The 144,179-nt window shown below is 32.4% G+C and overlaps 8 protein-coding genes and 1 pseudogene across 16 annotated transcripts in view; 5 read left to right on the top strand and 4 right to left on the bottom strand.

Annotated features, from left to right (window-relative positions):
* Window positions 1–6,421, top strand: part of LOC118030226 (probable protein phosphatase 2C 6) — a 7,760-nt gene extending 1,339 nt beyond the window's left edge. The window contains exons 2-4 of one of the 2 annotated variants that reach the window (XM_035034248.2): window positions 3,468–3,758; window positions 4,267–4,372; window positions 5,687–6,421. In XM_035034248.2, the coding sequence (XP_034890139.1) occupies window positions 3,468–3,758; window positions 4,267–4,372; window positions 5,687–6,021 (732 nt within the window). In that variant the 3' untranslated portion in view covers window positions 6,022–6,421. The remainder of the gene's footprint in view (window positions 1–3,467; window positions 3,759–4,266; window positions 4,373–5,686) is intronic. The other variant, XM_035034249.2, reaches the window with a different exon arrangement.
* Window positions 6,422–18,420: 11,999 nt separating this feature from the next.
* On the bottom strand, window positions 18,421–22,495 carry LOC118030234 (hypothetical protein At1g04090-like; annotated as a pseudogene).
* A 623-nt stretch (window positions 22,496–23,118) lies between these two features.
* On the bottom strand, window positions 23,119–25,376 carry LOC118030225 (senescence/dehydration-associated protein At4g35985, chloroplastic). Of its 2 annotated transcripts, XM_035034246.2 has the most exons (5): window positions 24,765–25,376; window positions 24,417–24,547; window positions 24,137–24,303; window positions 23,934–24,018; window positions 23,119–23,621 (listed from the first exon to the last, which is right to left on the bottom strand). In XM_035034246.2, exons 1-5 carry the CDS (start codon window positions 25,314–25,316, stop codon window positions 23,462–23,464), a joined length of 1,095 nt encoding a protein of 364 aa, XP_034890137.1. In that variant the 5' UTR covers window positions 25,317–25,376; the 3' UTR covers window positions 23,119–23,461. The 2 variants fall into 2 exon arrangements, with proteins under 2 accessions (XP_034890137.1, XP_034890138.1); XM_035034247.2 differs by lacking the exon at window positions 23,934–24,018 and having other exon boundaries at window positions 24,133–24,303.
* Window positions 25,377–36,917: 11,541 nt separating this feature from the next.
* Window positions 36,918–42,993, bottom strand: LOC118030224 (uncharacterized). 2 transcript variants are annotated; one of them, XM_035034245.2, is made up of 15 exons: window positions 42,717–42,993; window positions 42,295–42,350; window positions 42,032–42,206; window positions 41,566–41,667; window positions 41,029–41,100; window positions 40,606–40,722; window positions 40,450–40,527; window positions 39,904–39,966; window positions 39,727–39,823; window positions 39,518–39,596; window positions 39,233–39,444; window positions 38,542–38,687; window positions 38,124–38,246; window positions 37,491–37,683; window positions 36,918–37,251 (listed from the first exon to the last, which is right to left on the bottom strand). In XM_035034245.2, the coding sequence occupies exons 1-14, from the start codon at window positions 42,804–42,806 to the stop codon at window positions 37,537–37,539; spliced, it is 1,557 nt and encodes a 518-aa protein (XP_034890136.1). In that variant the 5' UTR covers window positions 42,807–42,993; the 3' UTR covers window positions 36,918–37,251; window positions 37,491–37,536. The 2 variants fall into 2 exon arrangements, with proteins under 2 accessions (XP_034890136.1, XP_034890135.1); XM_035034244.2 differs by lacking the exon at window positions 36,918–37,251 and having other exon boundaries at window positions 37,269–37,683.
* Window positions 42,994–68,376: 25,383 nt separating this feature from the next.
* On the top strand, window positions 68,377–70,323 carry LOC118030223 (mitochondrial import inner membrane translocase subunit TIM17-2). Of its 2 annotated transcripts, none has more exons than XM_035034243.2 (2): window positions 68,377–69,243; window positions 69,958–70,323. In XM_035034243.2, exon 1 carries the CDS (start codon window positions 68,501–68,503, stop codon window positions 69,164–69,166), a length of 666 nt encoding a protein of 221 aa, XP_034890134.1. In that variant the 5' UTR covers window positions 68,377–68,500; the 3' UTR covers window positions 69,167–69,243; window positions 69,958–70,323. The 2 variants fall into 2 exon arrangements, with proteins under 2 accessions (XP_034890134.1, XP_034890131.1); XM_035034240.2 differs by having other exon boundaries at window positions 68,377–69,451.
* A 5,105-nt stretch (window positions 70,324–75,428) lies between these two features.
* Window positions 75,429–76,430, bottom strand: LOC140954365 (uncharacterized). The gene is made up of 2 exons (XM_073403694.1): window positions 76,121–76,430; window positions 75,429–76,033 (listed from the first exon to the last, which is right to left on the bottom strand). Exons 1-2 carry the CDS (start codon window positions 76,428–76,430, stop codon window positions 75,429–75,431), a joined length of 915 nt encoding a protein of 304 aa, XP_073259795.1.
* Window positions 76,431–83,234: 6,804 nt separating this feature from the next.
* LOC118030222 (pumilio homolog 6, chloroplastic) lies at window positions 83,235–94,174 on the top strand. Of its 4 annotated transcripts, none has more exons than XM_035034237.2 (11): window positions 83,241–83,400; window positions 84,218–84,880; window positions 85,561–85,711; window positions 85,793–86,966; window positions 87,050–87,191; window positions 87,288–87,395; window positions 90,337–90,549; window positions 90,661–90,771; window positions 91,271–91,465; window positions 92,648–92,819; window positions 93,708–94,174. In XM_035034237.2, exons 2-11 carry the CDS (start codon window positions 84,287–84,289, stop codon window positions 93,722–93,724), a joined length of 2,877 nt encoding a protein of 958 aa, XP_034890128.1. In that variant the 5' UTR covers window positions 83,241–83,400; window positions 84,218–84,286; the 3' UTR covers window positions 93,725–94,174. The 4 variants fall into 4 exon arrangements, with proteins under 4 accessions (XP_034890130.1, XP_034890128.1, XP_034890126.1 ...); XM_035034236.2 differs by adding an exon at window positions 83,640–83,713 and having other exon boundaries at window positions 83,246–83,400; window positions 85,561–86,966; XM_035034235.2 differs by having other exon boundaries at window positions 85,561–86,966.
* Window positions 94,175–95,872: 1,698 nt separating this feature from the next.
* LOC118030233 (spermidine hydroxycinnamoyl transferase) lies at window positions 95,873–97,478 on the top strand. The gene has a single exon (XM_035034254.2). The coding sequence runs from the start codon at window positions 96,045–96,047 to the stop codon at window positions 97,395–97,397; it is 1,353 nt and encodes a 450-aa protein (XP_034890145.1). The 5' UTR covers window positions 95,873–96,044; the 3' UTR covers window positions 97,398–97,478.
* Window positions 97,479–126,495: 29,017 nt separating this feature from the next.
* LOC118030221 (villin-4) lies at window positions 126,496–138,724 on the top strand. Of its 2 annotated transcripts, XM_073403591.1 has the most exons (25): window positions 126,496–126,886; window positions 128,264–128,381; window positions 129,016–129,138; window positions 129,372–129,471; window positions 130,214–130,282; window positions 130,373–130,609; window positions 130,701–130,878; window positions 130,968–131,100; window positions 131,605–131,767; window positions 131,865–132,012; window positions 132,159–132,259; window positions 132,860–133,015; window positions 134,018–134,086; window positions 134,185–134,253; window positions 134,366–134,503; window positions 135,177–135,305; window positions 135,609–135,756; window positions 135,880–135,890; window positions 136,131–136,271; window positions 136,523–136,648; window positions 136,734–136,799; window positions 137,312–137,639; window positions 137,736–137,938; window positions 138,024–138,189; window positions 138,305–138,724. In XM_073403591.1, exons 3-24 carry the CDS (start codon window positions 129,083–129,085, stop codon window positions 138,135–138,137), a joined length of 2,883 nt encoding a protein of 960 aa, XP_073259692.1. In that variant the 5' UTR covers window positions 126,496–126,886; window positions 128,264–128,381; window positions 129,016–129,082; the 3' UTR covers window positions 138,138–138,189; window positions 138,305–138,724. The 2 variants fall into 2 exon arrangements, with proteins under 2 accessions (XP_073259692.1, XP_034890125.1); XM_035034234.2 differs by lacking the exon at window positions 128,264–128,381 and having other exon boundaries at window positions 126,497–126,886.
* The last annotated feature ends 5,455 nt before the right edge of the window (window positions 138,725–144,179 follow it).

The following is a 144,179-nucleotide window of genomic DNA, read 5'->3' as shown; positions in this document are numbered from 1 at the left end:
TGATTATGAAAATGTTGATATAAAAAAAAATTATGATAAGATAAATCTAATAATTTTAAGAATGGACGATAACTGAAGTTTGACTACATTTTTCACCCAAGGATAAGGGGGTTGCAATCAAAGCTTTCACTAACATTCAAAGTCTTGTTTTCAATTTGTTTTTCCTTCTCTTTCATTGTAATTGCTCATTTATTTTTTAATAAAGAGTGTGATCCACTCTGATATTTGTTGGAGATTTTTCTTGGTGTTGTTAAATTTTCTTTTTGATGATACTAGTGTTGTCGTGATCAAAACTTCTATGTACTATCGTGTTTTTTTTTTCTTCCATATAATTGCTTGCTTGTCTTTAGAGGGAGAGTGTGATCCACTCCGATTATATTTGGTGATTTGTTTTTAGTGTCATTGGATTTGTCACGTTGAAATCTTTTTTGATAGTACTAATGATTATAATTTCAGTTTTGATGTGTTTTCGAGATTTTTTTCTTCTCATATCTCCGTATTATAATTTGTGCATGTCTATTTAACAAATTCTTTTAAATACTATGTTATTCATTAGCATCTTGAAACATCATGTTTTTTAATAATGACATGAAACTATGTTAGTCTGTCAAATTTTTTTTGTTTATGTTATCTAGATAATATATATTTTTAAAGGGTGTTAATTAACAAAAATATATTTTTTTCTTTTTTGGAAAACAAAAGATTCATTCCAGCTATGTGAATGGATAAACAGAAATTGGTATGTTAGGATTTTTGGAGAAGCGTGGCGTGAAGTTTTTTTTCCTCTTAAATTAGTACATGCTTAAAAAAAGATTCATTTATCTAATTTTTTTCTTTTAAAAAAAACTCAACACCTTGCTATTTTCTCATCTAAATTTAGGTGGATAAAAAACTGCAAAGTACGTAAGGCGGAACCCACAAGTATATAACTATATGTAGAGCAAGGTTAGTTCTTTGGTAGAAATAGCAAATGTGGGCGGTGAATGGATAGTCTCTTTGCATGCCACATATATAAAAAATATACTAAAAGGCATGAGAGTTTTATTGTAGTACCCTTCATGTTTTTCTATTCACCACTATAGTGTGGTGACTATTTTGTCATTCCCACAAAAAATGAATGCCTTTGAATTAAGAGTATTTTGGTATTTTCATAGGGTTCACATGTCATTACAAATCACTGATTTGTTTTGGGGTGTTGTTAGTCAGTCAATGTTTTTATAAATAGTAAAATAACTAAAATGCCTCTAAGAGCAAAAATAAATAAATGGTGTCGGGTAGAGTATTTAGTTTTTTTTTTTTTTATACATAGTAGAATTACTCATAAACTCTTAAATGCAAGACATTTAATTCATCGTCAGGTGCATTTTAGTCTTTTAACCTCCATTCTTTTTGTTAGTTGTAAGTTTGATCGAGAGTAGATACATAATTTACTATTAAAATAATAATTTTTATTTTAAAAGCCATTGGCTTGTGCGGCGGTTCCGGTTGTCAAAAATAGTTGTTCGCCATCTTGGATTATTCTTCACTATCTCCTCTTCCATTATAGGTGGCGCATGTGCTCTAAATCTAGCCAATGTATTATCAACAATCTTTTTTTTTTCCCTTCATTTCTCCTACCCCTGTAAATACCCTATGGTCGTCAGTTTTTTTTTTTTTTTTTTTAAATTCAGACCTTTGAGTTTTGATTGCTGGTTTTTAGTCATTTTTTTCTTTTCTTGAAGTTATGTTTGTTTTCAATTTAACCATTGATTTTTAATATATATATATATATATATGTTATTTCAATTTAGTCTTTTTATTTTTATTTTTTCTCTTTGTTTTTTTCTTTATCAAAGTTTTTATGGCTTGCAATTTAATCTTTTAAATAGGGATATTAACATTTACAATAAAGTAAAATACTAAATAATAAAAAATAAAATATTATGTCATATACTAAGATATTTGTATTTATAGATAAATTTTAAATCATGTCATTAAAAGTAACATCATATTTAGTAAAATATTGTTAACAATAAACAAATAATTATATGAAAGATCAATTTAATTATGCTACAAAATTGATATATCAGTGACATAGCAAGCAAATTATATAATAGTGATGAAAAATCATGAATATAAATATATTTGATTGGTTATACTTTTAAAATATTAATTACTTTATTTCTTAAATTTCTAAATTTCATTGTAAAGAGAGCAAACACTTACTTCGGATCTTTTCAAAGTCATGAGAATGTGTTCAATAATAATATTTTGGTAGTGCTGTTTTTTTTTTGGATTAACGTGGGTGTCCGGGCTAGCTTGCGCGCATCTCGACTAATGCAACGGACCTTGAAGTTAATGGCAAAGTAAGCCTCTAGTAGACCTGAGGTTTGTGAGACTCGAACTGGTGACCTCTAGGAAGCAAATCTAGGGCCTGACTAATTAAGCTACACCCCCCAGGGTTGGTAATGCTTTTTTTTTTTGTTTAACGACAAGTGTAGATCAACTTGCATGTCAATCAATACAAAGTCTTTTTTCAGATGATCTTAAACACACACGCCCCCGCATTAGCCTAATGTATTAGAAGGATTTTAACCCTAATGTTTGAATTCTGAAAATCAAGGAAGGCACATCCTTCTTTAACCAACTTATGATTTCTCTGAGATTATATTAATAGCATTTGATAAAAAGATAGGATAAATGAGATGAAATTAGATAAATGAGATGAAATTATTTGGACAAGGTTGTAGGAGACAAGATCTTGGAGACATGACTAATATGTGTTTGGTAAAATGGATAGAAATAAATTGTTATTCTTGTCTTTGTGTAAAGATAAGATAACGTAAAATGAGATAATATTTATTTTATGCCTATAATATGTTTCTCGAGCATTTTTTCTTGATATATTGTTTAATCATGGTTTTTACATATCCTTTAAATATTTTTTAAACAAATATATTTTCTCCACTCATTATAAATATTTTAGTTTCAAGAAAAAGAAAATATACATTAATTTTTGTATTGTCTTTATATCTAAAAATTGAAATGAAAAATTGAAATGATGGACTTATTTTTTAAAATATTAACAAAAACCTAAAGGAAAAAGTGAAATTGTTGTTCAACAAGACATACAATATTATTCATTATAATAATGTAACGATAATATTGCTTTTGAGTTATAAAACCTTTGAACTAGGCATTGAGGAAAAGATAATCTTTTCTTGAGGAAAATAAAGCATTATTTCTTTAGGTATTATACAATAATAATATTTTAATATGTGATGTATTTATACAAATTTATAAGATGGAAATTGAATTGAAAAAAAAATCATAAAATAGTTCCTTATAAGATAATTTCATGTATCATGAAATTGATCTCTAGAGAAATATAATTTTCCTTTTTGTAGCCCTGTTAGAATTTAGCACTAATGAATTTATACGTGTTCAAGCATATATATCGATCCTATGTTTTGGTTTGTAATTTATAGGTGGCTAATTTCTGTAAAGAGAGAATGCATGAAGTTATACTAGAAGAGTGGGATCGTGATCAAACAATTGATGGTTGTGAATGGCAGAGAAGATGGGAAGCTACATTTTCTAGTGGTTTTGGGAGGGCTGACAATGAGGTTTTGACTGAGGGAGTTGCACCCGAATTGGTGGGATCAACAGCAGTCGTTGTTGTGCTATCCGGTTGTCAGATTATTACATCCAACTGTGGTGACTCCAGGGCAGTACTTTTTCGGAGAACTGAAGCTATTCCTCTTACTGTTGACCAAAAGGTTATATCTAAATCTTCTAATGCTTTCTGTGCATTATTTTTTAAAGTTATTCATTTAAGTGTTTACCTGCTTTCCCCTCCAAAGAATTCTATTACTGGAACTGATATCTTTATCTAAATCATCACCACTCCTTATTTTAGGTCACCCGGATGACTGTAAATTTCTGTATGATACCCCTTAGTCTTCTGCACTTGTCAGGGCATTTACTTCTACACATCACCTATGGCACCTGAATAAAATGAAGAATAGAGTTCTAAGATATATGAAATGTAAAATAGAGTATAAGTTTCTCCAATATAGTGTTCTGCGCATATTTTTGGGTGCTTTCTAAGGTTAAATGGAAGGCTTCACAACTGCAAGACATTCAAAATGTCAATTTGTCCATTTGCATGTAGAGGGCATAAAATACTTTGTTTACAGCATGTACACATACATATTAGGTGCTCGTTCAAAACACAATTTTATCTCGTATTAACAAGATTTAGGACATATATTGTTTCTTTTTCAGCCTGACAGAAGTGACGAACTAATGAGAATTGAAGGACAAGGGGGGAGAGTCATAAACTGGAATGGTGCTAGGGTACTTGGAGTCCTTGCTATGTCCAGAGCTATAGGTTTTCTTCTATCCACAAGTCTCTTCATATTAAATATCCTCTTCATCTTTTGTAGAACATTTATTTTTCTTTTGCATGTTTTATTGAGTTATCTTTGATTAATCATTGTATAATGGTAGACATGACTATGCTATCTTGCTTCTTCCGGTAGCTATGCCTCTTCTATTGTGCTGAAGACTAAATTTCACAAGTTTCACGGGATTGTCAATCTCTACACTTGGACTAAGAATTCTCGTAGTTTTGAATTGCTATGACAAAATAATATTATGTTTCTTTGAGTCCTCATATATAGTACTGTAATTGACCACCTGTCTGCACACAAAAATAGAATTCTATATTATTCTAGGTAAACACAAGCACACATATGCACTTATATTTTGGGTCATATGTAATGTTCCTTTGATTAGCATATTTGAAAACATGTATTTGTTGCTGTTTCCTTTTCATGACTTCACATCTCAATCAGTAATGCTGTTTATACTGGATCAGAAAACTTGTTCATCAGTGTCTTAGGGTGATTGACAACTTTAAAGCCAAGTGTTTTCTGTTTGAATTGCACACAACAATGAGATCCTGGTGCGATTGTCTCATTATCTGTTGAAAGATTGATAAATCACTTTGCTTCAAAATTATTACGAATAAGTAGGTCTTTTATTGAATGTATCATTAAAAATCTTGCAAATTGATCCGATCATCCCTCTGTAAATCGTTTAATGACATTTTTTCCCATTATTTTGATGGTATGGTATAGAAGAATTGTATTTGCTATGTGAATCTCTGGTGGTTGTGCACTTTTTGAAGTTTTGCGAGTCTTGTGGTGTTTCCTTGATGCACCATCCTCGAAACAAGTACTTGACAACATTATTGTTGGTCTGTTATAACTATAGTGCAGCTATGACAGGCATCCTGGATCCTATCCATTTTCATAGGCTGTTGGTTGGGTTTGTCCTTAAAGATAATTGACGCTCTTTTGAGGATTCTTAGTGGTTTTTATTTTTTTTTAATAAGAAAGAGGGTTCTTCTTGTTGTTGAATCACCAACACTTGTTGCTTTGGTTTATAATTAGAAAGGAATATGATATTGAACGGCCTGATTTCTACATGGAAGGAAGAAAACTCTATAAAAGGTTCTGTGTTCTTAATTTCTAGTGGTGGTTTAATTGTTTTTTTGTTGTCTATCAGGGAAGGCTCATTGCTCGTAAATAAACTCAAAATATGAAATATCAAACATGCTCCTTCGAGAATTTTTGGGAATCCATCTTGCCTTTTTGGCTAACTACTTTAGAAGGACAATAGTTACTGAATTTCATTGCAGCTTACTTTCATGTCCTAGGTGATCGCTATTTAAGGCCATGGATAATACCGGTGCCTGAGGTTACTTTCATGACTAGGGCTGATGAGGATGAATGCTTGATTTTGGCAAGTGATGGTCTTTGGGATGTCATGACAAATGAAGAGGTGGGAGAAGTTGCTCGCCGGATACTAAGAAGGTGGCGCAGATCATCATCTGATGGTTTTTCACCAGCACAAACCGTTGCTGATAATCTCCAAGAAATAGCATATGGCAGAAACAGCTCTGATAACATTTCAATCATTGTTGTTGATCTGAAAAAGAGAAGGCGCCAGGTGAGGCAGTCAAGAGGGGACTAGGATCATTTGCACTGCCTCCTATTTCCTTGAAATACCATTGTCTCTCATCTCAAAGTTAGAGCTGAGTTCAATTGTTTGAAGTTCATTGTCTCTGATAGACTGGAGGCTCCTCATGTGACTCAATAGGTTTCAGCTCCTATTCCTGACCTGTATAGAACCGGCAGACAACTGCTGCTTCTTAACATCCAGAACTGGTTCACTGTCGCCAGAAGAATAGATCAATCCTTACTTTTAATTGGTTTGATCAAAAAAAAAAAAAAAAAAAACTTCATTGAAAAGAAGAAAAGTTGTTGCATGATATTCCTGTAAGCAAGAGATAAAAAAATGAAAGAGATTGCAAGATCATTCTTGCTTCTGTTTTTCAATTTGAAGTTATTGTTTGCTGTGTGTTGGAAATAACTATCCTGTCTTCAGTCTTAATGCCTGGGAGGTCGAAAAAGATTGAGAGTACTTGTCAAATTGCAGGCATTTGTCAAATCATGAAATTGTGCTACGTTTGTTTACTCGCAATTTGTGAAAAGCATAATTATGCAAGCTGCTGCAGAGTTTTATAGAGTAACTTGAATGCAGCAGGAAAACTAACGTATTTGGCAACTATTTAAACAAAATTGAAAAAAAGTGTCCCAATTCCTGCTTTGCTTACCTCCTTCTGGTCCTATCACTCCACCCCCCTCGGTGACCAGAGAAATTATATACTACATAATGTACTACATAATGCCCTGATCTTCTTGTCGGCTAGCTTTATTTCAGGTTTTAACATAACACAATTGGTGTGGCAAAAGGACACTAGACAATGTGTAGTTCCTAGTGGATTGGAACTATAAAATTGTATCTTTGCGTTAGATTAACAAAACCAACTTAATGAAGTGGTCTTTTTAGGAGATTCATTAGCTATTCTAGAATTGATTAGGGGCTTATATTTTTTCACAGTAAAATAACCCTCAAAGAAATAAAACCATTCAACTCCCTTATAAATGCTTTTTTTGGAATTCCATTTCTTAAAGCACAATCAAATTACCATGTTATCCTTGGATCCAAAATTGTTAATACAAGACTCAAAGGGCTTTTTTATACTTTCATGTTGGTTTTTTCATTGTTCTTAATCTCCAGGTGACCTATTCATTTGTGAAAATTACAAAAAAAATAATTATCAAGGTCTCATTTCTTTAGGTGATCTACTTGTTTATGAGAAATAAGAAGAATTTTAGCATTGGTCTTCTTTCTCCAAGTGATTGGTCTCCTTTAGGTGACTTGTCTAAGAAAAATGAAAAGATTTTTTAACACTGGTCTCATTTCTCAGAGAAACCTACACATTTGTGAAAAACATGAAAGTTTTTCAACATGGTTTTATTTTTCTAGGTGACTTGCTCGTTTGTGAATAATATGAAAGTTTTGCAACATTGGTCTCATATCTCCAAGTGACCTACCCGTTTGTAAAGTGTGTGTGTGTGTGTGTGTGTGTATCATTGGCCTCATTTTTTAAGTGATATACTTGTTTGTGAAAAACATGAAAGTTTTTCAGTAGTGGTCTTATTTTTCTAGGTGACCTATCTGTTTGTGAAAAATACAAAGATTTTTCAACATTGATTTTTTTTCTTCAGATGACACACCTATTTATGAAAAACATGAAGATTTTTCAATATTAGTCTTATTTTTCTAGGTGACCTCCCCGCTTGAGAAAAACACAAAGACTTTTCAACATTGGTCTTGTTTGTCTAGGTGACATATCTGTTTATGAAAAACTTTTTCATCATGGTCTCATTTACCCAAGTGACCTACCTGTTTATGAAAATAACTAAAATTTTTCAACATGGTTACATTTCTCTAGGTGACCTACTCGCTCGTGAAAAATAAAAATATTTTTCAACATTGGTCTTATTTATCAAAGTGACCTAATACAATCAAAAGAATGATGTCTTCTCTCAAATACAGGAGTGTCGAAGTAATAAATAATCCGACAAGACCGGGGTCGAACCATAGAGAGGTGAACTATATATATTTAATAAAATAAAGAGTTTATGAGAATTTTCTGGGATATTGATGTAAGGATTAAATAAGGATAAAACAATTGTCAATGTTAGAGGATCCACTAATGGTATTTCAAATAAGTATAGTATAAACTCTTTTTATTAATCAACTGGAAACCACACACAAAGAAGGTTTCAATCAGATTATAAATTGTTAACATGATTACATTAGTTATCTTATTCTAACAATGCTTAATACTTGTAAATGATGTCAGGTATTGTTGTTAGGTATTCATGATGTTAATTTATGTTAACAACAAATCAAGTTTCTTTCATAGCACAAGTGTTGTTTAAACCATACAATAGGCTATGAAAGAGTTAAATATTTATTGTAACAAGGGTTATACTATAAATTTAGATTAACTATTTAATAAGCAAAGTATTAAGAGTGAATAAGATAACAAATACAAAACATGTTAGTATCTAACATTAAAGTCGATGTTGAGTTTACACTATACTTATTCTTACACCATTAGTGTAACCTTTTCACGTTGACATAATAAACTTAACTAAACATAATGAAAGAAAGAAACATAAATAAACAAGATAAGAATATAAATAAGATATAAGTTAACTAAGTAAAGGAAATGAAATGAAAAGCATAAAAAAAAGATTAATATAACATAAAATAAAACTTGAATATTACAAAATACAAAGAAAGAAAGCAAGAATATGATCTTGATTTGAAAACCAAGATGCCTAAATGCATAGAAAATGCCTCCTTTTATAGGCCAAAATTCAGAACTATTGATTTGATGACTAATTGTTGAGTATGTGGCTATATCTTGACTTTCAGTAATCCTTATCTTCTTGTCTAAACAAAACATCATTGCTAACATTAGAATTTGAGCAGATAGTCTTCATGAAAGTTCTGAGAAATTGTCTCAGCTTTCCAACAAACAAGAATCGATATATTTGAACTTCTAGAACTCGAGATATGAGCTGAACATTGAACAATGTTTGGGCTGCAGGATATATTTTGAATTCTCTGTTGTTGCTACCATTTAAACTAAAAAATGGCACTTTTAAATCTTGGACTCTCATGAAAGTTTTAAGCTTGTGTCTTAGCTTTCGATACATATAAACCAAACCTAAATCCAAGTTCTATAGCTCTAGTTATGATCCAAGAACTAAATGGTGTTTCGGTTTGGACTGAACCAACATCTTTTTTCTAAACTTAGCCCGCTCTTTGTCTTCTCAATTTCAATAGTTAAACTCATCAATTAACCCTTTGATTTAAGTGATAAACCTGCATTTAAGATGAACATTTACCATAAATTAAAGGTATCTTATATTATTACACATGTTATTATAAAATATGTTCTAGTTAAGGAGTTATTGATACTTCAAGTGCAAAATGATGATATAAAATCTTAATAAAAATGCACTTTTAAGTACTAATGACCTACTTGATAAATACTTAAAAAAATATTTTTAAGGTTTTATATCATTATTTTACACTTAACATATCATTAAATTCCATAACTTAATCATATTTTATAATAACAAGTTTGATGACATAAGATATCTTTAATTTATGGTAAATACTTGGTTTTAAATGCAGGTTTGTAAAACAAGCATATCTCACAATCCAGAAGACTGATTGATATGTTTAATCATTGAATTTGAGGTTTATGTGAAGATACCAAAATAGGTGTAGGTTTAAAGAAGAAATCTTAATTAGGTTTGTTTTATTAAAACTAGAACACCATTAAATTTTGAGGCTATAATTGGAGCTATCGACCTCAGATTCAGGTGTGGTTTAACTTGATGGAAAGCTAAGAACGAGATATAAAACATTCATGAAGATCCCAAGATGGAGATATAAAAAATTCATGAAGATCCCAAGACTCAATACTATCTTTTGTAAGTTTGAATCTTAGCAACAAAAAGGAAGTTTGGATATGTCATGCAGCCCATACAATATTCGGTATTTGGCCCATATCTAGAGTTCTAGAAACCCAAGTTATCTCATTCTTTTTTGTTTGGAAATATTAGACAAAATATTACAACTTTCATGCAAACCATCTATTTAGATTATGATGTTATAAATGATGTTTTGTCTAGCCACCATATCAATAATTAGCCACCATATCAATATTTCTAAATTTTAGCCTATAAAAGAATGTATTTTTCATATATTTAGACATCTTGGTTTTCAGATCAAGATCCATGCTCTTGTTTTGTTTATTTTTATTTTTTATTTTTATTATGTTCAAGTTTTATTTCATTTTATAATCTTATTACTCTATTGTTTATACTTATCATTTTCTTTATTATACCTAGTTAATTTATATCATAGCTATGTTCTTATCTCTTTTCTTTTCTTTTTTATGTTTTTCTTCTTAATTATGTTTAGTTAAGTTTATTTTTGCTTATGTGAAAAGGTTAAATTAATGATATTAGAACAAATATAGTACAAACTCAACATGAACTTTAATATTTAAATTTAAGAAAGTTTGCTTTTAACATGTGTTATAATTGTTATCATAATAAATCTTATTACCCTCCTTGATCAGTGGTAAGTCTTGATTCGTGGTTTATAATTCTTAACACAACAAATACTGATTCTTTCATGGTCTACCCCATTGAGAACAATCACTTATGCTATGAAAGGATTTTAATTTGTTGGTGACATAAGTTACCACTATGAATACTTGACAACATTTACAAGCATTGACATTGCTCAAATAAGGTACTTAAAGATAATTAATATGATCATATTAATAACTTAAAATCATCAATTTATAATAAATCATTCGATTAGAACCTTTTTTATGTGGTTTCCAGCTAAGTAATATAAAGAGTTTGAACTATATTTATTTGAAACACTATTAGTTGATCCTCTGACCTTGACAATTATTTCATATTTTTTTAAAATGTTTATATTAATATCACATCTTAAACAATTTAACTTCTTTTATTTCATTATTTATGGTTTTGTATACTTAACCTTCTTATGGGTAAACCCTAGTTTATCGGTTATTTATTATTTTGACACTGACAAGATATGAATTATTTGATCGAGTCAAGTTTTTGGCATCATTACCAAGAAGGAAAGGTAGTGTACAAACTATAAATTTTATTCTTTTTTTTTTCTTTTCACCTTTCACCTTTCACCTTTCACCTTTCACTTTTATTTTTTATTTTTTATTTTGTTCTTTATTTCTTTTTTGTTTTTGGCAATTGTATAAAAGTTTGGTCACACATATTAGGTGATAAACTTTCTAGGAAATCTTCATCTTAATTATGTTTAGTTAAATTTATTTTTACCAAAGTGAAAATGTTACACTAATGGATATAAGAATAAGTATTGTACAAACTCAACATGGACTTTAATATTTAAATTCAAGAAAGTTTGCTATTAACATGTGTTATAATTGTTATCTTAATAAATCTTATTACCCTCGTTGTTAAGTTGTGAGTCTTGATTCGTGGTGTACAATTCTTAGCATAATAAATACTTGATTATTTCATAGTTTATCGTATGGAAAACTATCACCTATGCTATGAAAGGATCTTGATTTGTTGATGATATAACTTAGCACCATGAATACTTGACAACAATTACAAGCATTGACATTACTCAAATAAGGTACTTAAATATAATTAATATGATCATATTAATAACTTAAAATGAGCTATTAATGATAAATCATCCGATTAGAACTTTTTTGGTGTGTGGTTTCCAGTTAAGTAATAGAAAGAGTTTGGACTATACTTATTTGAAATATCATTAGTAAATCTTCTAGCCTTGAAAATTGTTTTATCTTTGTTAAATGTTTATATTAATTTACATCTTAAAGATTTTTTTAACTCATTTTATTTCATTATTTGTGGTTTTGTATACTAAACCTCCTTATTGATTGACATTGGTCTTATCGGGTTATTTATTACCTAGACACTCTTGAACTTGGGACAAGATATCAATTATTTGATCGAGTCAAATTTTTGGTGTCATTACCAAGGAAGTAAGGTAGTGTACAAAATATAAATTTTTTTTTTTTTTTCTTTCACCTTTCACCTTTCACTTTATTTTTTATTTCTTCTTTTATTCTTTAATTTTTTTTTTTGCATTTGCATAAAAGTTTGGTCACACATATTTGGTGATAAACTTTCTAGGAAATCAATTTTTTCTTTAGAAAACATGGTTGAAGATGTAAAAGGTCCATTGGCTCGACATACCTTAATTTTCAAAATAATAAAATCTTCAACCTTGTCTTTCAAAAAATATTTATTACCCATGTTTAAGGTAAATGGACTCATAGTGAGACATCGCCTTTGAACATTACAAAATAATTATATTTTTCCTGAATTTTCAACAAAAATAAAAGTTTTCAGATCCAAATAATTTATTTTATTCATCGATGTCAGAGTCGGGAATACTAACTTGGACTGATTTACACCAATACCTAAATTAGGAATATCATATGTATTATTCACTGAAACTAGAGTTGACGATATTCATATTCATCAATGCTATAATTGAAAATACTCTTAATATTCACTAATGTCATAACCCATTTTTTGGGTCTCTGTGCAAAAAGGAAGAAAAATTGAAAAGAAAAGAAAAAAAATAAAAAATATTATAAAAAATAATAACAGTGAGAAGAGGATGCCAGAGCACCATAAAAATGGTTAAAAATTGGTTGAGGAGGTTCAAAAATACAAAGATTGAAATTTGACAGTATTTTATTGACTGATGAGAGCCCTGTTGATAAAAAAAACTCAATTTGAGAAAGAAAAGTCCAAAATCAAATGTTTATGGATCAATTAAATTTCATTGAAGGTTTAAAATTGAATTTATGGAGGTTTTTAAAATTGAAGAAAAATTGATTTTGGAGTTAATTTGGGCTTTAATTGAAAGAAATTAAAGTTCTAGGGTCAAATTATATTTTTTGAGAGTCAATTTGGTCAAATTAGGGGCTTAATTGCATAAATATTGAAGTTTGATGGGCAATTAGGGACTTAATTGAAGAAATTTGAAACCAATGAACAAACTAAAAAGGCGCGTAAATAGAGGGATTGCAATTAAAAACCGCATTAGGGGCCAAATTAAAGAAATTAGAAGTTTATTACTCAATTGAGGGTTAAATTACATAAATTCAAGACCAAGGATCAAAGTGAAAAATATGGCCACCTTCAGGGCCGCTATTTGAATTTGGCAGGGATGTAATTGAATTGATTTTTACAATTAAAATTGCAATTAAGGACATGATTGAACAAATCACAAATTGAGGACCAATGTGAACTCTAACATATTTTGCCATCTTTTCATTTAAATGAAACGACGTTTTTTGCCCCAAATGACGTTGTTTCATACACTGTTCATTAAAAAAAAGGGAAAACCCAAAATGGTGCCATTTTGAAGGCATTATGGGTCTTCTTCTTCCCTTGGACATGCGAAGCAGGGGAAGAAGAAGATTTTTCTTCCTCTGTCACTGTCATCTCTCTTTTCAAAAAGAGGCCCACACCACTTGCCCGAAGCTTTCCATGCGTTAGAGAAGAGGGAGGAGATGTGTTCCTTGGGCAGTTTATAGGGCGGCAGCACGGTGGCCGCCCTAGCCACATCCCTTCTTTGTTAATGCCTATAAAAACAGGGGGGCCGAGAACAGAAGAGAGAGGGTAGAAAAGAGAACAGAAAGAAGAGAAAGGAGAGGGGAAGGCCGAAAGAAGAAGAAGAAGAAGAAGAATAAGAAAAAAGAAGTGGAGAGGAGAATGAAAAACAGAGGGGAGAGAGGGAGAAGAAAAACAACACCACTGGCCACTGCGAACCACCAGTGACGTCACTTGTCGGTTACAGTAGCACAACCAATGGTTGCAGCCATCACATGGTAGCCCTTCTCCCTTTCTTTTTTCTCCTACTTCATCCCTGCCATGCCTCCATTGTTCACGTAGCATGTGAACAGTGAAGGGCAGTGTTAGCATGAGCTGGGTTGAGTCTAGCCCACGTAGTTGGGCTAGGTCGGCCTATTTTTTTTTAAAAAAAAAATAATATATATATTGTTCAATATTTGTAATTTCCCCACTTTTTTATTTATGTTTTGTTTAATTTTAGTCTGTTTTTGTCATTTCAAAAATACGAATCATGTATTTAAATACCTGGATTTCGTTAAAGAACTTCCAAAAATACAAAAAAAAAATTGAAAAAAAGAAAAAATATTTTTATGCATACGGCCAAGTGTCTTAAAGCTAAAAAATCATATTGTGTTTTTTTCATACACCAAAAAAACAATGTTTTAAAATGCATTTTAGCTTTAATAACTAGTTTATTAAAGTAAAGAGAACATTTGCCAAAATTTCAAAACAACAAAAATTTTGTTTTATTTTGTTTTTAGTATCAAGTTAGTATCAAGGATTATGAATTTATACATAAAACGTATTCCCGATATTAAAAAGGTATTTTCTTTTGACGACTTAGAACAATTAGGGTTTTACCCGATAAGATAAGGATCTCCTTACAAAGGCGGGTTTTTCTTAAATCGTAAACGAACCAAAAATTAGAAACCATAACAAGACTTTAGATTTTATCAGACAAAACAATGCAGCTTACCTTAGGTAGGGCGTAATTGGGTGCTAATACCTTCCTTTTACGCAACCAGTCTTCATACGCCATCTCTAAGACTAGTTAGGGTTCCTAGTGACCAGAATACTAGGTGGCGACTCCCAGTTCATATTTTACTGATAAGAGACAAGAATTTTTTGTCTCACCATATTTGCCAGGGATTCCATCTTTTTTTTTTTATGGCGACTCCTAGTCTATATTTTCCCGATAAGAGACAAGAATTCCTTGTCTCTCCATATTTTGCCAGATAGACGATACAATATAATTTTTTAGGGTGGATGATCACCGTGACGCCACACATATGCGATAACTAATATCAAAGTTAGAAATATTAGCAATATAATTAGAAATAAATTTTAGCTTGACATTCACTAGCATCAAAGTAAAGAATATCATACATTTTCTTCATATAATACTTATTAATGTTAGAGTTGAAAGTATTTTTATTTTAATATTTACCAACACTACAATCATGAATATTATAGGCAAGCCATCGATAACATAACATAATAAACTGATATAGTGTAACCAATCTTGTACCATAGGATTTGTGTTAACTAGTGACACAACCAAAAGCTTGATGTCTTCTCCCAAGTGCAGGAGTGTCGAAGTAATAAATAACCCGGCAAGACCGGGGTCGAACCACAGAGAGGTTAATTGTATAAATTATAAATAACAAGACAACAACAACAACAACAACAACAATAACAATAATAATAATAATAATAATAATAATAATAATAATAATAATACTCTAGTACGTGGCGTTGTTACACCTTGAGAATGATCTAAAAGATTGGGTCATAGGTTTCCAGCCTATATACTGAGTTTATGAAAAGATCAAATAGATATATTATATAATATAAAAACATAATGTAAATAATAATAGTAGTAGTAGTAGTAGTAGTAAAAGAAGAAGACGAAGACGAAGAAGAAATTAATGAGAACTTTGAGATGAAAGATTAATGTAAGGATTAAACAACGATAAAAATAAATGTCAAGGTTAGAGGATCCACTAATGGTACTTCAAACAAGTATAGTATAAACTCTTATTACTCAATTGGAAACCACACATAAAGGAGGTTCCAATTAGATTATAAATTGTTAACATGATTACATTAGTTATCTTATTCGAATAAAGCTAATACTTGTAAATGTTGGCAGGCATTCATGATTATAACTTATGTTAACAACAAATCAAGTTCCTTTTATAGCTCAGGTGTCGGTTATACCATACAGTATGGGCTATGAAAGTACCAAGTATTTGTTGTACCAAGTGTTATACAACATAAATCTAGATTAACCATTTAACAAGCAAAGTATTAAAAGTGAACAAGATAACAAATATAAAACATGTTAGTAACCAACGTTAAGGTCCATGTTAAGTTTATATTATACTTATTCTTACACCATTAGTGTACCCTTTTCACCTTGACATAATTAACTTAGCTAAACATAATGAAAGAAAGAAACATAAATGAACAAGATAAGAATATAAATGAGAAAGAAGTTAACTAAGTAAAGGAAAGGAAATGAAGTGCATAAACTTGATATTAATGAAAGCAAAACATAAGCAATACAAAGAGAGAAAGCAAGAGCATGATCTTGATCTGGAAACCAAGATGCCTCAATACATGGTAAGTGCCTCCTTTTATAGGCCAAAATTTGGAACTATTGATTTGTTGACTAATTGATGAGTGGGTGGCCACATCTTGACTTAGTGACAATCCTTACCTTTTTGTCTGAACAAGACGTCATTTCTAACATCATAATTTACCCAGAATCCTTAAGAATGTTCTAGGAAATTGTCTCATCTTTCCAACAAAAAAAAGATGAGGTCATTTGGACTTCTAGAACTCAAGATATGGGCTGAACACTAAATAGTGTCTAGGCTGCAGGACAGCTTCGGACTTCTTCGTTGTTCCTTCAATTTGGACTTCAAAACGGCCTTTTTAAATCTTGGGCTCCCATGAAAGTTGTAGGCCTTTTTCTTACCTTTCCATCCATATAAAATGGACCTAAATCTGAGATCTAGAGCTCTAGATATAATCCAATTACCTAGCAATGTTCCGGTTTGGACTGCACCAGCATCTCTTTTCTAAGTTTGGCCATCTCTTTGTTCTTTCACTTTCAATACTTAAACTCATCATTCAATCCTTTTATTTATGTGATAGACCTACATTTAGTATCAAATTTGTTATTATAAAACATGCTTTAATTAAAGAGTTATTGATACTTCAAGTGCAAAATGATGATATAAAACCTTGATAAACATGCACTTTTAAGTACTAATCAACTAGTTAGAGTCTCTTAATACAATAATAATATGTGGTGACTCCTTAAACAAAACCTATCCTCTCAATGAACAAGATGCCATATATCAATTTTTTACATTTTTTTAAGGTTGTCGTGATGTCAAGTAACGACAGAATGACAATTCCACTAGGAATTTTTAGGACTAAACTTTGCTATTTATCTTTCAATTGTTGTTTTGTTTGTTGTGTTTTTTTTTTCTTTTTTGCCTTTATAGCTTTAACATGCATTCCTATTTAAATTTTCACGCAATATTTTTTGAGACAACATACACCCTAAACCTTAGAATATATGGAGATGTAATAGTACCCTAATAACTTTTTTTCTAGGTAAAACTCGTGAAACCATCAAACTTTCGCTTGATTAATTGATTGGTAGTGATTGGTATGCCAATATGATATTATTCACAATCTCTATCTTTACACTTATTGTAAATCTCATATTGAACTGAACTTTCAAGGACGGTCACTAAGCATGCAAGAGACCATTAAAACCATATAGTAACATATCCTTTATACATATAATAGCTAAAACCTACCCGTATATTGTACCTTATGTAAATTACATCAAGGCAAGCCCAACAGGTAGCATCCTAAATTTTAACATTTTTTGGCGTCAAATGATTGTCATATATATTCTACAAGAGTCTAAGCTAATACAAGTTAATTGAGGTGGACAAGGATCCTTTTGTTGGTATGATAATGACACTAGGTTCTAAAATATATGAGTGTTGACCATTATCACCCCTTGAAAGACAAACCCGTATTTAATTTACCTTATCCTTTCCTTTCCTTTCCTTTTCGCATAAACATCATCATTCTTACGCCTTATATTTATTCATTTTGCAAAAATTACCTGGAATTCACATATAGGAAAACTATAGGCCCTCTAAGATCCAAATCCCTTTTAGAATCCATCCAAAGAAATAAAAGCATATACATCATGATAAAGGATGGCTAGCTTGCTTTTCTAGTTCATATATATGGAAACGACCTTCAAAAAAGATTTAGAAGAAATTATATGATTTGATTTTATTATTTTTCTATTTAATTCTAGAATTTCAGGGTTTATGGTTTTCCTTTTTTATAATCATTTAAAACTATTTAAATGGTTGTAATACGTTTAAAAGAAGTAGACCATTAGAATATATATTATTTAGTAACAAATAACAATTAGGTTCTTGTTTTAGACCCTTTTTCTGAATTCTATCTTTTTTTGATTCCTAATCAGATTAAATTTGGCTATACGACAATTTAAAAACCTAAAATATTTGATTATAAGTCCATTATAGACAAGATACTTTTCTTATCATCGATCAATGTTGGGATATTTTCCTTAACTCACATATGCATATATCTCGAATAATAACCATGTACGTACTTTAGGTCCAGGTTGCAAAATAGAAGGTGTATTTCTTGATTTTTCAGGTTGTTAAATTTATGTGTGAACAAATGTACATGCAATAATACAACTTAACCAGGCAGCTATGATCACTTAATAGTTATGAGTTTTTATTTCTTCTCTATCTGCTTCCTTCGCAGGTAGATCCAGCCAATAAGCACCATCATTTGAACCACCTTGAGAAAGGCTCAAGCCAGTCGATTCGATTGACACAAGTTTGGATTCTTCATCTTTGTTATATAGTAAAGCCCTATTTGTAAAATACCAACTTACTGATGAAGAGAGGTATTCTTCATCAAGATGAAAATATACCTAAGGAGAGAATGCCTAGAATAATGCTTGAAGTTGGTCTAGATTAGGCATACAAGATAAATTTGACTTGATATTCTTTAAACATGCTAGAGAAGTAAGAGCAGTGGTAGAATTTTGGGCTACAAATGTACTAACAAAGACTTTCATAGCTTGTGTCTCTCTTGCTTGGCTGCATGTTGAAAACATTGAAACCATTTGAATTGCTTTCCTTGCCCTATCCCCATATCCATTTGTCAATATCACATTCATCAGTGATGCGAACCTCATGATCACGTGGTCATGCAACCCACACGCAAAGATACCAATTCTTGGAAAGCCAAGTAAATCAGGTTTGATAAGAGTATGACACAAAGATAACTTGTACCTAGGCACCATCACTATTGGAAACAGAAACCCCCACCCAATGAATATTAATTTGTGAAAAAAAAGTATAAGGATGACACCATGAAGTCAGTTGTTCTTTGATAAGTCATTTTTAGTTCTTTAGAGAACCATGGAAGGGAAATTATCTCACCAACTCACACACAAAAAGTATGGCAAATAAGAAGTTTTATTAATCTAAATTGTCTAACTTACATGTCTGGTTATGCCTTTATTTATACTAACTTTATACTTAAATAAACCCTAATAGACCCCCTCTTAGGTGGACTTATATGAGGTTGATTAGTACTTAAAAGTGTATTTTTATAAATGTTTTATATTATTATTTTGCACTTGAAGTATTAATAACTCCTTAACTAGAGCATGGTTTATAATAACATATCTAATAATATAAGATACCTTTAATTGATGAAAAATATTCATCTTAAATGCAGGCCTATCACATAAATTAGAAGAATGATTGATAAGTTTAACTACTGAAATTGAGAAGACAAAGAGAGGGCTAAGCTTATAAAAGAGATGTTGGTTCAGTCCAAACTAGAATACCATTCAGTTATTGGATCATAACTTGAGTTGTGGAACTTGAATTTAGATCTGGTTTATATGTATGAAAAGCTAAGACATAGGCCTAAAATTTTCATGAGAGTCCAAGATTTAAAAGTGTCATTTTCGAGTTCAAATGGTAACAACAACGGAGAAGTCAGAATCTGTCCTGCAACTCAGACACTGTTCAATGTTCAGCCCATATCTCGAGTTCTAGAAGTTCAAATCTGTCGATTCATGTTTTGTTGGAAAGCGGAGACAATTTCCCAGAACTTTCATGAAGACTATCTATTCAAATTCTGACGTTAGCAATGACGTTTTGTTCAGACAAGAAGGTAAGGATTGTCACTAAGTCAAGATGTGGCCACCCACTCAACAATTAGTCATCAAATCAATAGTTTTGAATTTTGGACTATAAAAGGATGCATTTGTAATGCATTTAGACATCTTGGTGTTTAGATCAAGATCATATTCTTACTTTCTCTCTTTGTATTTTGTAATGTTCAAGTTTTATTTTATGTTATATTAATCTCTTGTTTATGTTTTTCATTTCCTTTCCTTTACTTAGTTAACTTATATCTTATTTATGTTCTTATCTTGTTTATTTATGTTTCTCTCTTTCATTATGTTTAGTTAAGTTTATTATGTCAAGGTGAAAATGTTACACTAATAGTGTAAGAATAAGTATAGTGCAAACTCAACATGGACTTTAATGTTTGATACTAGCATGTTTTATATTTGTTATCTTATTTACACTCTTAATACTTTGCTTATTAAATGGTTAATCTAGATTTATGTTGTATAACCCTTGGTACAATAAATGCTTGACCCTTTCATAGCCTACTGTATGGTTTAACCTACACTTGTGCTATGAAAGAAACTTGATTTATTGTTAACATAAATTAACATCATGAATACTTGACAACATTTACAAGTGTTAGCATTGTTCAAAAAGATAACTAATATAATCATGTTAACAATCTATAATTCGATTGGAACATCCTTTGTGTGTAGTTTCTAGTTGAGTAATAAAAAGAGTTTATACTATATTTATTTGAAATACTATTAGTGGATCCTCTAACCTTGACAATTAATTTATCATTATTTAATCTTTACATCAATATCTTATAAAATTCTCATAAACTCTTTATTTTATTATATATATCTTGATCACAATCATCTTATTTGTAATTTATATAGTTCACCTCCCTATGGTTCGACTCCGGTCTTGCCGGGTTATTTATTACTTTGACACACTACACTTGGGATAAGACATTAATTTTTTGATCGTGTAATAGGCCCACTTACAATTGATCCAAATAAGTAATAATAACCCAAAGACTAAGAAGAAAAATAATAATAATAATAATAATAATAATAATCCAAAAATTACTATCCTAAAGATGCTAAAATCAGATTTATCACCTTTAAAAAGTCCCAAATAAACTAGAAAATCTGATTTGAAGATATAATTAATTTTGAAGTTTTTTTTTCCTTATTGTAGCTAGGATAAATAAGGAATCATTGTAAGAAAATGATTTTAAAATATTTTTGAATCCTTGCCACACTTGGAAATTATGTTGCAGCCCATTAAAGATCTTTGTAGAGTTAGAAGATTCCCAAAATAAGCTACCACATCCTTTTAGAAAAAAAATCTTAGCCAAATAAGAAGTCTACAAATCAAAAGGAAGTAAATAATAAAATTCATACAACCTCTGTTGACCTGTATTGTGATGTCTTTCTGAATTCTGATTAACTTGAAATTGTAACCCAATGTAAGATACCATGCTAAAAGACCCCACGTAAAATGTCAGCCCGATTCAATAATCGGATTGAGAATTATGATTGTTGCTATAAAACTAGATAGTTATATATTTTATATTAAAATCTAAAATTTAAACGTTGTCTAGATCGTATCAGTTAGTGAGCTCAGACCTAACACAGCGGACTTTTTCAAGGAAAGGTTTTTCAGGGGAGTTGGTGACAACATGGCCTGGAGCTTTGTAACCATGAGGAGAAGTCGGTAGCGAAATGTAGCCAATACCTTCTTGCTTGATTTGCAAAGATTTACGGGTCCAAACCGGAGCATAATCTACTGGGTTCTTCAAGGCTTCGCCTGTCACATCTTCCTCTGCAAGAACCCACCCATGTAGCATCCTGCTGTTGGGCTGGCTGCAGGATCCCAGCATAGATTCTACCTTGTGGCTATTGTGCTGGCTCCAAAAGGTAGCTCCATGGTTATCAGGTCCCCCTTCCAAATTTTGTTAAGAGATGATATCTGGCACACTTGTAATACACTTCCTAGGTCAATGATTCCTTTCCCAAAGCCTCCACCTGTACTTTATTCATGCATTTAACAAGTACAGAGAACAATTACTAAGAAACAGTAAACAGCTAGCAAGATTGTCTTGAAATAGAAGATACGTTACATATAAAAGTAAAGAACAAAGACAGAAGAACAGAAATATAACACCAACCTTGTGGCCAAGATAGTAATGGAGAAGGAAGCTTGAAAGGGGTATCAATGGGCAGTACTTTTCTTTAGGCTGAGGTACGATTCCCCATTGCTGATTTGTTCAGGTCAAGAAAAAAAAAGTTTGAAATTAATGAAAATGAATTAAGTATATTAAAGGACTTGTACACAGGGATTAACCCAGCAAGAATGTTCTCTGTATGAGACTACTGCTTGAGGATAAATGTTGAGAAAATAACCCGATATCTATTACTTCGAAGATAGGACCTCAAGTGAAAATAACAGCAGCCAATGGATATAACGTGCATGGAAGACAAGTGGGTATTTCTCCGGTTTGAAACTTTATTCCACTTGGCTCATGAAAACATATTTAAAATCATATTATAAAGTATAATTTACTATCAATTTAATAAAATTAAAATTTAAAAAATTAATTTAAAAAATAAATAAGAAAAATGATTCAAGCCATCTCGAGTTAACCTACTAAACTTGTAATTTGGATTATAAAAAATAAAATAACCTCATAAAAGTCAAAACAAAATAAATTATAAAACTTAATTTCAAATCAATAAAATATTCAAAAAAAAAATTTAAAAAACTCGGATTAACTTGCCAAATTTTGTAATCCAAGTCATAAGACTAGAAACTCCATAAAAAAATCAAAACAAATCATAAAGCATAATCCTCAACAAACAAAATATTAAAAGATGAAATAAAAATTTAAAAATAATATTGATTTTTTAGAAAAAAACAAATACTATTGAAATGAATAGTATTTTATGAGGTGATATATAATAAAAGCACTGTCTCTTTTAATGTCTTAGGACTTAAGTTATGTAATTGGAAAAATCTCATAAAAAAAAATTATATATATATATATATAAAATTTTTAACGTATTAAAAAGGTGAAATTAATTTTTTTTCAAATAATATTTGGGAAGATAATACACAATAAAATCACTACCTCTTTCAATGTTTTTGTTAGTGTGTGTGTGTGTATATATATATATATATATTCGTACGTTTACTTGTCAACGTAATAAGCAACAAACAATTATTTTAGCAATCACATCAAAACCATCTAATGTAGAGAGTCCTTCGATATGTTTGGTAGATATCATCACCCTTGGATCTTCACAAAAATATCATAGCCATTAGTCACATTTTCTCAAGCCTAAAAGTCACGAGTAATTTGTATTCCTTGAGCAGCAACAAAATACCCTCCAATTTCACACCCCTTTATTGAGTGGGATTTTAGTCCGAGTTAACTAGAAAAGGCCTTGTTGAGTCTCCTGAAGTAGGAAGACTCGGCACTCTGAAGCCACATAGACTGGTTTTATTAAAGATATCAGATCAGACAACACGAAGGCCTTTGTTTCATGTTTTCTTCGGATTTTATTTGACAACACAACTCTATTCCGCTTTCTATCTCTTCGCCTTTCCTGCATTCCTTAGCATTCCTGTTGAGTCATATGATGCTGGATTGATGGCCTTTCTTATCTTGATCAGATTCCAAGCAGTGTTGGTACAATGGCCAGTAGTCGCAAGCACATCCTCTGCAATTTCCCCTGCATTCTCACCTAACCTGATGAACATAATCCGGGAAAAAGCCGTCAACAACTTGCGTAACAATTTATCTCAAGAATTGAAAAGAAAAAAGGAACAAGCTTCGAGATTTCAAGAAATCTTATTGTTACCAATTCTTAATCACGAGTGCTTGCATTTATCATGAGACTCATAATTGGAAGGAACTATTTTCAGAAAGTTATTGTATCTTAGAAAACTTAGAAGAACATCTTCAATAAAAAGAATTTTTGAAAATCTATCTGATTCTGTTTCTCTTCAGAAATCCTGTATAAGATGATACAGTCAGGAATTCATTTTTTAGGTCATTTACCTGTCAGTGACTATTCTAGTGGTGGCAATGGAGGTTGCAGAAAGAACTTGTTTTTCAGCAACTTCAGCTGCGGATAGAATCTTATCTGTTTTCAAGGTTGAAACGTAGTTACCACTTCTTTTCCTCAAACAATGTGTGCTACTACACCGCACTCTGAAGTCTGAACCATGAATATATACAAATTGCAAGTGTGTTTTACTTACTAACAGCATCGAGTGAAGCAAAGAGGACCTCGCCTGGAACCGAAGCTAGGAGTTTCTTTCCTGCCTGGGAATTTACCATGGGTGTCATCACAGATCCGGTGGCAGCCCCAACAACATCAAGTGTGACTTTGCTAAGATTTTCTGTCATCTTGGATAAATTTCTCACGCTATTCAATCAAATAGCAAAAGAGCAGATTCGTATCACTTGGGGCAGAATTTTGAACGACCACATACTGATGAAAATCTATATTGGTGCACTTATATGGGGTTAATTACTTACCGTTTTAAGCTTTGGTTGGCTCTACTCTTGTTTGTGTCTCCATCATTCGTATTTATGTTAATCTCACGAGCTTTGAAACCATTTTCCTCCTCTGCAGCACGAGTTAAAAGCATTTCTCCAACATTGCGAACCTGCTTTTCCCAACTCTCCTCAGTATTCAGATAATTTAATACAGATGTGAGATATCACGTCTAATGTTCTTCAAAGCAAACAATTTTTTAGTATGTGATGAGACTTGTGCTGTTCCTTTTACCAATTTAATCATATCAGCGTATGATCTTCAATAAATTTTCAGTTACCAGAAACAAACCGTGTAGCTATGCCATTGTTCTAGTAAGAAAAACTTACCTGAGTGCTATAAACGTTGCTACATATGAAGATACCCTTGACAATCTGACCTGTACCCTGAGCAATAGCCTTGGCCAAGGCATTATTATAATCTTCAATTCTAGGAGCAAACTGTTTCCAATCAATATTTTTAGTCCTTGATGTTGTAGAGGCAGAGAAACATGAGTGTTCACTGAGAAATGAATCAAGCGAGGACAAACTGCTACGATACTGTTCTGAAAAAGTAACTCCGTAGCTCAGAGAACCACCATCCATCATTGGTAAAGAAAACAAATAGTTGAGAGAATCAAGCTTCACAACTGGCTCATCTTTTGTCAGTGGCCACTGCAGATCACCAGCTTTTATTCTGGTAGCAATAGAAACACTCTTGTCCAAGACTCGAGCAATCGTGAATTTGCCCTTAGCAAGTTCTAGAGCTTCTCCTCCATCCACCAGATAAACTGTGCACCCTGGAAACTGCAAAAGAACGTTTTGGTTGATAGGTTTGGTTTCTGGGTTCTTCTGTTTCGGCGAGAGTGTGATTTCAGGCCCACCGTGCCGGAAAAAGCCCATTTCTAGTTCTACTCTTTCTTTCTGTCCGAAGAGAAAATATTTTGCTTATGAATGGAAAGGAAGAAATGTTGGGAATTCCGACCGGTGATGTTCTGATATTTGCCCATTGGAGGCTAAGCACACTGACACAATATTTTACGTGGTTCGGCAAAACTGCCTACATCCACGGGAGAGATAATATTATTTAGAGATTAGAGAAAGGATACAATAAATACATGGAGGAGGATCTCATCACTCAACTCCCATCTCTCTTGCTGCCTTGCAGCTGCAGGGCTGCTGCCCATGGCAGCAGCTCCTCTTTCTCTCTTCCTCTCTATTGCACTCACAACTCTCACAAAGCTCTCTTTGTATGGTGCCTATTTATAGGCATGATGGTGGCTTCTCTTCTTCTTTCCAGCAGCTGCACATGGGAGTGGGTGGCTGCCATCTTCTTCAACAAAGGTTGCTGGTCAATGGTAATGTTAGGCACATTAAATGGCAACACACCTAACAAACCTAACAATCACCCCCTTTGACATTTATATGGGCAATTGTCCTCTTGCTTCTTCAGCACAATCTTGCATCCTGCAGCTCTTCCAAGCTTACCATTCCGAGAGCGTCTCCGGTCAAGTTTACAGGTACTCGCCAAACCTTTCAATCACCAGAGTCACCAAAGCACACCTTTTCTCACACAAAAGGATCACTACAACCAGATGGTCTGCCACTTCCCATCTGAAGAGTGTTAACGCTTGTCTCTGGGACACAACATTCCCCTTCGAGCGTATCAACCATGCTCGGTCCGGAATGATTCATCAAGCCTCACACCAAGGCTTACAACACCCCCTCAAACAGATATTCCAAGTGCGACAATCATTATCTGAGTATCTCAATATGATCACAAGCCCACCACTCTTCTAAGAGTCTACTCATCCAGGAGTTGCGCCTGCCCTCTGTTCCACCTTAGGAACCACGCCTTACTTCTCCGTGAGTCTCTCGCTCTTAGTCGTAAGAGTCCAGGTAGCTCTCCACCTTTAACCATGGGGGCAGCCCATTAAAGGTTGATCCATATCTATCTCCATACTCTGAGTATTACAATGCCATTACCAAGCTCACCACCTTGACAAGAGTCAACTTGTTCCCGGAACCTGCGCATGCCCTCTGCTCCTTCATAGCAGCCGCGTCTTAATGCTCCACAAGTTATCCACTTATTGTCCAAGGCAAATGTCTTCTAGCTCATTGATCTTTAGCATAGGGGCAATATCCATGAAAGTCAATTCTGCATTTGTCTTCATACTCATCATAGTCACTTCATTGGCTATCCATCTGTCCACTTATATCTAGCCATCACATCGGCTCTGGGGTGTTCTGAACTTGGGCTCCTATCCTGGCCCTCACACCTTCTCATGAGGTGTCTCCGCTCGTCGTCATGCGGCGGTTTGAACTGGGCTCACATCGTGGCCCACACCTTCCATCTGAGGTGTCTACGCCCGTTGTCTTGGGCGACCTGATCTTGGGCTCATTTCATAGCCCTCACACCTTCTCTCTAAGGTGTCTCCGCCCGCTGTCATGGGGCGGTCTCATCCTCCTTCAGCGGGATGACTCCAGTGGCTTCAAGATTCTCTACCACCATGTGGACTTGGGAGAGATTACTGCCACTGACTACATAGAAAGAGAAACTTGAGGTATATTCCTCGCAATCCTCCACCTCGATTTCTATGTTTGGAGCTTCTACACCTTTCTGCTTGACAGCTCCACCTACACCACTCTCTTTGGTGTCTTCGCCTTTCATCATAGGCGGTCGCCTTTTATCACAGACGTTTGCACCCCCTCAATTAGGTGCCTCTGCAACAGCTCTCTTTCCATCCTTGCATGCATTGGAAAGGTCTTCGCCTGTTGTCTTCATCAAGAGCATAAAAGACTTCCTGTTGTACAAACTTTAACAGTCTCTGCTCTGAGCTTCATCTGGGAACTCTTCTTCTCCTTGCACCTGTTGTCTCATTACAGTACCTCGTTAGGATCCTTCGGGTACTCCTGCACAATCTCCATGTGCCCTCGTGCAATTTCTGTTCTCCAGATTTCTCCCTATTCCTTGCTTATGTTTGACAGCAGCTCATCCTGTCACAACACCTGTCCAAGTCAAAATAGGGTGCCAATCTTTATCCCCTTGCTGTATTTCTCTTCCATTATCAAGGTCTTCATCAATTCTCCCTTCGAGAAAACACAGTCATCGAATCTGCCTTCTTTGGAGAAATCACCACTCCATCAGATCCTTGATCATGCGGAACCCAACTGTTCCCCTTGTGCCGTCATCTTGCTAGTCTTCAACAGTTTCATAACAAACTGTCACATATACGAAAATAGTACCGTATGGATAATCCTTCCACTAAGCAAGTTCCCAGGAAAGATTGGAGGGGTCACAACGGTCCCGCTTAAAACCCAATCTCCTAGACAGAACTTCTTAGGCCATATCTATCCATCGTACTGTCTCTTCGTATATACAACCATTTGCTAGCTTTGTTGCGGCTTTCCTTTACAAGTGATCTGGGATATACAGGTTTAATACATGATTTCTCAACATCTAGCGAGACTACTAGTGTTTAGATTCGTCAAGATTGGTCTTCATCAGTTTTCACTCTACACCTCTAATTGTCCACATAACCGGGTGTCCAGAGTGTCCCAATTTTGCCTTCCATCAAGGCATTACATTTTTCCATTTAACAGTTTAGCACATGTAATTGGGTAAACATGTGCACCTTCTTCTTCTTCATCTCCATCGACCACCATGATGACCTTCAGATGCCTCCTGATCGGGCAATCTATCTTTAATTATTCACCACTGCCATTTTCGGTCTCGAATCTCAACGATCGGACCGTACCAATGCATCCGGAATGATCAAATTAGCTGGAAACATGTCTTGAATCGTCCAAATCGCACTTCAGACGGCTAAGATTTGATCAAAACAATTCTGGCCTGATCAACGGCTCAGATTCAATCTCAGATCCGGTTGCACGTAGGATCAGCTACACTGGATCCTATCCCTCGGCTCGCGGCTCGGCTCAGTTCCAATTCGGCTCAGCTCAACTCGGCTCGGCGTGGCTCGGCTCGCGGCTGATGACATGGCATGTGGGTCCCACTGTGCTGACGTGTCTGCTGGCATGGCATGCTGACTGTGTTTGCTGACGTCACCCAATACATCATGCTGATGTCATCTTGGGCCATGCTTACTGTGCATGATGACGTCACAAATTACGTCATGATGACGTCATCCTTACCCGGGTCAGCCACGTGGGTCGGGTCGTCTGGTATTCGGGTCGGGTCAGCCCATCCGGGCGAAGAAGACGCGTGTGACGCGTGGCGCGCGTCTGCGCGCGTGGCCAGTCACCTCGCCGGAGCGTGACGGCGCGTGAAGGAGATTCCGACGTCCGTTTTCGACGCGGTTTTCACCAGTGGCTTCGTCTCGTCCTCCTCTACACAGTGGTATGGTCAAAACACAATTTTGACAACTTTCATTTTTGAGCAAAAATCAAACAGCACTTAAACCATATGCTCTGATACCAATTGTTGGGAATTCCGACCGGTGATGTTCTGATATTTGCCCATTGGAGGCTAAGCACACTGACACAATATTTTACGTGGTTCGGCAAAACCGCCTACATCCACGGGAGAGATAATATTATTTAGAGATTAGAGAAAGGATACAATAAATACATGGAGGAGGATCTCATCACTCAACTCCCATCTCTCTTGCTGCCTTGCAGCTGCAGGGCTGCTGCCCATGGCAGCAGCTCCTCTTTCTCTCTTCCTCTCTATTGCACTCACAACTCTCACAAAGCTCTCTTTGTATGGTGCCTATTTATAGGCATGATGGTGGCTTCTCTTCTTCTTTCCAGCAGCTGCACATGGGAGTGGGTGGCTGCCATCTTCTTCAACAAAGGTTGCTGGTCAATGGTAATGTTAGGCACATTAAATGGCAACACACCTAACAAACCTAACAAGAAAGACAGACAAGAAGCAGATCGAATGACACAAAGTTATACCCCAGGTTATAAAAAGTTATACTGTGAGGATTGATTCTCTCTATCTTCAACTAAATTATATTCTATTCCTGATTCTTGGTGAATAATTTTATCGTCAGGTAGAGTAACCTTTTTCACTTTTTATATTGAAAGGCTGTGCTACTTCTGGTGGTGCAAAATGATCAGAGCTTGAAATGGAGTTTCCAGACATTAGGCACCGGAAGAATGAAGATAACCCAGTGGCATGTAAGATTTTTGTATACAAATTATTGATTATGAGGAAGATGAGATTTCAATAGCAATCTACACTTTCTGCAGCATTAGAGCGTCGACTGCTCACATTTTGGAAGACTGATCAGATTACGAATATCAATGAAATAAATTTTTTAACAGAAGAAATTCGTGGATTGTATGCAATGCTACTAACATTAGTTACATGTAATTCAGGCATTTTTGTGAAGACATGTCAGCAGCATGATTCTCTCCATATAAGTTGCATGATTCTCTCATGATCCTCTCCTCATGTCACTCCTATTACAGCTTACCATTCATTTTCTATTTTAAACATACATTATTGTAAATAGGACTTTATAAGTTGTCTTCTTTGTACATAGTATTGTTTCCATATTATGTAATCTCTATATAAATTAAATACAAGCCAAGTATATGGCAGACAAGTTTTCACTCAATCTTACATAGTATTAGAGCCAGATTCAAGAAAACCTTCCTCTATTCCTTCTCAAATTACTCATGTGCATGAGCAAGCCCCGCTTGATCTTTTATCTTTCAAAACTCATCTACTCGACATTTCAATTAAACTAGCCTCTATAAGTCATTTGTTATGCAAAAAGCATGTTGAATGAATTCTCTCGCTATATATGACCTTTTTTTCCCATGAATCATAAATCAGATATAATTCATATTCTTTCTAAATTTTTCAGAATGCTAGAAATTGCAGTTTCAAACTCAAGTGAAAATTGTTCAAAGTGACAAAGGAGATGAATTTGTTAATACAACTTCTTGTTGTTGATAGTATAGAGAAACTGAAAAATAGAGTAAAAACTAGAAATATAGAATGGTTGTTATTGTGACTGCAAGCATAAGTCTTTGATTGATTGAATCACTCTTTTATACAAGAGTTCTAGTAACAAATTTCAGAAAAATAATGACAAGATTTTAACATAAAAGAGTTGTTCTATAGCAGCTTTATTTGCAACTAACTTCCTAACATATTGGAGATAATCTTGACTCAATCTTCTCAACATCGAAGACCACTTCTTCAGTAGTAAATGAGGCAACCATTAACACTCCTCCTTGCATCTTTTGCTGCAGACATCTATTTTATCCCTCAAAGTTTCAAACCTTGTTTTAGATAAGGGCTTTTACTTACAAATGCTACCTAGGAAATTGTTGAGGAAATGGCAGTGTGTTTTCCTCAATTCAACCTTGAGGATAAGGAGGTTCTGAAGGGGGGATTATCATGTATTGCAACTACAAGTGTGTTATGTGTTGTCCCGCACCATGTGATAGTGGGACTACCATATTAATAAAGAAGAGAGGTAGTTGGTTGCCTCTCTGATTTAAATGTGTTTACTACTATAGAAGAGTAGCATTTTTTGAACAGAAAAGAGAAGAGAAAATCGAGAGAAAGAAAGGAAGTTGAGGCAGCTGCACTATCTGTCTTCATTCTTCGTTTTTCAGCTCATTATCTGTTGGATTGGACTGAAATTTGGACAGCAACTTCTAAACACGTTATTCTTTGTTCTGGATGGTTGGATCGAAGATTGGTTATGTGAAAGCTGATCGTTTCGATAGAAAACGGGGTTGTCAGTGTTATGAGTTTTTCTCAAACACTTCTCTCTTTAATCTTGTTATATTTCAAGAATAGATTGTTCTTAATGATATGCATGTTGTAGCCCTTAATTAAATCTAAGGAAGAACAGCTGTGAACCCATTATTTGTTGATAGTGGAAGTTTTTAGGTGGAATACGGTCCTGTGGTTTTTCCCGCATCGGGTTTTCCATGTAAAAATCTTGGTGTTGATTTGTGTGATTGTTTGCATTATCTTGTTCATTGTTTGATTTTGTTTTTGATTGCACAAAGAGGGAAAAGGATTGGGACTTGTGAATTGTATTCCGCTGAATTGATCCGGTTATTTGTTCCTGGTTTTCCCAACAAAGTGGTATCAGAGCACTGGTTGTGTAAATTGAATTTCTTATGCAGTTAAAATAGAAAAGGAAGATTCGGGCATGATAAAGCTCACTTCCTCCAATTATTTTCTATAAAAAAGAATGATGGAGGATCACTTATATTGCAATGATTTGGCTTTGCTGATTGAATGTAAAGAAATAAAGCCTAATGAAATAGATGATGCAAAATGGAATGAGCTTAATAGAAAGGCCACCGCTAATGTTAGAAAATGGGTATCTTATAAGTCCATTAATCATATTTCTCAAGAACATGACTGCTATACAGTTTGGAAGATGTTGGAAGAAACCTTTTGCTAAGAAGAGTGCATAAAACAAGGTTTTTGTAATTAGAGACCTTGTGAATTTGAAGTATAGAGATGGTGAAGATGCTTCGGTGCATATAAATGTATTCCAAGGGTTCTTGAATCAGCTATCATTAATGAATCTTGAGTTAGCCAATGAAATGCAAGCACTAATCCTATTGAGTTCATTGCCGGATAGTTAGGAGACTTTAGTGGTGTCACTTAGCAATTCTACTCCGAATGGAAAGACCACTTTGAAAATATTGAAGGATTGTATCCTCAACAAAGAGAAGAGGAGGAAAAGGACAAGCACTTCCAAGTCGCATGCACTTGTTACAGAAAGTCAAGGGAGAAGTCAAAGCAAGTTCTCTCATGGCAAGCAAGATAGAGAATCCAGCAATAGAAAAGGCAAATGGAAGCCAAGAGGAAGATCTCAGTCAAGAAAGGGTTATAAGTGTTATTATTGTGACAAGCCTGAATATATTCAAAATGATTGTAGATAGTATAAAAAAGATAAAAAGGGTAAAGATTAAGACAAGAATGAAGAGAATGATACTGCTGTTGTTGTATTTGATGGTAATGTTGCTATTGTTTGTGATGATGATTATGTTAATCTTGCATGTCAGGATCCACCTGGGTTATAGATTCAGCAGCTTCTTACCATGTTACACCCCGACATGATTTCTACATATCCTACATTGCTGATGACTTTGGTCAAGTTAGGATGGGAAATCAAGGGATGGCTAATGTTGTGGGCATTGGAGATATTTGGTTGGAAACCAATACTGGGTGCAAGTTGCTACTCAAAAATGTTAGGCATGTGCCTGATATGTGCTTACACTTGATCTCTACAGGTACTCTTGATGAAGAAGGCTATCACAATTACTTTGGAGATGGTAAATGGAAGCTCTCTAGAAATTCTTTAATTGTTGCTAAAAGGAAGAAGATGGGTCTCTACATGTCACAAGCCAAGGTGATCAAAGGGTAAGTGAATGCAATTAAAGATTGCTCTACTGATTTATGGCATAAACAGCTTGAACATTTAAGTGAGAAAGGCCTTAGCATCCTTGCCAAGAAGAACTACCTTCCATTAAAAGGTATGAACTTAAACACATGTACTCATTATTTAGTTGGTAAACAACATAGAGTTGCATTTCAAAAATCACCTTCGCATAGAAGATCACATATTATTGATCTAGTTCATACTGATGTTTGCTCTATATTGATATTTCTTGGAGGTGCATTGTACTTTGTTAGTTTTATTGATGATCATTCCAGGAAAATTTAGGCCACTTGTTTGAAATTCAAAGATCAGGTGCTTGATGTCTTTAAGGATTTCCATGCCAGAGTTGAAAGAGAAACTGGTAGAAAGCTAAAATGTATTCGATCTGATAATGGTGGTGAATACAGGGGTCCTTTTGAAAAGTATTGCAGGGAACATGGTATCAAATTGGAGAAGACAATTCCTAAGACTCCACAGCAGAATGGAGTGGTTGAGAGAATGAATAAAACCATTGTTGAAAAAATTAGATGTATGCTCTCTCATGCAAAGTTGCCTAAGTCCTTTTGGGGTGAGGCAATGAAGACTGCAGTTGTCATGATCAACCTTTCTCCATCAATTCCTTTTGATTTTGATGTTCTAAATAGAGTTTGGAAAGGAAAGGATGTCTCTTATGCGCACTTGATAGTGTTTGGATACAGAGCATTCATACATATTCCTAGGGATGAAAGGTCTAAGCTTAACAGCAAGACAAAGCAGTGTATTTTCTTGGGCTCTAAAGATGATGAGTTTGGCTATAGGTTATGGGATCCAAAGGAGAAGAAAATTGTTAGAAGCAGAGATGTTATCTTCTTTGAAGATCAAACCATTGAAGACTTTGAACAGAATGAGAAAAAAGAGTCTACTACTTTTATTCCATCTAATTCAAATCCAAGACCTACTCCACAGTTACCTTTGATGCCTACTAATCATGAGGGAGATTTGCAAAATGATGATAATGGTGGTTTTCTTAATGAGCCATTAGTTGGTGATCTTGAATCAGCTAATGATGATATTGATGTTATTTATGAACAGGTTATGCAAGAAGCTCCAGATGAGCTATAATTGAGAAGGTCAACTAGACCTCGCCAACCTTCCACCAAATACTCCCATCATGAGTATGTGCTCCTTACTGACGAGGGAGAGCCAGAATGATTTAATGAAGCTATGTCACATGAGAAGAAAAATGAGTGGTTGAAAGCAATGCAAGAAGAGATGAAATCCTTGCATGAAAACCATACCTTTGAGTTAGTAAAGCTTCTTAAAGCTAAGAGAGCACTCAAGAACAAATGGGTGTTCAGGTTTAAAATTGACGAACATTGCTCGTAGCCAAAGTACAAGGCAATATTGGTTGTGAAAGGTTTCGGTCAGAAGAAGGGTATTGATTTTGAAGAAATTTTTTCACTAATGGTCAAGATATCTTCAATTCGAGTTATGCTTGGTTTAGTTGCTAGTTTGAATCTTAAAGTTGAGTAACTTGATGTGAAAACTGCCTTTCTCCATGGTGATTTAGATGAAGAGATTTACATGGAACAACCTAAAGGGTTTGAAGCAAAAGGTAAAGAGCAGTTAGTTTGCAAGTTGAAAAGGAGTTTATATGGGTTAAAGCAAGCTCCAAGACAGTGGTACAAGAAGTTTGATTCTTTCATGGTGGATCATAGTTATGACAGGACCATTTCTGATCACTGTGTATTTATGAAAAGGTTTCCAGATGGAAACTTTATTATTCTCCTGTTGTATATGGATGATATGTTGATTGTTGGTCATGATGCTAAGAAGATTTAAATTTTAAAGGAAGAATTAAGCAAGTCTTTTGCAATGAAAGACTTAGGACCGGCAAAACAGATTCTTGGCATGAAGATCACATGTGATAGGAAGGAGAAACTGTGGCTATCTCAAGAGAGATATGTTCAAAAGGTACTTGAGAGATTCAACATGAACAACTTTAAACCTGTTTGTTCTCCATTTATAGGCCACTTTAAACTAAGTTCTAAGTAGTGTCTTTCAAGTGATGGTAAAAGAGATGAGATGAAAAGGTTCCTTATACATCCACAGTTGGTAATTTGATGTATGCCATGGTTTGCATAAGGCTGGATATAGCTCATGCAGTTGGTATGGTTAGTCAGTTCCTCTCTAATCCTGGTAAAGAATATTGGTCAGCAGTGAAATGGATACTCAGGTATCTCAAAGGTACTTCTAGTTTCAGCTTATATTTTGGTAATACTAAACATGTGTTGGATGGATACACAGATGCAGATATGGCTAGTGATGTTGATTCTAGAAAGTCCACATCAGGATACTTGATGAAGTTTGCAAGGGGAGCAATCTCATGGCAATCAAGGTTGCAAAAATGTGTTACATTATCCACTACAGAGGCTGAATATATTGCTCTTATTGAAGGGGGCAAACAGTTGGTATGGATGAAGAAGTTTTTACATGAACTTGGCCTAGTTCAAGAGAACTTTGTGTTGCACTATGATAGTCAAAGTGCAATCCATCTCAGTAAGCATCCTACTTTTCACTCTCGGTTAAAGCACATTGAGGTTAGATATCAATGGATTTGAGATGCTATGAAGATGAAGTCATTTGTTGTTGAGAAGATCCATACCGATAACGTGTCAAACATGATGACCAAACCTCTACTGAGAGAGAAGTTTGAGTTTTGCAGAAGGGAAGCAAGCTTGTTTGAGCCTCCTAAATTGAAGCTTACGTGTTGATCACCAATATGGAGAATTCCTCACATGGTGTGTAAAGGGGAAAATTATTGTGTGTGGTCCCACACTATGTGATGGTTGGAGCACCACATTAATAAAGAAGAGAGGTAGTTGGTTGCCTGTCTGATTTAAATGTGTCTGCTACTGTAGAAGAGTTGCATTGTTTAAATAAAAGAGAGAAGAGAAAATTGAGAGAAAGAAAGGAAGTTGAGGCAGCTACACTGTCTATCTTCATTCTTCGTTTTCCAACTCGTTATCTGTTGGATTGGGCTGAAATTTGGATAGAAGCTTCTAGACACGTTACTCTTCGTTCTGAATGGTTGGATCGAAGATTGGTTGTGTGGAAGCTAGCTGTTTTGATAGAAAACAGGGCTGTCAGTATTGTAAGTTTTTCTCAAACACTTCTCTTTTTAATCTTGTTGTATTTCAAGAATAGATTGTTATTAATGATATGTATATTATAGCCCTAGTTAAATATGAGAAAGAATGGTTGTGAGCCCATTATTTGTTGATAGTAGAAGTTTTTAGGTGGACTATGGTCCCGTGGTTTTTCCCGCATTGGATTTTCCATGTAAAAATCTTGGTATTGATTTGTGTGATTGTTTGTATTATTTTGTTCATTGTTTGATTTTGTTTTTGATTGTACAAAGAGAGAAAATGATTGGGACTTGTGAATTATATTCTGCTAAATTGATCCGATTATTTGTTCCTGGTTTTCCTAACAAAGTATGGCGGGAGACAAAGAACAAGAGATGATGAGGCTGTGGCAATTTAAAATTATAACCGTTGTTAGAATCCGTTGAGACACCAAACACACCATTTAACTTTCTTGTTTTTAGTGTTGTTAAGGAACATATGTATAAGGCATGCCATTCCACTATTCCTTTCTTTTTCTTCTTCTTTTTGTTATATTCTTGTTACTTGATTTCATCAATTATTGTTAAAGAACTAGTTTCTCACTGGATTCTTCAATTGTTGGTAACATTTTCATTCCAATCATACCACAAGTAGTTGTAGATTTATCCATTCAACTATATAACTTGATAGCATAAATCTTGAGATCTTAAATTGCAAGGTCATTAGCATGAACGAACATCATAATCATCAAACAAGTTTCCAATCACTTGCGGCTTTCCATGTATCTATTTACTCTCCAGGGAAGACACTAAAACAAAGAGGCCTAACGGTGTTGATTCTCTTAGACTAAAAGCTTGTTTGGGATTATGATAGCAGTTGTAGTTTAAAGTATTTTTTATTTAGAAATGCATTAAAATAATAATTTTTATTTTATTTTAAAGAAATTATTTTTAAAATCATCATATCAAAACTATCTAAAAATATTAAAAAATAATAATAATAATTTTTAGCCTAAAAAAAAAACCTTGCATTCCCAAACAAGCTGTAAACCCATATCGTGCGCACCATCTCACTTTTAAAGATTTTTTAACTTTATAAAATTAGGGTATAAATCCATAGAAATTCAAATGATGTTTAACATTAAAATGAAAACCTTGCTTGGCTTCTACTTCACCTCACTGCTGCCTTTGCTGATGCACCATTTTTGTTATGCAATGCTCAGATCATGCATCCATGTATCATGCCTTCCCTTGCAAGTTGTTGCCAGTCCGTATCTAATGAAACTGGTTTCTGGCAGCAATTTGAATTTAGACTTGGGAAAAACAACAACTATGAGTTCTGCAAACAGCAGCGAATACAAATAAATGTCATCTTAGGGCAAAACAAATGCGTGCATGTTACAAAATCAACCCAGACTGAGGGGAGATGAAGAATCAAATTTGATTGAATGGAGGAATCAAAAAATGAGACTGAATTCCTAAATTACTAAAATCAATCAATCATGGACTAATCCAACCTATCTAAGAGTACAATTTCATCCACCAAAAATATTTGTTTCACAGATCTTAACTACCCACCAGATCTTGAAAGGCGGGCAAGGAATTCACAAGATACTCCTGAACTCTAGCCATCAAATTTCTTAGGTTGTCGCCACTGTTCCAAACTTCTAAGCAAAGCACCAAGAAATGATGTTTTGGGAAGAGCTCCCTTCTTCCCATATAATTTTTTCCACGCCAGGTCTGTGTATTTGGGGCCCGTACTTCTTTCAATCTGCAGAATTTAAAAGGAACAGCTGCTGAGAGAGTGCCAACAACACAGTTTCTCTTCGTTGCTCAATCTTGTACCTTTTCTAACCATGATAAATCTCATAACACAACCCCAAGCATTGGTGTATAAAAACAGAACTAAAATAAACCATTTCTATGGCACCTCAAAAGCTTCAAAAATTATAACAATTTAACTTCATCTAAAAAAAGGAGCATGAACGACTTGACCTATGGAAAGTGAAGGGAATCTTTCATTTTGGACTCCCTGCCATTTAAAAAGACCACGCCCGCCAGTATACAAACTAATAAAAAGGGGCATCTAACTCGTTAAAATTCAAAACCTGAGCTGCTCAAACGCAATTGCTGCAACTTAAAATGGGAAAAGATTACACTTTCTAATTTTTTGTTCTTTTTTTTAAACAAAAAAAATCTTTGTGGGCATACCTTGCTTATCTTTCCATCCTTCAAGTGGTACCGGATACCAGACCAATTGATAGACTGAGAAAAATGGGAACGGAATGCAGATATTGGATATAAGAAGTTATCCACAAGCATTGCAATAAATACCTGCCCAAGACAAATCATTTTGCTTAATAACAAGTAACTGTCAGATCGGCCCAAGTACAGTACTTAGAAATATAATTAGCCTAATTAGTTATTAGCCTTCTATGTTTAATTAGTGAATCTTTGATACAAATTTAGTGCAATGGTTTTCTTTAGAAATATAGTCACTGCTAACAATTGTTCATAGAAAGGGCCCATTTATGCTAGGCAATACCAATTTTTTGAACCATTAATATCATGTCCACAAAGAATTTTACCAAGACTGCAATTGTGCAAAAAATAAACTAGAAGTACTTACTAGGACCCAGTTATAAGTAGCAAGGGAGAGTCGGGGTGCCTCAGGAGAAAGCATGTTGCATAGTTGAACTTCTATCCTCGTCAAGTTCCACATTGAAAAAAGTTCTATAAAGGTGCATGCAGCTAGGCAGCTGACTAGCAACAACCCTGGGAAAAAGCATTTTTCTTAGCTGTAAAACTGCAAATTTATTGTGTAAGAACCATGTCAATGCTCTAACGTAACAATGGGATCTAGCTCTAGCTTCTTATTCCTAGTATTATATACTTTTTTCCAGGACAAATTGCAACCTATGCATGTCAAAGGAAAGATGAAAATGCTTAATTATCGGATCCGTAGACAAAGGAAAAAGGTGCCAACGTTGTTTAGTACCCTGGTTTCAAAAGCCAGAAACCTAACCCATGGCACTGTTATATCTGAGCTAGACTTTATGGGTGTTTTTAATGGTTTTGTACAGTAATTATTCCAATATAGAATAAATATGGTTGTAATAAAATTAAATGCATGGAGATGCATTGCCTATACGGTAAAAAAGCATATGTCACCATCATCTTTCAATCTTTGCTAATGCATTACCAAATGCTAATAATCCACCATAAGGTCTACAAGGCATACCTTGGAAGATTCCAACCTATGCCCCCCCCCACATCACATGAAAAGAAAAGGGGAGAGAAGGAAAAGTTGACGTGCTCACCATTAGAAACAAATGTAGTTTCCTCACGTGCATGTCCTTGGATATAGATTTGTAGTGCCGCTGCAACATGGGTCATGGCCATCAAGTATGGCACTACGAATCCCCATGATAAATAGCAGTGAGAAGAAAATAATGCACGGTTCATTATCCAGTTAACCTTAGATGTATATGATTCTAAAACAAATGTTTGCTTCCTCAAGTAATTCCAGTACCTACACAAAGTCAGCAAGTCAACACTAAATGAAATATAGTACATTTAAGCCTGAACTAGCGAATATCACAAACCTTGAAAAGCTAAGATCACTAGAAAGGGGGTGAGGAAAAACAGCAACAGGAGGAGATGTAATGAGCCTCTTATGAGCCCCTAAGGAAAAATCATAAAGTAGCAATCAGAAAGTTGATACCATATGATAGGATAAAGTTTTGAAGTGGAGACTGAGAGAAGCTGATTTTAAGTCCAAAACAACTGTCTTCAAAGAAAAATAGTTCATTACCTGCTAAAGCTGCAAGAGTCATATCATCTGAATATCCACCATCTCGAAGACCAGATACCACACCACAGCGGTCATACCTAAAATCATCAGCATGCATCTGAAAAGAAAAATCTAGACTAATCAAAATGCATTCAATCTTCTGTACAGAGTCTTGAGAAGGTAGTAGAAGCCACTTGCCATCATGCAACCACCCCATAGAAAGAATGTTTTTCCACCAGTGGCAAACCCCATCGAACAAGGCTGTGACAGAAAATATTCGAGATGTGAACAAGTTGTGACCATATTAACTCCATGAAAACCAAGAAAGTTCCTCTAATATCAAAAGCAAGGTAGCAATATAAAGTCATAACAGCATCAGCCTACAAATTCAGAGTTCCACACACTCCAGTAGTTTACAAGAAAGAAATTCACGTCCGTGGCCACCAAAGAAAATTAAATTCCAGTTACTTGCATCCCCCCCCCCCCCAACCCTCCAAATAAAACAAAAATGATGCTGTGACTGGGGTCAGCAATCACGTGTCCCTCGCTTCACCAAGTTGAAGTAAATAATGCCACAAGTTAACTTGCTAGCATTTAGTGGTTAAGAAAAAACTGCAAGACTGGAATGAAGCCGCAACTTCACTTGAAATACCATAATGAAATAAATAGTTTTGGATGCATTAATGTCATTAAGCTCAGAGAATGAAAGAGGAAAAATATGGAAAGGTCATTAAGGTGCTGTACCATGTGATATTCATAGATGCAGTAACTTCCTAAGCTCCCAGAAGGTAGATCAAGAGGATATCCAGTTTGAATAAATATCTGCATTCCATTGCACAGAACTTAAGATTATAAAATGAATATAGTTTACATCATTACAACCATAACAAAGACCCATACCTCAGGATTTTTTTCCATCTCGGCAGTTAGGGCACCAATTGAACCAGGGTGCAGCCTAGCATCATCATCCAAAAACAATACATACCTACTGTCTTTGTGCATTTGCTCCACACCAATCTTGACAACAGCAGAATAATGCACTTGTGAAACTCTAACCAAAAGTGTGGTTCTAGAGGAGACCAATGAAGAGAATTTATGCGAAGTATAGAATGGATCAACTTTTGTATAAACTTGCAATATCCTGGTTTTCTAAATACAATTTGTAAAAACATCATGTGATGACAGACCTTTTTGGCAACTAGTCTAAGCATCGGACTCCTACTTCATAAAAAAATTAGAATTCATATATAAATTAAGGAACAGGTAATCAGTATTAAGGGTATTGCCAAAAACCATTAAAAAAATGCTAAACATGTTACATACCAACTGGTTGTGAATTTTCTGACTACAGGTCGTTGATAAGCCAGCTACAACAATTCTAGCATCGATACTATCCTGCTCATGTGAAAAATAATTACAAGTCAGTACACAAGGTGATTTACAGAACCAACATATTTTTAAAGGATGCAAGGGACAAAAATGTAGTGACAGCTTTACTGATTTTCACATCAATAAAATGCGAGCCTACGTATTTCTGTGCAAGTCTATATATCTGGTAGTTCATACTTTATACTTTGATACTTGCCAAATTGTTTGTTGACTTGGAGGCTAAACTTATGATTTTGGTTTACTCTATGAGGTTATCTCAGATATTTCACAAAGAAACAAAGATTATCACATTTTACTATGAATAAAAGCACAATTAATTAATGATTTTCCACTAAATTGATGGGATTTCAAAGATGGACCAATAAATTGGGAACTAAGGAACCAATTACATAGGTGTCAAATCATATACTGCATGTGCAGTTTATTTCTCTCAGTACTAGTATTGGAGTAAACCAATGAAAACAAATATACCTTGAAATCTGATATCAAGCTAGAAACAGCATAGTAAGCAGGGTCTTCTGTACTGTCCACAACAAAAAGGAATTCTAGCGGACCACCATAAAGAGATGTTACCTGCACTTAACAATACCGACGTCATAAACAATGGCTCTCTTAACATTGTATAACTTCTCTCAATCAAAGGGAGAGTTTGAGCATAATTACACCGAGCAGGAAGAGATATAACTTTCTTTAAAAAAAAAAGCGCTCTATGAAGATGCCTATGTATCATCTCATAGCAGAAAATGAAAACAACAGTGCATATATCAAACTAGAATATGAAATATACAGCACATACTCATTTGACCCCAACTCTTCTCTACCCAAACAAGGAATGGAAAAATCAGCAATGAAAACCTCAGCAAAACAGAAAAGGGTTGAACGGCTTCCCTCTCTGTCAAGGGGAAGAGAGAAAAAAAGCCGGCAGTGAACAACTCACTTGACTTCTCCAATTGTGCAGATTGTGTTCTCCAAACCCCTTTAAAGGCATAACTACTGTAACTCTAGGCAGATTGGTCTGATAAGAGTGCTCAAGTTCAGTAATGTCATGGCAAAGAAATGAAAAGCTGTTGCCAGCTCTCATGCTATCTTTTATCCGTTTGATCTCTCTATTCCTGCGAGAAAGGAGAAGATGTAGGTGACGTCTCAAAGAACAACACATTACAAATCATTTTCAAAACTAAATTCGCTAGATCTCAATACCTGACATAGGCAGCACAAGCCCACCCAAGAGCCAGAATTAAGCAAATTGCACATCCCTGCAGCAGGAGAAAAGAGGGCGTAGAGCTGGTAAGATTTATATACAAAAGAAAACGGGAAACCTTTTTGCTTCTTGACGAGTGATACTTAGAGAGGGTAAATAGCTATCCAGCCAAGTTTGATGGAGAAAGCAAAGCCAGAGGAGCCCAGAATCCAAATGCAGGACTTCCATAACCCAGCTTATTATTCATTTATGCATGAATTAAAATTGAAAGCTTTAAGACCGAATCCAGCTAATTCATAAACCTATAAAAATGAATGACAAGCGACAAGGAAAGAAAAGAAGCAGTGTGTTGCGACAGCAATGTGAGAAAAGAAGCAGTGCGCTGCGGGATGGATCTAAAAATAGGAAGGAAGAAACACACCTGGATCTGAATAAAAACAGCGAGAGGACTACAGAACGCTTTACTCATGTAGAAGAGGAAGGCACTATCCATCGCCCCTTTCCCCGTCATTGCTTCCTCTTCCCCCCCTCTCTCCGTCAATCTTATTTATTCAATATTTGGAGGAGAGGAGAAGCGAGGAAGGAGACGAAGAGGAGTGAGAGACCGCGTGATTTTTACACTAATAATGAATGTTGGAGGAGCAGACAAAACGGAGGGAGAGACCGTTAGACAAGGGTGGGTTCTAAGTTCTAACAAGAGTGACGGAATATATTGAATTTGAAACATGAATGAATCGATAATGTTTTTGCCCCTTGTACTTTCACGACTGTTTTATTTTGAACCCTATAGTTTAAGATGTCCCATTTTGTCCTTTATTATAAGCTCGAATTGGCTACACCTTATTTTATGTTATGTTGCCGAGGATTGTGGCCTTGTCATTGCCCCATTTCTCCTTTGTGTTGCTTTTATTAAGTATTGCTTTCAGCTAATCTTTAAGAGGTTCTTGTCACTATTCTTGTAATCGTTAACATCTTTTCGATGTAGTACTTACCGGTAAGTTTTTCAAAAACACAGTTTTTATTAAATACGAATAGTAAAATCACAAGGTAATTTTAGAAAGTCAGTGCATATAAAATTTAAATAGAGACCAAACAATTACATCTCGTATAAAAATGTTGCAACATGTCCTCTCAACCTCATCCCATCTTGAAAAATAAATCCTTCGTGACTTCGTATCCTTAAGATTTCTACATAACAGCATAGATCCCAACACTTCAAATACTCATCGTATTATATACAAATATAAGTAATATAATGAATAATTATTCAAAATAAATAAATATATTCATTCAGGATTTGAAAACAATCTTCGAAAGCTACTAGAATTTGAGTGGAAACTATTGGGATTAGGACTAGTTAGTGGTGATGTGTGACTTCCACACATGGATGTGTGATTGGAATTACTCACTATGGTTACATGCGTTGTGATGGGAGAAGACATATAAATTACTGGATCGGTGACATGACCAAAAAATTAATATCTTCTCCCAAGTGTAGGAGTGTCAAAGTAATAAATAACTAGGAAAGACCGGGGTCGAACCACAAAGAGGTTAATTGTACAAAATTATAAATAACAATAATACAATAACAACAATAACAGTAATAGTAATAGTAATAATAATATTAATAATACTTAGTATGTGGCGTTGTTTATACCTGAGAATGATCTAAAAAGATCGGGTCACAGGTTTCCAGCCTATATATTGAGTTTATGAAAAGATCAAAGAGATATATTATATAATATAAACAGAATGTAAATAATAATAATATAATAATAATAATAATAATAATGATAATATAGTAGTAGTAGTAGTAGTAGTAATAAAAGAAGAAGATGAAGAAATTAATGAGAACTTTAAGATGAAAGATTAATGTAAGGATTAAACAATGATAAAAACAAATGTCAAGGTTAGAGGATCCACTAATGGTATTTCAAACAAGTATAGTATAAACTATTATTATTCAATTGGAAACCACACACAAAGGAAGTTCCAATCGGATGATTTGTCATTAATAGCTCATTATAAATTATTAACATGATCATATTAATTATCTTATTTACATAACACCAAAATTTTAAATATTGTCAGGAATTCATGATGTTAACTGATGTTAACAACAAATCAAGTTCCTTTCATAGCCTAGGTGTAGGTAATACCATACGGTTGGGCCATGAGAGTGCCAAGCATTTGTTGTACCAAGTGTTATACAACACAAATCTAGATTAACCATTTAACAAGCAAGGTATAAGAATTAGTAAGATAAAAAGATAAGACATGTTAATATTAAACATTAAGGTCCATATTGAGTTTACACCATATTTATTCTTACACCATTAGTGTTACCTTTTCACCTTGACATAATAAACTTAGCTAAACATAATGAAGAAGAGAAACATAAATAAACAAAACAAGAACATAAATAAGATACAAGTTAACTAAGGAAAGGAAAGGAAATGAAAAGCATAAACAAGATATTAATGAAAGCAAAACTTAAGAATTACAAAAACAAATATAAAGAGAGAAATAAAGAGCATGAACTTGATCTGAACAACCAAGCCCCCAAATACATGGCAAATGCTTCCTTTTATAGGCCAAAATTTGGAATTATTGATTTGATGACTAATTGTTGAGTGGGTGACCAACTCTTGACTTTGTGAAAATCCTTATCTTATTGTCTGAATAAAACGAAAATACTAGCATCAGAAATGGGTCCACTTAAAAACATGAAAGTTGCAAGAAATTGTCTTAACAAATCTGTGTAAAAATTTGAGGTTATTTGGACTTCTAGAACTCCAGATATGGGACAAACACTGAATAGTGTTCGGGCTGCAGGACAGATTCAGACTTCTCTGTTGTTGCTATAATTTGGACTTGAAAACGGCATTCTTAGATCTTGATGAAAACATGAAAGTTTTAGGTCTATGTCTTACTGAATCTGTATAAACATTTGAGGTCATTTGGACATCTAGAACTCGAGATATGACCCAATTACCGAATAGTGTTCCAGTTTGGATTGCACCAATATCTCTTTTCTAAGTTTCACCCTCTCTTTATCTTCACAAATTTCAGTAGTTGAATTCATCAATCAATTCTTTGATTTATGTGATAGGCCTGCATTAAAAATGAATATTTACCATATATTAGGGGCATTTTATATTATTAGACTTGTTATTATAAAACATGCTTTAGTTAAGGAGTTATTGATACTTTAAGTGCAAAATGATGATATAAAACCTTGATAAATATACACTTTTAAGTACTAATCAATCGGGCACACATCTTCATTGTCTTCTTGTATACATCAACGATCGATGAAGTCCACCACTACTCCAAGAGGGAGATCAAACCAAGAGAGGTTTTGGTTTCTCCTTTATTTTCTTTCTCTCTTCACATGCTCGTTGATTTGGGTGGTTCTTGCTAATTTAGATGGATTGCTGATGGGCATTCAACATGAGAAGAAGGATTGTCGAGGTGGTTGGGTAGTTTTAATAATTATTGGTGTTTGACAAATATGAGTTCATGTTAGAGATGAAAGATGGGTTTTGGTTATTTGGTGATGGTCATGAATAGTGTTGCCAAATTTCAACAAGAAAGAAGGAAAGGTGACTTGTCTTGTCTGTTTTAAGCAAATAAAAAGAGGAAGATCAAGGCTAGGGTTTTCTTTTCTTTTCTTTTCTTTTCTTTTTCTTTTGGTGTATTTCTCTAGTATCTCTCTATGTGTCTATGTCTATAGGGTATTTATAATGTGTGTGCATCCTTTTTTTTTCTATGCTTCAATTTATAGTATTGAGAACCCTTTCAATTTGAAAAATAAAATCAAATATATTGAAAGATTTTTATCCTCTTTCCTTCTTGAATGAGGATTTTAAATTATAGAAATTTGTGGTCAAAGATTTTATTTTTATTTTTATTTTTGAACTATGCATGATCTCTTTCTTTACTTCTTGACTTTAATGAGATCCATGATTAGTGATTTTCTAAAACTATCTCTTTCTTTATTTCTACATTTTTTTCTAATTTTATTTTAATCTCTACTTTATGAAATATAATCCCTCCTTTTTTTAATATTTGAATTATATTATTCAATTCCCCCATTATCTTATTTGATCTCACAAAACTTTGTTTTTTTAGAGTACCCTTTTCCTTGCTTGCTTGCCTTTTCACTCTTTATTTTATACTTTTCTTTTTCTTTTCTATTTATTGTTTTTTTATATGAAAAATCACTACACAAAATAAGATAAGTAAAAGCATCAAAAACATAAATGATCATGAATTAGTTGGATCGCTTTGGAAAGATAGTTTCTTAAAAACTTAAAATACATTAAGAAAAATAGAGGTAAAAATGAGTTAGGACACCATATATTTATGTAAATGTTTTTGAGTTTATATTGTATTAGCTTTTGTAATTATTTTGTATACATATCTATTATGGTGTTTTGGTTTATATTTGCTTATATATCAAGTTCTCCTATAAAGGTAGTGCTAACTGAAGTTTTGATTGGTTTTTTTAATGGATTGAAATGTTGATACAAACTTTTCAACAATTACAGTGGAAATTGCATAACTAATAACATTTTTATACTCGAGTTGAATGATAAATTATAAGCCAATTCTTTAATATTAAATTTGATTCTAGGAATGGGATTCCGTAAAAGGGCACATGACGAATGGGACCCTCGCCAATGTCATATATGGTATTGTGCTTATATTTTAAATCTAATAGTTAAATATGAGTTAGAAGTAATTAAGAATGGGATTGAAAGAATTGGAGAGGGTGCACTTTATTGAAGAACTTCACCAAAAAAGAGATAAAGTTTGATGAAAAACTGATCATGTTCATATTCATATAACCAAAAAAATGGGTTTGATTGCACAACGAGGTGGGATTCTTCATCTTTAATGCTTAAGAATATTTTAATTTATAAAGATGTGTTTGCTCAATTTTAGCAACAAGAATTTCAATATAAAAGTCTCGTGGGTATTAAACTTGACTAAATTTCCATAGATTTTATTCCATAAGTATTGTAAAGAGAAAGAAGTTATCATAATTAGATTTTTTTTTTTTTACACCTCTTAAACATCCCAAAAGAATATATATGAAACAAAAAAGATTAGAAAAGAAAAAAAATACAATTAGAAATGAAATTGAGAGAAAATGATTGAAATTGGCTAAAAATTGAAAAGCCATATACTGGATTAGAAAAGGTGTTAATGTGCAAGGACTATTTTAAAGCAATCAGGGATGAAATTGAGAAAAAATTGAAAGAAAATGGTTGAAATTGGTTAAAAATGAAAATTGAAAAGTCAATTACTGAATTGGAAAAGAAAGCAATATACAAAAACTATTTTAAATGTAGTTAAGGACTAAATTGAAATAAATAAAGAGAAAAAGGTTGAAATTGACTAAAAATAAAAAAATATCCAATGACTATATTAAAAAAATGAAGAAATTAAAGGACTTATTTTGAAACATGAAAATTCTATTTAAATAAACAATGTGTTTTGGGCAAAACAATGTCATTTTTTAACGAAAATCAGGAAATAAAAAGGCCAAAGCACCAAAATAACATCATTTTAGTACATGGCTTGAATAGTTCCTTTTTCTGTTTAATGAGATTTGCAACTTTGTCTTATTTGTTTCATAGTTTTGGCTCAACTTTGACCTTTTTTTCTTTCTTTCCCACGCTTGTAAAAAAGATCAAACAACACACCATTCTCCTCTTTTGCATGTGTACTACATTCTTGATAATAAAAAAAATACATGCTTTGACCTTTTAAAATCACTGCAAAACTAGTGTAAAGAGGGCAACACAAGCATGTTTGGCCAAAATATACAATTATAATAGAGAGTTGAGATTGACCTAAGAGAACTTGATGGCCACGAACATTCCACCAAGAAAGGTTCCAAGAGCTTCATCATTACCTATAAATAATAGGGTAAAGCAAGAAACAATATAAGCCAGTTTAAAGAGAAAATACCAAGTTAGAAATAGAGAGAAGAAAATGAGAGTTTGAGCTAAAAGAAGAGAGCCAAGAGATGAAATGGAAGAAAAGGGAAGAAATGGAAAGAAAAAGAGAAAAAAAATCAAAACCCAAAAAAAACCCAAAGTGGAAGTGTTGTGAACCAATAAGTAGTAGGGAGGAAAAGAAAAAAAAAACAGAGAGAAAATGAGGCAAAAACCAAAGAGAAAAAAACTCAAAGTAGAGAGAGAAAACATTTGAAAATCATACCATCACTACCACACCATCGTCCTTTTCAACACAACAGCTCCTCCCTCACTTGAATCAGCCCTAAAGTGAGACAAATTCTTCTTTTCTTCTTTTCCAGTGGGGTTTTTGCATTTTTTTTTCTTATTCACAAATGAAAATAATATACATTTTAGTTTTGTTCACTTCGCAATACGTGTAAAAAATTATTTCTTGAAGTAGGTTATTATTCAACCATGCATTTTGTCATTTTACTTTTATGTTATTTTATTTTTATTGGTTTTATATTAGTGTTAATTATACTTCATAAAATATACTTTCGTCTTTTCATGTGTGTATGTGTGTGTAAATATTTATTAAAAAAAAAAGACAAAAACAACATTGATGAGTTTTCATCAAGTTCTCATCATTTATTTTTTATTAATCTTGGTTCTAATAGTTAGGTCAATATGTCTCGTAGTTTTTAAAGACCGATATAGGCATAACACGCTTTTCTTTAAAACCTTAAAACTAGTTCAATAACGAGACAATGAGTAGTTGCTAAGTTAGCGTTGTTTTTAAAGACATGATTTTAATGATTAGGTCAATATGTCTCCTAGTTTTAGAGACAAATATATACCTAGAGTAACATTTTTAAAATAAATAACGAGGTCAATAATAAGTCTACGAGTCTCCTTTGAATAGAGACCAACATGGAACGAGCCTGGCATTCTTTTCATCTTTTTTTTTTTTGTCATAGTGATAAAAAGATCAAGAAATATTTATAAATAAAAAAACTAAAATAAATTGTTGTGAGACTTTTAATTCAAAGCCTGAGGCTAACTCGAAGAATATCCATCAACAATAAACAACTTGTGAATAAGCTCGGAAAATAATTTAGATAGTTAATGACATGCGTAAAATAAATTTAGAACAAAACACATAACAAAGGTAAGAGTGATTTTTATCTTCTCTTAGTCATAACCAATAACTTACTTAAATCTTTGGAATCAATGTATTTTTTAAGATTATTTGTTTCTTTAAAAATTTAGGTGATGACTTCATTTTTCATATTTCCCTTTAATTTTTAGAGGTCCTCGTTAATGTTTAATGTGATAATCATGATAACGATGGAAAAGATAAATTGAAACTAATCATCAACCCTAAATCCCAATCAATACAATATCAAATAAAAAAAATTAATGATCAAGGTGGAAAAAAAAAGTCTAATAAAAAGGAACATTGTGTGAATAAATGATGATCTCTCTCATATTTTACACTAGAAGATGTATTTTTTTTTTAATTTAATATCCCTTGTTGAAACAATAAAATTTTTAAAGAGAGAGAGAGAGATAGAGAGAGTTTGATGTGAAGAAAGCCCATGTGGATTCTTGAATAATTTCGATCTCGTGTATTTTAGACCACGTGACTATGCCTTTAAAATTCTTAAGGTGATATTGTACTTGAGTTTGTAAGCACAAAGCATCAATTAGTAGATATATTTACAAAGCTTTTAGGTAAGGATCGCTTTTGCAAAATAAGGAGAAATTTAGACTTTATTCATGCTAATGACATTTAAGGTTTTATCTTTGTGCGCGTATACATTATTGGAAATAAGTTGGATCTATTTGAGTAATAAAATATATACCCCTTAACATGAAAAATCTATTTTAACTGTGAAATTCACTGCCAGTGAAGTTCTGGGATGAACCGATTAACCAGTTTGTCGTACCAATTCAAACAAGCAATCGGTTGAAACAAAGAAATAAAGTATTTGCTATTGTGTGAATAATAACATTTTGATTTTTTAGTTAGGTTCAATTTTTTAGTCTATAAATTAGACAAAAGGGCATAATTGGACTCATGAAATATATCTAAAATAGAAAATATAGAAAAATCTAAATTTTGTGTAAACTAGTCAACCAATTGAGACAAAGCACAAATAAATTAGCTACTACCCAAAATTTTAAATTTTGACCCCTCTATCTCTTTGATTTTTAGACTTGATTTTTACATGAAAAAGGAACTTTTTTAATTTTATAAAAAGGATCAAAAGATAAAATTGAGAAATTTCAAGGCTGGGGTTAAACCGATCGAATGTTTTAACTAACTCAATGCAACCGGTCGATCGGTTGCTTGACAATATAAATATTGTTGTCATTTTTCAATAGTGATAGAATCCTTAAAATTAAAGAACGCTAACCCCAAACAGAAACCCTACTCTTAAATCACTTAAATTTCACCAAACTAAGCTCAATTGGGGTTAATTTCTTAAAGATTCAAGCTAAGTGGCACCTAAGAAATGTTATAAAGACGCAAAATCAAGGAGAAAATAGGTAAATGATCCTGATTTTCCTTGAAGTGATATTGTATAGAAGTTTATAAATTTTTTTTGCAAATCAATCTATTACAATTGAAAGGGGTTTAAAAAGTGTGTTAAGTGATTTTGGGATTGATACAATATTTGATTATTTAGGTTGGGATAATATGTTTCATTTGAAGAAACCCATATATCCTAAGCTTGTTAAAATGTTATTTGCAAACATGCATATCAATATAGAGCCTAGGATAGTCAGTCATTTATAAAGTAAGCGAATTGAATTTGATTATGAGACTCTAGGTAACATTTTAGGTATAAGCAATGAAGGGCTTATAGTATTTGTGGTTAAATATATACCTACAATAGGTGATTTTGTGTATGATGAAGTTATAGCATAACATACTGATCAATTGGACTTTGCACCATATGCTAAGATTAAAAGCCAGGACTTACTCTTATAACCTAGGCTTATTCACGGAATCATTACACATAATATATTACCAAAGAAAGGACATTATAATGAAGTAACCTTTATGGATATGTGCTTGATTGACTGCGTGATTAAAGGTCATCAAATTAACTTATCCTATATTATGATGAAAAATATGATCATGACATATGATAAAAATAAAAATATTCACCTTATGGTTAGTGTCTCACCAAGATTTTTTAGTACTTTGAGATTTTGCTCACTAATATGGATAAGAACCCATATTCAAAGGAAATGGAAATAGACTCAAGAACCCTTAACAATATGGGATATATACAGTGGCGGAGCTAGGATTTTTTAAATGAGGGGGCAAATTACTAACAAATATTTGATATTATATGTTATACATACATGTGTTATATATAGAAATTAATTTGAAATATATATATCAACTCAAGTTAAGCAAAATTAATTTAAGAATACTTTTAAAATAAAAAAAACTTACATTATAATTGTTCTCTTCGAGATTTAATATTTTAAAACTGTTTCATAATAATTTTATTTTTAATCTCATGAAAAATATCTTTCTCAATATATATAACAAATTTTCATTTATTTATTCTAAATTTTCTAAGGATTGAGAAAGTTTTTGGTAGTAATTTTATGCTGACATATAGTACGTAACATCTAAAATCATAGCTTAAAAGAATTGTCACAAATTAATGTTGTTCTTGCTAGCTTGTTGTTTTGTACAAGTGGATTAAATATAAATATTAAAATATATTTTTTTTAATTTATTTATTATGTCCTTAATTTTTTTAGTTCCTGTATTTCATTCTTAATCATTAATAAATTTATTATTATCATTTTTCATATAAAATTCATAATAAATACTTACCAGTTCATCAAAACTCATTTCATTTCATATCTATTAGCTTATAATATTATCCATACACATATTAATTCAACAAACCCATAAATTATTATAAACCCTAACATTTTCAAATAAAACTAAAATTATATAATAAAACAAATAGAAAAGTAGTTTGGATATTAATTTATCTACTATTAATTTATATAAATTATTTTAAAAAGTAACATAGCTTTACACCATGAAATAATTAAAGTGGAATCAATAATAGCATTGATGAATCGGACTATCAAATAGAGGACCAAAGACATTCATTTTTGTGCTTTTACCTCACCATCAAATGCTTCTCTTGCTGTGGAGGGTTCCTAATTAATTGGGAGGGGGAGGGGGCAATTGCCCCCTCTTACCCCTACGTGGCTCCGCCACTGGATATATAGTAACTAACAACAATGCTTGGGTTTCTAAAGACTAGGTTGGTGCTCATGCTAAAAAAAAATAGAATTGGAGATCACATAGCCCATATTAAGACATATGTGAGCTATCTTTAAGACTATAGCGCACACATCATTACTAATCAAAAGTATATGATCGACAACTTCCATGATATCAAGACCATGATGACAAATCTACTCTATTGATATGCACCACTGACAGGACTAAAAAATTGATGTCTTCTCCCAAGTGCAGGAGTGTCGAAGTAATAAATAACCCGGCAAAATCGGGGTCGAACCACAAAGAGGTTAATTGTATAAATTATAAATAACAAGACAACAACAACAACAACAATAATAACAACAACAATAACACTAATAGTAATAGCAATAATAATAATAATAATAATAATACTCAGTACGTGGTGTTGTTATACTTAAGAATGATCTAAAAGATCGGGTCACAGGTTTCCAACCTATATACTAAGTTTATGAAAAGATCAAAGAGATATATTATATAATATAAATAGAATGTAAATAATAATAATAATAATAATAATAAAATAATAATAATAATAGTAATAGTAATAGTAATAGTAATAATAGTAGTAGTAGTAGTAGTAGTAATAAAAAGAAGAGGAGCAAGAAATTAATGAGAACTTTGAGATTGAAGATTAATGTAAATATTAAACAATGATAAAAATAAATGTCAAGGTTAGAGGATCCACCAATGGTATTTCAAACAAGTATAGTATAAACTCTTATTACTCAATTTGGAAACCACACACGGAGGAGGTTCAAATCGAATGATTTGTCATTAATAGCTCATTATAAATTATTAACATGATCATATTAATTATCTTATTTACACAACACCAAACTTTTAAATATTGTCAGGAATTCATGATGTTAACTGATGTTAACAACAAATCAAGTTCCTTTCATAGCCTAGGTGTAGGTAATACCATACGGTTGGGTGATGAGAGTGTCAAGCATTTGTTGTACCAAGTGTTATACAACACAAATCTAGATTAACCATTTAACAAGCAAGGTATTAAGAATTAGTAAGATAAAAAGATAAGACATGTTAATATTAAACATTAAGGTCCATGTTGAGTTTATACCATACTTATTCTTACATCATTAGTGTAACCTTTTCACCTTGACATAATAAACTTAGCTAAACATAATGAAGAAGAGAAACATAAATAAGATACAAGTTAACTAAGGAAAGGAAAGGAAAGGAAAAGCATAAACAAGATATTAATGAAAGCAAAACTTAAGAATTACAAAAACAAATATAAAGAGAGAAATAAAGAGCATGAACTTGATCTGAACAACCAAGCCCCCAAATATATGGCAAATGCCTCCTTTTATAGGCCAAAATTTGGAATTATTGATTTGATGACTAATTGTTGAGTAGGTGACCAACTCTTGATTTTGTGAAAATCCTTATCTTATTGTCTGAATAAAATGAAAATGCTAGCATCAGAAATAAGTCCACTTGAAAACATGAAAGTTGCAAGAAATTGTCTTAACAAATCTGTGTAAAAATTTGAGGTCATTTGGACTTCTAGAACTCCAAATATGGGCCAAACAATGAACAGTGTTCATGCTGCAGGACAGATTCGGACTTCTACGTTGTAGCTATAATTTGGAATTGAAAACATGAAAGTTGTAGGCCTATATCTTACTGAATCTGTGTAATTTGAGGTCATTTGGACATCTAGAACTCGAGATATGACCCAATTACCAAACAATGTTCCAGTTTGGACTACACCAACATCTTTTTTCTAAGTTTCACCCTCTCTTTATATTCACAAATTTCAGTAGTTGAATTCATCAATCAATTCTTTGATTTATGTGATAGGCCTGCATTTAAGATGAACATTTACCATATATTAAGGCATTTTATAGTATTAGACTTGTTATTATAAAACATGTTTTAGTTAAGGAGTTATTGATACTTTAAGTGCAAAATGATGATATAAAACCTTGATAAATATGCACTTTTAAATACTAATCACACCCCCCAACCAGCTTATTACTAGTCCCTAGTAATCAAGGCTTGAAAATAGAAAAACAATTTGCAAGTTCCACAAAGCAAGGCATTCATCATTCAACTTTCATTAATCTATCCAGATAAACAAACTCTCATTAAATTTATATTCTTGCTTTATATTTCTTAAACAAGATATTAATAAACCTTCTTTTTATGTGCTCAATGTATGAAAACATAGATGATGGGGCTTTTGTTGGAAGAAAACAATATTATGTTCGTATGTTTAAGGTTAACTTTCTTAGGTTGGGATTATTATTATTATTTTTTTCTTCTTTTTTTTTTTATTTTTTTTTATTTATATACACATACAACTTAAAACACAATGTATCTTTAACCCATGTAACAAGTTTTAGGCTAATGACTCCTAGACCAGTTGGTCTTAGGACATTAAGTGTTGAGACACCCATACGAGCTTAGCAACTCGGGTTGCAGATACTGATACGTAGATAGTGCAATGTTTGATTCCCTTAAGCTTTTCTCCATAACCCATGTAACAAGCTTTGGGCCAATAGCTCCCAAGTCAATTGACTTTAGGGTATCAGGTGTTAAAACACCCCTTCGGGTTTAATTGCTTAGATTAGGGAGGCTACGAAACCAAACTTATTTACATTTTTATTATCATCAATATTATCGATTTGTTTTTTTTTTGCAAATGGTGTACTATCTCTTTCTCTTAATTGTTACCTTTAACAAAAGAACATAAATAATCTAATAATCTAATGTGCAACCTACAATCATATGTTAAAGTGTGTGTGTGAAAATGAAGATTTATGAATACTTGTTAAATGAGCATATAAGCAGAATCAAGTGCTAACAATACGAGAGTTTGTAAACTTGAATATTTCAAGAAGTATTCTGATAGACCTTGTTAAGAATGTTTACTAAGATGCATCTCAAGAGTCACTTTAACAAAAGAATTCCTTTTACTCTGTCATTTTAGTAACAACAGTTTTGCAAATAGTTTATGAAATAAAAAACACAATTTTTTTTTTTAAATATCAACTACTACCCTTTCCCCCCAACCAAAATGAGACATTGTCCTCATTGTCTTAAGGTAGAAAGATAGAGTATAGAAGACATCACCTGAAATAACGAACATTGACAAACCTGAAACACACTTAAACAAATATAAGAAACAACAAAACACAATAATAAAACCAAAAGACACAAAGTTCTTACAAACAAAGGCTCAAATCCAATCTAAGCTTTTTACGGCTTTCCTTAGTTAACCAATTTATGCGACTCATGGAGGGATTAATTACAGGGATGAAAGATTGTAGTTGGTCAATCAATTGTTCAGCAGTAGCAGCTGAGATTATGATTTGTCGTGCTGAAGATGTTAGAAATTCATGTTCCACAGCATGATCAAGAAAAGACAACAACTTATCATAAAAACCATTAACATTTAACAAACCTATGGGTTTATGGTGAATGTGCAGTTGAGCCCAAGAGGAAATATGAAAGATCTCTTCCAATGTGCCCAGACCACCTGGCAAGGCAATGAAGGCATCAACATGGTTAAACATTGCATTTAGTCGATCAGACATTGTGGGGACCTGTAATTCCTCTCCAATTATTTTTCCAATGATGTCCCCTTGTGCTAAAGCTTTGGGGACAACCCTCAAAACTTGACTACCTCCTAAAAATGCAGCTTTTGACACTCCCCTCATTAACCCAAGGCTGCCTCCTCCATACACTAAATGAATCTTCCGCTTAGCTAGTATCTGACCAAGATGATTTGTTGATTCTAAGAACTCTTTTTCTTTCCCAGGACTAGATCCACAAAAAACACAAATATTTTTTATTTTAAGAGCTGAGGATCTTGCCATTTCAAGACTTGTTTATGCTTGTATGGGTTGAGTAGAAATGAAGGAAAGAAGAAGAAGGTTTTATAGATGAGAAAAAGAAAATGCAATTATATCACACATATGGAAGCCAGTTGGAGTCTTTCTCTCTTTCTCCCCGTTTTTTTTTTGAAAAAAAAAAAATATGGATGTACAGGTAGTTGTGATTGTGGCTCACACCTTTCCTTGGTTTTACGTCCAAGAACAGCTTAAACGCCCTCTATGGGTCGGGGATAGGCTTCCCATCCAGTTTTCTTAAAAACTGGCAAACAGGGTCTTTTTTTTTTATATAGTCAGATTCTTAAGACTATGATGAGCTTGTTCTTTATGAAAATAGGGTCATAAATCATGAATTGTCCGATGCACATCTCCACTACGATGAGACTTAAGAGTCAATAGAAGATTATTTAATGACTCTCTATGTTTTGAAATAAATCCTACCTTTTGATAATTTTCACAGGTTTTGCATAATGCATATGAGTCCTTAAACGTGGTGGGCCAGTAAAATCCACTTTGTAAGATTTTTGCAGTCGTCTTTTTTGATGAGAAATGATCCCCACATGCTTCAGAGTGACAAAATTTAATGACACTACTTACCTCATTGTCGGGAATGCATCTTTGAAATTTTTGATCAGGACAATATTTGAATAAGTAAGGGTCATCCCAATAAAGGTTTTGCACGTCGCTCAAAAACTTTCTTTTATCTTGGTTATCCAAATGAGTTGGCAAAAATCCTGAAGCAAGATAATTGTTATTTTTAGCAAACCAAGGCATTGAACTAAGAGAAAGTAAAGATTCATCAGGAAAAGTAATCATTGATTGGTGTGATGTTAGATGTCGAATCTATTGTCAACTTTGACAAATGATCCGCCACAACATTTTCGGTGCCTTTTTCATCATCGATTGCTTCCTGTTTGGTCATGGCATGAGGAAATGGAAGTGCTGGTGGGAAATCAGTCTTTTCTTTGCAATGTTCAGATTCAACCCCTTCCTTACCCTCAGAGATTGATTCATCATTTTTCTCACAAGGTTCAAGAGTGAGTTTTTCAATAACCTTACCACTACGAAGAGTGATGACTGATTTGACTTAATCCATGTGTTGGCTTCCAGAACTACTTGCATTTGCATTATATTGCCCCTTTGGATTTTGTTGTGGTTGAGATGGAAACTTATCTTTCTCTTGAAAACTGGAATTTTGCAAGAGCATCTTTAAAATTTGTCATGCTTTGAGCAAGTTAAGTGTTGATTGTCTCTTGCTTTTCAATGAATACATGCAATGTTTCCTCAAGATTTCTTCTAGGAGGTGGAGCATAAAGAGGTGCATATCCATGAGAATTTTAGAAATTATGGTGTGCTTAAAATGGTGGCTGTGAAGTTTGTGCATTGTTGTTATCACTCTTCCAACTGAAATTCAGGTGATTTCTCCAACCAGGGTTATATGTTTGCGAGTATGGGTTATGATTGGACCTTTGAAAATTGTTTAAAGCATGAGCTTGTTTATGGAGGCATTCCTTGAAAGAAGGCAAAGTTGGACAATCATTGGTTGCATGTTCATTTGTTGCACAGATTTGACACACAATATCTTGAACAGATTTTAATTGACCACTCTTTTTCAATTCTAATACCTTGACTTTTCTACCTAAAGATGCAAACTTGGCTTGGAGGTCATGATTTTCCCTAAGGTTATACATACCTCCACTAGATGTATGAGGTTGGGTTTTACTTGGTGCCTCATAAGTACCCGTAGTGTCCTAATTTTGTGCATTTTCAGCTAGCAAGTCTAGGTACTCCATTGCTTCATCAGGGTCTTTATCTTCAAAAGTTCCATTGCACATCAATTCCACCATTTACCTATCTTTAGGTGTTAATCCTTTATAAAAATATGAAACCAATCTCCATATTTCAAAACCATGATGAGAGCAAGTATTAATCAAGTCTCGATACCTATCCCAACATTGGTAAAATATTTCTCCTGGTTTTTGCGTGAAAGTTATGATTTGTCTTTTGAAAGAGTTGGTTCTGTGAGATGGAAAAAACTTCTTTAAAAATTGTTGTTGCATTTCATCTCAAGCATGAATGGATCCTGACCTAAGATTTTGTAGCCGTGTTTTAGCTTTATCTTTTAATGAAAAAGGAAAAAAGCTTTAATCTAATGGTATTCATGCTACAATTTAAGTCATTATAGGTGTTACAAACTTCTTCAAATTCTCTCAAATATAAGCATGGATTTTCTAGATCTAAGCCATGAAAAGAAGGTAAAAGTTGAATAATGTCTGGCTTAAAATTAAAATGGGATGCATCACAAGGGAAAACTATGCATGAGGGTGCACTTGTTCTTGTGGGATTCATGTGGTTTCTAAGTGTCCTAACACGATTATTCTCATTATGAAGTGACTGGTTATCTTCTTCGGCCATATTTTTTGAAAATGATAAGGATACCTTACAAAGTCTACCACTTAATGTACGTGACCAAACACTCATGCACGTGTAGAAAGAGAATAAAAGGAAGAAGAAAACAAAAGAAAAAGAAACAAAACAAAAGAAACAAAGTTAGATACAAGAAAAGTGAAAAGATAAAATAAAATAAATACTATAATTTGTACAAGAATTTACCTCCCCGGCAACGGCGTCAAAAACTTGACACGACCAAAAGATTGATGTCTTCTCCCAAATGCAGGAGTGTTGAAGTAAAAATAACCCGGCAAGACCGGGGTCAAACCATAGAGAGGTTAATTTTATAAATTATAAATAACAAGACAACAACAACAACAACAACAACAACAATAACAACAATAATAGTAATAGCAATAATAATAGTAGTAGTGGTAGTAGTAGTAGTAGTAGTAGTAGTAGTAATACTCAGTACATGGCGTTGTTATACCTGAGAATGATCTAAAAGATCGGGTCACAGGTTTCCAGCCTATATACTGAGTTTATGAAAAGATCAAAGAGATATATTATATAATATAAACAGAATGTAAATAATAATAATAATAATAATAATAGTAGTAGTAAGTAGTAGTAGTAGTAGTAGTAGTAGTAGTAGTAGTAGTAGTAGTAAAAAGAAGAGGAGGAAAAAATTAATGAGAACTTTGAGATGGAAGATTAATGTAAAGATTAAACAATGATAAAAACAAATGTTAAGGTTAGAGGATCCACCAATGGCATTTCAAACAAGTATAATATAAACTCTTATTACTCAATTTGAAAACCACACACGGAGGAGGTTCCAATCGGATGATTTGTCATTAATAACTCATTATAAATTATTAACATGATCATATTAATTATCTTATTTACATAACACCAAACTTTTAAATATTGTCAGGAATTCATGATGTTAACTGATGTTAACAACAAATCAAGTTCCTTTCATAGCCTAGGTGTAGGTAATACCATACGGTTGGGCTATGAGAATGTCAAGCATTTGTTGTACCAAGTGTTATACAACACAAATCTAGATTAACCATTTAACAAGCAAGGTATTAAGATTTATTAAGATAAAAAGATAAGACATGTTAATATTAAACATTAAGGTCCATGTTGAGTTTATACCATACTTATTCTTACACCATTAGTGTAACCTTTTCACCTTGACATAATAAACTTAGCTAAACATAATGAAGAAGAGAAATATAAATAAGATACAATTTAACTAAGGAAAGAAAAGGAAATGAAAAGCATAAACAAGGTATTAATGAAAGCAAAACTTAAGAATTACAAAAAAAAACATAAAGAGAGAAATAAAGAGCATGAACTTGATCTGAACAACCAAGCCCCCAAATACATGGAAAATGCCTCCTTTTATAGGCCAAAATTCAGAATTATTGATTTGATGACTAATTGTTGAGTGGGTGGCCAACTTTTAACTTTGTGAAAATCCTTATTTTATTGTCTGAATAAAACGAAAATGCTAGCATCAAAACTGGGTCCACTTGAAAGTATGAAAGTTGTAGGAAATTGACTTAGCTTTCTAGGAAAAAAAATAGAGGAGATTTGGACTTCTAAGACTCCAGATATGGGCCAAACACTGAATAGTGTTTGGGCTGCAGGACAGATTCGGACTTCTCCGTTGTTGCTATAATTTGGACTTGAAAAAGGCCTTCTTAGGTCTTGATAAAAACATGGAAGTTGTAGGCCTATGTCTTACTGAATCTGTGTAAACATTTGAGGTCATTTGGACATCTAGAACTCGAGATATGACCCAATTACCGAACAGTGTTCCAGTTTGGACTGCACCAACATCTCTTTTCTAAGTTTCACCCTTTTTTTATCCTCACAAATTTCAGTAGTTGAATTCATCAATCAATCCTTTGATTTATGTGATAGGCCTGCATTTAAGATGAACATTTACCATATATTAAGGCATTTTATAGTATTAGACTTGTTATTATAAAACATGCTTTAGTTAAGGAGTTATTGATACTTTAAGTGTAAAATGATGATATAAAACCTTGATAAATATGCGCTTTTAAGTACTAATCAACCACCCTAGGCGATTGTACCAAGAGAATTTTCACTTTTTCATGATTGTATCTTTTTTATGTTTTGTATTTTCTTTCCCTGTTTGTAATGGACATTACATTTTGAACATTATGGCATGTTTTTGTATTTTATTTCTCTATCGCTTATGATTTATCATTCTTTCCCTATTACTTTTCATTAATGACAAAGAGGGAAGAATTGGAAGATTTGTGATAATAGATATAAAACATGATTATATGATTAAAAGAGAGAAACCTGTATGTATAGATTATTGTTAATTGTTAAAGTCTCCAAGGGACTATATTGCAAAATATAAGGGGATATTTATCTTTTAATATCTATATGTATACATTAATTGTCATCATAAAAAATAGAAAGATTGTTAACCATGACCTTTGAGTCATATTAATATTTATAGATTGTGATGATAACAATTAAACAAAAATAAACTAATGATATGCTTGGTTGAGATTAAGTTTAAATAGGTTTATACGAAGATCATCAATAAGCATAAAAAATTAAATAAAGAAACAAATCAACAAGTCCAAGATATAAAGCAAGTGAAGACTTAGTTTTTAAGGATTCATTTAGTGTTTATCATGTAAATCTTTATATCTTACTTGATAGGAAAAATTAAAATGAATTCACACATTTCACATTGCATGAATTATAGAATTGATGTAAACCCCTGCATAAATATAGGATCATAGAAAAAAAAAAAAAAGACCTCGATGAGTATTGGAGACTCAAAATGAAAATAAATTTAATAAATAATAGAAATGATACTAAATGTTTCATGTGAGAGAGAGAATGATCTCTATAAATAAATTTAAAGGTATTGTTGAAGTTGAAATAAGAGTCATGATTTTTAGTTTAAAACTTGTAATGTTGGTGAAACCAATGATGAGTTTCATTGGATAAAAGAATAAGAAAAACAAGAAGATATGTAAACCCTGATAAATAAACTTATTACGACAAATTAGTGATAAATATGGTAATATTGAATTCATTGAGTATAAATTAAGGGGAAATGTCATGAGAATCTAAGTAAATAAAGTAATGCATGAAATTCAGATTTTAAAGTAAAAGACATTGATTGTCTAGTTTTATGGTATCGATAATATATCTCAATCCAATCATTGAATCGGGCTGAAATTTTGTAAGGCATCTCCAGACTTACTGGTTTATCTTAGCTTAAAATTCCATGTTAATTGGATTTTGGGAAGGCTCTACGAGAGTACTCTAAATTGGGTAAATTGAAAAAGATGACACAAGGGCATTTTGGTAATTTATATAAAACAATATTCCCCTTTCCTCCTTTAAAGATGGCCCACGTCCTTTACAAAAGGAAAAAACATGAGGGAGACCATTTTTCTCCCATTTTCTTCATATCGTCTCCATTTCTTCAAGCTGAATCAAAAGGGAGTGTTATTGGGAGGATTATATCCAAGAAAGCAAATTAAGTGACTATATTTAAAGAATTATAAAGCTTGAAAAAAACAAAGAGTAGGAGTTGGAACTTGAAAGAGAAGGACATGAGTTTTGTAGATTTTCACAAGAATTCATTGAAATAAGTTAAAGTAGCAAAGGGTAGGAACTTCGACAATCATATCTTAACTTTCCACTGTTGGATTAGGTTGCTTTGGATATGTTATTATGCTCAATGTCATCTACATTCTAATTAGAGGGATTGTCAATAGCAGACTTCATTTAAGGGTTGTCACTGGAAGAACATTTTTATAAAATCACCCTTCAAGAAAGCCTCGCTCGTTGACCGTCAGATCATCTTTTCACCGTTGGATTGATCTGGATTTTGGATATGTTGTTCATCTAGATGTTATATAAATTATAAATGGGTAAGATCAGAAACAAACACTCCTGCCATAAATTGTACTTCTCAAATAATAGGTCTCTAATTTTCAGGAGAAGCATTCAAAGCAGCGCATGACTTCTCAAGAACATGTATAACTAGAGTTCAAGGTAAGGGTCGCCCCCTTGCTTCTTTAAATTGTTTAAATTCTTGCAATGCTATTATGTGATAGACATTATGCATATTTTGTACAACCATGTATCAAGATAAATATATTGCTATGTGAACATTGTCTACGGGCAATATAAATATTGTTGCGTGAAAGTTACCAACTAGTAGGAGAAATATTATTATGGTGTGAACATTGCCAATTAGTAAGAAATGTTACTGTTGTGTGAATATTGCCAACAAGTAGAAGAAATATTATTATTGTGTGAATGTTGCCAATGAATGAGAAATATTATTATTGTGTGAATATTGCCAGCAAGAAGAAGAATATTATTATTGCGTGAATGTTGTCTACGGACAAGAAAAGTATTATCGTAAAAATGTTGCCTATAGGCAAAAAAAAAAAAAACTATTTTTATGTGAATGTTGCCTACAAATACTAATTCTATGTGAATGTTGCCTATAAATTATGAATATGTCCACCTGGCTAGAAATTTGTATAAATACATATACAAATTGTGATCAACCACAACGATGTATATCTACATGTAAATTAGAAGTTGACTAGCTAATCTGTTGATGGCTAATGGCATCCGTGTTGGGATGACCGGGAATGATTGACAAGATTAGCTGTAAAACCTCTAGGCGAAAAATTATAAATTGACTAGTTTCATGTAAAACAAAAAGAAAACAATTCATAACTCTCGATCGGGTTATCAGAAAATTCTAAAAATTTACGTGGAGCCTTCTAATATGATGCCTTAGCTTGGGTTAAAATTTCAGAATTTTTAGAAAAATTCAGAAAAGTTGACGAAAAATCACAATTTGACTAGTCTTACGTTATTGGGTGTAATTTTAAGTCCAGCCATCATATTGAGTTGAAATTTTATGAGAAACCTTAAAATATATTAAATAAAATTTGGTTAAAATTTTAGGATGAACGGAGCTCGATAGTGCTAGCAAAGAATAAGGACCGTCAAATGGAAGCAAAAAGGCTCATTAAGGGTAAAATGGTAATTTTCCATTAAAACTAAAACAAGGCAGCCCCTTTTTTTATTATGAACTGCCGACTGGGCAGTAACAAAAGTGGAAAGAAAAAAAAAACAATAAGAGAAGGACGTGAGAAATCAAGAGAAAAATAAGAAAAAGTGAGAGAGAGCTTTAAAACTTGTAAGATTGAAAGACTTAGAACATTAAATTAAGGAAGAATCAAGTGAAGGAAGACATAAGAAAGGTGAGGAGGGCTGGCCACACTAGGAGGAGAAGAAAAGTTGGGAGAACTTAGCTTGGTAAGCATGAAAAATTTAGATTATTACTTGAATGAAGTGTTTTTGGGTTCATTTGAGTAAGTAATCAAACAATGACAATTAAATTTGATTTAATTTCTTATATTCTTGATTTTTGTTAAATTAGGGTTCTTATGAGAATTTGGGAGTTTTGAGAAAAGTAGTAAACATGATGGAATTGAGGTAGAATAGTATAGAAATAGTGAATGTAAGTAGCAATTAAGAAAGAAATTGAATAATTTTGAAGAAAAGAACTTGTAATTAAGGATGAGGAAATATAGGGATGAAGTTTTGATTGTTTTATGTTTGAGAAATGATGTTCTTTATCTTATGTGAAGTATTCAAAATATGAACAAGTGAAGAAACATCATGAGAATATGAAAAGAAGGAATAAATAAATGGTGGAATAGTTCATGGGAGAATTCTTTAAGTGAATTAAAAGAAGAAAATTGATTAAAACTATATGTTGAAAATGAAGTGATAAATGAATGAAAATTTTGGTGTAAACCCCAATTAAATAATAAAAAAATATTATGTGCTTCAAATTTAGGCACGTAGGAGAAATAATAATGTAGTGCAATTTGATTTATTCAGGAGTTGTTTCGGGAGTAGGGCATCAGGTAAGAGGAGCTGGGCCATCACGAGCAGACGGTAGGTGATTCATCTTTTTCTTTAAAATTCAAAGTTTCATTATTAGTTATGAGTTGTTTATGACATGATGATATGGAAGAAGTAGAAGAAGAAATTGTTGGTATTATAATGGGGATGTCGGGTGGTTCGTATGGAATTACCGGTTAGTATGGAATTACCGGTTGGTATAGAATTACCGGTTGGTTAGCATGAATTACCGGTTAGTATAGAATAGTATGGAATTACCGGTTCGTATGGAGTTACCGGTTAGATTGGCTATTATAAAGAATAGCCGGATGTTGGGTAATTCGTATGGAATTACCGGTTATATTGGCTATTGATAGAGAATAGCCGGATGTTGGGTAATTCGTATGGAATTACCGGTTATATATTGGCTATTGATAAAGAATAGCCGGATGTTGGGTAATTCGTATGGAATTACCGGTTATATATTGGCTATTGATAGAGAATAGCCAGATGTTGGGTAATTCATATGGAATTACCGGTTATATATTGGCTATTGATAGAGAAAAGCCGGATGTTGGGTAATTCGTATGACATTACCGGTTTGATTAGTGGCCATTTAAGAGGGTTAGTCGGGTTTGAGGTAAAATTTGTGAATTACCAAATAAAAAAAAATATATTAAACAATGAGTGTTGGTTACAGAGATCTTATAAGTATAAGATTAATAAATTATAAATGGGTTATTAATGTTGATATATTTTGAAGACTTGTGCACATAATAGCTTTATCATTTTTAATGTGTTATCTTCCTTATTTCTTATTAATGTTATGTATACAGGTTGTTCACGAAGTGATGCGGAGCGTTAGATATAGGCTTTGTGTTTTAATCTGTTTATTTTGTGGGATGTAATATATTTGCTTTATATGTAATTTATATTATACGTAGATTGTAATATATGTGTCATGAAGATGTTTGCTTTTGGTACTTATATATTTAAAAAGTATGAGTAAGGAATCAATATTATTAAACTACTCGAAAAGAATATTTATTAATTATAATCATGCATGTTTAAAAGATGGATGCATGTTAATGTGATAATTAGTTCAATATGAATCTTTTGAATTTATAATTGTTTGTAATTAATGTTTTATATGTTGATGATATAAGGTTGAGAAAATACAATGAAGTATAGTTATGTGGAATATTGTATGATGAGATGAGATGAGATATGATCCAGGATGGTTGGATCAAAATGAAAGTTTTGAGTATTGTGATTGAATGAAGTATAGTCGATAACTTGGTAACATCAGAAAACAAAGGAAACTTTGCTGAAATTTTCAAAAAAAAAAAAAATTCCCACAATCTTCGACATATTATTCAATACTTGATATTAGTAAAGAAATGGTTGAGATTTCATGACATCATAATTTGAGGGTGTTACATTAGCTTTGACTAATGACATCTCTGTTAGGATGACCAAGAATGATTAATGATGGCTACTGGCATCTGTGTTGGGATGATCGCGAATGATTAATGAGATTAGTTTTGACTAAGTATATTTATGTCAAAATGATCGGGACTATTTTAAGTAGTCAAAACTAGACAAAGAAATATGTGTGTGTGTGTGTGTGTGTGTGTGTGTTAAGTATCCAATTACAATAATTAAGAATGTCTAAAATGATTCACGATGATCACCGGAATTTGGTATTGGAAAGTTAAGGGGTTTCTACATAATATAAGGAATATAATATATGTCCATTATATGTATTGCATTAAAAATTTAGATCTTATTTCTTGTGTTTTGTATGCTTGTATAAATTAATGTTGTAATAGGATCTTCTCGCACCCAAGACACCTAATAATCTTCTAGGACATCACTTTTACTAAAATTATGTAATATAAGCTAATTGATGATAGTTTTAGCAAAAATTCATTACATGTAGAAACTTGTAAAAATAAATGGAATTTACAATGCATATCATGTATATATACCTGTTCTATAAAGACAATGTACTTAATTTAATTTGAATATGTATTCATCGAGAAAAACCTTTCTGCCGTTAATCTTTAACGTGCTTCTTATCCATAAATATTAATCATGCAAATAGGAGTAATTAATTGTATGTGATGGTTGATGAGATACAATAGAATGAATAATTAGTGAGATGAAATTATGATCCAGGATGATTGGATCGGGAATTGCTACGACGGGTGTTGTTTGAAAAGATGATTATGAAGGGTTAATGTATATTTGATGATTAATGTCGACACTTCGGATGTCAAAAAAAAAAAAACATAGAAGGAACTCTGCCAAAACTTTAGTAAAACGATGATAATGTGATATACTACTATAATTAGAAATCCATCAAGATCTAACCATTTGATAGTTTCCGGGATGGATCGGTTGGCCGTTATACCGACACACAAAAAATTGCCCAAATTTTTAAGTACCATATCTTTGGAATTAATTATAAATGCTTACGAAATCGTCGGGTTTTACAATTGATATGCATCTGGTCAGTTCAAGATTCACCAGATTTAAAACTATTAAAACTAGATTCTAAGTTGAACCGGTGATTGCTTGTTCATCATGGATGAACGTCTTGAAATCTACAAGAATCGGTCAACCGATTAGCTTGACTAATCTAAAACGATCAATTGTTTTAATTGTCAGAGAAATACTAATGAATATAAAATAACTAGTTTTTGCTATATACATATATAAAGCTTGTCTAATTGTAGAATTAGATACAAAATTTGAACACACACTCACACACAAACTATTTTCATCTAACACTATCTAATAATAATCATTATCATGTCAATAAATCAATTTCTCAACTCAGAACACTCCAAAATCAATTAAAAAATACAAAATCAAACCGAAAAACCTCACAACCTTGATTCATTTTATCAAGCAAGATAAAGAGAAAAAACACATCAATGGAACTTTTATTGTCGAATGAAATTCATTAACATTAAAAATAACTTTTTTTTGTGGCCTGAATGTGGCAAACCAATAAATTTCTTTTTTATTCGTTGTTTTTTGATTATTTTCTCTATTTTATTTAAAATTCAAGAATTAAAATATGAATAAAAAAACTTTAAAATCAAAATAAAAATTATAAAACTTTAAGATTAACCATACATTTTCTATTTTTTTTACAAATTAAAATTTTATCCCGTGAAATTAGATTAAAACCCAAAACAAGAAAATTTTGAATAATGAAGCACCTCTTTTATACTCTAGTTTTTTTAATTGTAAAAAAAAAAAAAAAAAAAACCGTAGTATATTTCAAGAACAATATCGAAGATAAAGGTGACAATAAAAATAGTACTATTCCTCTTAACAAACCGACATTACAAACCGAAATGCAAAAGGAAATATAGTAATTTCAAGCACAATATCATAAAATAGTCCAATTTCCTCTAAACCCTCCTGCAAAGTTAAAAAAAAATAAAAATAAAAATAAAATAAAATTCTGCCGCTGAAAAACAGTGACTATAAAAAAGTAGTCCTATTTCTGTTAACAAACCGAAATACAAAATGAAAATATAGTAATTTCAAGGACAATATCGTAAAATAGACCCCATTTCCTCTAAACCCTCCTTCAAAGCTGAAAAATTAAAAAAAAAAAAAAAATCTGCCGCTCTCTCTTCTTTCCTGTCGAACGAACCTAACAAAACCTCCCTCTAAGAATCCTATCGCCGATATGGGAACACCCGAAACTTCTCGTGAGCCGTGTCCAGATCGTATTATCGATGATATCGGCGGCGCTTTCGGAATGGGAGCCGTCGGTGGCTCAGCTTTCCACTTCATCAAAGGAGTCTACAACTCTCCAACAGGCACGCGGCTTATCGGCGGAACTCAAGCAGTTCGCATGAACGCTCCGCGTGTTGGCGGTAGCTTTGCCGTCTGGGGCGGCCTCTTCTCTGCCTTCGACTGCTCAATGGTTTACCTCCGCCAGAAGGAAGATCCATGGAACTCGATCATCGCTGGCGCCGCCACCGGTGGCTTCCTCTCCATGCGGCAAGGGCTTGGCGCATCGGGTCGGTCGGCTCTTTTTGGTGGCGTGTTACTGGCTTTGATTGAAGGAGCTGGAATTATGCTCAATAAGGTAATGAGTGCTCAACAGGACATGCCTATTATGATTGAAGATCCTGTTCCTTCTATGGCTGGTGGGCATGGTTCTCCTATGGGCCAGCCCCACGCCCATGCCCAAGAGGGTGCATCTGCAAGTGGGACGAATTCGGGTTCGTGGTTTGGTGGGTGGTTCGGTGGAGGGAAGAAGGAATCAGAGGCTAATACAAACGGAAGCAATACTGAGATTTTAGAGAGCTTTGATGCACCACCAGTGCCAAATTTTGAGTACAAGTGAAAAAATCGAAAAAGATGAGCTTGTTTAGGGTTTTATTAACTTGTTTTTAGGAGGTAATCATTTTGGAGCTTGTGAAGGTACAAACTTGTTGAACTCGATCCTTGTCCTCTTTGAAATTTTATTTCACTGCTTGAATTATGAAACAGAGTGGCAGCAATGTATAATAATTCACTGCCAATTTTGTATTTTTTTGTTTTTTTGCTGAGGTTAATGGATTTTTGCTGGGGTGGCTAATTCTCAATGTTATTGGATGGGAAATGGTATCTCAATATCATGGAGACCAAGGTCTGGCTTGTTGAAACTCGGTTTGCAAATACAGTGTTTGTGGCTGTGCCTCCATCTCTCTATATTTTGTGTCAGCTTGTGTGTTTGAATTTGATGTTTTTTTGTTTACTTTTGTAACTTCATTTTGTGCCTTTGCAATGCATGTTAAGAATCTACCTTTTTGCTATTTGGTAGGAATGCTTTGATTGGCTTAATTTATCCTTTTATGTTCTACTTTTAGTACTCTGTGGCTGGATTTCTTATCAATGTCTGAGAAATAGTTATTGCATATGATGATGAAATATTGAGTATTGAAATAGGCATGGGGTTAGAAAACAAATTCTCCTTTTCCCTACCGTTGGAGATTTTCTATATTTTGATGAGATATTGTTGATGGCACTACTTTCTGGTGAGCGGGTGTGCTCCTGATCTGGCTGTGAACTGTCTCTTTCTCTTCAGTCATAAAAACCTTGCGATTTACTGCCAGCAGTTAATAGACGTGTTTATTTGCTGTGTGCTTCTTGCAGGCGTTAGGGATTCAGCCACAGAATATATAGCTAGAGATATAAATACGCTGAAGAATGATGGGCGTAGCTTTAGCTAGCTAGCTGTGCTGGTTTATTGACCACCGCAGTTGAAAATTGGACAGCTGCTTTACAGATTAGACACTACCTCTTACCTTATTCATCGACTCTGCCCCTTCTGTATTTTACATGTGTTTTAGTATATTCATATAATTATTTTTAAATTGTTTTAGCTTGGTCAAGTTGAGATTCAAATATTTTAATTTTTTAATTTAATTTGGAGTGATAGAATTTCAAATCAAAATTTTACAAGTGAATATGTAAATGAAGACAATATAATTGATTATTGAGTGTGGTTGAATTTTTTTTTTTTTTTTTGCTTATACTAGTTATGGTTATGGCTTAGTTAGTGTTAAGGGTTGGTTTCGGTATTGTTTAGGGTTCAACTCAGAAGTAATTTGAGGTTTGGTAGCTGTTGTGGTTTTTAATCACGAAATCTTTCAAGCTGTGATTTATTCATTAATCATGATTAAGAAACGTGATATTTATTAAATTATATTATTTCAGCAATAGTTTTTTTTTTTTTAAAAAAAAAGTATACTAATAAGCAAAACTACCCTAAAACTACAAGAAACATCCTCAATTTACTTTATTCTTGAGTGCGAAAAATACATGAATTATCTAGCAACCAAATGGAAACAAGAATAAGGTCCACGACTTTAGGTCAAGTTAACTCAATTGGATCTCCTATATTATGTCCCACCATCCCTATTTTATAAATTATTTTTAATATCTAACACATTTTCACCGGGTGAAACTCAAGCAGGGATCATGCCTTTTGTGATTTCCAATAATATTCTATGAAGGTATTTTAATCTAGTACACTAGGAATTACAATTGTAAAAAACACTAAAAGATGTGTTGAAATTAATGTCCCTTCACAAAGCACTGTTTATTAAAACAATAGTTTTTTTTTTATCCTAATTTTTTTTTGTTTTTTATTTGGTCTTTTGACATTAAATTTATTAGAAGTTGATGTTCATAATTTGTTTCTCATCACTCTCCAAGGGACTACCATCATCTTGGCAAATCATCTTACCATTCAGTTGGTTCTCAATTTTATAAGAATTTATGTGATTTTATTATTTGCATAAGTTTGAAAGCTAGGAAACCAAAATTGAATGAGAAGAAAAAATATAGCTATCTTTTAAAAAAAACTTTTGGTCCCTCTGCTTTTTGATCATTTTTCCCTTAAAGTTTTATCAAAGTTAGTTTTTGATCCATTTAGTTTGAGGATCAAATGTTTTGGTTCAAGGATTTATTTTCTTTCCATTTTGATTCCTAATTTAAGAGATGAGAGATAAAGTCAATAAAAAACAATGAAGAAGGAAGAAAGTTATAAGTTGACTATGATTCCAGCCATGAAAAAAGTTTTTTTTTTTTTGTGTTTTATTAAGATGTTCTTTAGCCCTTATCTTGTAAAGGCTTTTTTTTATTATTATTATTATTATGTGATTTTGTGCATTGGGACCTATTTTTTCCAAGTTTAGTATCACCAACGAGTTTTTAAGGTCTCCATAGTGTTTTTAGGTAAAAAAAAAAAAAAGGGTTGAAAAAAGGGATTTTTAAATTCGTTAGACCTTAAATTTTCAACTATAACAATTGATATTTGTAATCTAAGTATTTTGAATTAAATGACATGTATCAAGCAAAACATCATATAAAAAAAATAAACAAAAAGGGCAAACAATATATCCATATATCCCATTAGAGAAAAAAAAAATAATAAATCTAGGCATGTAGGTATAAGTTTTCAAGCCCAAGTGTGTCTAGGCTTGAGCTTCTGTCCAAGCATATTGGTGTGGTAAACCAAGCCTGAAAACATCTCTCTCTCTCTCTCTCTTATTCAAGCCCTCCTATTTTTAATGTAGTTTTTGGTTTGTTTTAAATTTTAATTAAGACCCTTCTTTCTATTTTATAGATTGTTAAATCATTCAATTAAGATAAGGTTATTAAATTAAGTAAGAGCTATCTCCTGGTTATAGGTTGAGGGGTTAACTTAGTTAGAAAAATATTTTATTTCGATGAAATTTAAATTATTATTATTATAAAATATTAACATTTAAATAAATAAAATAATCTTGGCTTCTTGCAGAACATGATTATATGTTTTTATCTATATCTATCTCTCATATTTCCGACTTGGTATTTGATTTTAAAAAATAAAATTATGATAATATCGATATCTATGAATGCACTGAAGCCTTAACTAATTTTATTAAACGTACGCTTCAAATTTTAAATTCACAAATTAGAATTTTTCTTGGTACTATATGTTGACAACAATTGCACGTATTTTTTTTATTTAAATTTTGATTATGACCCTTCCTTTTATTTTTTAGATTGTTAATTGTTCAATAATAAAAAAAAAAAAGACAAGGTTATTAAACTTGGTAAGGGTTAAGATTTAGGTTGTTGCTACCCAATTTTAACTTTATTTTTTAATTTATTTTTTAAAAAGTAGCAAAAAACAACAAGAACCTAAAAAAATATGTTTTTGATGTTTTTGTGTCACTTATAATATCTTTTTCTGCGTGTTCAATTGTTAATATATTTTTTAAGTTGATGTTGAAGTTGGTTATTTTAAAAAAATATATATATCAAAATGTAAAAAAAATGTGAAAACAAAAAATTTAAAAAGCGACCAAATATAAAAAGAAAGAAGTTAAAAAGACAAAATTATTTTCTGGTTGCTTGATCATAAGTTTTTTTAGAGATCAATAAATTGAAAGTAACAAAAAAAAAAATTCCCTGCACTCAAAAAGTGAGAGACCAAACAAAAAAAGAAGCCAAAAAGAAGTCTTTCTCACATTTTCTCTCCACTTACCAAAAAAAAAAAAATAATAATAAATAAAAACCTGATACATGCCAAAACACGTTACCTAGTGTAAGGGATAGCACGAAAACCTCTTGCTGGAGTTTTCGGGTTACTACTGTTGTCGGTTGGAGGCTGGCATTCGGCTGAGGAGAGGAGCTCAAACATTGCTACCCACAGACCATTGTTGCTGTTTTGCGATGTTGGTGTTGTTCCAAGTGCAGAACCGAAGAGAGGAAACTTGATGTTGTGGTTTTGGTTCTTGGCTACTGGAAATCACGGCTAATACAAAGGAGATGAGTAGCAGCTATTATTAACGTTGCTGGAGGAGGACACTCAGTTGGTGATGGTTGCGTGCTAGTGTAAGGGCTGGCGATGGTTGTGTGCTCTTCCTGCTGCTTGCTTACGATGTAGAGAACATGACGCTGCTGAAAGGAGGAGCTTTCATCGTTGCCGTCAGGAGAAGCTAAGAGACGTCGCTAGCTGCTGGACTATTGCTTGCATAATCTGCTACTGTTACATGAAGGAAGCTGTTGGACTATTATGGTTGTGGTTTAAAAAAAACAATTTAATAAAAAGTGTTTTTTTTAAGTTTGTTGTTAATTTTGAAGTGTTTAGATAAAACTGCGGTTGAAATTATGGTTGAAAAAAAAACAATTTGTTGTGTTTAGTTAATATGTTTTTTGTATGAGGTTTGATTGAAAAACTACTAAAAAGAACATTTTATATATATATATATATATATATATATATATATATATATATTGGCAAAATATTGTTGTTTTAGAAGTATGATTACATAACAAAATGAATAATCCTTGTACATTAATAAAAGTTTTTCATTGTCCCATCAAACTATTTGCAATTCCTTCTCGTACAAAATCTATACATGAAGGCCACTATGATCCTTGAATAACTAAGCGAGGTACAATATCAGGTAAAAAGTCATCTGGAATGAAATTGGAATTGCGATCATACTCAGAAAAAACCTCATTATCTTGCGATCATCTTCTAATATAGTTATATAGTGTCATTAATGCAACTACAATTTAGTTATGGTTTTTAAAAAACATGTATTTAATTAAAAATATTATAGAATAAATTTTATATGTAAAATAAATAAATCAAAAATCTATAAACATGTTCTTGTTTTTACAAAATTAAAGTTTAAATGCAATTATACATGAATTAAAAAAAAAATTAGGTGGACAGAAACAAAAGTTATGATAAATGGTAGTGTATACAGCTTTTGGTCAACTAGCAAAAAGAGAAAGGATGGTCCCTTCGAGAATTACTGCCTCCATGCTTACACAAAAACAACATCATCTCAACAGGCAACAAGCTTTCTTTCTCTTGTGTTCGTTATGATAGACCAATCATTGTTCGTCAAGGACCAAGAGAAACACGAAGGTGTAGGACCCACTATGGAAGGATTTTAATCTTCATGATGGCCCTCGACACAGTGGCGGAGCCAGAGTTTTTTAAATGAGGGGGCAAATTATTAACAAATACTATACTATATAGACATGTATTAAAAATCAATTCAAAACATATATATTAATTCATATCAAGTAAAATTAATATAAAAATACTTTTAAAATGAAAAAACTTAAATTATAATTGTTCTCTTCGAGTTTTCACACTTTGAAACCGCTTCATAATAGCTTCATTATCAATCTTATCGAAGATATCTTTCTCAATGTATACAACCAAACTATCATTCATCCACTTATCTCCCATCCTGTTCCGCAATCTACTCTTGACAATATGCATAGCAGAAAAAACTCTCTCCACTATAGCAGTTGCAACTGGTAGAAGTAATGACAATTTGATAAGCATATATACTAATGGAAATATCAAATTCTTCTTTGTTTTTACCATTTTCTCTGCAAGACTAGCAATACCTTCAATACTAGAGAACTCATCATCACCACGTAGATCAATAATATACGTATCAAGTTAGTCACCAAGTACCATAAGGTCCACTATAGAGAATTCACTAGGATAAAAAAGAGCAAGACGAATAAGCTTTTCTTTGTTGAAAGTAGAGAAAGAGTCATTTGGGCTTAACACATGCCACACAAAGAAGTAACTCCATACTCGTCTCGGTAAAACGATCATCCAATTTAGTAAGTTGTATGTCAATGATATTGTTAAACAATTCATAACGAAAATGATGTAAGTTTGTAATCCCTTGAGATTTTCGCCTTGAAAGCCCACGAAGCTTGTGCTCATCATCCATGTTTAGAATATCAATATCATGTTTGATGCAAAAAGATGACACTTCTTCTAGTAAAGATTCCCAATCATTCTCTCTCATTAATTTGAATCATTCCTTTGATGTTTTCAATAAACTCATAGCATTTTCTATGTCTTGATCTTTTCTTTGTAATGCTTGTGATAACTCATTAGTAACTGCTAGTATCCTTCTCAAACAATGAAGCATGAACACAAAATTAAATGATTCCATAATACCTGTTAAAACAATTGCTTCCGTTCTCTGTTCTGAGTTCATCCCATCCTCCCTTATACTCTCAAGCACATCAAGAACTGATGAAAACATTGCAAGTAAACGAATAATTGTAATATAGTGGGAGCCCTAACGAGTATCACCATACCTTCTAAGAGAAGTTTCTTGATTCAAGCCTCGTCCACTAGAAATTTCCTTATTTTCAAGTCCTTCAATAATTCTAGCATATTGTTTTTCTCTAATCACCTCCATCCTTTTACATGATGCTCCAACTATGTTTATAATGCTAGAAATAAAATTAAAGACATCTCCAACTTCATTATGCTTCTTTGTAATAGCCACAAGAGTCAATTGAAGTCTATGAACAAAACAATGTACATAATATGCACTTGGATTGTTATTTAGAATAAGTGCTTTCAAGCCATTGAATTCACCTCGCATGTTACTAGATCCATCATATACTTGACCACACAATCTTGATATACTTAGCCCATGTTTAGAAAACAAAGCTTCAATAGCTGCCTTGAGTGAACTAACAGTTGTATCTGACACATGTTGAATGCCAAGAAAACGTTCAATTATATGTCCATTGTTGTCTACATATCGTATAACAACTGCCATTTGTTCCTTGATTGATATGTCACGTGACTCATCAATTAAAATTGAAAATAATAACTCACCTAGATCTTTGATAATCACATTTGTAATCTCCTCTGCAGCAGCTTGAGTAATGTCTTTTTGAATATTTGGAGAAGTCAATTTGTTATGTTTAGGAGCTTCACTGAAAGTAACTCTTTTAATAGTATTATGGAATCATTCACATTCATCATGGCCACGAATTGGAAGTCCTTGGTGCAACAAAAAACAAGCACACTCTATTGAAGCATTCAATCGAGTTCGATAATCACTTTGACTCTTTACTGTCTGCTTAGACAACAAAGACATGATACTTTGTTTTTCATTCATCAAATTCTCACATTTTATCCGAGCTGCATTGTGACTACTATTAAACTTTCCAATATGAAGATCAAATCTTTCCCTTTTTTTTCCAATTTGAAAACCCATCACCCACAAACGAATCAACACCCCCTTTTGACTTGAAGAGGTAACAATACAAGCAAAAGGCAACATCTTTGGCTATACTGTACTCTAACCATGTTGGGTATGCATCAAACCAAGCCGGATTAAAGCGTCGTAGTGTTGATATATTCCCAAATTATTTTTGAGGAAAATCATAGTGTGAAGGTTGACAAGGACCTTTTTGTAGATAAGCTCTTCGGATTGCATCCCTATCATTTATATGGTACTCATAAATTGGTCTTCTTAAGCCAGGGTCAACAAGAAGAGTGTCGGGATTGATTTCAATATGACTTTTCTTTGAACTTGATTGAGTTACGTGACTTGAAGCTTTGATTGACTCCTCATCCTCAAGGGATTTACGCTTGAAATACTTGTCCAGTGACATGTTAATTTAATATGAATCTGCTTGATTTTTTATCATCATTAGTGTCTACATAATAATTAACACAAGTACACAATAATTCACTATTAAACAAAAGTCAATTGAGTTACACAATAATTCTAAATCTTCCATATGAAATTAATAGCAAAATACATGTCAATTTATCAAAATCAAAACCTATTTCAATTCATATCTAAATGCATATAATAAGTATGTTGATTAAATTATACTTAATTATTTCTAGACATTTAATTAAGGAACAATGCTTAGTGTATGTGTAAGAGGAACAATACTTGAAAAACATGCTTTCTACTTGATATTTTACTTACAAATAAATCATGTAAAAATATTAAATTTCAATAAACTACTCTATCAATGCCAGAGATGTCAAGAATAGTGGTTCTGCATGAATATTAATTTATTTTTTTATAATAAGAAAAGAAACATTTAATTGATTAAATTACTAGATTTAAACATTTATGGAGAACATATTCATAACAAAACCCATAAATTATCATAAACCCTAATATTTTTAATAACTAATTATAAAAGAATAAAACTAAAATTAGACAATAAAATAAATAGAAAAGATGAAGAAAATTTACCTAAAGTATAAAGCAAAAGGCATAAAAGCTTAATTGATGATAAATTTGTATATAGGAGACTAGGAGAGGTAGGAACGGCTGCTAAAAAAAAAAAAACCCTATAGGGGAAGATAAATAAACAAAAGGAAAACCCTACAGGGGAAGATAAATAAACAAAAGGTGTAAATTGTAATTATACACACACACACACACACACACACTTTCTGTACCTGTAACAATAACAATAACTATTGTATAACTGTAACAACTTTCCTTACTTAGGTTGTAGCAATAATTCATTAAAAAAAAAAAAACAAAGCGGGCAATTGCCCCCTTTTGACCCACTGTGGCTCCGCCACTGCCTCGACACACCAGACCTGATCCAACAACCATTGTAACCCTTGAGTGTTCTCAGTGTTTGTTCGTCGATCTTTGTCCATATAAAGTTTAACAGAGGGGAAAGGAACAGAGCTGTTAGCTCGAGCAAGGAAAGTTTTTTGTTACAAGGAAAAAAGTGTCAGTGAGATGAGAGCAATGAGTGAAAAGCAGATGTGAATTGCTTTTCCTAAACCGAGGTTGAACCTCAATTTTTAAGAGCCTGTTTGGCTCTGCGTTCCAACCTGCATTTCATCAAATTTTAATTTTTTTTTTGCTAAAATTAAGTGCGGTTTGTACCTTTTGGATTGTTTTGATGTGCTGATGTCAAAAATGATTTTTAAAAAATAAAAAAACATCATTGGCATGTATTTCAGCACGAAAAGCTATTTGAAAAGCAACCGCTACCACACTGCCAAACACACTCTAAGTGGGGCCCATGTTAAATAAAAGTGTGGTTTGAGATTACCAAACACCTCAATTTTGCTTTTATTGTCAACCACAACTGCAGCCGCAATCGCAATGCCAAACGGGCACATAACTAGTCATGGTGGTCGGTGATTGCGTGTTGCCGCACGTGAGTTTATGAAACAAATATATTTGATAGTGTTATAATTACAAATCAGTGCTAGATAAGTAATAAAAACTGAAGATGTGATGGAGCCAATATTCTATGACGGAAAAAAATTGTGTTGATGATAAAAAATTTAGAGACTAAATAAAATGATTTGTAGCAATCCAAAGTATTTTGTGAGGAAAAATACAGTGTTTTCCCCACATAATTTTGCTTTTTGCTACATGATTTAGCTTTTATGTTAATAAAAAAAAATTATAAAGCTAAATTCTCTATCAGCTCAATATTAAAAAAAAAAAATCGACAAAGACAATTCTAGAAAAAAAATAAAAAGAAATCCCATGAGAGGAAACACTATAGAAATTCATAGTGTTTTGTGATGAAAACTACAGTGCTTTCCCTAGTAAAATCGATAAATATAATTTTAGAAAAAAACATAACAAAAAAGACTATATAGGAAAACATTGTAGCAATTCATAGTGTTTTGTGAGAAAAGGTACAATGCTTTCTTTACATGATTTAGCCTTATTGTAATTGTAATTTTCAACCAATCCAATATTTTAAAAAAAATCAACAAAAATAATTTTGAAAAAAAAAACATAATAATAATAATAATAATAATAATAATAATAATAATAATAATAATAATAATAATAAAAACCATGTGGGGGAATACTGCATCAATCCACATTGTTTTAAAGAAAAAAAAATTACAAAATTAAATTCTCAACCAAATCAATATTAAAAAAATAAAATCAACAAAGAGAATTTAAAAAAAAAATCATAAAAAAAAACATAGTAAAAAAATCATATTAGAAACACTATAGCAATCCACAATGATTTAGCATTACTTGTAATTGTAATTCTCAACCAACTCAATATTAAAAAAATAAAATCAACAAAGATAATTTTAAAAAAATCATAACAAAAAAAAAATCATGTGGGAAGACATTGTAACAATCCATAGTGTTTTGTGAGGAAAACTACAGTACTTTCCCCACATGATTTATCTTTATTGTAATTGTAATTTTTGACCAATTAGATATTAAAAAATTAAAATAAAAAAATATAATTTTGCAAAAATTCATAACAAAAAAAACTATGTGAGGAAACAATATAGCAATCCACAACGTTTTAAAAGAAAAAAAATTACAAATCTAAATTCTAACCAACTCAACATTAAAATAATAAGATCAACTAAGATAATTTTGAAAAGGATCATAACAAAAAAAAAACATAAAAATAGGAAAAAAAAAACCATGTGAGGAAACACTATAGCAATCCACAGTGTTTTATAAAGAAAACTACAGTGCTTTCCCTACGTGATTTAGCCTTACTTATAATTGTAATTCTTAAATAGCTCAATATTAAAAAAAAAATAACAAAGAAAATTTTATAAAAAAAAATATAAAAAAAACAACAAAAAACACCATGTGGGGAACACACTGTAGCAATCCATAGTAATTTGTGAGGAAAGCTACAATGTTTTCCCCAACATATTATAATTTTAATTCTCAATCAATTTAATATTAAAAAATAAAATTGACAAATATAATTTTGAAAAAAATCATTAAAAAACAAAAAACAAAACCATGTGGGGAAACATTGTAGTAATCCATAATGTTTTAAAGAAAAAAAATTACAAAGCTAAATTCTCAACTAACTCAATATTAAAAAAAATAAAATTGACAAATACAATTTTGAAAAAAAATCATAAAAAAAACCATGTGAGCAAACATTATAGCAATCCACAATATTTTGTGAGAAAAGCTATAACTGTAATTCTCGACTAACTCAATATTAAAAAACTAAAATCGACAAACAATTTTGAAAAAATCATAATAAAAAACTATGTGGAAAAACACTGTAGCAATTCATAGTGTTTTATAAGAAAAGCTACAACTATAATTCTCAACTATCTTAATATTTTAAAAAAATAAAATCGACAAACAATTTTGAAAAAAATCATAATAAAAAATTATGTGGGGGAAACACTGTAGCAATTCAAAGTGTTTTAAAGAAAAAAAATTACAAATTTAAATTCTTAACTAACTCAATATTAAAAAAAAATAAAATCAATAAATAATTTTAGGAAAAAAATCAAAAAATGAAAAAAAAAGAAAAATAATTGGGAAAAGTAAAAAAAGAAAAGAAAAGAAAAAGGAAAGCACTATAGCAATCTACAGTAACATGTGAGGAAAGCTACAATGCTTTCCCCACTTGTTTTAGTTATATTGTAATAGGTTTAGGTTTTTTTTGTATTGTTTGCTCTTTTATGTTTTCTTGTAGTGTCTCCTTCCCTTTTTGTATGCATTAGGATCTTGTATTTATAATACAAGAGTCCTATAACATATGGAAAGCCAACAAAATTTATGTTCTTTTTTAAAGTTAATGCAACAAGCCTTATTTCATTGCCTACATATAGGTTTATTTTGCTTTTATTCAATAAATTAAACATACTTGACATAGAAGTTTCAATAAGTTTTTTTATCCTTCATAGTTGCAAGATAATCTTTATAGTTTTTAATATAATGGCTTTCTTTGCCACAATGATGAAAAGTTTCATTGTCATTCTTGATGCCTTAAGTAGGCTTTTATGCTTGAATTGCAAAACCTACTCAACATTTAACTAATGGTTTATAACAAAGCTCAATTGATCTAATTTCTTAAAATATCAAATCATGCTCAAAACATGGGTGTTCATCAAGGAACCCTCTATCACCTTACAGTGGAACACTTCCATAAAGGTCTTATATCTTTTTAGTTCCACTAGTTGCATTAAACAACTTTTTGAGATATATAATTATGATATGAGAATTCATTTTGTTTTTGAAATTCAAGTGACAAGCTTGGTAACATCACACATTTAGTTTGCTTATCGTCATTAATATGATGTGGATAATTTAGTTCTTTTCTTCATTGTCGGTGTCCTTATTAAGGACAAAAGAAATTTGATTTTCAAGAACATATAACTTTCTTTCTAGTTTGAGAACAATTCTCATATTTTGATACTAGTCCAATAAGTTTGGTTCCATCAATTTATTAGCATCAAATATGTTATATAAGGATATATTTATTTTTACTCATGGTAATCTATCAACTTATTAATTTAAAAATAACGAGTATTGGTTTTATAAATAAATATTTATAATCAAATTTAAATAAGGTCTTTAATCATAATTTGATCACCCATTATTTTCTTACAAATTAATAACCCTCATTATTAATTTGAGAAATCTCTCTTAGATCTCTTAGTGGACTAGAATTTTATTTAATTTATATGACCTTCAGTAACTCAACAAATCAAATTAAATTAAATTAAATTAAATAAATAAACATACATTACAATTATACATAAACATACACATCTATTATGCCATACTAATTGGATGATTATGAATATATCTGAACTAATTCCCTTGAGTCATCAAAGAGAATTAGATGGTCAAAACTTAAATAACTATTGTAAATCTTCATACATCTTTTGCAATCAATATGGTTGTATCCCTTTTTTTGTTGTTATTTCTTTGTTTTAGATTGCAAAATAGATTTTCCTATCAAAATTCCTACATTGATAAATTATATAACATTTACATAATTGTATATGAAACCTCGAGTTATATTTGAGGAGAATTAGATGAGGAAACAATTTTATAACCTATAAGAAAAATAGAGAAAATGCAGAACATGCATGCTTTATTTAATATTACAATCATTCAACCATAAAAACACAATCATATTGGTCTTTAAATATCCATAACCATTTATCATGCATATCAACATATTAATATGCATAATTAAATACATTGCATGCTTCGATTCTAATTATTAGTTTTATGTGTAATTTTAAAATAATATTTAAATCACTTAGAAATATTAATTCAAATCCAATTTGATAATTTTTCAAACATAATAATTTTTTTTCATACAAATTCTATTTGAAAAACAATTTTCAATATTTAATAAGAAAACCAATTATATTAATATTACAAATTATAATTGAAAGATTAATTTGAAAACAAACAAAACTTTTATAAAAAGGATCAAGAAAAAAAATTAAAATGCCAAAAACATAAAAAGCCAAGGTGTTCCTCTATATAAGAGAGAGAGAGAGAGAGATAGAATTACTAGCATTAAACTATCCATCAGCCTCTATCACAAGTCACATAGGAAGGAAGAGGAGAAGATAACACTTTTAACGACATGACAAAAAAAAAATAGATTTAGCCATCGAGAGGTGCTCACACTTTTTATAGCTGTACGCACTACTTAAAAAATATAGGTGTCTCTTACACGTTGATGCGTGAGGTAAACAAGCCAATATTTTTTTGATTAAAAAATTCAAAATACCCTTCATGATTATGGAATTAACAAAGAAGCCCATGTAAAAAGACAAAAACACCTTTAAACACATGCCTCAATTTTTTTTTATTCTAAGAGAAAAAAAGAACTTTTTACTGTTTTGTTAAAAAGGAAAAGATAGAAACACTCATGTTCACAACTCTAATATTTTTGACTTTAAAGTGAATATGAAAAATATTAAAAAGGTGAAAATACCTCCTGACAATGTTATGTTTTAATGACCAATTAACAATTAAAAAAATCAAATTACCGTATAAAACAAAGCACCTCAATTTTTCTTCTAATGACAAAAGCAAAATTTAACTTTAACAATAAATATTTTTTATGTGCTTTCCACGTTACTTTTGCTACGCTCTCTGTTGATGTGCTGGTGTGGATGAACGGGGTAACAAAGTCATTGCGAAGTCGTACACGTGTCAAATGTCCCACTCTTTATGATGTTCGTACGGTATTCTTTGGCCAATTCTTGTTTTGTCCTTACTTTGTCTTTGCAATAAAAAAACCCAGACCGAATTTTAGCAAAAACCTCAACCGGCATTTGTTCCTTCCCTCTTTATTGCATCATCACATCACTTTTGTTATTATTATTTTTTTTTTGCAAAAATATCCCCTCAGCTAAATCCAAATTTATCATTTTATAGCTGCTCTCTCCTAGCTCACAGCTCTTTCCTTCGCTCTAGAAAGAAAAAGAAACAATCTATTCTAGGGTTTTAAACAGTGAATCTTTCCTTCTTAATTTGATAGGTAAGAGTATCTATACCGTTTCATTTAGGGTTCTTGACGAGTAAAGTTATTGTCTTTACTATATGGGGTAGTTACTATTATTCCTTTTATTGTTTGACCATTTTTTTTTTTGTGAATTTTAGAGGAATAACTTTCCTGGATACTCGTGTTTCGTTGTTTATTTTCTATACTTTCTGTTTTCTTGAATTGGGTTCTAGTCATTTTATTTGTTTATTTTCTTTGAATTTGTGGGGTGTAAGCGACTCTGTTTTTATGCAAAATGGCTGCTGTTTTGGACAACAAGGGGTTGTTCTAGTGCCAGTTTAGAGAGAAGGTACTGTCCTAATATCTTTTTGTTTTGTTGATGAGGAAAGCAAGAGAATTGAAAAGTCTGGAACTTTTTTTTTTTCTCCTGAATTCCAAATAGTTAGGAACTCGATTCAACCGGGTTAGAGTGAAGTGCTTGGTTCTGCCGTTTGGAAGTCTTCTTTTATCTTATTTATTTAGCTTTTTTTTTAGCAACCAACTAGAGAGTCTTAATGTTGTGAATTCTTTTGCTGATTCTTTCTGTGTGTTTTCATAGCCATATGCATGGTGAACGACTTCTAATTGAACCTAAACCCCTCACAATGACAGAAGGGAAACTCTTTGGGATGTTGAATTAAGAATTCCCAACGAACCAACATGACAATTTCTCTCAATGCACTTGTGGTTTTATGCAATTCTACAATTTTCTTTACAATCTAGCATTTATGCGTCTCCGAATAGCGGAGTCACATCTTTAGCTTGATTTTTCCTTATTACTCATGACCATGGTAAATTGATGCATCTTTTTCAGGGGACTATGTGAGATATCCTGTCACTCCTTAATTGGGAAAGAGCACCATAATAATAATAGTTTAGCAATATGGCAACGGAAAGTCCACTTAGAATGCCCTCGCACAAGGAGCCAGCAACCTTTGCACCACCAACTCCTAATATGGCAGTGGAGGAGTTGGGATTTCCTAGAAAGGGTCAAAGATTCTATGGAAGTGGGAGAGACACAGTCCCTAATCGAAGTGGAAGTGCACCCCCAAATATGGAAGGCTCCTTTTTGGCCATAAACAACCTCATTTTCCACCAAAATTCCAACCTTAATCCTAGGTTGGGGCGTTCAAATGATGCTCTTCAAGAGTTTGACTCAGAGAAGCAGTCATATGTATCTTATTATGGTACTGGTGCCAACCCAAACACCTCACCCATCCCAACGGAGAATCAACTTGCAGAACACCATGCTGTTAAGTTTGGTACTAATTGGGGATTGACTCCAATAGATGACAGCAGTAACAGTTCCTTGCATTTGTCGCAAGGAGTACTTTCTACACACAAGGAAGAGTTGGAGGATGATCACTCACCCAAGCAGCCTGTGGAAAGTTTAGTCAACACAACAAATGGGTTTTGGTCTGGTGAGGCTGCTGCTTCATTGGCAGGCCAATCCAAAAGCTTGGTTGATTTAATTCAGGTAGATATTTTCATTTCTAGGAATTGCTCTTTGATTTGACAGTTAATTACTGTGCTTGGATACCTCTTTATATAATTTACTTTCCTGTTGGGTTGACACTTAATTTCCCTGCCTTTCAGATAGCTTTCCCTTGATAATTGTTAGCTACATTACTCTGATGCAAATGGAAGAGTTGTTAGTTGTAGCATGTAAATTCCATAACTGACTGAAGTTTGTCATTACTAGCTTCTAGTCGTGTTCCATTTGAATTTCGTCTGTGTTGGAGTTTGTCTGCAACAACATGTTCTTCATTAGTTAGGCACCACTCATGCTTGGATATATTTAATATGTAATAGTGACTTCATTGTTAACCTCAAATTTTGGCTTCATGTTTCTTTCTTTTGTATTTTTGTTGATTAAGTTAATCATGGATGTACCACACTATAGTTCAGAGATGTTTTGGTTTGTAAATTTAACTGTAAATTTCATTTGTTCCAACAAAACAACAGTAAACATAGCAATCCTAATTCTATAAGGTTGAACTAAAATAAAAATTGACCATCATTTAATGTAATTTATATGCTCAGTATGCTGCTTATTGGCTTAACATTAGCATGAAAAAAAGGAGATTGATTCTTTTATCTTTGTTCCTTTTGAATTACATTATTATGCACGTGTTATTTATTGATTCACATTTACAGGAGGATTTCCCTCGCACTCCATCTCCTGTATATAACCAGTCTCGCTCCTTAAGCTCTGGAATGACAGATGAACCAGCTGATCATGATATTGTTTCTAGTTCCTTGCCTGACCCCACTGTTAGCACATCCAATGCTGTTCCATCAATTCTAGGTACAAAAACTGTGGGGCTACCTTTGAATGCTGATCCCCTAGTTGCTCCTGTTTCAAGCTCATTGTCTCGTAATCGTACAGGAACCATACAACCCAAACCACCTCGTAGCAAAGGATTTTTAAATACAGCAGACGTCAACGTTATTGAACCTGGAATGAAGGATCTTAATATATCTAGCCTTCAGAATCCCAAGGAGCAAACAAATCAAGAGCAGTGGCAACACAGCTACCAAAGCCATGTGCAGCAACACCAAGTCCACCAACAGCCGAACAATTTATTTCAAGTTCAAAGTGCCAAGTCTCAAATAGGTCATCAGGGAGTAAATTCTGCATACATTGATGTGGACGAAGCTCTCCATGGCCCATCAAAGTTCTCAGCAGAGGTGCAGCCGGTATTGCAGTCATCTGGGTTCACACCTCCTCTTTATGCAACAGCTGGCTACATGACTTCACCAAATCCATTTTACCCAAATCTACAGGCTCCAGGATTATGTGCTCCACAATATGGCACAGGGGGTTATGCTCTGAATTCAAATGTTATTCCTCCGTATGTTGCTGGATACCCCCCTCATGGTACAGTTCCAATGGTTTTTGATGGCTCTGTTAGTCAAAACTTTAATGCCGGAATGTCTGGGGCTTCAAGCGGGGGAGGCATTGCCCACGGAGCTGATGTGCAACACTATAACAAGTTCTTTGGGCAGCTTGGGTATGCAGTTCAACCTTCATTTACTGATCCTGTATATATGCAATACTATCAACAGCCTTATGGACTGGCATATAATGCATCTAGTCAATTTGATCCATTGGCATCTGGAGGTGGTGTTATTGGGAGACAAAACAATGCTCCTGACTCAAAGAAAGGATCTGAGGTTGCTGCTGGCTTGGAGGATCAGAAATTGCTTCATCAGAGAGGTGGAGCAAGTAATCTGAATCAAGGTAGAGGGCAGATGATGAATCTTCCCTATTTTGGAAATTCTCCAAACATGGGTATATTGCAGTACCCCACATCACCACTTGCTAGCCCTGTTTTTCCAGGATCCCCAGTGGGGGGAACTGGTAATTCTGGAGGGAGAAATGAATTGAGGTTCTCACCAGGCAGTGGAAGATATGCGGCTGTACATTCTGGATGGCGAGGTCAAAGAGGATCAGAGAGTTTTAATGACCCTAAAATATATAATTTTCTTGAGGAGTTGAAATCTGGCAAAGGCCGCAGATTTGAGTTGTCTGATATTTTAGGGAACATTATTGAATTTAGGCAAGTCCTTACTGAGTTTACTTTCATTGTTTTTGTTTCTTTTATATTGAAAAGTTGAATGATGAAGACTTTTTAAACTTCAGTGCTGATCAACATGGTAGCCGATTTATTCAGCAGAAGTTAGAGAATTGCAATGCTGAAGAGAAGGCATCTGTATTTAAAGAAGTTCTTCCTTATGCTTCCAAATTAATGACTGATGTTTTTGGCAACTATGTTATTCAGAAAGTGAGTGCTTAAAAAATGCAATTTTTTGGTGCTATGCTCACCACTTGCTGACAATGCTGATTGTCTTGGTTTCATTTTCTTTTTGTATACTTGCAGTTTTTTGAGTATGGAAGCACTGAGCAGAGGAAGGAACTTGCTATTCAGCTTACTGGTCAGATTTTACATCTAAGTTTGCAGATGTATGGCTGTCGGGTAATCCAAAAGGTATGTGTGATTCTTGTGGGACATTGTTATCATGTATTCCACACAACCATTTAGTAGCTTCTGATTTTCTGTCTGTGATTGACTGCTTGCATGCAAAGAAAACAAATGCATAATGATTCGGTATAACATATGCATAATGATTCTGTATACAAGGTGTGGGAATAGCTATAGGATGTTTCATTGTGTCTTGCACTGACTTTTGTTTACTCAAATGTGGCTAAAAGAATGCTCCAAGTGCGCCTTAGGGACTAGAAACTTGCCCCCATGATGAAAACAATTTTTATGTGCTAGCCAAAGCCCTTCACCTAGGTGTGGCTCTAGAGGCACTCTTCTTTGTGTCTAGATGAAGATGCCTCTCTACTTAACTAATTATTTGTTTTTTTGAGGATGTATTTCTTACTAGTTTATCAATTATTTTTTTAAGGTGGTCACCAGGCATATTTAACCATATCGGTATGATTAATAATGTTTTGCAAATTATTGGATAGGATTAAAAAACTTACATTGTTGATGTAGAATTTTGATTCACAACCTTTCCGCAGTGGCACAATGCTCAACCATTTGAGGTGATAGATAGGCTACATAGATCATTTATCATTCATTTCTGCATTTTTTTTTTACTTATACTATCAATTTTTTTTCTGATCCGCTTACTATAAAAAATCATAAATTTACAATAAAGGCAGTGCCTTATTTTGCTTTGGTGCACTCCTCACTGAGCACCTTGCATCTAGGCTCTATTCTCTAATAGCCTTTAGCGCTTTAGTGTGCCTTAGCACTGCTTTACACAATGGAAATACCATTTACTCATGTTTCTTTTGGGCAAATTCTCTGGTTACAAGTAAGAATTGCTTTGGGATATCACTGGAGTATATACCTTTTGTAAATTTTGTTAATCATGTGAGCTTCTTAGGGGTTTGTGTAACATCATAAAGTTAGGCATGGTTGAGATTCATATACTTGTGGAGCTGTGGTAGAATGTTTCTTCCAGCAAATTTGTGGTTATTTCTATTGCCATCTGATGTAGATTGCTTTCAAATTCCAGTACTTTGCTGGTTATTTTCATTGGCATGGAAATGTACCAGTCAATGAAAGATACCTGGGATTTCTGATTGCAAATGTTGTCACTAGGCTTTTTTTTGCTGGAACTTTTTTCCATATCTCTCCTAAGTGTAATAATGGCTTATATAGAGCAACTTTTGGAAAGTTTTTGGGTCTAAACCTCTGTCCATGATATTTATGTAGTCTTGTATTTTCATTCATTTAGATTAAGGTGCATTTGATCATGTTGTTTTTCATACTGGTTGCCTACTTGATGTTCCCCTTATGTGTACTATTGAATGTATGAAAGTATAAAAAGAAAGGTAAAAGAAGGGAAATTTGAATCCTGAATGGATTCTTGCTGATGTGACCAATTTCGGGATTCTTGCTGATGTGACCAATTTCAGGATTCTTGCTGATGTGACCAATTTCATAAAGTTAGGTTGTGGTCCTTGTGGATATTCTGATGGTTCTATTTGTCATCTGAGCGGGCCTGAGAGAGAAACCTACCAGAAATTGAGATGTTCAGGAATTTGGTTAAATCATAAAGATGGATACAGCTTCAATGAAGCCTGAGCTATTTCTTTGTATACTCAATATAGTTATATGAGTTAACTTGTGTGACAAGTATGATTGCTTGTTTTTATCGTGTTCCTAAAATTCCACAACACTTTGGTTGAGCTGGGTTTTAAACTGTTTTGTGTTTTAGGTAGATAATTTTGTATTCAATTAGTTGCAAGATTATAATGATTGTCAGATTTGCATTAGCCCCATTATTGAATTTCTGCCTATTCAAAATAACAACTATTAGTTTGGCCATTTTTTCTTATAATCAGATTATTTTTATGTCTTGATCTTGAGTTAAGGGAGACCATCCTGTCTTCCATTTCTCTTCATCCCTACAATAGGCAGCCTATTGAAGGCTGTCCTGGGCCTCCTGGCAGTTTCCTCAGATGGGGTTGCCTACCCTCATTGAGTTCAGCACCCTGAAATGTGTGATTATGATTCACATTTTTTTAGATTGGGTAACTATCTCTATATAAGCTACCTTTCCCAGTTCATCAGCCAACAAGAATCCCCATTGATCAAGGAGAAGCCCAGTGCCAGCATTCTTTGGTGGCCATGATTGTGTAGACACTTGCATACAGGCTGCCAGTACTTAGTAAGAATAGGAATGCCAAGCTTCTCATTGGTGTTAGGTGCTCCATCAATACTGATCCCACATCAACTCTGGCATTAAGCCATTTTTATTGTCAGGTGCAGGAATCAAGAGGGTTCGTTATGCATGCTCTCTGACGCTAATCACAAGATGCTAGCCTTTACATTTCTGAAAGATAGAGAAAATGGATGGGCTTTAGGAAATTAAAAGGAATCGTTTAATTTAAGACACAGTTTTTCAATTCATTTTATGTACATTGTGTGAATTTATGGACCATTAGGTCTTATCTCACCACTGGTCCATGATGCAGCTGCGGCACAAAAATGAGCCTCCTGTGGTTCTGGTCCTTGCCACAAAATTCCAAGTGTTGGTGAAAATCTTAAAAGAGTTGTGGATCAATCTGAGTATCTGACTAAATGGATATCTTATCTGAACCAGCAACCAAGCTAAAGAAACCCAATTTTGCCTGATCCAATTGGGAAAGGAGCGAGTTTTCAGCAATTTAGGGTTTTTTTTTTGATGTGCAGTCATCATGCAGAAAAGTAAATATTTTTAACATGTCCAATGTCTGCCGTGGAAGCCTTGATTGAATAATGCTTTTTTTTTTTTTGGTTTCTTTAACAGATGTCCGGATGAAATTTGATGTTAGATATTTAATTAATTGCTTCCTATTCAGAATATAAACCTTCTCCTCTTTGTTATGTTGGAATCGCATTGATTTTGATCCTATGATGCTCTTAGGCACTTGATGTGATTGAACTTGATCAAAAAGCACAGCTTGTTCGTGAATTGGATGGACATGTTATGAAGTGTGTACGTGATCAGAATGGTAATCATGTCATACAGAAGTGCATTGAGAGTGTTCCAGCAGAAAAAATTGGATTTATAATCTCTGCCTTCCGTGGTGAAGTTGCAACACTTTCCATGCATCCTTATGGTTGCCGTGTCATACAGGTATGTTAGACTTGACTGGTGTGTTGGAAGCTCACCTGCTCTCTTTTCCTCTCCCGCCTATGGTTGTCTATCAGAACATTATTGAACATTGATACATTTGGTTTATTGTAGAGAGTTCTAGAGCGTTGTGCGGATGAGCTGCAATGTCAGTTCATAGTGGATGAGATCTTGGACTCTGTATGCATTCTTGCGCAAGACCAGTATGGAAATTATGTTACTCAGGTCAGTGCATCTTTTGTGCTGTATCACCTTGGAATTTATAGCAAGCAATTCATTCTTTCTAAAAATCTTCTTTATATTTGGGGTGGGTTTGGTATAGGGTGAAATGGTTTGATAGTGTTGATATAGTGACAATTAATTTTGTTTGGTAAATTTTGGGGGATGGGAATTGTTATTGGGGAAAGGGGATTAATATTTATGTTTGGGGGAGGAAGAATAAGAAATCTTTAGATACTTGAACTCCCAATGTACAATTCCTGAAAGATAGATCTGCGTCAAGTTAGAGTGTTACAGTGTAGCACTATGACTTGGATGCAGATCTATTATCCAATTGCAACATGGAATTAAGCTTAAACCTTCCTCCTATTCTGTATTCAATGTGAATTCATGTTTTAGTTACTGTGTTAATGGTGAATTCCATGAAAGTTGCCAAGTTATCCAATGGGACTTTAATTTCATGTTTCAATTGCCGTATTAATAATGATGCGTGTATTCATAACAGCATGTATTGGAGAGGGGAAAACCTCATGAAAGATGCCAAATTATTAGCAAATTGTCGGGGCATATTGTTACACTCAGCCAGCATAAGTTTGCGTCCAATGTTGTTGAGAAATGTTTGGAGTATGGTGGTACCACTGAGCGGGAAATAATAATTCAGGAGATTCTTGGACAAAATGAAGGAAACGATAATCTATTGGTGAGTCTAGTGAAACTATTTTTATTTAGTTTTAAAATCCTTCAGCATATCAACCTTTCTAACAGGTAGCTTAGTTGCTCTGCTGAGGTCACCGTGAATAATTAAAATCAGAATTTATGGAATTTCTCTAAACTCATTGACAGAAAGCATATTAGCTGCTACTTTTTATCACCAACACATTTTGCCAACATTCTCACTGCCTTCAGCTTCTAAATACTATACATGGTGTATGTTCTTGTGTGTACCATTTTAAATAATTTTTTTCTTATATTGTAAACAAATTGAACTGTGTCTTTGATTGGCATCGTAGGTGAAGGGAAAGCAATGCACTTACTAGACTTAAAGTTAATAAACTAACATGCATTTCTCCATTTTTCCAACAGCATTTAAATCATGCTTATAATGTCCAGAAGCTATTTTTTATGCTTAGGTATCAGTATGAGTTGCACAACTCCTTTGTTATGGTATCAAACTTTGAAGCATTTGAGTGAATTTGTTATATTTAGACTATTATGGCATTCCATTTTCCTTCATAAACTTTCAAGGCTTCGAAGGATGAAAATCTTAGCATGTTGAGGATTTCTCTATTGTTCATTTTTTGTTTGATATACAACAGTGTTCTATTAATAACTGCAAAAGAAATATGAACTTGCATCTTAACTCTTTATCTCATATGAGAATCAAAATCAACAATGAGCTCGAAATTGTCATTTCATTAGTGTGCCAGAGTCCAAAGTATATCTTAAATCTTTTTATCTCATATGAGAATCAAAATCAACAATGAGCTCCAAATTGTCATTTCATTAGTGTGCCAGAGTCCAAGATTTACTCTAATCATCACTGATAGTTATTTGCAATCACACATGTTTTCTTTACTCCTTTAGCAGTTTACACGATAATTTTCCAGATTTTCTCAAATTTTCTCACTCTCAGAGCGCGTGCTCATATATCGAGAATCTCTAATCATCACGATAAATTTTCTCACTCTCAAATCTTAATTGTAGGCACAAATGGGTCTGTTTCTTGTTATAATGTTTCCCTTGCGTGCTTGCCAATACCTTCATTCTCTAGTTCAATTTCACTTTGAAGTTTGAAATTCTGCATTTCCTTATGGGATTGTATTATGTAATTAGTTTTTGAAAGAGTTCTAAATGTGTCATTTTTCCCTGTTGCTATGTTTAGATAATGATGAAGGACCAATATGCAAATTATGTGGTCCAGAAGATTCTTGACACTTGTACTGATATCCAGCGGGCAATGTTGCTTAATCGCATAAGAACACATGTGCATGCTCTGAAGAAATATACTTATGGGAAGCACATTGTTGCTAGGTTTGAACAGCAATTTGGAGAAGGTATAAGCTTTTTAGTTTCACTAATTCTACATGTATTTGAAATTTTGTATTGCTTCACTATCTATTGCAAGTTGGACATCAGGAGACCCCTTTAGAGTAGCTTGACTGCAGTTTTCATTTGATCACAGCTTCTTCCAGCTCCCAATGTCTAGTTAACTATTATTTGTTGGGAAAATAAAAAATGGACAAATGAATTCTTCCTTGAAGATTTATTTGAAGAGATATTGAGTTCATAATTTGGAAGAGATGTCACTTGAATAGCAGGTCTGAAAATACAATAACTTTTGTAGGAAACTCAGGTATTTTTAATTCCATGAAAAAGCAATAAATGTGATTGGAAATCTTATGTCCCTGTGCCAGAAGATCCCATCATTCCCAAAATGAAGTATGGTGCAAATCTATTACGACACAGTCATCTTTCCATGTAAAAAACTACTCAAAAGTCCCCTCTGGGAATTCATTTCCCTGGAATGACTAAGTGGGAGAATCTCAACTCGAACTTCCCATAATGTCTTCATATTTGCTTTATGAGTTACAATATCAAGCTTGGATGAACACATGATTTCAACTTGTATGGGTGAAACCCTTTCAGTTTGGATATTCTCCTGGTTGAGAGAGAGGGTTAGATATTTTATGACTGGATTGTATAGGATACTATTGGTTTTAAAAAATCTCTTATGATAATTTTCATGTTGGGTTCCTACTTGTTATGTGAATAATGTACTACTGGTTATTGATTCTGGCTGATTCATTGGTAAATGGAACACGAAATTAGCAGTGTCCTTTGATTGTTTGAAAATTTGCTTGTGTAGCCGACCGCAACTAGTTTGGGATTGAGGCTTTGTTGTTGCTCTCACTTTGCCCATTAAACTTATCTTTTTTATGCAGAGGGACAAACATCATGATATGACACAGATGCACTGTCGTGGATAGTCAAGTACTAGTGCAGCTGCAACATGTGACAACCTCACAGCCGATCCCATTCTTCCAACATTTGCAGAAGTAGCATGGGACATGCAACAGCCATATCATGCAAAGCAATCTTGACTTGATCATGTTAAGAATACACGAATGCCTCAGGAAGCTTCCACCATTAGGAACAGGGTTGGAATTGTAAAGTCAGTAAACGTGTGCCATCAAACGGTTTGTATTTATGTTCTGTAGTTCAACAATTTGGACCCAAAGGAAAAGCAGCATCAGTAGGACAACAGTTTAGATTGCAACAGATTCGAAGGGAATGAATTATTTGGAAGGAAAAGCTTCCTGATGGCAAACTCTGTAAAATCGTCTGATGGGTTTGTTTTTGTTTGGTAACTGGCTTTCCTTTATAAAAGTTGGAAAATATTTCAATATCATGTCTCTTTCTTTTCTACTGTGGACAAAGCAATAACTTCGTGATGAATTCCACTCGTAGGAAAAATCTTAGTTTCCCCAGAAAATTAAGATGATCTCAAATGCGTTCATTACAAGCTGGGAGGAACTTGAATTCGTCAGCTCACCTCATTTTGTAAATTTGCTCTTACAAGGGTGACTTGCGATATTTCTGTTGTAGGTACTGTTATAGCATTGTATTTTACTTGGGTTGCAAGAATCTGAATAGGTTTAAATTTCATTTCTTCTATTTTGACTTCATGAACGGGAGTGGCTGTTTTCTGACTGGTAAAAAACATTTTAAATATAAGGGCAGGGGAGAGAATCTCTGAACAAATGAAAGGAGAAGTTTCCCAAGTCCCCAAGCAGACACAAAGATGCATTCTGTCACTTTGAAAAGTTAAGAAGTTCAACCTTTCGCAGTACGTGCTAACAATGTCGCTTCAATACCATGTCTCTTTCTTTTACACCATGTGCAAAGGAAAAGGTAGCGTATATGCTCTAGTTTTTTATATTTTCATAATTCTCTGTGTCTTCATTTCATTCATACTTATGAATTTGTTTTGCTATTTATGTTTTCATATCTGTAATTTGATATTGATAGATTTTGGTTTTTTATTTCTTGAGTCTGTATTTTTTTGGATTGTGCTATTTTTAATTTTTTAATTTTTTGAGTTAGATTCTTAAAGAATTGAAATTTTGAGATTGACAGGTAAAAGGATTGCTAACAAAATTGTCGACAAAATATTTATTGATTTTTATTTTATTTTATTCCCTTTGTAATTATTAACAACACAAATTTCATCGTTAACTCCAATGGTAAATGTAAATGAAAATTACTTATCACTTTGTGTGTGTAGAATAAACTAAAAGAATTGGGTGAAATTAATTGTTCAATTCACTATTTATAAAGACTCATTTCACAATGAATTTTAATGCTCATTTCTATAATGTTTATTATTATTATTATTATTGATTTTGTTTTTGCAATATGATTATTTCAAGTTATATTAGCATGATTTTATGTGTCAAGATATTTTTGTACTTTGCATACTTTTATATATACAAAGTGTTGAAAAATATTTCGATGTTAAATTAAAGATGGATTATGTGAAATAATATTTTAGATTGTAGTTAAATTGGGTTTGATTTAAAATAAATGTTGTGGGTTGGTTTATTTGGCCGAAAAATGAACCAATTTTCAACCCATCAAATATTTTTGTTGCATATTATGATTCCATTTGTCATTTAGTGAACAACTTAGCATACATTTTATACTTACTTGATCCGGTTCAAAAAGGTTAAAAAGACTTATTCGGTAAAAAATAAAGTTTGTATACTAGACAAATATCAACACAAAGTTCATGTACTAATTAATAACTCAATTTTCGATTGGTCAAATGTTTTGGCTACCTGGGTTTCAAGGAAAAAAAATTATTGATTTTTAAATAATTTATCTACAACTATTTTTTCATGCAACTCAATTCACCAACTGACCCTCTTTTCAGGGCCTATTCGCGCACAATCCAAACCTCACATGCATGCCTTTCCTCTCATTTGCTTGAAAAGTTGAAGAATTTGGAAAAAAAATTCATCCATTCCCTGGGAACTGCAAGAGAACAGCATTTATTTGGACTGATAACTTTTTTTTTTTTTTTTAAACAAATTTCTTGAAGGTGTTGATGGACTCTCCTTAGGATCGGACGTTTCGAGGGAACTACTACACTCACGAAAAAATCATTTCAACAAAGTATATATCTTTTCACTCTTGACCATGGCTTTTAAATACAACTTATTGTAGCATTCGCAACTCTCACTCTTATAATAATAATAATAATAATAATAATAATAATAATGGTGGTGGTGACAATCAAAGGCTCTTGTATAGTGAAACCTGCCAAACCAACATGGACCGGCCGCGTTTCCCTTTCTGAGTTGGATCAAATTGGAGCACTAACGCATGTTCCCACAATCTACTTCTACAAACCATCGCCAAACTGGCCAACATCATCCAATGATGTCGTCAATGACCTTAAAGATTCATTGAGAGATGCTTTGGTGCCATTTTATCTGCTAGCAGGCCGTTTACACTGGATAGGCCGTGGCCGCCTCGAGCTTGAGTGCAATGCCATGGGTGTTATGTTCACTGAGGCTGAATCTGAATCCAAGCTTGAAGATCTTGGCGACTTCCTACCGTCTTCAGAGTACAAATACCTAATCCCAAATGTTGACTATACCGTTCCAATACATGACTTGCCTCTATTACTAGTGCAACTCACCAAGTTCCAATGTGGTGGTATTAGCCTAAGTTTAACAATATCTCATGTTGTTGTCGATGGGCAAAGTGCTCTTCACTTTATGTCAGAGTGGGCAAGAATCGCCCGTGGCGAGCCATTAGGCATGGTTCCTTTTCTTGACCGAAAGGTCTTGCGAGCTGGGGATCCTCCGATCGCCTCACAGTTTCATCATGCGGAGTTTGATCTTCCACCATTACTATTGGGGCAGTTGAATAACGCTGAAGAGAGAAAAAAGAAGGCAACTGTAGCCATCTTGAGGCTAACCAAAGTTCAGGTTGAAAATTTAAAGAATGTGGCAAATGAGGAAAGAATCAGTACAGATAGTGGTCGTGGTTATACTAGATATGAGACCTTGTCTGGACATGTTTGGAGGTCTGTTTGTAAGGCTCGCGGACACAGCCCAGAGCAGCCAACTGCTCTAGGTGTTTGTGTTGATTCACGTAAACGGATGCAGTCACCTTTGCCTGATGGTTACTTTGGCAATGCTATTCTTAATGTGGTCGCAGTTAGTCACGCCGGTGAGCTCATGTCAAAGCCCTTGGGACATGCCGCAAGAAAGATAAGGGAAGCAATTGAAACGGTGACAGATGCGTATGTAAGATCTGCCATTGATTTCTTGAAGAATCAACCAAACTTGACAAGGTTTCAAGACATTCACGCACTAGGAGGCACTGAAGGGCCCTTTTACGGGAACCCAAATATCGGGGTGGTTAGCTGGTTAACCCTACCTATTTATGGCCTTGATTTTGGGTGGGGAAAGGAGATTTATATGGGACCAGGAACTCATGATTTTGATGGGGACTCGTTGCTTCTGCCAAGTCCTAATGGAGACGGGTGTGTAATATTAGCAATATCTTTGCAGGTGGCTCATATGGAGGCTTTTAAGAAACACTTCTATGAAGATATATAAAACAATCCAGCTCTAGCGCAAGAAATAATAGCAGTATAACTAGAGATCAAGAAGAAAAAATCAAGAAAGAGAGAATGACTAATGGATATGCTTACTTTATTACTATATTTTGATAAATATTGATAATTTGATGTGTTATTGTATTAATAATTAATGAGATGTTCAAGTTAGGGTTATTGCCTCATTACTAGTGGAACAATTGATTTTATTACTTTATTACGTTGGTATCAAAGCTTTTATTGTTGTTTTCGTACTGATAATGAATTAACAACGAGTGTTTTAATGGTCAGGTATCATGTATGGTAACTCATTGTAAACACCTTCAGATGAAATGTTGCCTCTTGGCATGAGGATTAAATCAAGAAAATTTGTTATTAAACGGATTTGTATGATTTTTTTATTCAAAGTTTATTCAAATGGTAAATGGATGATTTTGTAGACTTGTAACTCTAATATACTTCATTGTTGTTGTTAAATTACAAAAATTTATTTAGTCACCTATTAATTTTTATTTTTATTTCAATTAAATCCATTCACATTGTATTTATTTGGGATTAGACATAACCTTTTTTTTGGGTTGCCTAGATATTAGGATCTTTCAATGTCGAGAAAAGATGTCACTACGAGTAATGAATTAACAACGAGTGTATTAATATCACTACCAGAAAATCAATAAATTCAAACGGAAATACCGAGAGAATATTTCCATCGGTAAATTTTCGAGGGTTTTACCGACGAAAATATTCCCTCGGTATATACCGAGGGAATTACCATGGGAAAAAAAAATTAAAACAAAGCAAAAAAAATGATGACGTGTTATTTTTTACCAACGGAATTACCGACGGAATAATTCCGTCGGGAAATCCGTTGGTAAACTGTGAACATTGTTCATCATGTCAATTACAAAGGGAATTACCGATGGAATTTTCCGTCGGTATTTTTCAGAGAGCTCCAGAACTGTTCATTTTTCAATTGCACTGTTAATTGTTTTACTTTACGTACAAAATCACCGACAGATTGAAAATTCGTTAGTGTGTTTTGGCGGTTTTCTGAAAAAATTCAATTGATTTAAAATTTTCATTTAAATATTACAGACGGAATCACCGACGGATTGAAAAATCATCGGTAATTTTTGACGGTTTCTGAAAACTTTTTATGAAATTGAAAATTTAAATTAAATATTACCGACGAAATTACCGATGAAATAATTAAAAAATATTAATATTCAATTATCCGTCAGTAAATCCGTCGGTAATGCGCCCCATTAAAAAACCTGAATCCGCATATTTCACAAGAGACAGACTCATTATTTTTTTTTCTTCCTCTTCCTCTTCTTCTACTTCTACTTCTACTTCTTCTTCTTCACTATATGTAGCAAACATCAATATCTATTTCTCTCTATTCTTTTCTCTCCTCATCTCCTTCTCTTTTTTCTTTTCTCTCCTCATCTCCTTCTCTTTTCCTCCATGTTTGGGTATGTATTCTTCTTTTTTCTTCTTTTATCCTCTTAGTTTTTTTTAAATAATATGCTTTACGCATTTTTTTTTCCTTAGCTTCACTTGCAAGTATATTAAGGTAAGATTTTTCTTTTTTCTTATTTTTTCATGATTCTTTTCACTATATTTGTTTTTTATTTAATTTTAATTGATTTTGTTCTTAATAATTGTATAAATGTTGTTGTGAGAATTTTTTTTTCATATGAGATCAATTTTTAGTTGATTTATTTATAGGATTTTTAAATTTTTAGCAATTGCAACTTCATTTTTTTCATATGAATTTTTTTAGTTGAATTAATTTTTTTGTTTTATTTATTTGTTGCGAATGTGTTTGAGTTGATTTTCTTATTCTTTTTTCCAAGCATTTTGAGTATATATTATACAATGTTGATTTATGTTAATTTAATTATTTTATAATTTTATAAAATGAATCTTTTTTAAATGTTTTTAAATAATTACCGATAGATTTACCGACGGAAATTTCCGTCAGTAATAAAAAATATTTTTACCGACACGTCTGTTCTGCCAGCAAATCGTCGGTAATATTATTAACGACGGAAAAAAAATTACCGACGAAAGATTCACCGATGAAAATTCTCCATCGGTGATTTTGTCGGTAAATTAATTACCAATGGAATATGTGTCTTACGCCGACGGAAAAATTCCGTCGGTAAAACTGTTAAATCTTGTAGTGTGGTCAGGTATGATGCATGGTAACTCATTGTAAACACCTTCAGATGAAATGTTGCCTCTTGGCATGAGGATTAAATCAAGAAAATTTGTTATTAAACGGATTTGTATGATTTTTTAATCAAAGTTTATTCAAATGGTAAATGGATGATTTTGTAGACTTGTAACTCTAATATACTTCATTGTTGTTGTTAAATTACAAAAATTTATTTAGTCACCTATTAATTTTTATTTTTATTTCAATTAAATCCATTCACATTGTATTTATTTGGGATTAGACATAACCCTTTTTTTGGGTTGCCTAGATATTAGGATCTTTCAATGTCGAGAAAAGATTTTGGAGCATGGTTGATACTCAATTTCATAAAATAAAATAAAATTTTATTGATCTAAAATAATTAAAGCTTAAGGGACCAAATTTCAAGCTCAAACAAATAAGGAAAACTAGGCTAAATGAGCATGGACAAACTTGCTGCTTGCATTGCATGCACCAACACTTGAAGGACGTTAATACACTTTAAAGGTGCGTACAACTTCCTCTAGTGATTGAATATCACCTTCTTTTGTGGCATTGGAAGCGACTCAATGAGTTTTTTCCATTGGGACAACACATGTTAACGAGTGGGCGGTGATAAGGATCCAATGACCTTTTCTTTTTTATCCTTCCTTTGTTCTCTCTTCTCTCCTTGATTTTCATGTTGAATTATCCAAATTTCCAAGGTGTCTTGTTATGTTTTTTTTTTTTTTTTTTTTGTAAATTTTAGTCATCTTTTTATCACTATTTGTTTTTTTAGGTCCTTTTTAGAATTGATGTTTTTTCAATTTCATCCTTCAATATTGTCTTATTAGGGATTGAGTTTTGTGATTTTTCTCGTTTGACTTTTATAAGATAATCCCAGACTCATGCCTTGAGTCATGGGTTTAAAAGGTTCCCAACCTCATGCCCTATGTCAAGGGTTTAGAAGGTTGACATAAGTTAACTTTGGTTAATTTTTGTATTTTTTTTTAAAGTATATTTTTTAAATTTCATTCTCTAATATTAGGTTGATTTAGGATTGTACTTCATGAGTTTTTTTTTTCATGTAGGGATATCCCAATCTCATTACCTAGATTGTAAATTCAAAGAGTTAGCACGAGATGGTTTTTTTTTTTTTTTTTTTTTTTAAAGTTGATTTTATTTTCTATTTTTGTCATTCATTGGAAAAAAAATTTCAAGCTTTATTTGGATAGGATAATTGTTCCAATAGTGTAACTAAACTAAATAAGTTGTAATTAAAGGAATTGAAGGATCAATGACCAAATTTGATAAATTGGTATGATTTAGGAGGTCCTATTAATTCAATCAAGGTTTTAATTAGATAATTTTTTTACTTTTATAGTTTATAACTTTAATTAAAAGTTTTGCAAGCTAATAACCACTTTGAAAAATGCAGGGAGAATGGAAGGGTTCACCTAATTTTGAAATTTTTTATTTTGTTTAACTTAAATTTGGTTGTAGATTGCAAAATTAGAACTATAGGACTATTAAAATAAAAAATAAAAGATGTTAGTTCGTAAAGACTGCTTTGAACTTTCACCACATCAAGTATTGTCCTCTTAGAGGTTCCATATATATACCAAAGCAGTCTCCTTTGTCTTTTTCCTTCAAAGCAAAGTTGGAGGAATTAACCCTAGTCATTGTTTTCAAAGAGTCAAATACCCAACCTTCTTCTTTCTTTGACTTGTATAAAACCTTAGTAGCTAGCCCTTTTAAAGCCTCACAATCGACATGCCTCTTCATTGTTGGTAGGCTTAATTTTCGGATTGTTTGGAGCCATGTTAGTTGTCATCCTTTAATAATCTTAGCGTCGTCTAGTCTTTAAGTAGTTTGTCTTTCACCATATAATGTTTTTTTTTCTTCTTTTTTTTTGCTATTTTATTTAGCTACTTTTCCTCAACAATTATTTTACTACCCCTCACCATGAGAGCAATCACATGCTTTTGTGCAAAACGTGTGGTTTTAGTTTATGTTTTAGGCCCTTCAATGATTTATTTTAGGTTGCTTGCACATTTGACAATTCATGTTGATCTTATTAAGTCGATTATCTTACCTATAAATAGGTCTAGTTAGAAAATAAAAGAGAAAGGAAGAAGAGGAATGGTGAGAACGAAAGAAAATAGATTTTTTAGAGAGAAAACTTGAAAAGTACTAAGAATATAAAAATTAAGGTTTTGGGTCTCTTATGACTTTAGGAAAAAGCAAGCTGTAAAGTCTTAATTTTGTGTTGGAGCCTGAGATTTAGGGTTTTCAAAAGCCCTAGATATTCATATATTTGTCTAGTTAATCCTTAAATTACAAGTTTAGGTATACATCTATGCTTATATAGTTGATATTGTTGTTGTTGCTTCATTTATTTTATGTTTGATGTTTTGATTTTTAGGCTTTTGAAAACCTATATATTTATTCTATTGTTGCCCTTATTTATCTTTTCTTTTAAATTTGATATTTGAACTTTAAGCATTGTAAATGTACGTGTTGTTGTAAGTGTGTGTTTATAATTTCTATTGAAACCTTTAAGATTTTGAAATGGACTTGCAAATATTTGGGATGTGTTGTGTATGTGATATTCTAACATAAATGGCATGGTTGGCACCAAGGCTTATCCTTAGTAAGCCTAACTAGAACTCTTTAACTTGATAGCTAAACTTATGTGTTACATACTCACCACTTGTGAGTTGTGTTGAGATTGCTTGTTATTTGATCTTCTTGACTATTAGGTATTTTAAGTCTTTTGTTGAAGGCAATCACATATGTATGAGCACACATTATGTTTTCTTTGTGATACTTGCATCAATGTGGAGTTTGGGGTTTACATATGTACGAGTACGCATTATGTTTTCTTTGTGATACTTGCATCAGTGTGGAGTTTGGGGTTTACATATGTACGAGTACGCATTATGTTTTCTTTGTGATACTTGCATCAATGTGGAGTTTGGAGTTTACATGACATATTTCAAGTTTAGCTTTTCTTTTTTTAATCTATACCATCAGCTTAAGCCAACCAAGATAAGTCTTTTGAAACTTTTTTGTCTAGAGTGTTGTCGCACGTGTGCGGCGTCGCGACAAAATTTATATATATTTCCCACTTTAAAATCTAAAACGTAATATTCTATATTTATTTGGCAAATATGGGGAGACAAGAAATTATTGTCTTTTATTAGTGAAAAATAGAATGGGAGTCGCCACCTAGTATTTTGGTCACTAGGAACCCTAAATGGTCTTAGAGATTGGATACGGGGACTGGTTGCGTAAAGGGAAGGTATTAGCACCCCAAATACGCCTTACCTAAGGTAAGCTGCATTGTTTGATTGTCTGATAAAAAGCTAAGGTGTTATCGTATTTCTAGTTGTTGGTCTGTCCATGATTCAAGAAAAATCCTCCTCGGTAAGGAGGTTTTTATCTTATCAGGTAAAATCCTAACCGTTCTAACGTCTATACAAAAAAATTATTTTTAATATTAGGAATACGTTTTACGTATAAATTTGTAATCCCAAATACTAAAAGAAAACTAAAAGATTTTTTAGAATTTTTTAAAATATTGGCCTAGTTCTCGTGGTTCTAACAAACTTATTGTTAAAGCCAAAATGTATGCTAATACATATATATTTTTTTTGAAATTTCTTTTGTAGTATGAAAAATATGATGCGATGATTTTTTATTTTTTATTTTGGAGAGACTAGGCAGTATGCATTAAAACAAAAAACATTATATATATATATATATTTTTGATGTCTTGACGAAAAGCGGGTATTTTTAATACTGGATTTGTCATTTTAAGTCATTTTGATAAAAATATGCAGGAAAATCAAACAATATTTTTTAAGGATTTTTCAAAATTTTTGAGAGCAAAAACATTTTTTATTTTTTAAAATTTTTTGATGCTTTTGACGAAAACCGGGTATTTTAATACTGGATTTGTAGCTTTCCGGTATAAAAATACAAACCAATATTAGGCGATTTTGATAAAAATATGCAGGAAAATCAACAATATTTTTCAAGGATTTTTCAGAATATTTTTTAATTTTTTTATATATATATATATCCATATATATATATATATATATATATATATATAATATTATGTGGGCCGGGCCGGCCCAACTAACTGGGTCGGACTCGGCCCAAAAGGGGTGGGGTCGGACTCGGCCCAAAAAGGGTTGGGTCGGTATCGGCCCAACAAACTATCCTATCTCTGTATGGGCCAGACCTGGCCCAGACAGCAGGGCTGGGCCAGAAGCAGTCTAACCCATCATAACTGGGCTAGAAGCGGTCTGGCCTAGTTAGGAAAAAAAAAAAAAAACCATCAATGTTGGGCCAGAACCAGCCTGGCCCAGCACTGGAAAACCAACCGGGGGGGAATTATTTTCCCCTCCCCTCTCCTGCATGCAGAAAGCGTTCTGCATGCAGGAGAAACAAAACGAAAAACAAAAAAAACAAAGAGGGGGAAGAAGAGCTTACCTGGCACGGAGGAGGAGCTGTCTTGCTGATCGGACTGCTTTGCTGGTGGTGCTGTGGTGGAGGCCGGTGGCGATGTCGTGGCTCATGGACGGTGACTCCCAGCAACGGCTACTGTTTCAAGCGGCAGTGCTACTGTTTTGTTCAATGGTTTTCCCTTTATCCTCCCGGTTTGTTTTTTAATTTTCCTCTCTCGTTTCAAGCTTTTCCTTCCTTCCCTACATTTCGATTCCTCTCCCTTTTGGTTCGCTCTCCTCTCTCCGATTCGTTTCTGTTTTCTCTTGCGTTTTCGTTTGTTTTTTTTTCTCTGTGTTTTTCTTTGGTTCCTTCTCTCGGTTCGTTCTCTCCTCTTGGTTTCTCTCTCTCCTCGCAGTTCTCCCCTTTTCTTTTCCTTTTCTCCTCTTCTCCCCCCCGTCCTGGCGTTGTGGGGGGAATTTATAGGGCAATAGGGAGCGGAGGCGTCCCTATTGCCAACCTATGGCAGTGCATGGGGAGGAGGGCTGGCTGCCCTGCCACAACACCGGGTTGGCTGGGCAGTGGGCATGGCTGGCAGGGCGCAACTCCCTTGGTGCATCATCATGACGGTGTGTGGGGTTTTAGGAGGTGGCAGGCATTGGCGTGTGGAGTTAAATGAAGAAAGAAGAAAAAAAAAACATTTTCTCTTCCCCTACTGCACGCCCGGGGGAAGAAAAAAGAGGAACAGTGTCATTCAAAACGACACTGTTCCGGTCTTCCTTTTTTTTTTTTTTTTTTACATGAAACGGCGTCGTTTTGGACAAAACGGGCCGTTTCATTAAAACAAGGCGCCAGAATGCGTCAAACTTCAAATTAGCCCTCAATTATCTTTTGTACATTTCAATTGCATCCCTTTCAATTTCCGTCTCCGCCCCTCTTGTTGGCCGCGTTTTTCACTTTAGTCTTTGGCCTCTAATTTATGCAATTGAGCCCAATTGATCAATAAACTTCTAATTTCTTCAATTAGGCCCCTGAATCAATCAATTACAGCCCCTCTATTTACGCGGCTTTTCCAATTTGGTTCTTGGTTTCGGATTTTCTCAATTAAGTCTCTAATTGGCCATTAAACTTCAATATTTATGCAATTAAGCCCCTGATTTGACCTAATAAATTCCTAAAAATTATAATTTGGCCTAGAACTTTAATTTCTTCTAATTAAAGCCCAAATTGACTTAAAAATTAATTTTTCTTGCAATCAAACCCTCTATAAATTCAATTAAACTTGCAATAAAATCCAATTAAGTCCATAAACATCCAATTTTGGACTTTTCTCTTCAAATTGAATTTTTTTCTTTTCCAACTGGGCTCTCATCATTCAAGAATACTGTAAAAAATTCCATCCTGTATTTGTAATCTTCTTAACCAAATTTTCTGACCATTTTCTGAGCGCTTCTACCTCCTATTATTATTATTATTATTATTATTATTTTAAATCTCTTTTGGCTATTTATTTTATTTATTTATTTTATTTTTATATTATTATTATTATTATATTTTTTTCATTTTTTTTGTTAAAATTTTATTTTTTATGGGGACCTGAAAATGGGTTACAACAAATGTTTTCCTTGCTTATGGCAAAAAACTATGTTTCAAACTTCATCTTGCATTATTAATGTGCTCTTAAATATTTATATTACTATTATAACCTTCTATTTTGGTTTTAAACCTTAAACTATCAAACCATCAACAATTGTTAGTTATATCTTTTTGGTTTTCAACTAAAACAAATCAAAATCATTTACTCATGCATCATTGGGCATTTGAACAAGTTTACAAGGCCCATTGGATTTTGGCCCATATTAAAAGGCACAATGGGCTAACATTTAATTTTTTTTAAGTAATTCATCTTTGTTTTAGAAATCATGTCAAAAAAATGCTTTGCCATTCACTCTTTGGTATTTAGGGTTAAATACATTCAACATGGACCATTTACATGGATATTAAGAGAAGTAACCCATTCTTTTGATTTAAAAAAAAATAAAAAAAATTTAATTATTGGAAATGTCTAAGTCAAATATTCATCGAACATTAAAAATATTGACCTATTTTAAAAATTCTCACATATGCATGTTAATAAGAATTTTGTTGATACTGTGATAAATAACAGAAAAGGATAAAAAAGGGGACTATATTGGAGATCTCATAACTTAAAAGGTCTCTCATGAGTTACTACCCTAATTGATAGTGAAACACTTGAGAATGCCCCGCTAACCGAAGAGTTTTAAAGGAAATGTGGTAAGGGAGAGGTACTGGACAATGAAAATGTGCTAAGGGAGAGCTCATAAAGTCCATATTATCTTCTTAAAAAATTTATCAATGTATGCCTCATTTGTTTTCTCTATATTTACCTAGGTGGTAATCATGACTCAAATGTTGGTTAAAGGATGTTAATTGTGTTTATTCAAAACTTTTAATGAGATCATGTATTTTCTATCAAACTCTACCTCTTTTTTTTTATCTTTTTTTTTTTTTTTTATCTTTTCTATATTTTACTTGTTTCTCCAATTCAGTTTACATATTAACATTAAACAATTTTAACTTCTAGGAATCCTGAAAGTAGATCTTTAATAAATACACAAACTTATTACATTGAAAATAATTAGCCTATCTTCAATGGAAACTTAATTACCATAGATGAGAAAGAATGGGAAGAAGTCAATATCAAGTAATTTAATAAGCTAGTTGATTCTTCAGAATGTACTTAGAAACTCATTAAAAAAAAGTTAGAATTAGTTAACGTGGGCACCAAAAAGAATAAAAACAAGTTGAAGATAAGATGTTAATCTCAATAAATGAGAGAAGAAAAGGAACTCACAAATGTGTTTTCATGGTCTTACACAAATATATCAGGATTGGATACAAACATTATATTGCATATGCTACCCCTGATGCCAAGGTATGAGCCAATCAAGCAGAGTTGAGAAGAATAAGGCCCGCCATACTGGTTATGGTTAAGGAAAAAGTGTGAAAATAGTGGGACGTTGGCTTTCTAGAAATGGTTGAATATCCTTAATGGGTATCAAACATTATGGTAGTCTCTAAAAAGAATAACAAGATCTTGGTATGTGTGGACTTTAAGGATTTGAACAAAGCTACCTTAAAGGATGACTTTCCCTTACCCTATCTAGATATCCACCTATTCCTTTACTAACATCTTCTTTAGATATAGTTAGATAAAAATGGCTAAAGAGGATAAGGAGAAAACCACATTCATCACTCCTTGAGGTACCTTTTAGTATAAGGTCATATTGTTCAGTTTGAAAAATGCTTGAACAACTTATGAATGAATAGTGATAACACTCTTCCATGATGTAATTTAGAAAGAGATCGTAGTGTATGTCTATGACATGATTTCCATATTAAACATAGAAGAACACCATGTTTAAACTTTTTGAAAGCTCTTTGAAAGATTGATGAAGTATCAGTTAAAGTTGAATATATCCAAGTGTACATTTAGAGTAAAATCAAGAAAGTTGTTAGGATTTGTTATGAGCAATGGAGGCATTAAAGATCCTGATAATGTTAAGGCCATACAAACCATGCCTACTCACAAGACTAAAAAGAAAATGAAAAGTTTTTTATGCAAACCTTTTGATCAAATAGTCAAGCAACCTCCGACGAAGATAATAACAATTCAGAAATCTGAAAATTAGGTTGAAAGAACCTTGATCTAAAGATAACATTGTACCTAAGAACCAAAGGTATAGAAAAAATATTTGGATCCAAAGATAAACTTGTATTTAAGAACCCTAATTATGCAAATGATGTCATAAAGCCAGTTAATATTCAATAAGTAAATGCATGATATTTGTCCCATTTAATATTCAATAAGTCCAGTAATAAAATAAACCTTTTAAAAAATGTCTAATGATCCAAAACAAATCCGAATTCAAAACAATTATTTTAAAATAAATAAAATAGGATAATAAAAAAACAAATTGTCCATGCTAAAATCTCTTCATGTTAGCCCGAATATCCAACTTCACATTCTTGGTAGATTTTAGTCTGAACTTTAAACATGTCATTCTCTCTCATCTAGATGTATTATTGGGCCTATCATATATGGTTGGAAATATTGAGATGTCTAGTTTTTATTCCAACTATAATTGTAGCAAACTCTCCCATATAGTGCCAAATATGGCCCAAACATTACATGAAGGTTTAGCCTGATAGATTTAACAAGATTTATCTAGTAACTTCAAACCTTTGAAATAATATGTAACCGAATTTAATTTCACCGGAACAATTACCATAATATAGTTCCATATGTCTAGTATCTCCTTGTAAAATTATCGCTCGATCCGATGTACGGTTTGAGAGATACACGCAATCTTACAAAACTTGTTAACAAATATTTTAAGGCAGAAGTGATTTGGTTCATATCATTTTCTGAGGTGTTTGAACTATATAGCCTACTTCATCTCTCACTTGAAATCTACTTGTAAACCAAACTTCCACTTGCTCTAAAAAAAGAATCATGGGATATAGGATGAATAACGTCAATAAGCTTTTGATAAGATTAAGTAGTGCTTGCAAAACCCATCTTTTTTGGTATAACTTGTACCCAGTTCTTATTTTATATTTGACTGTAACTATATCAGCTATAGGATATGTATTGGGCCTTTATGATGAGTGTGGAAGGAAACACCAAGCCATATATTATTTTAGCTAGAAGTTCATTGATTGTGAGTCTCGTTATAGTATGCTAGAAAAACTATGTTATAGTTTTGTATGGAGCGTCAAACGACTTCAGTAGTATATACTAAATTACAAATGACTTCAATAGAAAAAATTATTAAATTGAGTTTGATAATTGCAAGGAGAATTTCATCTAAACTCCGAATACAAATCAATCCAAATAAGTAGGTTTTTTCAAATAATTACCTTACTCAATTGAAAATGAATAGGGTGTAGACATTTTCAAATCCAATCCAAACCTAAGTTGAGATATATACATTTGTATCACATAAACACACACACACACCCCAAAATTGACATAACACACACATATAAAATTTAGAATTTCATAATATAAATATACCAATATATATTCCTATTTTATTATATATTAAATAATAAATTACACTCAGATAATACCATAATCCTAATAAATAGAATATGAAGTTTTAAATTTTTTTACTTGTTAGATAACTAATAGAGTATGGATATAATATAAACTCAAGTCGTGTATATCCCGTTATCATTCCTAATTGCATATTTAATAAATCAAATAAGGTAATTAAGATCTTGTTTAGTTATTTTTATGTAATGAAGAATCTCTAAAATTTAATCAAGCTATTGTTAGATGTTTTTAATGCAATGAAGATCTCTAAAATTTAATCATGATCATGTTTAAATGTTTTTTATGTAATGAAGGATCTCTAAAAAATTTAATTGCATACCTGCAATTAAATTATAGAGATTCTTAATTACATAAAAATAATCAAGATCTTGATTTCCTTATTCAACTATATTAAATTACAATAACTACAATATGAAAAGAGAATGCTAGTAACAACAATAATAAATATACTAATAAAAATATGATATATAAAATAAAAATATTTCTAAAACATAAAATTTATTATTTATTGTAATTATTTTTGTGTTTTGAATAATTCATAAAAATATAATTATAAAAATTAATTATTTCTAAAAATAAATTAATTTTTGTTAGTAATTTATTTTACAAACATTAATGTGACAATTTATGATAGATTCTAGATTATTATATCATGTTACCATGAATTAAAGATTTTATATGTATGACAAATATCACATCAATTACTAATATGGAAGTTTTATTTTGTTTTGGCAAATAACTAAAATGAAAGTTAATTAATATATAAAAAAAAGTGTCATCCACACTGGTTATCATATTCATCATCCATGGGATAAAAAAATATAAATATTTATATTTATTTATCAAGTTATAAATATTAAATTGGGTATCAATTATCCAATTAAAAGAGTAATATACATATATCGATATATGATATATGATATATATATATATATATATATATATATATATTTCAATTAGATTTGAATCAATTTCAAATCGCATTTAATAATATTTATAATCTATCTATTTTCATCACATCAGGTAAAGTAATTATCTAACAAAACCAATTCATTTGAAACGGTTCGTATTACATTATCATCCTCATACATCTATCGCTATATATATACACACGCCATAGTCAATATTAGAACCAGCAAGATATCTCTTAATAGTTTGTGACAACAAAGAAGATGGTTAAAATGATCCCATCTTATTGCTTTCCCCAGCTTTTTCTCCTTGCATTAGTATTTGGTAGGTATCATCTTCTCATACATTTTCTTAATCATATATATATATATAATTACATGGATTTTGTAATATGTTCTTTGGTTTTTCTTTACTTTTTATAATATGTTCTTAATTACATATAATTGGATTTTGATTCTCTCACACACACACACACACACACACATACAGGCACAGTCATGATATCAACAGCGGAAGGGAGATGCTCGGAGAATGTGGGAGGATGCGCATCACCACAACAATCGAACAAAACATGCAAAGAGACTTTTGGTCTGTATCTGAGCGGCTGCAGGGATGAAGAATGCAACGTAACTTGCTATAACAGACATCCTGGAATTCAACAAGGTCATGGCTCTTGCATCAGTGTTCCTCCCTACCTCTCTTGCCGTTGCGCTTATTATTGTTAGAAGTTAATGTCTCTTCTTGTCATGTCTGAACCTCTGTAGACATGGATTAATAATTCAAGAGATCATTTATTCTCGTTTCTCTCATCTTTGAGTTTTATGAAAGTAATAAAATTATATCCAAATTCAATAAATTATTAAATTAGGCCTTTTTTCTTTTCTTTTTTTGTACTTTTTTTGTATAATTTATGTTATTTTTTACTCCTTAAAAAAAAAGATTTATATACTTTTTGACAAACTCAACTAATATTAAAAAGGAATCCATAGACAAAAAAGGTAGGATACAATTTTTATGTGTGTATATATCTTGAAAGGAATTTTTTAAAATAAAAGGAATGTACAAATTATAATGCTAATATATAAAATTTGGTTTCTCGTTTTTACCTTATATATTTGTGTCTATATATGATTTTTATTTAAATTTTATTTCTATAATCATATTTAATGATTTTATTTATTTATTAAAAAAAAATTATATATATTTGTAAAACTTTTATTGATACACATGCAACCAGGGGCGGAGCTAGGATTATTTGATAGGGGGCCAAAATAATATAAAAATATATAATTTTTTTTAATTTATTGTACATGAATTGTAAAAAAAAAACAAAACTGCATGATTTAGTTTTTATTCAAAGAAGTAACTACAAATATATAACAATCTTTGTATAAGATAAGAGGTTTAAAAACAATACCAAATTGAGTCAAAGCTATGAAGTTAATTTCATCTTCATAATGTATTCATCACTTTAATTTTGTTGGTCTTTGTACCTATAAAATATAAACATACAAAATATATAAGAAACATTAGCTAAAGCGATGCATTATTTATGTTTGATAAAACTTTAAAATAAAGTAAAAAATAATAAAGAATAATTCTTACATATTTATTTTAATTATGCTTGTCGTTCTTTCATAGAGTAGAAATCATCAATTATCATATCAATTGTGAATCTTTCAGCAATTTCTTTTTCTATATAGACAATCAAATAATTTGCAAGAAAATCATCCTCCATCCGATTGCGAAGTCTTGTTTTAACAATCTTCATCGCTGAAAAAGCTTGTTCAGTAGTTGCTGTCGAAACAGGAAGAGTCAAAATAAGTCGAATCAACTTGTCAACGAGTGAATAAATTGTTGATTTTTCTGTTTCAACCAATCCTTGACATAATTCAGCAATCGATGACATATTCTTTAACTTTGGATGATTGGGTACATCAAGCTCATAATGCTGCAACTGAAATCTCAAATGAGTTTTTTCTTGGTCAGAAAAGTCTTCAGGATAGAACTTGTCAACAAGTAAGCATATATCTTCAACACTGAATAATTTATAGTTATATTTAGGATCTAAAGCTATGCTCAACTTAAGAAGCTCGATCGCCTGCTCATTGAATCTATTATTTAGCTCTTGCAACTGTTGATCAACGATAGCTGTAAATATATCAACTCGATAGTGATGCTCAACTGTTATTGCTTCTGTTTTACGGCGAGATCGTCCCACACTAGAAAAACAAGCATCCATATCAGGAACTTCAATGTCTTGATGCTTACAAAATGATGTCACTTCTTCTAAAAGAGTTTCTCAACCATCATCTCTTAACTTCTGAATTAAAGTATTTGTGGTAGTCACCAAATGCATAGCATTTAAAATGTCTTGAGATTTCTATTGCAAAGCTTGGCAAAGCACATCAGTAATTCCCATAACATTTTTCATTATATGCAAGATGAATGCAAAATCAAATGACATTAGCAACTTAAATGAAAAGGCAACATCACTACGTTGAGAATAAGTAGATCCATCTAAAGAGATGTTTTCAAGAACCAAGCAAGTTGCCCCATACATTTTTATCAAACTGCAAATTGATTTGAAGTGCGAACTCCATCTGCTATCTCCAGATCGTTGCAAACCACCTACTTGATTAACTCTTTTACCCGTTTCAATCTCACCAATATCAACTAAATGTTCAATTGTAGCTGCTTGAAAAGCCTGTAATTCATCATTACGCTTGCAAGAAGCACTAGCAATGTTAATAATAAAAATTAAGTTCTGAAAAAAAGTGTGAACATCAGATATTTCTCTAGCTACAGCAATAAGAGCCAATTGTAATTGATGAGCTAAGTAATGTACATAATATGCATAAGGGCAATCATTAATGAATAAAGCTTGCAATCAATTCCACTCTCCACGCATATTACTAGCACCATCATTCCCCTGGCCCCTAATATTTTGAACATCAAGATTGTGATGAGATAAAACAAATGAAATCTTTTTCTTAAGAGTTGAAGCAGTTGTATCTTTGACATGAACTATATCCAAAAATTGTTCTCGTATAAATCCACTTCTATCAACAAACCTTATAACAAGGGCCATTTGCTCTCTTTTAGATTCATCTCGAGCTTCATCAATAATTAAACAAAATCTTGTATCACCAATCTCATGACGAATTGAAGACTGAACATTTCTAGCAAAGACATGCAAAATTTCTTTTTGAATTTGATGCGAGGTGTATTTAGCATTTTGTGGAGCATTATCCAAAACAAGAGCACCTATTTGTTCATTGTATGATGCTAAAAGTTCCAACATTTCAAGAAAATTACCTCGGTTTTTTTATTCTGAACGTTCATCATGTCCTCTAAAAGCACATGCTTGAAATGTGAGCCAACGACAATACTATTGAAGCTTTTTAATACGCAATCGATTATTTAGAATTTTTGAGTAGTTTGCCTCTTAACTACCTTCTCAATATGACATGACTGATTTTTCAAATTTTCCAAGCACCTGGAAGCAAATCCATGAGTTGAATTCGGACTTTTTCCCATATGAGTTAAAAAAGCACATCGTTCCCCATCATTAACTTTCTTCCAACAATTGAATCCTTTAACAGTCAATGTGTCTAATCTTGGCTTTCCAGATGACTTACTTAAAAATAGATAGCAAGGGAAACAAAATGCAATATTTTTCTCTGAATATTCAAGCCATGGATAATTGTTGAACCAATGAGACTGAAATCGACGAGGATGTTTTTTACCAGTTAGCGGATATTCAGACATCAAAGGTTGATATGGCCCCAAATTAATGTATGCCTTTCTAATTTCATCTTGTTGATTAACTGGGTATTCCCAAATTTGAGGATGATTGCTTGGATCTCTAATCAGATGAGTAGTGTCAATTCTAGTTGGAGGCTGCTCATTAATCAATGCAGGTTCTTCATAAACTGAAGCACATTGGGGTTGTTCAACCATAACTTCAACATTACACATTGGAGTTGATTCACTAGGTTGTGAGTTATCAATATTTTTCCTCTTTTTCTCAAAAAAAGAATCAATTCTTCTTATTTTGTTCATGGTTCAACCTACAATCAAAACATCATAAATTTTTATTGTTTCCTATTTAAAAAATAAATACAAATAACGATGTGTTGTAGCAATAATCAGAACCAAAAAATAATTTTTACATGTAAACAACACTGACATATAAAAGTAAAATTAACATTTTAAAAAAAGAAATTGATATATAAAAGCATATCTAACATTAAAAAATGGGATTACTAGTTTCTAAATAAGAAAACTTACACTGAATCAAAGTTGGGTAGACGCTCTTCAAAGAACTCAATTTGGCTAAAGATCGTGTCTAATTATATATTGGACCTGGTAATAATAAGGTACATGTGAGAAAAGATTGATAATTTTTGGTGGCTCTGCTAAAAAAAACAAAACATAAAAAAATCCAAGCATAATCGAAACAAACAAAGCCATAAAATATATCCAATTAATTAGAAAAAACAATATTCACTATAACAAGAAATAAAAAATGGTAAAACTAGTAGATTTGAAAAAAAAATAGCAGAATTATATATATATATATATATATTCTTAACAAACATAAAAAAAAATTAAATTACTAATTACTAATTACCTTGATGAAGAATTAATTGGCAGCAGCTTTGCTTTAACTTTTGTGCTTTATATTATTAGGTTAGGGATGTGACACGACCAAAAGCTTGATGTCTTCTCCCAAGTGCAGGAGTGTCGAAGTAATAAATAACCCGGCAAGACCGAGGGTCGGAACCACAGAGAGGTTAATTGTATAAATTATAAATAACAACGCAACAATAACAATAATAACAATAATAATAACAATAGTAGTACTAGTAATAGTAATAATAATAATAATAACTCAGTACGTGGTGTTGTTATACCTGAGAATGATCTAAAAGATCGGGGTCACAGATTTTCAGCCTATATACTGAGTTTATGAACAGATACTAATAAATAATAATAATAATAATAACAACAACAACAATAATGAAGAAGAGAAGGAAGAAATTAATGAGAACTTTGAGTTGAAAGATTCATGTAAGGATTAAACACGATAAAAATAAATGTCAAGGTTAGAGGATCCACTAATGGTACTTCAAACAAGTATAGTATAAAACTCTTATTACTCAATTGGAAACCACACATAAAGGAGGTTCCAATCATATTATAAATGTTAACATGATTACATTAGTTATCTTATTCGAATAAAGCTAATACTTGTAAATGTTGGTAGGCATTCATGATTATAACTTATATTAACAACAAATCAAGTTCCTTTCATAGCTCAGGTGTCGGTTATACCATACAGTATGGGCTATGAAAGTACCAAGTATTTTTTGTACCAAGTGTTATACAAACATAAATCTAGATTAACCATTTAACAAGCAAAGTATTAAAGTGAACAAGATAACAAATATAAAACATGTTAGTATCCCAACTTTAAGGTCCATGTTAAGTTTATATTATACTTATTCTTACACCATTAGTGTACCCTTTTCACCTTGACATAATTAACTTAGCTAAACATAATGAAAGAAAGAAACATAGATGAACAAGATAAGAACATAAATGAGAAAGAAGTTAACTAAGTAAAGGAAAGGAAATGAAGTGCATAAACTTGATATTAATGAAAGCAAAACATAAGCAATACAAAGAGAGAAAGCAAGAGCATGATCTTGATCTGGAAACCAAGATGCCTCAATACATGGTAAGTGCCTCCTTTTATAGGCCAAAATATGGAACTATTGATTTGTTGACTAATTGATGAGTGGGTGGCCACATCTTGACTTGGTGACAATCCTTATCTTCTTGTCTGAACAAGACGTCATTGCTAACATCATAATTTTCCCATAATCCTCAAGAATATTCTAGGAAATTGTCTCAGCTTTCCAACAAAAAAAAGATGAAGTCATTTGGACTTCTAGAACTCAAGATATGGGCTGAACACTAAATAGTGTCTGGGTTGCAGGACAGCTTCAGACTTCTTCGTTGTTCCTTCAGTTTGGACTTCAAAATGGACTTTTTAAATCTTGGGCTCCCATGAAAGTTGTAGGCCTTTTTCTTACCTTTCCATCCATATAAAATGGACCTAAATCCGAGATCTAGAGCTCCAGATATGATCCAATTACCGAGTAATATTCCGGTTTGGACTGCAACAACATCTCTTTTCTAAGTTTGGCCATCTCTTTGTCCTTTCACTTTCAATACTTAGACTCATCAATCAATTCTTTTATTTATGTGATAGGCCTGCATTTAAGATGACCATTTACTATAAATTAAGGTATCTTATAGTATCAAACTTGTTATTATGAAACATGCTTTAGTTAAGCAGTTATTGATACTTCAAGTGCAAAATGATGATATAAAACCTTGATAAACATGCACTTTTAAGTACTAATCAGGATGCAATCTATTAGGGATGCAGTCTTGCAGAGAAGAAAAAGGGAGACACTGTAATTACTAATTACCTTGATGAAGAATTAATTGGCAGCAGCTTTGCTTTAACTTTTATGCTTTATATTATTAGGTTAGGGATGCAGTCTATTAGAGATGCAGTCTTGCAGAGAAGAAAAAGGGAGACACGGTAAAGAAAAGGAATAAAATTAAAAAGCTTAGTTGGCCTTTTACATAGAGATACGGAAATACAACATTAAAATCAAAATATAACTAATAAAATAATAATTTAATATTAATAAGTCTATTATTTATTATATTAAAAAAAAAAAAAGTTTTGCAGGGGCCCGGGCCTCTGCTAGCCTCCCTTGGGTTCTGCCACTGCATGAAACGAAGGATACTCAGTATATATAAATAAATCAATAAACTACCTTGATTATATGATAATGTAGTGTTTTTAACACTTGTAAACCTCATTTTTTTAGAAATTGCAATAGGCTACTTGTAATTTATATATTAATTCCACCTAACACCTCACATTTTTTTTCCTCACATCACACTTTTTTCTCTCCATTTTAAAAAAAATGTCAAGCTTTATTACAAAATTATCATTAATGGTATGCAAAATGATATTTCATGATCAATTCACTCTAATGTGCGTAACATGCAATTTTTATTTATTTTTCATGAATTTTAATGAAAATGATACAAGGGTCATTCAATTCACTAATTTATTCTGTTATAATTCAATTTTTAACCCTTTTTAAATATCATAAAAAAACACAAAAAATTTATTTTCAATCAAAAAATGAAAATAAAAAACATTTCAATATATATATATATATATATATATATATATATATCCAAAAATGAAAACTAAAGAAAAACAAATGTAATTTGGCATGAAATTGATAGAAAAAATTGAAAAAATGTTTGAAATCAGCTAAATAAAAATAAAATAAAAAAGTCAACGATAGAATTGGAAAAAGTAGAAAACATTGAGGGACCGTGTTTAATGCAAAAAAATTATATTTATATCAATTATTCTATGTTATTAGGGCATATATAAAAAAAACTGGGAAGGCACTATCCGTGGGAAATTTATTTTAGATAAACAAATTAGGAGTGAATAATAAATTAATCTCAAATGTAATTTTTTTGTAATTTTGGTTTTTATTTTAATTGATGTATTTTTTAATATGTGTTTTTTTAAATAATTTCTTAATTCATGTTCCAATTAATATCCCTAGTACAAATTAACTTTATTTTTTAAAATAAAAAAATATTTATTTCTAGATAATATTTCTAATATATGCAACCTTGTATAATATTTTTTTTCCTTTTATTTTATTAAATCAGTTTCTTGTGTGCTTATTTTATTTTTTTTTATTTAATAAAAAATAATTTTATTTGATAAATTCAGTAAATATAACCTGGTTAATATCACATGTTGTGGATCAAATATCTTGATCTACATATATCTTTTAGAGTTTGTTTTTCATTTTCTCTTTTATTTATAGTTGTTGATTTTATTTATTTATTTACATAAATAATTATCAATTTATTTAATTATATACTTGCACAAGTTTTATTGTTTACATTTAGAATTGTTTTATGTAAAAAAACATAAAAAAAACCTATATATTCATTTTTTTTTTAGATAGAAAAGTCTATAAAGTGCAAATTAAATAGCTAGTTAATTCCATTACAAGTCTTATGGAAGTTACTTCAAACATTTAACGGGATTATATTATTAAAAAAAAAAAGGGGGGGATTGGTATTGATTTTAAGAGCAAATCTTATTAAAAGTTGCACGGTGACGTTATTATCCGCACATCATGATTTTCAACCGTACCCCCCCCCCCAAAAAAAAAAAAAAAAAAAAAAAAAAAAACAAGGGTGCAAAAATAAGATAGTTTTTTGCAACATAAACATCAAATCAACTTGAAAAAAAAAAAAAAAAAACTTGTTAGTTACAATTTTTTAAAAAACAAAATACTAAAAGGCATTAGTAAAATTTTACTGTAATACTAGATTTATTATATCATAGATTGAAACAATGTAATAATATTTTTTTAATTCTAAAAAAACTTGCTATTAGAGAGTTTTTTTTTTTTACGGGATCTATTAGATATTAATAGATTTATTTTGAATAAATTTTTCTATATATATTTTTAAACAAAATTAAATGATTTTATTATTGTTAAAAACAAAATTATTAAAACTAAGGCTCCAGGTGTTTCAGTCTTTTCTTTCTTTTTTGCTAGCAAAGTGAAATGACTATATTACCCTTAAAAGCATAAAAATTAAGTCAAACATCTAGGGGTTTCGTTGTAATTTCATCATGGCCTTTTAGTTATAAGCAATGTGAATAGGGGAGCAAATTAGTTTTTAACAAATATAAAAATAATTAAAAAATAAAAAATAAAAAGTGGCTAACGCGTGCAACGCACCAGTTAAAGATTAGAAGGCACATGTCCTTTTTAGGTTGTGTGTGTGGCACCTTCTAATAAGCAAACATCACCTTCTATGATAGGATCATAAGCGTCACGCCGTCCTTTTTATGGTGACCAGGTAGGTGTACATGGTTGAGCTAAGTAATTAGGCTCTGGTGGGCCTTTTCTTTTCTTTTCTTCCCTTTTTTCTCGTTCCCCGCCATTAATTTTACGTAATCCCTTCCAAAAATAAATGTGTACTCTAGTTTAAATTTATATCAATTTAAGTCATTATTATTTTGATTGCTATTTCTTTTCTTTCAATGCTTTTTTAAGTTGTTTTTTTTTTCAATTTCATCCCTAAACATTTTATTTCATATAGTTTTTATCTAGTTTGGTCCTCAATCTTTTTATTAATTTTTTTAATTTTTTATACTTTTCTTGATTTTTTTTTAATTTCATCATTCAAAATTTTATTTCATTTAATTTTTATATTTAATTTGATCCTCATTCTTTTGATTACTATTTTACTTGATTTATTTTATTTTTCAATTTATAGCCTCATTGTTTCTTTCATTTACTTTTTATACTAGATTTGTCTTCATTGTTTTTATTGATATTTATTTTATTTTTTTATGATTAAAAATTTTTCTTTATGATTTTTTTTTGGGTATTTACTTTGTATGGTGTAATGCTAGTCTCATGATCTATGTCACTTGGTTTTGAAGATTAGTCTGATTTAACTATAAAGTTTTTTTTAGTTCTATTTTTTAAATTAGTTTTTTTTATTTTATTATTCGACATTAGATTATTGGGACTTGAGTTTCATTTTTTTTTATGAGGTTATCACAATCTCATATTATAGGTCGCGAGTTAGTCGAGTTAACCCGGGTTTACTTAGGTTTTTTTCTCAAAGTGTCATCTTTTGAAATTGTTTTTGTTTTTCATTTTTGTCATTTGGTTTAGGTTATTAGGCCTTGAGCTTCATGATTTTTTTTTCTTTCCTTTCTATGGGGTTGTTCTAATATTTTATCTCGAGTTGCTTGTTAGTCGAGTTAACCAAAGTTGACTCGAGTTTTTTTTTTATATATATTTTTTAAAACTGATTTTCTTTCAATTTCATCATTCGACATAAGGTTACTAGCCTTTGAGTTTCATGATTTTATCTACTTTTCTTTTTGTGAGATTATTTTGATCTTATATCCTAAGTTGTTGAGTAGTCCACATAACCTAAGTTGACTTGAGTCATCATTGTTTTTACTTAATAGTTGACCATCATAGTCTTATTCCATTTATTTTGTATGAAGTTATCATAATCTCAAAAATGTGCCATAAAATTGGCATGCTAACTGATGCGAACTTTAGCGGAATTTAATGAAATTCGCAACCCTAAGATCAATCTAATCCAAGTTTGTTGAGATTTTAATAAGTTTATCATAATGGAAGACTTGCTCCAAGGCAACAGGATTATAAACCAACTTGATCACAACGCCTACACCTGGAGACGAGCAAAGGAAGTATCAATTCACAATAAAAAATGTTCAATTCTTTGACAAGTTGGAAGTTCAATCAAGAACCAAGATTGAGCAACCACAAAGTTGGCTACAATGCTGAAAATATCATCAAAAGTATGCTATAAAATTATTCCTAAAGAGTATTTAAACTCTAAGTCAAAACCCTAGTTTCCCTAAAGGGTCTCACATAAGCCCAATTTAAATCATAATCAACCCAAGCTAAAACTAGCCCAAACTAAATAAAATAAACAAAGTAAACAAGTCTAAGACCCAAATAAAATGTTTCCTCTCAAATAAATAAAGTTTGATAGCCCAACTCATTAAATAAGACAAATTCGTTATTTTGCATTCTGTTTGGCAGCAGCAAAAACCCAACTTAAAACGAATAATTCTTTCTTGTCTTAATGAATTAGAAAGCGTGTCATATACCGTTGGAAAGGTATGGAAGTCTAGGTCCCAAATCAACTAGAATCACATAAAAATTCAATATGTAGCTTTAGTTATGACCCAAAGAGTAAAGAAAGGTTAAACTATACGAATCTAGTCTTCTTCTCCCAATCCTTGTATAATGGTCTTGGTTCCATGAACAAGCCCCTCTTGGACATGAATCAGATTAATTAAGGCTTGCTCTTTATTATTACAAATCTTCTTGAAGTCCACTTTAGCCCATGTATCTTGAAGAAGTTCATTGAAAGCTTCTTTGAACTTCTTAGCTCTAAGCGTAGTAACTAGACCAATTAGATCTCCAGTGGATCCTTTGATGGTTGGATCTCATCTTCTACTTTTCTTTTTGTGGGATTATCTTGATCTTATATCCTATGTTGTTGAGTAGTCCACATGACATGGGTTGACTTGCGTTTCATCATTGTTTTTACTTAATATTTGACCACCATTGTTTTATTTCATTTATTTTGTATGAAGTTATCTGAATCTCAAGAACGGGCCATAAAATTGGCATACTAACTCTAGTCAGGTTTTTTTTTTTTTATCATTTTTTAAAATTGATTTTTTTCCCCAACTTGTCCTTCAACATTTGATTTACTAGTAATTTAACTTTATTTGTTTTTTCATTTCCCTCATTATGAGGTTATCTCATTCATATTCATTTCTTGTTTTGTTATCAAATAAAATCATTGCGACCTTTTCAGAATATTTAGAGGGTGTCTTTTCATAATATTGACAAACATCCATTTTATTATTATAAAAAATAATAATTTCAAAAAACACATTCATAACATTTACGCTTACTTTTCTTGCATTAGAAATTAACTTGGAATCCTACCAATATCATGTTAGTTGAACTTGCTTTCTAGCCAATTAGTTAGTTACATGTGACATTATTATATTCATATAAATACATATTTATTATTAACAAAGGCTTAATTTATCTTTAATATTTATATATTATTAGATTAATAAATCTAATATTTGATTTGAATATAGAGTAAAGTCCATGGGACAAAAACTATTTGTAAAGAAAATTATAAAGTTATTATAATTATGAGATTCTTATTACATTAAATCATTATTCCTAAAATATTTCTAGTCGATGCTCTTTTAAATACTAAACATTTATTAGTCATAAAGACTAGTAAATATTTTTTTTTTCTTTATAAAAGGAAGTAGTTGTTCTTATAAGCTGAGTGACATGACCAAAAGATTAAGGTATAGGAAGACAAAACATATGTCTTCTCCCAAGTATAGGAATGTCAAAGTAATAAATAACCCGACAAGACTAGGGTCGAACCACAGGGAGGTTAACTATAATAATAATAATAATAATAATAATAATAATAATGATGATGATGATGATGATGATGATGATAAGAAGATGAGTAGGAGGAGGACTTTGAGATGTTTGATTAATGTGAGGATTAAACAATGATAAAAACAAATGTCAATGTTAGACGATCCACTAATGGTATTTCAAATAAGTATAATAATATAAACTCTTTTTATTACTCAATTAGAAACAACACACAAAGGAGATTCCAATCGGATGATTTGTTATTAATAGCTCATTATAAATTATTAACATGATTATATTAATTATCTTATTTAAGTAACACCAAACTTTTAAATATTGTTAGGAATTTATGATGCTAACTTATGTTAATAACAAATCAAGTTGCTTTCATAACACAGGTGTAGGTTATACCATACGATTAGGCTACGAAAGTGCCAAGCATTTGTTGTACCAAATGTTATACAACACAAATCTAGATTAACCATTTAACAAGCAAGGTATTAAGAATTAGTAAGATAAAAAGATAAGACATGTTAATATTAAACATTAAGGTCCATGTTGAGTTTACACTATACTTATTCTTACACCATTAGTGTAACCTTTTCACCTTGACATAATAAACTTAGCTAAATATAATAAAGAAGAGAAACATAAATAAACAAGATAAGAATATAAATAAGATACAAGTTAACTAATTAAAGGAAAGGAGATGAAAAGCATAAACAATATATTAATGAAAGCAAAACTTAAGAATTACAAAAAATATAAAGAGAGAGAGAGCAAGAGCAAGTTCTTGATTTGAACAACTAAGCCCTTGTTAAGAATGTTTACTAAGATGCATCTCAAGAGTCATTTTAACAAAAGAAATTCTTTTACTCTGCCATCCTAGTATTATAAAGCAGACCTAAATCCGAGATCTACAACTCCAGATATGACCCGATTACCGAATAGTGTTCTAATTTGGACTGCACCAACATCTCTTTTCTAAGTTTGGTCTTTTTATCCTTTCAATTTCAATACTTAAACTCATCAATCAATCCTTTCATTTATGTGATAGGCCTGCATTTAAGATGAACATTTACCATAAATTAAAAGTATCTTATATTATTAGATATGTTATTATAAAACATGCTTTAGTTAAGGAGTTATTGATACTTCAAGTACAAAATGATGATATAAAATCTTGATAAAAATTTACTTTTAAGTACTAATCAACCTCTTTTAACATTTCTTAAGGTTATTACCCCTCCTATAAGAGCAATCCCGCTTGAAAGATCTCTTTGGTTGACTCTCTTTATAGAAATAATGAGGCCTATATTGTAGCACATTTGCATCTTCCACCTATATATGGTTCTTCATAGTTTGCTTTAATTTCAACAAACTTCTATTTGGTAGAGCATACAACTTTTTTCATAAAGCTCTTCTTTTACCCTATTTATCAAGGCCTCAAAAGCCATTAGCTTGATTAATTCCTTAACCTTGATCATTTTCTTATTAAACCTCTTCAGATATACTCATGTGGATTCATCATCTGCTTGAGTAACCCTAAAGAGTTTTATGGAACTTTTTTAGTTGGGATGCTTGTGCTAAACCATGCAACCAATTGGTGTAATTCACCAAAGCTTATAATGGAGCCCAACTTCAAATTATTATACCATGCATATAATACCATACACATACTAACCCTTTGAAGTTTATAGGGAGGATCTTTCACATGACATTGTTGTCCTGGATGATCAATTCTAGGATTCTCTGTATATTTTGTGTATGTTTTTTTGTTTGGGTTCGCAAGACTGACCATAGTTGTCTAAAGTCATCTTGGTGGAAATATAGTCATTGGGAGTACAAATACACAACATTTATCTTGATAAGAGAGAATCTCATATCTAATAAAGAATGTAGACATCTTCATGTGCATGCTCCCTTTGCAGTTGCTTTCCTACTTCTCTGTTTATAGGGTTTTGGGGAGTTTAAGGTTTTTGGCGTGGAATGGCAAGATTGATGGCTAGCTTCCATCCCGTAACGGCTAGATGAGCATCAATAATACTTGTTATATGCATAAGCATTATGCCGACGTGAACGCCCTTTAATCATGCTTAGCGATCATTAAAGATGAAAGCCTTCTACCACAAACCTTTTAACTAGTGCAATTGTTTGCGGGTTCTTGGTGTAGTCTACACTTATAAGGCTATAAAAAGAGTGTTGTTATAGGTGCTAAGACTTATTGAGGTGGCAAAACCTAATTTTGCCTCTAAGTTGCCAACACAACCTATGTGAAGAGTTGTATTTGGTTGATAAACTATTGAAAGTTTGGTTGGACAGAAGTGCCCACTATGGCAAGAAGGTCTGCCATACATCTTATTTTAAGAGTGTTTTGATTATTTGTTATTAATGGTTATTAGAGATAATGAAAAACTAGTACTGGTAGAACAATTGATGGCTTTTTAATCAGATTCTTATAAACGATACCAATTGATGATGTTCCAAAATCCAAAGTGTTTAGGAATAATATTTTTAGTGATTAGATTATGGATTAATCATAGGTTCTATCAAGATAATATATTCTCCATTATTTATGGAACTTGTAGCTTATTGTAGAAAGCCTATAACATGCAAAACAGTCTCATTTGGTGGGATTTAAGGACCCTTAGATGACAAAGTTAGTGGCCTTTAAGTAAATAGTTACAGTAAATAAGAGAAAGAACATTTATTTTTAAGAAAAAAAGTGTTTGTTCTTCATTTTGATATGATAAATACTTTGAAATTAAGAAGATATTTTTATTGAGAACAAAGAATGTGAACCCTTTAACCTATGTGATTCTAGGGGTATTTATACTTTTAGAACCTTGTAGAAAAGATACTTCTTAAGGGTTTATGAGGTCTTTATACCCTTATAATATTCATTAGGGATAAATATATTTGAGATTAACATTAATATGTGATGAGATATCCCTGACATTAATTTTAATAGGGGATAAGATACGTATATTCCTGACATTGACATTAACATTATATGTTAAAAGTTAAAAGAATAAACAAATGGAGTCTTATGGCTTAACATTAAGCCTATAATAATCTTTAGCCCTTTTTGCTTGATACACTGCCAAGCCCATGGTCAATGGATATGGCAATGAGCCATATTCCTATTCACTTGAGCTTGATATAGTACCCAACTCAAGGGTAATGGATCTGATAGATTGCAAGACCTAAACCTCTTTGAACTTGGTACGCAGACAGGCCTAAAAATACTAAATCTAGTAGTTCATATACTCTATACCCATGTGGGCTATACCAAGCCCAATGATGAAAGGTATCTATAACATGACAAATAAAAGTGTCACGTAACGATACCTAAGATAGGGAGAGCACAAAACGAAGAAAGGAAGAAGAGATGTGGGGTAGTCCTTCCCTGGAATCAAACCCCACCTTTTACCTTTATAGCAAATAAAAGAGCAAATACGGGGATAACTTTAGATCGGTCCCCATCATATAACTATTTTCTTAATTAGTTTCCTAATCTATATTCTTATCTAGTTGAGTATCCAATATATTCAGAAATCATGAATTAGATCCTTCCATAAACAAATATGCCCAACCTTTCTCTCAATTAGCTCCTCAACCTGGAACAGTGCTAGCCACATTTGTTGAACACAAGGATCCAATTGACTAAAAATATAGTTCCATGACCTAATTGAAAAGTAGCTATATGATGGGCGGCGACCGACCCCTCTCGCCCTGTCGTCACAAAGCAGAAGTCAGCCCTCTCCATGGCCACCTAGTCACTCTCGGGCCATCTCTTTTCTTTTCCTCATTTTTCTATTATAAGTAGCATTTTTTTTTTAATTCTGTTTGCAGAAAGAAATCTACCTGTTAAAGAGATGGATGAACTAACAAAGGTGCTTTCCCTTCTAAAAATATTTGTATATCACAAGAATATAATAGATTCTCACATCGACAACAAACACAGTAAATTCTACCTCTGGCATGCAGATTAACAAAAAAAAATCACCGCAACCCTAACTTAACTTAGATTGAGGTCATGGTGTTCTTGTTAACATGTTGTAACTGTTCTTTCTTTATTTACTAGATTTGATGAAGTCATAAAGGCACAGTAACCTTTTCTTTTTTATATTTAATTTTTATCGGTTTAATTTACTTTCAATTGAACCCTTAAAAATACAGCAACCAATGCATGTTTATATCACAAAAACAGCAATGGACAATGAAACCCAGATTTCAAATATTTATAATAAAATCCTTTTCTTCTCCAAAATTTTCAATAGTATTTGGTGTTAGAATCTTGACCAGATATTTTAATTAATTAAAATAGGAAAATGCAAAAATAAGTAGAAAGAAAGAGTTCATGTGTTCTCGTGGGGTGGCTTTTGTTGCCGTTAGTGATAAGCACGCCTGGCAACTCATCATTCCCTCCAACTCCCCTTCTCTCTCTCCCATTCCCTATTCTTCCTCTTCCTCTTCTCTTTAGGCCCCCACCTCTCTCTCTCTCTCCCCCCCCCATTTTTTTAAGCCTGTCCAGCTTTTCTCTCCTCTTCTCTCTGTCTTGGCAGCTAAAACAAGAAAAATTAAAAACAAATTCTAATCTTCTCTTAATTTTTGTGATTAGATTGGATCTGGGGTTGGTTGTTTATTGGATTATCAGCTTCATACACCAGGTATTTTCATGTCACGATTGTGAATTTCCCATTTTTTTCAGCATCTGTGTTTCTTAATTATCATCCCTTTTACTGAATCCATTAAAGTAGACCACAATTTTGTTCGTATTGAAAGCAGCAAGATTTTGTTGTCTACAGTTTTTTTTTTTTTTTGGGTGCTCTGGGTTTGATCTGGTGTTTTTAGATTGGTCCTTTTATTGATCTTGGTTACGTTAGCTTATGTTGGCAATGGTAGGCTGCTTGATCCAGCTAAAATTGCATCTTTTGATGTGTGGTTTAGTAAAATATTGTTTGTTTTTGACTTTCGATATTTTGGAAGGTTTATTTTGTTGGATTTTCAATGTAGGTTTGGTTAGTATTTCGTTTTCTAATGTTTTGTTATAGTGTTTCTCGTCAAATTCTTCTCTTCTATGAGTAGTTTTGCTTTGATCATTGGTTGGTGTGCCAAATGTTTTCTAGTTGTGATTCCAAGTTTTGACTCACATATTATCCGGGTTTATTGATTTCATATTATGGCAATGTCTTGGTTTTTGTGTCATTTTTATAATATTATTTTGTCTGGGATTTTGCCATTTATTGGTTAGTTGCCTACTTAATACCACCATGCGAGTATAATACCGAAACATTGAACTGTTTGATGTACGGTTCTACTTAGATGGGCAGAAAAGGGTTGGTTTTTGTTTTTGTGTTATAATCTGCTTTTCAAATTATTTTTTACCTAAAAAAGCACTAAATTAATGCTTTTTGGTATTTTTGAATGATTTTTGATGTTTTAATATCAAAAATAAAAAAAAACATTATTTTAATGCATTTTCAATTGAAAAATATTTTTAAAAAGTATTTTATATCACAATACCAAATATGCACTAATATGATTGGCTTGAGTAAATGGGAGATAGAACCAATTGACAGACATACCTTTGAGTTTGAGGCTAATTTCACATTTCAGATAGCCATGCTTTTAGTTGGATTAGTTGTTATGCTGAATGGCATTGGCATGTTGTGTTTTATGAATCTAAAAACAAGTCTAGAATTTATAGCATTGATCTTCCAGTTGCTTGCACCATCTATCCTGCCGAGAATGAAGTTCTTTGGTACTTTTTGGAAGCTAAGAACTTGAGCAAAAAGCAAATGATCGTAGTATATGAGGTGACTAAGGATGCTAGAATGTGATTATGCAGTTTCCTCTAGAGATGTGATTATAGGAACTTAGTTACTGATTATATCTTAGAAATGGGAAAACATGTTGAATTGCTGAAACTGATACTCAATCTGCAAAAGGTATGAGTAAGTACATGTATCTGGAATTTCATAGTTTTTAGTTTCTAAAAATTGAATGACAATATCATCCACCAAAGTTCTTTGTCTGGGATTCAGGAATAGGATACAACAACATGCAATGTGAAAACAAATTTGAGACTGCAAACTTCTGTTGAAACATCAGGGTCAGAAACAGATTTTAAACAGATGCATACATCTGTAGAACATTCTTATGGTAAACTTTGAATTTGGCCATGAAGCATTACAGTTGAAATGGGGCTATTCTTAATTCCAGAATTATTTTAGATGACTTACCTTGGGAAATTTTATACTTCCCGAGCTTCTGCCATTGACACACATCCTTGAAGGCATGTGTTTCCACTGTTTAAGAGGTTCCTGCACAGTGTTATTAAACAGTTTCCTGTTAGTGTCCTTTTCCAGAGACAAGTTTTTTGTATCGATGCTCAGTGTTGGAGATGAGATATGCTTAAGCATGCATTGTTGGTATTGAAGGATTCATGCTGAGCAGCTAATCAATCTGGAAATGATTCAGATCTGTCATACATATTAAAATTAAGTCACACAAGCATGTTCAGATTTATTATGATCCTTTACCTATTTTGCATGTTCTTGCTTTAAATTGTACTAATAGGCATGGAGTGTGAATTGTTTTTGACTTTGTTCTATTTTAATTGCGAAGATATTTTGCTTGCCTCACACCAAGAATTTTCTGAGTCCCACCACCTCTCCATTCTATAGAGTATAGAGTCGTTGCCTGAAATTGTTTCATTACTTGTGCCTTTTCAAGTGTTTTGTATCCTTTCTTTTCCATTCCATTAACTAATATAAATGATGCCAATTCATTTCAGGGCAATCCTTTCTCTATATTCAGCCTGAAGTTGTGGCCATCCAAATAATTAAAGAGCAGAAACAAGTATGGCTGTTTCCATGAGAGATTTAGACTCAGCCTTTCAGGGAGCTGGACAAAAGGCGTATCCTTTGTTTGAAAAAATATGAAGCATATTTGAGTTATCTTTGTTGACTTATGAAATTCTTTTTCACGAGTTGCACTTTCTGAAAGTTCTGATTTCCTTTAATGTGGCGTGTATTTTAGTTGCATAGTAACCCAAGGGGTGTGAACTATTACAACCACCTGTGTTAATCTTAGATAGATATAGTTTTCAATTGATCTATCTCTGCAAGACCATTTCCTTGACAAATATAGTGGACTTGAAATATGGCGGATTGAAAACTTTCGTCCTGTTCCTGTGCCGAAGTCCTCTCATGGAAAATTTTTTATGGGGGACTCCTATGTAATTTTGCAGGTTGGTGTTTTGTTTCCTATTCATTGTGCTTCTTGTGTGTGCATCTGCATCTGCATCTGCATATGTTTGTTCTATAAAATGGTTGCAAAAGGAGAAGGGTTCATATGATCATATGATTGGGTAAATTGTTGGTTATCTGATTTTGTTTGGAGCTCTCTCCACTAGCTTTAATAGTGAGAAAGAAGATTAATCAGGTAGAAGTAGGGGGGGGGGTCTCCTAGAGGGTTTATCCATGTGCATTGATGTCCTTTTAATGTGTTTGTACTAATTAGTAAGTTGACTTAGTGAATAGGGAAGAAAGTAGTGAACAAATGATACATTAAGAAGTAATTTTGAGTTAGCAGAAAATAGAATATAGCCTTTGATAGACAGAGAAATGGGGGAAATAAGAATTGGCTGATTAAGGTCTTGCTGAGTATGAATGGGAAGAAGGATTTTATGAAAGACTGTTTCTCCAACATTTGAATCTGAAAAGAGAAAAGCAAAAGAGACTGGCAGGTGTTTTGCTTCTCTTTTGAGTCTTTGCTGTTTGATATCAATCATCCATTCTGTTTTAGAGGATTCACTTATTATTCCTATCGATGCCGTAGACTGTTCTTTTGAGTGAGTGATATAGTTGTTTCTCTCCCTCTCCCTCTCTCTCTGTTTTTATTTTTTGGATCTTCAATGTTCTGTGATATATCAGAGCGAAGCTTTTCATGAATTTGTATTGTATGATGCAATGTTTGTTTTCTCTCCGCAGACAACTGCACTAAAAAGCGGTTCCTTACGTCATGATATTCATTATTGGCTAGGTAAAGATACCTCTCAGGTCAGTCACTGTTTTTCATATTCTAGATGCTTTGCACCAACAGATTTGTGTCCATGATGTTGGTCTTGTGACCACACTCGTTTTAAATAGGATGAAGCAGGTGCTGCTGCCATTAAAACAGTTGAACTAGATGCCGCTCTTGGAGGCCGTGCTGTACAGTATCGTGAAGTACAGGGCCATGAAACAGAGAAGTTCTTATCTTATTTTAAACCATGTATTATACCACAAAAAGGTGGAGTTGCGTCTGGCTTCAAACATCCCGAGGCTGAGGAACACCAGACGTGCTTGTTTGTTTGCACAGGAAAACATGTTGTCCATGTGAACGAGGCAAGTCTGAAATTTGATTTTGTATTTATGAGGAATAATTGTAAATATTATCAACCATTATGTCTCTATATTAAGCTTCAAACTTTGGCAGGTTCCTTTTGCTCGATCCTCACTCAACCATGATGATATTTTTATTCTTGATACGAAGTCAAAAATTTTTCAATTTAATGGTTCCAACTCATCCATTCAAGAGAGAGCTAAAGCTTTAGAAGTGGTCCAGTACATCAAAGATACTTATCATGATGGAAAATGTGAGGTGGCTGCTGTTGGTGAGTGGAGAATTAGACTGGAGACTCTATATTTGATAGTTTAACGGCTATTGCTTGTTGAGTCTTAATTATTTGTCCTTTTCACATAGAGGATGGAAAATTGATGGCTGATGCGGAAACTGGAGAGTTCTGGGGTTTCTTTGGTGGCTTTGCTCCACTTCCAAGAAAAACAGCTAGTGATGAGGATAAGACTGGTGTTTCTCTTTCTACCAAGCTGTTTTGGTAATTTCTTGTTTCGTCTCAAATTTCTTTCCCCAATGACTTGTCTGTGCATCATTTCCTTGAATGGCAGCTTTCTCCTTTTCATCTTCTCTGAAGTGTTTGAGGATTTTCTATGAAAAATAACATAACAGCTAGTGTGAATCACATTTCTTTTCTGCAAAAAAATTTACCAAAACTGTATAATTAGATACTGAAACCTTTCTTTTGGTCTCTTGCGTTAAAAATAAGATTTGGTTAATTACTGATTATTGAACCCAATAGTAATATCTATAGTTTTAACATAATTACTTTATTCTAATTAACATATGTGTTGCCTTCCAAGTTTTGGAAGGGAGAAGAACCTGGTGGGGTCGATTATTTGGAGCTAATGAAAGAGAATTACATGGCAATCAATACCCTATGATTTGATTTTCTCCATTAAGATGGATCTTTAAAGATGTGGTGGATGAACTATCATGTACAATAATGATGTAGTTCTGACAAAAAAAATGTTTTCAATGAAAGTGTTGAGAAGGGGCAGGCAGAACCTGTTGAAACTGATTCTTTGACAAGGGAGTTTCTAGACACCAATAAGTGTTATATTCTAGATTGTGGAGCAGAAGTGTTTGTATGGATGGGGAGAAACACTCCTCTTGATGAAAGGAAAAGTGCCAGTGTAGCAGCAGAAGTAATACTTCATCCCATCTTCTTCAATGCAGAGATTATAAAATGTCTGCAATGATCTAACTTCTCAATTTTCTTTGCTTGTTGATCTTGCTGATCAGGAGTTAGTCCGAGCTGTTGAACGACCAAAATCCCACATTGTTCGTGTAATTGAGGGGTTTGAGACTGTGATGTTTAGATCAAAATTTGAATCATGGCCCCAAACGACTAATGTGACTGTGTCTGAGGATGGTAGAGGCAAAGTTGCAGGTCAGCAGTTGAATTATCTCATAGATCTTATTCTTGTATCTTGTTTTCATTCCTGAAGTAATCTTGATCATCATTAGTTTTAACTACCATTCATTCTTGTCACCATTTTCCAATGCTCATGGATCTTCTTTTCAATGAATCTGCAGCTCTTTTAAGACGCCAGGGGGTTAATGTCAAGGGTCTGTTAAAAACTGCTCCTGCTAAAGAAGAACCTCAACCGTACATTGATGTTACTGGAAATTTGCAGGTGCTGTATGTGTTGTCCTGGTTTGTCAATCTATTAGGTGTGGACTTTGGATTCTAGGACTGGCATGAGACTCATTGTTTATAATTTTATTATTTAAAAGAAAGAAAATCTCATCCTTAGCTGAACATATGAGTTGGAGCTCACATACTGCTTCTCTGGGATCCCTTACCTGCATGCCTTCAGAAGCAGCAGGGTAAAAGATATACGGGATACATGAAAGAGTAGTTTTCCAAAATTAATTTTGGAATGTGTAAATGAAGTAGCGAAACTAGAGGATATATTTTCAGAATATGCAACTTATCTCAAACAAAAAATGCATGAAAAATATAATTTTAAGAGATGCATTTTGTTTGAATTTCAGAATGATTAGAGCTCAAGTCTTTCATATATTGTTTTGTCAGAAAAACAAGGGTTCCAAGTATTTCTGAAATGCTTTTTAAGCATTTTAGATGTGTATGTTTGAATGCAATTCCTCTCCAAAATCAAATTTATGTTCTCTCTTATTCCTCTCAACTAATCATGCTTCATAATACACAATTCATATCCACAGAAAATGCTTTTTGATTAAGTTCTAATTATAGCTCCATTGTGATTGCACAGGTTTGGAGTGTGAATGGCCAGGAGAAGGTTCTCATTCCTGCTGCAGACCAGTCAAAATTTTACAGTGGAGGTTGCTACATTTTTCAGTATTCATATCCAGGAGAAGACAGGGAGGAATATCTTATAGGAACATGGTTTGGGAAGAAGAGTGTTAAGGTGAATTTCAGGCATCCTATACTAACTTGTCCCCCCATTTCATTTTGAGTATGTGGTGCTGTCAGTAATACCTTAGGAACATGTCACAATAGGAGTGGGGCATTCTAGGGTCCACTGTGGAATGCTATTATGGCTTCATTTGTTTTTTTCCATTTCACACATTAAGCTTTGAGATCTCATGCTTATTGGGGAAAGTGAAAGTGTTTGAGCATAAAATATAGCTTGTTTATATGAAATTTTCATGCACAAATACAGCTTGTTCATACTGCTCACCAATGATTCTGTTTAAGCCAGAATATTCCTGGACTTTTTTTAATACAAATAAATCTTTGCATTAATGTGCATAATTAATTGTGGTATTGGAATTGTTGAGACAAACATTGGTAATTCGTAACATCCATATGTGAATCCTTGCATGAGGCTTCATGGCTTTGCTTTCTTGTCTTTTTAACTTCCACCAGCTTAAGAGTTTTTTTTTTTTTTGGCTCCTTTGCTACTTTTAAACTGTTTTTTTCTCAATAACTCTCATTTTGAGTGGTATAGACACTGTTAAAATCTGTTTATCATTATATATTTGCCAATTCAGTAGTCATGCGTCTGCTAAGCTAAATCAGTTGTGGAAATAACTATCAATTTTGGTTCAGAAAAATAAATGATTTCTATTTTTTAATCTCAACAGTTGTTTCTGTTGAATGGAAAATGGTGCATTGTCATATGTTGGAAAATTAACTCTTAAATTTGAATAATGGATGATTACATATGCACACTTTTTTCCTGCGTATAGTATTCTGCTGAAAGCAGGATTGAGTGCTCTGTGCAGGCTGGAACTCATTATTTATGTGCAAAACCCAGATTTTTATATACTTTGGTAAACATGAATTAGAGGCCCTGTCTTGCTTTCTTTGCCATTTCTAGAAGTTCTGTAATGCTACATCTTCTATGCACTGATATATGGTACCTATTAGCTTACCCTCATATAATATATCTCACATTGAAAAATAGGAGGAAAGAGCTTCTGCTATTTCACTGGTGAGCAAGATGGTTGAATCATTAAAGTTTCTACCTGCCCAGGTGGTATTCTTTTTCCTTGAATTATTGTTGTCTTGTAACAAGCAGATTTCTGTACACATTTGGTACCTTTCTGATTCTATTTTGTTATTAATTCTTAGGCTCGAATCTATGAAGGAAATGAACCAATTCAGTTCTTTTCAATCTTCCAGAGCTTCATTGTCTTCAAGGTTTGTGATACACCTGATGAAACTTCAATCAAGAATTTATAGTGAACAATAGTTTAGTTTTTAACTTTTTTTCCAACTTTAAACCAAATCAGCTAATTGTAAACTTTATCAGGGAGGTCATAGCTCTGGATACAAGAATTATATTGAAGAGAATGAACTCGCAGATGAGACATGCAAGGAGGAAGGCATTGCATTATTCAGGGTTCAGGGTTCTGGACCTGATAATATGCAAGCTCTACAAGTTGAACCAGTATGTCATGCCTTTATCATTGTTGCTACAGCTTCTTGTTCAGTGTAATATTGAATGTCTTAATATTTTTAATCTTTACTCTATTTTTATCCTGACTCTTGATTGCCTTTTTTCTTCCCTGACCAATTTATACTTACAGGATACAGATATCCATAATCTTTTGTTCATTGCTTTTGAGTTGTGGAAGTGACCATGAATGTATCAACACATTTCTTGAATTGAATTGCATGACCAGGCTGAGTTGCACAAGTCTTCTCATTAGGAAAAGGGAAATGGAGAAATAAGGAAAAGGATTCAAAATTAATTTTACTTACCAAAATTAGTCTAAAATTCTTTGCTAAATTACTCAATTTTAATAAGACTAGGTTATATTAGAATCTATTTTGTACATTTCAAAGTGAGCAGTTTAAATAACTAGTGTATAAATTTTTTAAACAGGTCCTAGTAATATGGTTTACCAAAAATATTTCCCCTAAATGCCTCTTGGTCTTATTCTTTTTTTTTTTTAATACTTGACATTATTCTAGCCGTGTCACGTACAATTTGGAGTTTGGTCATGAGCTACATGTTGGTTATGGATCTAATTTTTGTCTAGTGTTTAGATTTTCAAGTTCTGTATTGTTGTGTTTATAAGATATTTATTTTTCTTCATCTGTACATTGAATCCAATCAGGTTGCATCATCACTGAATTCCTCCTACTGTTACATATTACATAATGACTCCTCTGTTTTTACATGGTCTGGAAACCTTACTAGTTCAGAGGACCAGGAACTTATCGAAAGGCAGCTGGATTTGATAAAGGTTTGATATTTCTTCCAATTAAGTTCTTTAAGTAAATTAATATAGCGTATCAGATTTCTTCTTGTTTGCTTAACTAATTATCTGGAATGGATAATACAATTACATGGAGATACATCATTTTAATGGGTGAATGTGCTCATCAACTCATCTAAGAATTATTTTTTATCAAATCAGATTCTTGTATTACTTCATTTTTAAAAATTGTATGTTGTATGCATAAAGCTCATTTTTAGTTCTCAGATTATTTTGGTGTAATCTGGCCTCTTTTTAGTCATCTCTTGTTTGCCTGTGAAATTTCTGCAGCCAAATATGCAGTCAAAACCACAAAAGGAAGGTTCAGAAGCTGATCATTTTTGGGATTTGTTAGGAGGAAAATCTGAATATCCCAGTCAAAAACTTGCAAGGGAAGGTGAAAGCGATCCACACCTGTTCTCATGCATATTCTCGAAAGGTAGGGAAAATGACCTTTCTGGTTTTGAGATTTGTTATGCTGCTTTTCATGTATTTTAAAAGTCTAATTCTTTCCCTTTTCTCCCATGGTTTTGTTACTGCAAAAATTCACGCTCATCTGCAGGAAACCTGAAGGTATATTTACTTTCTAGTCAATCGATTCCAGGGCCAAGCAACTCTAGGTGTTATCCAAACTCCTGCTTATTTTAAAGCTGTGATCATCTTTAAAATTCTCATTTTACTTTATGTATTTGTGCTATGGATCTGGAAGGGTAGTCAGTTTTCAGATTTTTTTCTAATGAGTACTTTGTCACAAGACTTTTATGTACTTTAGTTCTGTGCGGTGGCTATTATAACAAGTTCTTGTTATTGCAGGTGTCTGAGATATACAACTTCACCCAGGATGATTTAATGACTGAAGATATTTTCGTCTTGGATTCTCACTCTGAGATCTTTGTCTGGGTGGGACAACAGGTTGACTCCAAGAGCAAACTGCAAGCCTTAACTATTGGAGAGGTATCATCGATTAGATAGTTAGATGCAGTAATTATGCATTACTTTGACAGTTGAAGCTTGCACTTTTTTCAAGTTTTTGGTCTGATGGTCATTCTTGACTGCCACTCAACCAGTTAAATCATTTATAGCTCTAAAACTAAATTAAGTGTGACTTGGCTTGAGCCTTGGTTAGGTTGTCATGCAACCAGTTTACAATAATTTACTGCTCATATCAGCTATGTTTTAATTTCGTTTTTTTTCACTTTCTACAGAAATTTCTTGAGCATGATTTTCTGTTAGAGAAGTTATCTAGTGAAACTCCAATATATATTGTTATGGAAGGGAGTGAGCCACCATTCTTCACACGTTTCTTCACATGGGACTCTGCAAAATCTTTAGTAAGTTAAATTACAATTCTTCTTAAGCAATCATCATATATTTTAAGTTTCTGTGTGAGATCTTAGAGCTTTCATTTGGATGCAGATGCATGGAAACTCATTCCAAAGGAAACTTGCGATTGTAAAAAATGGGGGTACTACACTTTTAGATGTAAGATACTTGCTGTTCTGTTATACTGTGAACAAATATCTCAGAATATCGTGTAGTTAGTTTTCCTAGTTGCAGATTTGCTTCATGCATCTTTAATCTATATTGGTAGGATGTTCATCTTTCTTCACATCTTTGATCTTTTCAAGAATCTCATTTCTTTGATCTCAAACATGGATCTCTTGTTGTTTAAAGCAATAGTATGTTGGTAATCTTAAATTCTTACTGTTGTTGATCTGGAAACTTACTATTTTGATTTTAATTGATATATATATATATATATATATATGAAAACAAAAGACAACCAATGAATGAGAAAAGAAAAGGATAGCTGTGAAATTTCTGAAGAGCTCATAAATTCTACCTTCTGAGCCTATCAAATTTGCAATATCTTGTGATTCTTCGTTGAATCCAACAGTCTGTTGATATGCTTTCTGATTTTAGTTCCCATATATTGTTGTTACCACCATTCAATTTAGATTTGGTTTCTGATTACATGTACTATGTGTTCTTAGAAACCCAAACGCAGAACACCTGTATCACATGGAGGCAGGTCCAGTGTACCTGACAAATCACAGCGTTCCAGAAGCATGTCTTTCAGCCCTGACAGAGTTCGTGTGAGGGGAAGGTCTCCAGCTTTTAGCGCTCTAGCTGCTAACTTTGAGAACCCTAGTGCTAGAAACCTTTCAACTCCACCACCAGTTGTTAGAAAGGTATATCCAAAGTCTGTGAGCCCTGATTCAGCAAAACTGGCTTCCAATTCTTCAGCTATTGCAGCACTTACTGCAAGTTTTGAACAACCACCACCAGCACGGCATGTTATTATGCCTCGGTCTGTCAAAGGTATGTATCTTTGAGCTTCTTGTAAGCTATTTTCTGCTGAATCTCAAATCTGTAATTGGTACATAATTTTGATATTGCTACTTGCAATGTCTGAAGTGAGCACTGAGGCACCAAAATTGACACCTGAGTCAAACTCCAAAGAGAACTCTATGAGCAGCAGAATAGAATCCCTAACCATACAGGAGGATGTGAAAGAAGATGAAGCTGAAGATGAGGAAGGTCTCCCAATTTATCCATATGAACGCCTTAAAGTTAACTCGTCAGATCCTGCAACTGAAATTGATGTGACCAAGCGAGAGGTAAAATATGAACAGTTGATGATACTTGTTCTTAAGCTTTCGTTATTGACTTTGTTCTGAGATAGTTCTGTTCAATTGCATGCAGACTTACCTGTCAGCAGTTGAGTTTAGGGAGAAATTTGGGATGGCAAAATATGCCTTCTATAAGTTGCCCAAATGGAAGCAGAATAAGCTTAAAATGGCCCTTCAACTGTTTTGAGTCTCCCTCCTACCTCAGCTTTTCCTTCAGCTCCCTGCTGTTGAGATTGCAGGTGGAAAAGGCTTGCTTGTGAATCTGTGAAATTTCTTCCTGTGCAAAAGTTATATGGGATCGTCAATTAGTTCTATTAATATTCTAAATGCCACACTTTTTGTTTCTTGCTGCAGTGGACGAACTTGGTTTCTCAGAATTTAGAAGGGACAGGCATCAGTGCATTTTTAGCTGCTTCTGCCCCCAGGAAGCTTGTTTTCTCGATTGATTAAACAAAACCAGAGATTTTTCCCGTTTCCCCTTCTGCCCCCCCCCCCCCCCCCTGGTGGTTTGAATGTCTAGTTTATATTTACTTTTTTCCTTTATTTTTTGGGTTGAGTTAGCTCGACGGTATTCTTTTATGGCCACAGGTTGATTGAGAGCTTGAATTTTTGTTTTTCATTTTCGGATTAAATCAAATTGTTTTCATTAGAGAGTAGGGGCTTGAGAATGAAGAAAAATAGGTGCATTGTACAACTGAGGATGTGAGTGTGTACAGCAGTGTAAAACCAGTCAAGTAGTCATCTATTTTCAATAAAAGTGTGTTCTTTTTAGTCTCTTTTTTTTTTTTTTTTTTTTTTTTTTTTGTGCTGAGTTCCTTGTGAGCTCTTTTTCACCATGTCTGGATGTTCTCTTCAATGTCTCATGTTTTGTCCTTGAGATATGGGTTTGGACTTGGCATTATCCGGGAGATGGAAACTTAAGGACACCACCTAATTGTAATACTAAAAACAATATAATATAATATACTATTAATCATCCTGATAAAATAAAGTAAAATTGTGAAAGATGGCTTTATTTCAAATATTATTTAATATATATATATATATTAAAGATCAATTCCTGGATGGTATATTATATAATTGGCTATTTGTTAAGAATTAAGTAAATTTATTTTCTTAACCTTCACTTTCTTTTTTTATGATAAAATTTATTCTAAACGACTATAGAAATTTACATATGCATTAATAGAGATCATATAAAATGTTTGATTATTATAAGAAAATCACTAAATTAACCCCGGTAGAGCTTGTAATAATAATATATAGATTTTTTTTAGCAATCATATACTCTACATTATACATGATTTGTAATTGAAAATCAAAGAAATTGTAGCGGGATATTAAATAAATAAAATAAAAACCTAAAGAAGGAGGAGAGGCTATCTAAGAGACATTTTACTATATACTGGACTAATGAAATGACTCAATTGCTCCTGAAAAAACTTTTTACTAGGAATTTGAGGTAAGATTATTTTTTGACTATGACACAAATATCTTTTATAGATTGTATGTTATTAAATTAGTCATTTAGTTTTTTTTTATTGCATAATAAAATTACTAATTTAACTGTAGAATAAAAAATATAATACCTATTACTAACAAATGCTTTGATCTTTTTTCAAAATAATATAATTAATTTGATGCTTTTAAAAACAAAATCAACATTACTTTCACAAGGGCTTTTTTTTTTAATCATTTTACATTGGTTTTATTATGTATTTGAAGATTATATTTTGGCATGTGGATGGCCCATGCGTTGTTCAGATAAGCGTGCAGGCTGTTTGGTCACCAAATATTATTTTTTGCAACGACGCTTCAAAGCATAGTTTTTAGATCCGGCTCAGTCCAAGGTCCAGGTTTCAGATTTTGATCGGGTTACCAGGTTGCTCGGGTCAATTTTTTTTAAAAAAATCAAAACAACATCGTTTTAGTAAAAAAAAAAAAAAAAAGTCAACGGGTTGTAAAAGGGTTTTTGACAGGGTCTTGTTGGGTCAATCAGGTCGCTGGGTCACACTGGGTTTTTTCATCTCCTATTTTTTCTTCAACCCGGCCTGGTTCAGCCCTGGGCCAGGTTTCAAAACTATGCTTCAAAAGCCTCAACACTCTTGATGTGAAAGAGTGGCGCGTGGAGCAAATACGCTTGATGTTAACAACCATTTGTTTTTCTCTCTCCACCTTAAATTCATCACAAACCCCTTCAAAAATTAAGACTAACCCTTGTAACTTATTTTCCCTTCCCATTTAGTTGTTGTCTTTTGATAACTATTTTTAAAATTTTGAATAATCTATAATTTTTTTTTTCAATCTCCTATCATTTTTTTAATCTATAAACAATTTATCAAATTACAAATATTTTTTTTCAATTTCACCCCATATGATTTTTTAACCTTTCAAATTTGATTCCCATTTTTTTTATTGCTATTTGTTTTGTTTGGGATCATTTTTAATAATTTTTTACAATTTCATCCTCCTTGGGTTTTTTTTTTTCTTATCAAATTTTACCTATATTCCTTTTGTTGCTATCCTTTTTGCTCTTGCAAATCTCTTTGATTAATATATTTTTCCTGATTTTATTATTCAAAATTAAATTGGAAGGGAATTAGAGAGTTTTAGGATTTAATTCGAGTCTAGGATTTCATGGCTGGAGAGTTTTAGAGATTAAACCATGTTTAAAAAGTTCGTCCAAGTTTACTTGGTTTTTCTTTTCCTTTTTCTTAATTTGATGTTTTCTTCTCTCTCTTTTTTTTTTTCATTTTAAAAATTTTTCTTTGTTATTTGTTTACGGTTTGACATATAAGGGGTTAGCCCTGGGTTTATAACCAGAATCATCAGCTTTAAAGGTCAATATAAGTTGACTTTTATTTTTTGTTTTTTTAAATTGATTTATTTCAATTTCAATTTTATCCTTCAAACTTTTTCTTATACTTTTCTTTTTGAGATTACCTAGTCTTATGCCCATGGTCACAAAGTTTGCGAATTTACCAAGTTTAACATGGCTTTTTATTGTTTTTTATATTATTTTTTAATATTTTCACCATTTAATATTGGGTTGTTTGATAATTTGGATGGTCTCAAGTCTAGTTCTTTTAATCTTTTTATTTGTTTTTATTTTTTAAAAAAATTTATTTATTGTTTTTGCATTTTTTTTTGTTCATATTATTTCATTACCAATTGAGCCAATGACTCATGTCTAATATTTTTTTTACCCTACTATTTTTTTTACATTGTAAGGAAAAATTATCATCGGCGAAGTGTGGACAACAAATCTAGTTAATATACTATTTTTTATAAATCTACTATTTGAAAAGTATTAATATTATCTCGGCTAATAGTAATAAAATCAAGTTTTTTTTTTCAATATATGATAATGGAGAAGTTTATTTAGTGGGAAAATGAAAAAAAAAAAAAGTTCTTGCTTTGGTAGGAGGAAATAAAGTTTCTTTTTCAAGGTTAAGTTGTTTTATTTAAAATTATGTTAAGGATATAACTTATATTTTTAATTAAATATGGATATTGTAATTTATAATGAAATACGATAAGAATTGAAAGTAATAATTGTGTTTAGATTATGCTCAGGAGTTCCTCAAGGGTACTACTAGTTAGCTTTTTCTTGTATTATTTTGGCACTGCCAGAATACTAATTTTTTTTTTTTACTAAATTTAATCTTGAATATAGATATAAATAAATAGATGGTTCGTGCTATGTCATGAGTCAGGCATAAACTTTTTTAATGCAAAAAAGGATTAAAAAAATTTATGACTTCAATCATAGACCCCTGACCGGATAAGAATGGATAAAAAAAACAATGAAAATAAATGGATTGAATCGAAAAATATAAATCAATCATAATGACTTGCACAAAAATGATGCTAGCCAAAAAAAAAAAAAAGAATCTTAATTCCTAAATAACCTAATAATGAATGATAAAATTGAAAAAAAAAAAAAAACAATTTAAGTCAACTTGAGCTAACATGCCAAACTTGAGACTTAGGTCGCGAGGATGAGATAACCCCAAGCAAAAAAAAAAAAAATTACAATGCCCAATTCTGCATAATCCAAAGATAAACCAATGAAAAAAAAAACAACTAAAAAAGGAGTTAAAAAAAACCAGCAAACCCATGTAAGGCAGCCAAATCTCATGAGCTACATCATGTGAATGTCATAACTTAATACACTTCAAAATTAAAAAAAAAATTTATGAATCTTAGTCTTCAAACTAACCCAATATTGAGTTAAGAAACAAAAAAAAAATATTCAATCTTAAATGAACGAGTTATTTAGTTACGAAGGAAAAACCTTTTGAAAAACTTTTCAAAAGATAAAAAAACAAAATATTATTTAAGGTAGCCAAACTCAGGGTAGACAACTTTTACTAGTTTAAAATATTACAAGAGGGGTATTTATAATTATAAATACTTTGTAACTATATGACCTTACTTGTCAAAACAAACACTCCACTTTGTCTTCTATCACGATAGCTCATAAGAACACTTAATAATCTTTAAATTATTGACCTAACTAAAACATCCAATCATTAATAATTAACATGAGAACTCCTCCTAGGAGTCTGTAGGCTCTCTAACTCTTCAGCGAATAATTCTCCTTGAGAATTTTCTTTACACTCCATTCACGTGTTAAGAGTATATGTTGCAAAACTCTATATAACTCCTTAGCTAGTTGGGCACTCTTGCTCGACTACAAGTGTTGCTCTACCTATTGTTGTTCTTGCCTCAATTATGCTTTGGATTGTCCTTCATGATATACACATCCATGTGATAAGGACAATAATATTATCTTTAACCTTTTTGGTATGTTATCTTCTTAACATACTGATATTTATGTTTTATAAAAATGCTTCTTTGACAGTTATTTTTGGATAAATTTATAATTATTTTCTTTTCATAAAACCTATTTCAAGTTCCTAAATAATTTATCCAAACAAACTAGGAAATTACAAAAACAGTCTTGCTATATCCGATATGATAAACTGGACTAACCCTTTTATCTTATTTGGATAAACTAACGATCTAAGCAAATTTATATTTAACAATGCAAATAGTCCTTCACTAATCCATGCCAAATATCTTGATATTTACAATCTCTTTCTTTGGCTAATTTGTGACAAAATATAATAAGGATGAATTAGTATTCAAATAGTTCAGATAATTTGATCATAAACAAATACTTCATTAAAGTATTCTTGTAAGCTCAAATGAACAATGTTATGTAGCACGAAAATAATTAATAATATTTATGTAACAACATCCTATTAGTTCCTAACATGTTTTATACAAATAGTTCATAACATAAAAATGTATACATTGTTTCCTAACAGTTCATAATATGTTTAAGAACTATTATGTATTAGATATTGTTATGTAACTACATGTTCAAGTTTAAAATACTTAAGTATCTAATATAAAGGTTCCTATACTGAAAAGAATATCATAGTTATTATAAACCATAATATTTAAAATCCAATATTCATTACTAATTAAAAAATCAATAAAATTTCATAACAACAATTTTTTTTTCCTAATAGGGTCTGACTGGCTGTTGGCTTGCTTGCTTCCTCTCCCTTCTCTTGGACACATCTTTATCTCTCCTTTGGTTTGGCACCAATTATATTCCTCATCATCACTAGCAATAGACTGATGCACCTGTTCGATGTCCAAACTGAGTTGAACAAGTTTATCAGTAATCTGCATAATATCTTGTTACATATGTGTTAACAACTTCTCAACTACATCAATCTTTTTTTTCTACTTAAGAGTAAAACTATCGAACTGGTTTGATAGTACTTGTAATTTTTATATTATATTAAGTCAAATTTCTTCCTGATAATTTTCTATGGTTGATCCAATACTTCCTATAAAATCCAAGAAAAGGTTGAATAAACAAATTTATATTCTAGCATAATTGTGTCTATTGTCTATTTCAATCTGAATGTTGGATCCAGCTGAAATTTCATAAAGAGTCTTGATTAGTACTTAAAAGTGTATTTTTATCAAGGTTTTATATCATCATTTTTCACTTGAAGTATCAATAATTCCTTAACTAGAGCATGTTTTATAATAACATGTCTAATAATATAAGATACCTTTAATTTATGGTAAATGTTTATCTTAAATACAGGCTTATCACATAAATCAAAGGATTGATTGTTGAGTTTAACTATTGAAATTGAGAAGACAAAGAGAGGGCTAAGGTTAGAAAAGAGATGTTGAT

This window comes from Populus alba, chromosome 12 (assembly GCF_005239225.2).
Source record: "Populus alba chromosome 12, ASM523922v2, whole genome shotgun sequence".
Lineage (NCBI taxonomy): Eukaryota > Viridiplantae > Streptophyta > Magnoliopsida > Malpighiales > Salicaceae > Populus > Populus alba.
Note: the sequence above shows the minus strand (reverse complement) of the source record. Positions and strands in the feature narration are given on the sequence as shown.

What these genes read in the sequence shown, in the direction of transcription:
- LOC118030233 (XM_035034254.2), top strand. Translation starts at nt 96,045, where the DNA reads ATGGTGGTGGTGACAATCAAAGGCTCTTGTATAGTGAAACCTGCCAAA.
- LOC118030224 (XM_035034245.2), bottom strand. Translation starts at nt 42,806, where the DNA reads ATGACGGGGAAAGGGGCGATGGATAGTGCCTTCCTCTTCTACATGAGT. An exon ending in AGATGGAAAAAAATCCTGAG is followed by an intron (nt 40,528 to 40,605) that starts GTATGGGTCTTT and finishes AATGGAATGCAG; the next exon opens with ATATTTATTCAAACTGGATA. An exon ending in CTACTTATAACTGGGTCCTA is followed by an intron (nt 38,247 to 38,541) that starts GTAAGTACTTCT and finishes TGTCTTGGGCAG; the next exon opens with GTATTTATTGCAATGCTTGT.
- LOC140954365 (XM_073403694.1), bottom strand. Translation starts at nt 76,430, where the DNA reads ATGTTGCCTTTTGCTTGTATTGTTACCTCTTCAAGTCAAAAGGGGGTG. An exon ending in AATTCGTGGCCATGATGAAT is followed by an intron (nt 76,034 to 76,120) that starts GTGAATGATTCC and finishes ATATTCAAAAAG; the next exon opens with ACATTACTCAAGCTGCTGCA.
- LOC118030222 (XM_035034235.2), top strand. Translation starts at nt 84,287, where the DNA reads ATGGCAACGGAAAGTCCACTTAGAATGCCCTCGCACAAGGAGCCAGCA. An exon ending in GGGAACATTATTGAATTTAG is followed by an intron (nt 86,967 to 87,049) that starts GCAAGTCCTTAC and finishes TTTAAACTTCAG; the next exon opens with TGCTGATCAACATGGTAGCC. An exon ending in ATGGTTGCCGTGTCATACAG is followed by an intron (nt 90,550 to 90,660) that starts GTATGTTAGACT and finishes GGTTTATTGTAG; the next exon opens with AGAGTTCTAGAGCGTTGTGC.
- LOC118030221 (XM_073403591.1), top strand. Translation starts at nt 129,083, where the DNA reads ATGGCTGTTTCCATGAGAGATTTAGACTCAGCCTTTCAGGGAGCTGGA. An exon ending in GTGCCAGTGTAGCAGCAGAA is followed by an intron (nt 131,768 to 131,864) that starts GTAATACTTCAT and finishes CTTGCTGATCAG; the next exon opens with GAGTTAGTCCGAGCTGTTGA. An exon ending in ATGTTACTGGAAATTTGCAG is followed by an intron (nt 132,260 to 132,859) that starts GTGCTGTATGTG and finishes GTGATTGCACAG; the next exon opens with GTTTGGAGTGTGAATGGCCA.
- LOC118030225 (XM_035034246.2), bottom strand. Translation starts at nt 25,316, where the DNA reads ATGGGCTTTTTCCGGCACGGTGGGCCTGAAATCACACTCTCGCCGAAA. An exon ending in GCAACGTTTATAGCACTCAG is followed by an intron (nt 24,548 to 24,764) that starts GTAAGTTTTTCT and finishes TGGGAAAAGCAG; the next exon opens with GTTCGCAATGTTGGAGAAAT. An exon ending in GCCAACCAAAGCTTAAAACG is followed by an intron (nt 24,304 to 24,416) that starts GTAAGTAATTAA and finishes TTGATTGAATAG; the next exon opens with CGTGAGAAATTTATCCAAGA.
- LOC118030223 (XM_035034243.2), top strand. Translation starts at nt 68,501, where the DNA reads ATGGGAACACCCGAAACTTCTCGTGAGCCGTGTCCAGATCGTATTATC.